We start from the raw sequence: 144179 nt of genomic DNA, 5'->3' as shown, positions 1-144179 counted from the left end.
AAAGCTAATTAAGGAATAAGAATGATTACACTGGGGAAAACTGATGTCTCATTATTCCTAGAGAGTGGGATTTGATGGAATGGAGGGTAGAAATGAGATCTTTAAACTCCATTTTAACTTTTGGGACCTAGGTATCTTTCCCTTTTTTTTTTTTTTCCTTAGCTATGTGTTTAAAATTGACTCTTTTAAATTGTGTCCAGTATTTCTGTTTTTCTGAAAAGAAGGGGACTTATCTTAGCTCAGTATCCCAAAGTTGGTACTGGAAGATGACTCCTGACTTTGTATCACCAGGGACAGTATGGAGGAACCACTTCACTGGACTCTGTTAAAAGGTGAAGGTGGAACAGACAGAATTTGGATAAAAATGTTTTCCTGATAATATATAAATAAGAAAATTTTAATATGTTTCTCATTTAATGAATAAAACCATTGATATAGCTTTAAATAAGAGTAAGTAACTGACTCCTGAATGCTGATTTTTTTCTTTACTATATGGTTTTTCATAGTAGTTTATGGATGAATAAAGTATATCCTGATTGTTTCCTCCAGCACTATTCTAGATCTTGGATCTATGTTTCTGCACCTCTTGGTATTAACTTATTTTCTCTTTAGAGCAAATATTTTCACTAAAAAGGATGTCTCTAACTCAATATCTTGCTTCAAACTTACCTTTAGCACTTCCAGCAATTGTTGAATAAGTTCCAGAAGAAATTTCTCTACATGTATCTATTCCAATCAGAAGGGATGCTCTTGGATGAAATTAACACGAAGGAAGAACTTCTGGGATGGAAGTTGGGGAAGAAAGACATTGAGAAAAGGACTTCTGGTAAAGAATTAGCCAAGATCTCTTACCTGCAGGAAGTATGAACCTACAACAAAACTCTACAAACTCAGAAGGATCCTGCAGCAATCCAAAAGACCATTGTGATGTTGCCAGACTAACCAGATTTAAAAAAACTCAGAAGATTATGAACTTACTTGCATCTCTAGCTTATTTACATCTGTAGCTTTCTTGCAGATTTTTAAAATACGTGTTTCAGTATCAACAAGAAAATGAGAAAGTATCTTCACACTTTGTGAAACTGTACTTCACAGAGGAAGATATAAACTGTACTTCACAGAAGAAGATATCCAAACCATCGATAAACTTGAAAAAAAGTGATCAACATCGTGACTGCTCATGGGAGGTAAATTAAAACCAGAATCTCACCACAACACACACACCAGAACAGCTAAAACTAAAAATATTAAATTAAAAAATTTAAAATATTGACATGACAATTGTTGACGGGAGTATAAATTATTAAAACTTTTGAAAAGTGTTTGGTAGATTCTATAAAGATAAGCATGTATGTACCCTGTGACAAAGCCACTCCACTACTGGGCATATATCCAATAGAAATTATTGCTTAGATCCACCAAAAGAAATGTCCAAGTATGCTCACAGAAGCCGTAATCATAGTAGCCCCTACACATGCCAAAGAAAGCAAAAGTACATTAATACTAAAGTGACACATATATTTTGATCTATTCAAAAAACATAGTACATAACAATGAAAACAATGAATTATTGATACACAAAACCAATATGGATGATTTCACAGACATAGCATTGAGTGAAAAAGCGAGATATAAATAAAGTATCTGAAGTGTATTTTCATTTATAAGAAGGTCAGAAATTGGCAAAACCAATCCATGGTGATAGAGGACTCAGAGTGGTTAGACTTATGGTGGAGTGTTCATTAATAGGGCTCAAAGGTAGTCTTACTTTTACCTTAAGGAACTGTATTTTCTACTTACTATAATAATTTTGCTTCTTTTTGTTTGCTTCATATTTATCGTTATTATTCCACCACAATATTAAATACTAGAAGGGAGGTAGGCATTGTTGTCTTTTACCTAATTTTTAGGAAGAATACAGGCGTATCTTCTTTATTGTGCTTTGTAGATACTGCGTTTTTTACAAATGGAAGATTTGTGACAACCCAGCGTTGAGCAAGTCTATCAGCACCATTTTTCAAACTTTGTGTCTCTGTGTCACATTTTGGTAATTCTTACAATATTTCAAACTTTTTCATTATTATTATATTCGTTATGGTGATTCATGATCAGTGATCTTTGATGTTACTATTGCACAACTTATGACTCACTGAAGGCTCAGATGATGGTTAGCATTTTTAGCAATAAAGTATTTTTTAATTTAGGTATGTGCATCATTTTTTTAGACATAAAATGTTATTGTACACTTAATAGACTACAGTATAATATAAACATAACTTAGATGCACTGGGAAAGCAAAAAATTTGTGTGACTCACTTTATTGCAATATTGGCTTTATTGCAGTGGTCTGAAACTGAACCTGCAAGATCTCTGAGGTATGCCTGTATTCCAGTTTATCATTTCTCCTGTTTATAAAGAAAGCTGCTTGATATTATTCTCATGTTTCTGTTTATTTCTCATCAGTTTGGAATTTTTAAAGATGATGCATATAATTTCTTTTTCTTACAAATATCACATCAAAATATTTGAGATGAAAGTTTATTTTTCTCATGTTAAATACTGATGAATAGATTGTTTTGAATTGTTCCCAGGAGTTGGATCAAAAATCCATGTTACTGGTTGCCTTATCAATTATGGTAACCAACTTAGAAAAACATTGTACAAAAATCTTCCAAGTGCCATTGTATTAAAAAATTAAATATATTTACAAAAATCTAGAATAAGTAAATAATGTAAAAATGAAGAGGAAGAGGTAAGCTTTAAAATGGCTATGTCAGCCTGTGTTGTTATATACTACGTAATCTGACCATATCAGGCATCCCATATAATTTAAGGGAAGTTGTGGAATTTTTTTCCATTCTGATTTTAATAACATATCTTTGTCCTCTGGTTTCTCTTTGCTAAGAAGTATATTTGAATGGCTGAGTGCTGTTAAAAAAAATAAGTCTTGTGTTCATTAAGGATGAACATAACATGGTGTTATGTTAACTAACCAAATGCACTAAGACATATGAATACCTGGACTTAATTTATTTGCTTACTGTTGACACGGTAAGCAAGTGCCTTCTATGACTAATGTTATTCTGCCCTCTGCTGGTTCAAATTGAAATCCCCAATTTAGATACATTCCAGGAAAACAGCTTTAAGGTAGAATTTTAATGAAATTTTCCCCTTAAAAAGAAAACAAGCAAAGGAGATTGGTTCAAGATGGCGGAGTAGAAGGATGTGCACTCACCTTCTCTTGTAAGAGCACCAAAATCACAGCTAACGGCTGAACAACCATCAACAGGAAGATACCCCACATCCAAAGACAAAGGAGAAGCTGCAATGAGACAGTAGGAGGGGCACAGTCAATATAAAATCAAATCCCATACCCGCTGGGTGGGTGACCCACAAATTGGAGAACAATTATACCACAGAAGTTCTCCCACTGGAGTGAAGGTTCTGAGCCCCTCATCAGGATTCCCAGCTTGGGAGTCTGGCAAGGGGACTAGGAGTCCCCAGGGAATCTGACTTTGAAGGTTAGTGGGATTTGACTGCAGAACTTCCACAGGACTTGGGGAAACAGAGACTCCACTCTTGGAGGGCACACACAAAGTCTTGTGTGCACCAGGACCAAGGGAAAGGTGCAGTGACCCCATAGGAGACTGAATCAAACCTACCTGCTAGTGTTGGAGGGTCTCCTGCAGAGGCAGCAGGCGGCTGTGGCTCATTGCAGGGACAAGGACACTGGCAGCAGCAGTTCTGGGAAGTACCCATTGGCATGAGCCCTCCCAGAGGCCGCCACTAGCCCCACCATATAGCCTGTAGGCTCCAATGATGGGTCACCTCAGGCCAAAGAACTAACAGGGAGGGAAAACAGCCCCACCCATCAGCAGACAAGTGGATTAAAGTTTTACTGAGCATAGCCCTGCCCACCAGAGCAAGACCCAGCTATACCCACCACCGGTCCCTCCCATAAGGAAGCTTGCACAAGCCTCTTGGATAGTCTCAACCACCAGAGGGCAGAAAGCAGAAGCAAGAAGAACTACAATCCTGCAACCTGCAGAACAAAAGCAACAATCACAGAAAGTTAGAAAAAATGAAAAGGCAAAGGATTATGTCCCAGATGAAGGAACAAGGTAAAACCCCAGAAAAACAACTAAATGAAGTGGAGATAGGCAACTATCCAGAAAAGGAATTCAGAATAATGATAGTGAAGATAATCCAGCATTTTGGAAAAAGAATGGAGGCAGTGATTGAGAAGAGGCAGGAAATGTTTAACAAAGACCTAGAAGAACTAAAGAACAGAGATGAACTGAAATGAAAAATACACTAGAAGGAATCAATAGCAGAATAACTGAGGCAGAAGAACGGATAAGTGACCTGGAAGACAGAATGGTGGAAATCACTGCCATGGAACAGAATAAAGAAAAAAGAATGAAAAGAAATGAAGACAGCCTAAGAGACCTCTAGGACAACATTAAATGCAACAACATTCTCATTGTAGGAGTCCCAGAAGGAGAAAAGAGAAAGGACCTGAGAAAATATTTGAAGAGATAATAGCTGAACTCCTCCCTAACATGGGAAAGGAAACAGTCAACCAAGTCCAGGAAGTGCAGAGATTCCCAGGCATGATAAACCCAAGGAAGAACACGCCAAGACACACAGTAATCAAACTGATAAAAATTAAAGACAAAAAATACTGAAAGCAGCAAGGGAAGAACAACAAATAACATACAAGGGAACTCCCATAAGGTTATCAGTTAATTTCTCAGCAGAAACTCTGCAAACCATAAAGGAGTGGCACCATATATTTAAAGTGATGAAAGGGAAGAACCTACAACCAAGAATACTCTACCCAGCAAGGCTCTCATTCAGATTTGATGGAGAAATCAAAAGCTTTACAGACAAGCAAAAGCTAAGAGAATTCAGTACCACCAGACCAGCTTTGCAACAAATAGTAAAGGAACTTCTCAAGGCAGGAAACACAAGAGAAGAAAAAGACCTATGAGAACAAACCCAAAACAATTAGAAAATGGTAATAGGAACATATGTATCAATAATTACCTTAAATGTAGATGGATTAAATGCTCCAACCAAAAGACATAGACTGACTGAGTGGATACACAAAGAAAATCTGTATATATGCTGTCTACAAGAGACCCACCTCAGACCTAGAGACACATACAGACTGAAAGTGAGGAGGTGGAAGAAGGCATTCCATGCAAATGGAAATCAAAGGAAAGGTGGAGTAGCAATGCTCATTTCAGACGAAATAGACTTTAAAATAAAGACTGCTATAAGAGACAAAGAAGGACACTACATAATGATCAAGGGATCAATCCAAGAAGACGATATAACAATTGTAAATATATATGCATCCAGCATAGGAACACCTCAATATATAAGGCAAGTACTAACATCTATAAAGGGAGAAATCGGCAGTAGCACAATAATAGTGGGGGACTGTAACACCCCACTTTCATCAATGGACAAATCATCCAGACAGAAAATCAAAAGGAAACACAGGCCTTAAATGACACATTAGACCAGATGGACTTAATTGATATTTATAGAGCATTCCATCCAAAAGCAGCAGAATACACATTCTTCTCAAGTGCACATGGAACACTCTCCACATGCTGGGCCACAAGGTAAGCCTCAGTAAATTTAAGAAAATTGAAATCATATCAAGCATCTTTTCTGATCACAACACTATGAGGTTAGAAATAAACTACAAGAAAAAAAACTATAAAAAACACAAACACATGGAGGCTAAACAATATGCTACTAAACAACCAATGGATCACTGAAGAAATTGAAGAGGAAATCATAAATACCTAGAGATGAATGAAAATGGAAGCACAATGATCCAAAACCTATGGGATGCAGCAAAAGCGTTCTAAGAAGGAAGTTTATAGCAATACAGGCTTACTTCAGGAAATAAGAAGACTCTCAAATAACAACCTCAACTTACACCTAAAGCAACTAGAGGAAGAAGAACAAACAAAACCTAAAGTTAGTAGAAGGAAAGAAATCATAAAGATCAGAACAGAAATAAATGAAATAGAGACAAAGAAAACAATAACACAGATCAATGAAATGAAAAGCTGGTTCTTTGAAAAAATAAACAAAATTGATAAACCTTTAACCAGACTCATCAAGAAAAAAAGGGAGAGGACTAAAATCAATAAAATTAGAAATGAAAAAGGAGAAGTTACAACTGATACCACAGAAATACAAAGGATCATAAGAGAATACTACAAGCAACTGTATACCAATAAAATGGACAACCTGGAAGAAATGGACAAATTTTTAGAAAGGTACAGTCTCCCAAGACTGAACCAGGAAGAAAAAAAACTATGAACAGACCAATCACAAGCACTGAAATTGAACCTGTGATTTTAAAACTCCCCGCAAACAGAAGTACCGGACCTGATGGCTTCACAGGCAAGTTCTATCAAACATTTAGAGGAGAACTAACACCTACCCTTCTGAAACTGTTCCAAAAATTTGCAGAGGAAGGAAAACTCCCAAACTCATTCTATGAGGCCACCATCATCCTGATACCAAAACCAGACAAAGATACCACAAAAAAAGAAAAATTACAGGGCAATATCACTGATTAACATAGATGCAAAACCCCTCAACAAAATACTAGCAGTCCGAATCCAATAATACATTAAAAGGATCATACACCATGATCAAGTGGGATTTATCCCAGGGATGCAAGGATTCTTCAATATTCTCAAATAAATAAGTGTGATACCCCACATCAACAAATTGAAGAATAAAAACCATGTGATCATCTCAATAGATGCAGGAAAATCTTTTGACAAAATTCAGCACCCATTTATGATAAGAACTCTCCAGAAAGTGGGCATAGAGGGAATCTACCTCAACATAATAAAGGCCATATATGACAAACCTACAGCCAACATCATACTCAATGGTGAAAAGCTGAAAGCATTTCCTGTAAGACCAGGAGCAAAACAAGGATGTCCACTCTCGCCACTTTTATTCAACATAGTTTTGAAAGTCCTAGCTGTGGCAATCAGAGAAGAAAGAGAAATGAAAAGAAAGAGAAATAAAACTCTTAATATTCTAAGTGCTTTGTATACACTATTTCCTTGTAGACGCTAGGCTTTTGCTGCTGTAGCCGAATAGCTTTCAACACACACACAAGAACAAAGGCACATGCGTGAACCACCCCCCTACCCTCCGACACACACACACATGTACAGGCACCCATGTGTGAATGATACAGACTGGCTTCTAGACCAGCTAACCCAAATTCTCCAGATACTCATGCCTGTTTCTGCCCAGGTTACTTGTTGACCATCTGAATAGTCAGGTGGCACTGACTGCATTCCCCCACTCTCCAGCCATTATCTCTGCAGGATGTTCTCCTATACTAAGCATTTTCCACTTGGGATGGATGTGGCTATAAACACATGTACTTTTCTATGGTGCTTTCTAAACTGCAGCTTGCCTGCACATATTTTCATCTTTCTTTTATAGATATAACCAAAGGCATAAGTTTAGATAAGAGGCAATATCAGAACAGAATCAATATACCGTGGATGAGAGCTCCCCAGGTCTGTGACTCAAGCACTGCTGTTTTATTTTTGCAGTCTCCATTCCTAGTTCTTGTCTATAAAAGCATGTCCAGCTCTTTATTGGTCCATATCCTCAAATTTGTTATGATAAAAGTATGGACTTAGCATTCTTTGACTTACGTCAGGTGCCTGCAGATTCTCCCTCATCCCAAGAACTTAATATGTCCGTTGGTCCTGAACAAAGATGCTTCACTGAGATTCAGCCCCAAAATCAGCCTGGGAAGTATAGGTATTCTTGTTTCCAGTGTAGGTCTCACATAGGAAAACATCAACTCCATTGCAGTTTCTGTGTGCATTCATTTAGATTTAAAAATTGAACACATGAGCACATAACTTTTGAGAAATTGCATGTATGTTTACAAAATAAAGTTTTATACATTGTAATGAGAACATTTTGTTCTATAAGATATAAATAACATGTAGAAAATAAGTATGTGATAAATTTAAAGCTGTCAGCCTTATGATCATTGAATATAATTCATATTTCTCTGCTTTTAAGGTCACTATTGTTGATTCTAGGCTTCAGTTGGTAAAGGAACTTCTAAAATGCATGAAAACCTGAACTTCGTAAGGATCATTTTGTCACCGTTTTGTGAAAGCTTAGTTTTCTTCCTTTTTTCTTTAATTTCTTTTACAAATTTGTTAATGAAGAGAAAGCACCTGTTGATTCCCACTGCGACAGTTTGTTAAACATGGGGTCTGTATTCTTCCCCCTTTAGGGAAAGGTTCATTCCTTGAAAGTAACTCTTCTTATCCAGTCTTGAATCCTCACTTCTAGCAAGTTCTCTTCTAAATCTCTCTCTTGTCCCAAACACATCTCCAGCTGTTCTGCTGCTGCTGATGTCCAATGTGTAATTTCTCCAAGAGAGTCTCATCCCAAACAACCTGGGCCCTCTGTACTGAAGATGCTACAGAGAAATCTCAGGGAAGACAGCGTGATGTGGACTCCTTGAAACTGCCCAGCATCCCCTGGATCTCAGAGATCAGTCAGATGTGTTTTCCAGAAATAACAGATGGGAAGCACTTGCTTTTTGTTGGAGAAACACTAAGATGTGCCTCTTGTCCAGACCATGACCTGAGTCACCTCACAACTTGAGCAAAATTTGGGGCAGAAGAATGGAAGTTCTTTAAATCCTTTAAATTTTTTTTCTGTAAAGTATTTTGCACTGATTTGATAGACTTTTACAGGCAGGTTCCCAAGGAAAATGTGCATGTGTAAATGTCAAATAAAGATGTGAAAAGATGCTCAACATTATTAGTCACCAGGGAGATACAAATTAAAAGCACAATTAAATACCACTTCCTATTTATGGAAGTGGCTAAAATTAAAAAGATTGTCCATAACTGGTACAGAGGATGTGACATCACTGGAATTCTCCTCCATTGCTGGTGGAAATATCAAATGGTACAACCACTTTGGAAAATGGTTTGGCAGTTTCCTAAAATGTAAAACCTATACCTTTCATATGATACAGCTGTTCTACTCTTAGATATTTACCTGAGAGAAATGAAAGTACATGTCCTCATAAAGACTTATACTTGAATGTTCTGAGCAGCTTTATTCCTATTTAAAAACCCTGGGGAAAAAAATGTCCATCAACAAGTGAAACAATGAATTATCATAGATCCATAAAATGGAAGATTATTCAGCAATAAAAACAATCAGCTATTGAAACATGATAAAATATGGGTGAATCTTAAAATGTTGAAGCCGAATGAAAAGAAAAAGAGCACATACTGTGTTATTCCATTTACATGAACTTGTAGGAAATGCAAACTTGTCTTTAGGGACAGAAAGGGCTGACTGGCAGGGTGAGAGGTGAGGTTGGAAAGGGAAAGGGATTACAAAGGTGCATGAAGAAACCTTTGGAGGGTGACTGGCATCTTCATTATCTTAATTGTGATGGTTTTATGGATATATATATAAATATCAAACATGATTTAGATTTATATTTTCTGCAGGTAGGAGATCTTTGCTATGTCTGTACCAGAAGACCTTGTTCAATGTTTTTTTCTTCCATAAGGCACGTTCCAGCAGACCCTCCCTGCTATTTTCTGCCAAGAGTGTACCTAAGGATTGGAATAGAGACCCATGAAGGATTTCTCAGCTGATGGAACAGCTAAAGGTAAATTTGGAGCAGGATATTTAATCAAAAGAGTCCTTTTGGTGCAAGCTCTGGCTCTGTAGAGGAAACAAACCACTACCAAGAGGAGCAGAAACATAGCTCTAAGACCTAGAAGAGTCTGGAGAAAAAAGCCAAGAGGTGCTTTTTATTCATTCATACTAAGAAAACTCAAATGTTGAAGAAATAAACTTCCAAGATTGAAAAACATTACTTTTGTATAAAATTATCTCAAAGTTTTTATTAAATGAGAAACATCACTAGCATTCTCTTCTTTCTGTATTGGTAGACAACTCTGACTGCTATCTAAAGTTTTAAGTGGTCAATGCTGTCTGCTCTACTTCTGCCTTTTAAAGAGTCCAGTCAACCATTTTCCCCCATGTTTTCTCCTGGTGATACAAAGACAGTGCTCTTTTTTTCAGTATCAAACGTGTGGGATACTAAGCTAAGATGGACATCCCTTGCTTCAATCTAATAGAAATGTTGGAAACAATATTAAAAAATCAATTCTAAGTATATAGCTTATTTTTTAAGTAAACAAAAAGCGATCTATAGGTTCCAGAAAACAAAAGGAAGTCAAATGATCTTATCTCTACCCTTTATTTCCTAAAATCCTAATCTTTAAGAATAGCTAGATATCAATTTTCACCAATGTGTTTACTCTTATCCCTTAACTTGCTTTTTCACTCGAGAAGACACTCAGAATATCATGAACATCCTTGGATGCTGGTGAGTATTGGTCCACCTTATTTAAGTTAATGTGGCTGCACAGTATTCTGTGAAGGAATTATGATTTACTTAACCATTCATCTGTACTGTCACACATTAAGTTGATTTCAATTACCGTTCATATAAATAATGCTACACAATGAGCAAATTTGAGTATTCACTTAGTATTTCTGTAAGATAGACACATACTGCTATATTTGCTGGGTCTGATGCTTTAGAAGTTTTGATAGATGTTACTAAACTAATGATCAATAGTGTTTGAAATTTTTACACTTCTACCAACTCTGTGTAACTGTGCACTTTTACCCCAACTACCACCAAGCAATCTTTTTGTTGTTGCTGTTCATCAAATTTTTCATTTGAAATTTCATTTACAAAATCTGTGATCACTAGGAGACTGATTATTTAGCATATGTATGTTACCCACTCAGTTATTTCTGCTTCTGTAAATCGCCTCTTTATATTCTTTTGCCCAGATTTTTTTTGGATTCCTAAACTTTCTTGAGCTCTTCCTATTAGTAAAAATGTTAATGCTCTATTATACGTTATAAGGTTTTTCAATACCATGTGTTTTAAAATTTTATGATGCTTTGCTGAACAGACTTTTTAAAAATTAATGTGTTAAAATGCATTGCTCTATTCCTTTATCGTTGCTGTATCTCAAACGTTTGCATCTGTTAACAAAACAGGCTGATGTAGTTTCTTTCATTATTCTCATTTTTATAGAGAAGAAAAAAGAGCCATGGAGCGATTAATAACGTTCCCAAGGTCCTGGCCTCATTTTAGAATCCAGGCCCTCTGAATGCACAGCTTGAGCTCTTTACCAATTTTGGGAATATCCAAGTCCACAAGGATGAGAAAGACCGCTGGGAATCTGAGCATTCTTTCTCCAGGACAATCTTAAATAGATAAATAATGATAAGTTCTTTCTCCCCAATTCCCATTTGTCCCAGTCATAATAGGCACCATTCCCTTGTGACAGACTTTTTATGGTACCATTAATTTGGTCATCACTTTCCTTATACCTGTTACAAACCAGCCTTGTCATCCTGAGAACATTTCTGTGTTTGACTAGCAGAGTTATCTAAAAACTGAATTTGGGTAATGTATACATGTTGTGTTATATGAAGTATTTATTTTCTGCCTTTATTGAATTTCCAATCAGGCTCTGATTTCCAGGCTCTGATTGCCTCCTTCCACAGCCAGCCATTCTGCAACTTGTCTGAAAATACAGCTGGAGGCAGAAAACCATAAATGTAGACAGAAAACCATAAACCAGTCCATGGCCTGGGGGTTGTGGACCCCTGTTCTAGATCTATCCATGTTGTTGCAAATGGCAGGAATTGTTTTTCTTTTTATGACTAATATTCCAGCGTGTGTATACCGTATTTTCTTTTTTCAAATATGAATGGACACTTAGGTTGCTTCCATATCTTGACTATTATAAATAATACTGCAGTGAACATTGAAGTGCATATATCTTTCCAAATTAGGGTTTTTCTTTCCTTCTGGTAAATACCCAGGAGTGAAATTGCTGGATCATATGGCAGTTATATTTTTAATGTTTTGGAAAACATCCAGACTGTTTTCCATAGTGGCTGCACCAATTTACAATCCCATCAACAGTGCACAAGGGTCCCCTTTTCTCAATATCCTCGCCAACACTTGTTATGTGTTGTCCTTTTAATAATAGCCATTCTGACAGGTGTAAGGTGGTGTCTAATTGTGTTTTTCAACTGCATTTCCCTGATGATTAATGGTGTTGAAGATCTTTTCATGTGTCTGTTAGCCATCTGTATATTTTCATTAGAAAAATGTCTATTCATATCCTTTGCCCATTTTTAATCAGGTTGTTTGTTTTATTGATGTTGAGTTGTATATGTCCTTTGTATATTTTGCATTTTTTTCCCGTTGAATATATTGTTTGCAAGTATTTTCTCCCATTCAGCCGATGGCCTTTTCATTTTGTTGATAGTTTCCTTCACTGTGCAAAAGCTTTTTAGGTTGATGTAGTCCCATTTGTTTATTTTTGCTTTTATTTCCCTTGCCTGAGGAGACGGATCCAAAAAAAATATTGCTGTGTCAAAGAGCATACTGCTTATGTTTTCTTCTAGGAGTTTTATTGTTTCAGGTCTTACACTTAAGTCTATAATCCATTTTAAGTTTATTTTTGTATATAGTGTGAGGAAATAGTTGTTTCATTCTTTTACATATAGCTGTGTAGTTCTCCCAACCATTTATTGAAGAGACTGTGTTTTCCCCATTGTAATATTCTTGCGTTTTTTTGTCATAGATTAGTTGATCATGTAAGTGTGGCCTCTTAAACTATCCTCTTTTTTTTTTTTTTTTTTTTTTTGCGGTACGCGGGCCTCTCACTGTTGTGGCCTCTCCCGTTTTGGGGCACAGGCTCCCGACGCACATGCCCAGCGGCATGTGGGATCTTCCCGGACCGGGGCATGAACCTGTGTCCCCTGGATTGGCAGGCAGACTCTCAACCACTGCGCCACCAGGGAAGCCCTATCCTCATTTTTTAAAATTCCTTTTTCTGTTTAGCTTGGGTGATTTCCACTGCTCTGGGTTCCAGTTCACAGATCCATTCCTCTGTATCATCTAATCTACTGTTGATTCTTTCTAGTGTATTTTTTATTTCAGTTATTGTATACTTCAGCTCTGTTTGGTTCTTCTTTATATTTTCTAAGCCTCTGTTAAAATTCTCACTGTGTTGATGTGTCCTTCTCCTGAGTTTGCTGAGCATCTTTATGATCATTACTTTGAACTCTCATTCGGTAGATTCCTTATCTCCAGTTCTTTTTCTGAGGTTTTGGCTCGTTCTTTTGTTTGGAATATGTTCCTCTGTCTCCTCATTTTACCTAATTCTCTGTGTTTATTTCTACATATTAGGTAGATCAGCTATAGTTCTGGATATTAGAGGAGTGATCTTATGCCGGAGATGTCCTAGGGGGCCCAGCAGCACACTCTCCTCTGATCACCAGGCTGTATGCTCTAGGGGTGCCCCCTGTGTGGGCCCTTCTGTTTTGGTGGGGCTGACTACTGTGGACACACTGGTAGGTGGCTGGCCCCTGGCCCAGTTGGCTGCCAGGCCCTGCCTTGTGTGGTGGCTGCTGGCCCGCTGGTAGGTGGGGCCTGGTCCCAGGGCAGCTGGTTGTGGGGCGGGGAGTGGCAGTTCAAATTCTTGAGGGGCTGCTGGCTCCTACAAGTATTTCATAGTTCTTGATGCTTTGTTTATTGAGCAATTGAGCATTACATGACTGGTGCATTATTCTTCTACTGGAATCAGAACTTAAACGCACCTAAACATTGATGCAGTGAGCTCCTGGGTTCTTGACCAGCTTGTTTCATGTAGACATGTGGGCAGTGTTGGTGCTTGCACCTACCTCTATTTACTGCATTTCTGTGCATTCCTGGATATCAGGAGCACCTTGACCTCTGCAGAGGAGGGCTTGGCAGATGGAGAGGGTTGAGTCGTGGCCATGTTCCTACTCTCACTCCAGCAGCCAGCAAATCTCAGCTACCTCTCACTGACAATGCACTGTGATCCCCTGCAGAAGCTCATGGCCACCATAGCTGCAACCCTGTCTTCCCTCATCCTTTCCCCAGTTGACCACATGTGCCTTGAGCTGCTAAAGTCCAGGGCCTGGGCAGGACCTGTGCATGGTTGGCTGGCTTTGCCAACCCAGCTTCTTGTTTCTCCAATAATTTGGAACGTACAAGTTACTAACTTCTGAATATTAAACAGGATATGACTGCAAGAGATTTTCAGGGCAAGGTGATAGTACGGAACTAGCTAGGACAAGTTTTTCACATTAAATATAACAATGTAACAAAATGAACAAAAAGTAAAACTATACGTATATATGTATACCAACTGGCCAAATGGGTGGGTCAACACTACATCCTATATTGTGAGGTATGTATGACTCCTTAAGTTTCATACTATGGATTTCTGTCATCATTTCTTAAATTTGAATTTATTCAATCCTTAAACTCTCTCTTGCTCTCTGTTCTTTTTTTCCTGGCTAATGTTATAACTTTTCCCATATATTACTTAGTAATTGTTCTTAGCCTTAAGTTTGGGGACAAAGATTCTCTGATACCATTTCTTTCATTCATTTTTATTGGATGTCTCTTCTTTGTTATAATTAGCCATTTGGGGATCCACAAATGTTTATGATTCTCATTAAGCCAATGCTCTTAACCTTAGAACAATTCTAAAACTAGTCAGGAACTACTGCAAGCAATAATATTTAAAAGCCGAAAGGAATTCTTGACCTTGGTTTGCTACCTCAACCGGAAGTATTAAATGAGTTTTAAAGTAGCTGTAGTAAAACAAGTGTAGCAATGAGTAAAGTTCAGTAATCATATTAATAAAGCAAAGAAAATCTCAAAAATAGTTGTATTATCAGAATTAATTAGATTTATGCTAAAGATGTACCTATTGTTCATAAGGAAAGAAATAATATTTCAATAAAATGTTCTAGAAAAATTGCCTTGCACTCTAACAGAAAGCAATTTAGATTCTCATATCATAGATCAAAAAAGGAAAAAAACTGCCTATGAAATACTGAATTTAATGTAAAAACAGGTGGACAAGAAAGGGCACTGAATACATGTAAACTCAAAAGAGGAATGAATGTGACTAGGGAGAGCCTTGGTTCTATGTCCTAAACAGCCCTTGGAGAAATATACAAGGAACTGTCCAGGTCTTTGTACACAGGAAAAATTAAAAACAAGTGTCCATCAAAAGAATATGGCTATAATTTATAGAAAATGTATGTGTCAATGATTAGAGATATAAAATGATAAATAATGTAAATTACCAATATAAAATTAAAGGAAGTGGCAGATAAAAGAAAATGAAGCTTGATTGTAAAAGTTGATTGAAAAAAGAAATTAAATTAGCAAGCAAATGAGTTACCATTGAAATTCACTACAAAGTGATATGAATTAGAACAATGCTAAATTAATTTTTAGCCAAATAAGCAATGTATTAAATATCTAAGCAATTGTTTAAATCAAATAAGTTAGATATTAAAAATGTTCTTCTGTTTTGTGGCAATTCACCCATTCTTTGAAAATGATTCTCGAAAAACATGAAGAAAAATGTGCATGGGCATGTTAAGCCACAGTCTCCTCCACGTACTATCTTATTTTACTTCTCCACTTCACAAACAAAATTGTGAAGGTAATTGTCTATACACAATGCCCCTAATTCTCTTTCTTGTGTTTGCTTTAACCTACTCCCATCGAGTTTCTGTCTCATTAATTCTACTAAACCAGATCCTGCTAAGGTCACAGTAGCCTTTGTTTACAGGTCTGCTGGGATAGTTCAGTCCTCACCTGCCCTACAAGCACCCCTCCTTCTTTTAAACACACTTCTTCCCTTCAGTTTTCTCTCCCCTGTTCATCCTTGTGTCCTTCTAACTGCACTGCCACTCTGCCTTAGTGCCTGTTGCAGACTCTCCTCTGTTCAACCTTTAATGCTGAGGGTCTGCAGGATTAGGTTTAGGTCCTCTTCTCGTTGTCCATTCTGTTTATAAGTGACCACATCCATCCCCATGCCCTTATTACCAGATACACAATAACTTCAAATTAATACCTCCCCCTTGGCATTTTTTTTTTGACTCAAGACCCATATTTCCAGCTGTCAATAAGACTCTGCACTTATATGTCTTCCAGGCAGCTTAGAAAGGATATACTGTATAATATTATTTTTCCTTTCCAGGATCATTTGTACCTAAAACTTCCAGTGTGAGAAAATTATTTTCCTTTACTTCTCTTTGCAGTGTTTAATATACTTGAAATAAAATGAACAATAATACTGTTTTATGTCCTCTTCCCTGTAAGACTGAGAGTTTCAACACAGTAAAAACTGCATGTGCTTTATTTGCTTGTATTTCTTGATAGCAATTACACTCTGTCATTTAGGTACTCAATTTATATGTATAATCTGAATGGAATGAAGAGTAAATGTTACCATCCATTCTTCAATATCATTTACCAAATAAGTGTTTGAATTTAGAGTAAACAAACTCAAATTTTCTTTGTTAAGAGTTTAATAAATAAAACAAAGTGCAAACTTAATAACATGAAATGAAAAACATGTTTTAAAAATTTTATTACAATGTACAGATGAAATGTAATTTTATAAATAATTTCTAAATATTATAAATATGAGAGATGCAAGAAGGAATAGATAAATAAACAATAAATAAATAAATAACATCAGGGCAGTCATCACTTAGGGACTGATGACCCTGTAGCTGAATACTTTTATATATACTTGCTTATTACTTGCTTATTACTACTGACAAGTAATGGCTGAATTAATGCAATAAATTTTGTGGCTAAAGCAGAAATAAGTCTTTTGAAATGGCCAAAGATGAATGTGCAAGGGTGATGTGGCATCTTAGTCAATGAGAATCATTTCAAGGTGACCCCAGGTCTCCATCCATAATTCTTATCATTTCTTGAAAGTTGGTTGATGAAGACAAGGATCTCATGATTTCCACTCTGACAATTTCCCAGGCACAGTCACTGTATTTCTTCTCTTTCAGGTAGAGATGGATTCCCTGGAAGTACCTCTTCACAGCCAGTGTAGGGCCTGTCACTCCCAGGGCAGTTTCTTCATCTCCCATCGCCTGCACCAAGCAGGGGTCCAGGTCCTCCAGCTGCTGATGGAGTCCAGTGCAGAGTTTGTCCAGGAGGGAGGTGTCCCAGGCGGCAGGGGAGCGCTCTGTGTGGAAGAGGCGGAAGACCTGCTGGAGCATCTCGTGGAGGACAGAGGTGGCCTGGGCCTTCGGGAGCTGGCTGCCATCCACCATGTCCTGGGGGAAACCGAAGTCTTTTCTGTCCTTCAGACAGAAGCGAGGGGAGATTCTCCGCATCTGGCCCAGAAGCATGAAGTTCTTCCTGCTAATCCGCACGTGGTTCTGAGACAGGTCGCAGCCCAGAGATCCACCAGGGCCATAGCTGAACACCACCAGGGCGGTCAGTAGAGAGAGCACGAAGGCCATGGGGCAAATGAGGCTGCTGCTGGCCTGGCTGAGACGGGCGTCCGGGGGAACCTTGGGGGTAGGTTCTCTGATGACATTCTTTCTAAGTATGGCTTTTAAATAGGGAAGACAGTTTCCATTTTCTGAAAATTTCTCTCTACTTTCACTTCCAATTTGTGTTTTCATTTAGATATTTTCTTTTGACCTAAGACGATGTAATCAATCTAAACTCTTAATTTACAATAGAAGTTTAAGTTTCCCAGTAAACTTTGGATGTGTCAATACAAAAGAATATCAATTAAATGAGAAACTAATTAAAGGCTGAAGTATATGTAGGTATGTAAAGATTCGTGCACATACTTATGTACACATTTTATTTTATTATTTTTTTCTTTGTACAATTTATTTATTTATTTTTGGCTGCGTTGGGCCAAAATGTGCGTGGGCTTTCTCTAGTGTCAGCGAGAGGGGGCTACTTTTCATTGTAGTACATGGGCTTCTCACTGCAGTATCTTCTCTTGTTGCAGAGCATGGGCTCTTGGCATGTGGGCTTCAGTAGTTGTGGCATGCTGGCCCAGTAGTTGTGGCTCGTGGGCTTAGTTGCTCCGTGGCATGTGGGATCTTCCCGGACCAGGGCTCGAACCCGTGTCCCCTGCATTGGCAGGCGGGTTCTTAACCACTGTCACCAGGGAAGTCCCTGTACACATTTCAGTATGTATAAATATTGCTCTTCTCTGTGTTAGGAACAAAATTCGTCCTTGACTCTGGACTACATTTTTACCATCCTTACTTTATACATAGGAAGTTGGGGTCCCTCATCCCTATAGGTTTCTGTATTTTGTTAAGTAATTACCAGACCATGCATGGTAAATAAGCTATTTAGAACCAAAGACTGGTTTTGTTTTCTGTTTTATTCAGAGCAGAGGCTTATGACTACTAGTGAATGAGCTTCTCAGGTGTTTCTCTTCTTCCTAGAATGCATTCATTCAAGTTCCGGAGGGTATTCTTCACTGGGGCGACAAGGTCAGGACTAATATACCAGACATCGCCCTTTCTTTCCACCATTTTCTTACAGGAGACCTATAGTGCTCCACAGGCTGGGCCAATAACCTCAGCAGGAATCCTGGTTCTTTTCTGGTGAATGTAGGTATGCAGATTTTAATTCCAAGATAATTAATTGTATTTTCCAGCACCGCCTCACTCACAAGGTAGTTATCACATCTAGTAGCACTTTCCTGGAATGACAGAGTATCCTCAACCCAAACTCTCTGGGGCTCACTCCCTGAGGGCAGGCTCACCACATCCTGAGGAGTTCAGAATTCTACTGTGGAGGAGCTTGTTTCTTTGTTTGCAAAATAATTCATCTTCCAGGACCCGCACCCTTGTCCCTGGAGTGTTCGTGTTAAGGACCCTCTTTCTCAGTGGGAACCTCCTCCTCTCCTTACCTGTGTCCCCAGGTATCAAAAGTATGACCAGCCCGCAGATGCTGAAAGCAAAAGTTTGTTTTGTCTAAGTAGGTGGAGGAATTATTCAATTGCAATTGTTTCACCTTTAGTAGACAAGTTTTATTTTGCCAGTACAGCTTCTGTTGTTCAACTCTTTTAAACTGTTGAACTTTGTTACGCTCAGAATTTCTGAGTTGGCTATAGGGAATTCAGTGATGATGCTGTCTCTCATTAGAAGTTTATGTCACAGAAACTAGTGACCTTCAGTTGTTCATTCAGTCTACGTATTTCTACTGGGCTTATTTGTTTGTCCATTTCTGCCTCGTGCTCAGAACGCAGAGCAGTGAGGCCCAGATTATGTCAGAGAGAAATAGCCTGGTTTCCTATACTTATTCACAATGTTTTGTTTTAAATTTAAATAACAACCAAAAAAATTTAGGAACTTATTTTTTACATAGTGATTTACTGGCCATAGTTACTTTCCATTTCATCCTGAGGTTAATAAAATGGGAAGTAAAAGAATGGCAAAGGGGTTTCACCTTATTTTCTATGATTTTCAAGACTTGAGATTTTTTGTTTCTCACTTCAACTTTCCTAGAAAGCAAAACTTGAGAGCTGTTTGTGGGCAAAAATAAAACAAAGGTAATTCTGAATGTCATGAAAGTGAAAAAAGAGAAGTGACGTTTCTGCTGACAAAATGGCAAAGTGTAAGTTAAACCTAAAAAAAGCATCAACCAGGGCTTCCCTGGTGGTGCAGTGGTTGAGAGTCCACCTGCCAATGCAGGGGACACGGGTTCGTGTCCCGGTCTGGGAAGATCCCACATGCCGCGGAGCGGCTGGGCCCGTGAGCCATGGCCGCTGAGCCTGCGCGTCCGGAGCCTGTGCTCCGCAACGGGAGAGGCCACAGCAGTGAGAGGCCCGCGTACCGCAAAAAAAAAAAAAAAAAAAAAGCATCAACCAAAGAATAGAAGGAATCATCGTATTTGAAAGATGTTAAGCAGCCACAAAGAGCCAAGTGAGTCCAAAAAATGTCCATGTTGTCCTGCCCTGAAATGGGCTCCCAAAGTGGTGAAGGAAGATAGAAAGACAAAGGACAAAAATTATTTAACTTGTAAATTAGAGAGCCCTCTCATCGGTCAATTGGTTACGAAGTCTGTAACCTAAAGCAGAAATTTGAGAGATCTAGGCTAAATTGAAGCCCTTCCCTGCTACCTGAGCAATTCACACACACACATACACACACACACATGCATGCATGCATGCACACTTCCTGGTTAACTTTGCCAATTACAATATTGGATTACCTTAATAGTTCTCAATTCTATCCAAATAGACTGTCAGTTGGCAACAGTTGTATTCTCTGAAATTCCTTTATGTATGTCTGTGTTCACTCTTACTACTGAGTCAATGTGGAAGGGATGCAAGTGCAGTCATTATTAAAAGGGACATTGAGAATTTTCTCCCAACTGTAAAGTCAAGCAACATGATCTCATACTGGGAATGGATTTGAAAAACTGACAACATACTCTTAAGAAAGAGTTAATGCACCTTCAAACAGGAGCTATTTCCTCTGATTCCCCTTGCATTTCCACACCCAGAATGGCAGGCTCTAAGCCTCCAAGAGTCCTACAGTATGTAAAGCGAATAATGATTCAGGAGGCTTGGCCAGCTGAGCAGCCTGGAGGCAAGGAACACATTCTGACCCTTCTCTCCACACAGCTGCCTTAGCCCAAAGACATATCCTGCCTGAAGCTGGGAGTATTTTCCCTCTCTAAGATGCAAAGCTAAGGAAGCAGGCTTAGCCAAGTTATTGGTGTCAGTTCTTTCCAGGAAAGAGCCTCTTTTAGCTCCGAAGAAAATGCTAGTGGAAGAAGACAGACTTCTGCCTAGAACAGAAAGAATCCTGCTCTGCAGACTTGGTCAATGTCCTAGTCCATCTTGGCCAGTAAGTGGCACTCTTCCTCCATAAGTGTTTTAACAGCCTCCAGAGTAAAATGGATCCTGCTTTCCAGTTCATTTTTGCTACAGCTGCTGTCACAATATTGTAACAAGGACATCCCCTCATTCCCAAAAATATTCATCAGAAGAAAAACAATAACCTCTTATATAGGAGTTTCTGAAAAGTCCAGAACTTTCACTCAACTTTTGCTTTTAATTTGTGGCTTTGTACTCTTAAGGGGAAATTGTTGGCCAGAACCACAAAGGAACAGGACACAGCTGTATAAATGGCTGGTGCAGGTGAAGGAGGAGTGAATGAGGGGAGCATACTGCGAATTTCTACATTGGAGAGGAAGTACAGGCATACTTTGCTTTATCACACTTCACAGATAATTGCACTTTTTACTAATTGACAGTTTATGACAACCCTACGTCAAGCAAGTCTATCGGTGCCATTTTCTAACAGCTTTTGCATACTCCATGTCTCTGTCACATCACCTTAATTTTCAGGAGTGTTCAAACCTTCACCAGCAGAAAAATTCTGACTTGCTGAAGGCCCAGATGACCATTAGTAGTTTATAACAATAAAGTATTTTTTAAATTAACGTATGTATGTATGTGTGGTCAGGCCACTCAAGATGGCTGCTCTCTTGCTCTCTGTACATCCCCTGCCCCACCAGTGCCTGCGTCTTCACCTACACCCTATGCACATGACTGACCTCCTTCTGTACTTGCACCAGGCCCCAGCTAGTTAGTTATCTTATCAAAGGGGCGGTGAGGGGCGTGCCCCTCTAATGGTTTCCCTGGTAACTAATGAGCCCACCTGATGTCAATTCCCCTAGAACTGGCAATCTCCCCTTTGTTAGGGGAACCACTGACCAAAACTGCCCACCCTGGCCAGGCAAGATAGTAGCCACCTGCATGAGTTATCTTACAACAGCAGGTCCTGGTAAGGAACGTGGAACTAACAAGCTACCACCAACCAGAAGATTTCCGGAAAGGTCAAAAAGAGAGAGGAAACGCCAGTCCATATGTCCTACCGACCTCCCAGAATCCTTCTTACTGGAATCCATCTTGGCTGAACGATAGGCGCGCCACCAGGAAGGACCCTGAGTCAGAATGATTGCTCAGAGACAACCCGGAAACTAACCCCATTACCATAAAACCTGAGACTGTGAGCCACGTGGCAGTTCTCCTGGGTTCCCTTACCCTGCTGCTCTCCTTCCGAGCACCCCTCCCCAATAAAGTCTCTTGCTTTGTCAGCACATGTGTCTCCTTGGACAATTCACTTACAAGTGTTAGACAAGAGCCCACTCTCAGGCCCTGGAAGGGGTCCCCCTTCCTGCAACACCTTCCCCCCCCAGGATCGAAGACTGCCACCAAGTCTGGCCCACTGCGCACCGCACACGGTGGGGTGTCACTCCAGGACCTTGCTTCAGACGTGTAAGCTCCCCCGTCCATTAAACCATTGATGTCTCTGTTGCTGACTCTGGGCTCTTCAATCTTGAAGCTGGGCAAGCACAGGACTTGCAGGCCTGTGAGGTGCAGCCCAACAATTGGCGGAGCAGCCAGGAGCCCTAGGAAACTGCCCTGAGCACAGAGATGTTGGAAAATACAGGAAGGGTAATGGAAAGTTGCAGAGGCTGTCCACTAGCATGCAGGGCCCGAAAATTGCAGGGGTAATCGTGTGGTGGCTGTCTACTAGTTTGTGGTGGCTGTCCTTGGTTAATGGGGGCTGCCAAGAGATATGGAGAACAATGGTCTCTAATGGCTCCGCTGTTGTATCAAAGTGAGCCTTTTGTAATTGGTTAAGCCAGCTTTCTAGAAGGAAGTGGTATTTCTCTTATGCCTTTGAGATGTAAATGATCTACCTGGGCTCTCTGGAACTTAATCTTATGTGATCTCTAAGAGTAAAGGAGAAAGAAGAGCTTTTAGGTAAACTCTGTAGAAACAAACTATGTTTGGGAAATGTCTATATAAAATAGTCTCTCCAGATTTTGGTAACTTGAAACTAAACGAAGTTAAATGAAGAGAATTTGTTGACTATCTGGGTCATTTCAAATAGGATAAAATATTGAAACATTAATTGCTGGGCAGGCCTAAGATTATCTACCCTTGCCTTCTTAGGAGAGAAAGACTAAAGTGTAAGTTTCCAATCAGGAAATGTACAATTACTTGCTTCTTGGTTTTTGCGAGAGATTAAGGTTTTTAAGGGTTAAGATTATAATCGGTTATAATTCTAGTTATTGTAACCAAGTTTATTTATGGATTACATTGTAATCAGGTCCTTAACCATGGCTTTTTAAGTCTTCTGTCATTTATAGACAGTGTTTGTTGTACTCTGATGTGTTTGCAAAAGTGCTTCATCTTCAAGAAGATTCATAGGAAGGACTTTTTGACAATAACAGGTCTCTGATAAATGTCAGATTATACCGCTGAACAGGGTAAGAAATTAAGGTATCCTAATGGAAAACCTGATGGCTTCATAAAAAGAAAACAAAAAGATTGGTTACTGAGTGAACTGGTGAATATGGTTATAATTTTTATGGGTTTTGTCTGGAAAGTTACTGGTATTTATCTGTGTTTTCCAGATAGAAGGAAGCCCTTCCCCTCAAGTTGGTTATGATTTGCAGCAATTTTGGTAAACTACACCTGTGGGTAGAATTAAAACATTTTTCTTTTCTCTCTGCCTGGTCCCTCCAGAAATTGGAGACTCGGGTTCTGAGCCGACTTATCAGGTGAATGGGAAAGACTGTCTCCGGGCATGTGCAAGAATCTCAATATGTTGGGGACTAAGAAGTCCACTGAGGCAGAGCCTGATGGCAGGCCTTGGGCATGACTTTCCTGGCCTTGAGAAGCCTGTTGGGAATTCAGTCTGAGACTCCTTCTGAGGAGTTCTACCTCAGCCAGTTTGGAGGAGCCTATATGATCAATTGACCAGACTTGTTTTGCAGACAAATTAGTCTTGATTTGTGGAGATGAGGGTAATTTTAGAGAGAAAAATATATGTTTCAGTGGATGTTAAATTCTAGTTTTGCTAATTGAGGTCTAGATTTATTGTGGTGGTCTGGAACTGAACCTACAATACTCTGAGCTATGCCTGTAAGTAACTGTGGTATGTATGAAAATAAAAGAATGTGATTCAGAAAAGCAAGGAGGGGAGGGCAAAAGGAGCCAGATATCAAAATCTGCAAATTAATACTATACATATTTCACTTCAGTTTAGAAAACTAACTTCTCTTCCAGATGTTTATGCAGGCCGCCATTTTGGAACTGAAAATACACATCAGTTACCTTTGATGTGAAGAGTGACTATATTTCAGCCTTCTCCAGAACACTTCACAGAATTCCATTTTTCAGACTGTCATGTTTTTGCAGGTGTTGAGAAAGAAGTGGGAGACTTCACTATTCTGATAGATATCTATATGAAAAAATAAGAAAATAGTTACCATATTTAAGCCCTAACTCTGTGGAAAATAGCCTAAGTGTTTTAAGATGTTAGTTTAGTACAATAATTCTTAGAATATTTTCACTTTATTGTACGTTTGAGAAAACTGAGGCTCAGAGAAGTTAGGATCACACATAATTGCTGGCAGCGTCAAGAGTCACTACAGAACCCTATATTGCATATTATAGGCAATTGAAAAAGTTTCATGTTTTAGAATTCTATTCAGGTTTAAAATATGCTTTGATCCCAAAATTAAATAAACGTCTTGCTCCCTTGTTTTCTTTTTATTGGTGCATACTATTTTATTTCTTTTTTGCTGGTTTCCACCTATTCTTTACCTTAGATATTGTGGAAGAGAACTTCCTTGATCCAGTTTCAGTCTTCCATCTTATGAAGGAATTGTCCCAGGCTATTATACTCATTGCAATTTGGTTATCTGTGCATCCCCAGGAGCCTGTGATTTTCATAAAATTGATGCTCCACATTGAGGAGGAAATATAAATTTAATCAGGAAGAATGCAAATAATGTTAAAGAATAGAAGAATTCTTAGCATACCTATCTTTTCTAGAAAATGAAATGAGATTACAGTAGTAATACTAAAAACTGTGATAAAGGGAGAAATTAGGTAAACAGATTATTAAATTTCAATTCTGAAATTGAATTATCAGTATTAATTAGATTTAAGATAAAAGATATATCTGATGTTAACATGATGGAAAAACATTTCAATAAATGGTTCTAGGATGATTAGTTAGCAATCTAGGAAGAAATCAAAATAAAATCTCATCTCATACCATATGTGATAGTAAAATCTTGATGGAATGGAGAATTGACAGTAAGATTAGATTTAAAAAGGAGAGAGGAGGCCCACAGTAACCTTGTAAGCTCATGAGAAATAGCTAACCTATTAAAAAAAGTTGGTTATTTTTTAATATATACAAAATTTTAACTTCAGATGAAACAGGACATGGCTACAGAGGCTTGCCTGGCAAGATGCCTGAATGAAGCCTGATCTCAGAATTTCCTCACCCTGAAACCAACAAAATAAGGAAAATTAAGTAAAATGTACAAAATACATAAGCAGCCATCAAAGAATGGAAGAGGAATAATATTTGAAAAGTGTTAAGACATGAATTAGGGAGGAACAATGGAATAGCTCATTTTATATGTCAGCTTGGCTAGACCATGGTACCCAGATACTTGGTCAAACACTATTCTAGATGTTTCTGTGAAGGTAGGTTTTACATGAGATTATAGGAATTTGACATTTAAGTCAGTAGACTTTAAGTAAAACATATTACCTTCCATATTACAGGTGGGCCTCATCCAATCAATTGAAGGCCTTAATAGAAAAAGACTGACCCTCCCAGGAATAAGAAGGAATTCTGCCAGATACTGCCTTTGGACTTGAACAGCAACTCTTCCCTGGGTTTCCAGCTTGCAGCCTACCCTGCAGATTTTGGACTTGCCAAGCCTCTACAATCACCTAAGCAAATTCCTTAAAATATCAATCTCTCTCTTTCTCTGGTTCCCGCTGGTTCTGTTTCTGGAAAACCCTGACCAATACAGGCTGGGAAGCCAAATGTTTCCAAGCCTTCTCCATCTGCTGAATGTTTCCATCTGCCCCTCCTCCAGAGGGGAGAACAAGATAGCAAAGGACAAAAGTCTGTTGAAATTTTACTAAGGCCCTGGCCAACGCCAAGTTGGAGAACAGCAAATCCAAATGTTGAGTGAGTAACCTCAGGAAAAGATTGGAGACACACACACAGTTGCAGGCCCTCCCTGCTACCTTTGCAATTTACACATACTCCCCAGTGAAATACCTCAGTGAAGATATTGATTACAGAAATTCCTCTCAACTTATACCAAAATTGATACATTTGAATTTTAAAAAATGTCACTAAGCTCTCAGATACTATTCATTCACACTTCTTAGTTTCTCTCTTTTGCTACCTAGGCAGAATTTTTACTACTGAGTACAATAGATGTCAAGATTGTTATTCAAAGTGGCAATGAGAATAGTTTTCTATTTAATAATAGTTGAAGTCTCATATTTGGAATAAATCTGTGAAACTAAAATTTTATTTTTGACAGTTGTTTAATGCATTATAAACCTGAGGTTTTCCTCGTTATCATTGAATTCCATGTCCAGGTTGGCAGCTCTGCCTGTTTTGTTGTATGTGGAAGGAGTAATTCAAAGGGAGGCTCTGGTCTGCATAGTGGGCTGTAGGAAGGGAACACATTTTTGTCCCTTTGCCTGATCCCAAAGAGTCCATGCCCTGCCTGAAGCCAGAAACTGGAGACTCTTTCTCTTTGTAACAGAGAGTAAAGAAACAAGTTTATGACAGCATTAGAATTAACTGGTGCCAAGAAGAAGCCTTTTTGTAGCATGAAGGGACATCCCCAGTAAGTGGTAGGATTTCTGCATAGATCAGAGGCCTGTCCTCCAGTCTTGGTCGCTGCACTTAGCGACCCGAGGGCTGTCTTCCCTGAGAGGAGCTTCATCTTCCCACCCATAAGCTGGATCTTGCTTTGTTTCCTTTTAGCTACAGCTACTATTACATCATACTCAGCTGAAATTAAGGAAAGCCTCTCTTGCAGATGTTTCTGCAAAACCTAGAAGTTTTATTTAACTTTTGCTTTCTACTTGTGTTGTTCTGCTTTTTAGGAAACCATTAAGCTGAAAAAACAGCAGAAGGGAGTTGTGTGAATGGTGAAGAGTTTAAGTGAATAAGAAGGATGGTGTGGGAATTTCTACCTTGGAGGGGAAGGAAATATTGTGATATGGGAGTGTATCCTGGAATGATGAGAGGGAGGGAATGTGCCAGGTGCCAGAACCATTAAATAGATAGCATGTTCTTCTGCCATTTATCTAAATATTTATTCCCGTCTCTCAGATATCAATACAAGCCACCATTTCATCTCTGAATGTAAACAAGACACTTCTTTGAAATGAGGGACGAAATGACAATTTTTCAACCTTCTCTAAAATTCACGACAGAATTCTGTTTTTTTAGGCTGCCTTCTTTGGAGGTCAGTTACTGAAAAGTAGGTCACAGTTCCTGAGAATTTTATAGAAAGAGACATATAATATTCTCATATACAACTGTCTGAAGGAAAACGGGAAAAAACCTAGTATATTTTAATTCCTTACTCTAATATATGATGCTAAATGCTTTAAAAAGCATGAGTTCATTTAATATTCATAAAAAAATCTATAAATATTTTGAACCCATTTTACTTATGGAAAAACTGAGGCTTAGGTTAAGTGGGTTTCACGACATAACACGTGTACAAGCAGAATGGAATTTCAATGAAAAATTTTTTATTGAGAGTTACGGGTGATTTTTTGAGCTTTGTATTCTGGATTTCTGTTATCATTGTTAAATCTGTTTTTTACTCCTGAATTATACACAACACTCTCTTGCTCTATGGATTTCCATCGTTCATGTTATATTTTCAGATGGTTTTGACTATTTTTTTCCTTTACCTTAAGTATTGAGAAAGAGGTTGCCTGATCCAGTTTCCCACTTTCCTTTTTTGAAGGAAGTCTGTCAGTCTTTATGTTCAGTATAATCTTTGTTATTTTGGAATCCACAGAAGATTGTGATATTCATAAAATTAGGAAAAATTACCAAGTAGTAATATAAAAGAATTCTTTTCGTATCTAGCTCTAATATAAAATGAAATGTGTGTAAAGTTGCTGTAGTAACCAGTGTCACAATGATGAAAGTTAAGTAATGTAACTAATAAAGCCAATAATTCCAGGAAACATTACATTATCAGTAGTAATTAGATTTTTTGATGAGGGATTGAATTAGTTATCTATTCCTGCCTAATGAATTTTTTTAAATGATGAGCAGCTTACTGATACACAAAGTAGTATTAACTTAGATAAATTATCATTGTAATTAAGTCATGATTTAAAGTAAATACAATATTAAACACATTAATATGATTTGCCAGTACATAGATTACATAAAATCATATAGAAAAAAGATATACTACGTAAAAAGGAAAACTCTGCACAGAAAAACTAACCGACATTATTTACCAGATCCCATACTATTTCCTTCTCTACCTCAGAGTCACTAACGTCTCTGATTTACGCTTCTACCTACTCCATTGTGGTTTCCGCTTATTCACTCCACCAAGCCAAATCTCATTAAGGTTGCCAATGCCATCTATATTCCTGATGTGGTATGTAGTTTCAATCCACATCTTCCATGAATCCACTGATTTCTTCTAAGCACCTTATTTTCTTAAATACACTCTTATCACTGTTCTCTGTTATTGTCCTTGTAATGTATGGCCATTCCACCTCTGTTTCCTTTGTGGCTCTTCTCTCCCCTCCCTTTAAAGGTGAAAGATCCTCAGAATCAATTTTAAGTCTTTTTCTCACTCTTCACTATCTTCCCACACAACTACCTCCATTTCCGGCTTTCATTTGCCAGATAAGGTATCTCCAGCTACAGCATTCCTTTTAAGTTATAAACTCACATATCCAACTTACAAATGACATTTGCACTTAAATGTCTTCCAGTCAACTAGAGAGGATATCTACTGCTTTTATTTTTATTTCCTGACATTCTCCACTCTTGCTTCTGGTGAGAGAATTCATTTGTTTTTCCTTCTTCTCATTATAGCATTAAGTATATTATTATTTTTAGATTTCTTTCCCTTCAAAAATCAAAGAAACAGGAGGGCAGGAGCTGTATTTGTTGTGTTCACCTTTATATCCTGAGGGCAACATCCAACCTGGCTTACAGAAAGTCAGTTGTTACTTTTAATTTGAATATAATGTGATGGGTAAATGAATTGTGACATCCATTTCTTTAATCAAGTTGCACAATCAGGCTTGGTGTTTCTTTTTAAAGAATAAACAAATACAGAAGTTTTCTATAATAAAAATTTAATAAACAAGACAAAATAAACTAATTATAAAGAACATATTTTATTATATTACACAATTTAAGGTACACAAAATATTATAAAAATAAAAATTTAAATCTTATAAATAGTTAAATAAATAAATATTGAAATAGATAAATAAATATTTAAGTACATAAATAAATATATCAGCATGGGCATCTGTGAGGAACTAGTACCTGTAGAGTAGAACATCATGTTGCTTAATATTCCTGAAGACATTTGACTAATTCAATTCAGGGCATGATGAGAGCAGAAATGAGTCTTTGACATGGCAGCACAGGTGGAAGTGTGGTCTCGTTAGTGAGAATCATTTCCATGTTGAACCAGGTGTGTGTCATTCCTTCCTCCTGAGTCTTTCTTGCAAGTTTGTTGATGAAGAGAAGGATCTCATGACTTCTGTTCTGACAATCTCCCAGGCACAAGGGCTGTACTTCTTGTCTTGCAGATAGACAGTGATTCTGTGGAAGTATTTCCTCACAGCCAGGATGGAGTCCTCCTTCAGCAGGGGAGTCCCTTCCAGCCCCGCCTCCTGCATCAGGCAGGCTTGCAGGTCAGTGAGCTGCTGATAAAGTGCAGTGCAGAACTTGTCCAGGAGGCTCTCATCCCAAGCGGCAGCCGAGCCCTCTGTGCTGAAGAGCTGGAAGGTCTGCTGGATCATCTCATGGACGACAGCGATGGCTTGAGCCTTCTGGAACTGGTTGCCTCCAAACGCCTCCTGGGGGAATCCAAAGTCATTTCTGTCCTTCAGACAGGAGAAGGGGGAGATTCTCCTCATCTGTTGCAGGAGCATCAGGGCCCTCGTGTGAGCCAGGCTGTGGGTCTGAGGCAGGTCGCAGCCCAGAGAGCAGTTGGAGTTGCAGCTGAGCAGCACCAGGGCCAGGAGTAAGGACAAGGTTGGGGCCATCGGGGACCCTGCAGATGCTGCCGGCCTGACTGAGGTGGGGACTCTGTGAACCCTGCTCTCTAGGTTCTCTGAAGACCTTCCTTCAGGCCTGGGTCTTAAATGGGAGCGAATTGGTTTCCATTTTCTGAATGTTCCCTCTTACTTTCTACTTCTGTTTTTGCTTTTCATTTTGCACTCTCCAGATGGGTTAGGACAACATTTCTCAACCTTTTTTTCATTATTGCCTCTCTTTCCTCTGCCCACAGAGCCTTTTTAGATAGTTTTTTCCTGATTGCCCCCAGCATGAAATTTTGATACCACAGATATACTGTGTATCTATTTTTGTACTCCATGTGTATCTTTACTTTATGCATAGAAAAAGAAAGTGAAGATCTTACTCTTTCTATTCAGTGCAGGGTTAAGAATATGTAAAATTTTAAGCTATAATTTAAATTAAAAACTATTGAATTTTAAGTTAACTTTATAACTAAGTTTTCAAAGTGATTTTAATGTAATATATTTACTTATATAAGTAGGAATGTATCAAATTATATATTCAAATAAAATTTAGATACTTTATAATAACACCAGTGTACAGACATACTTAAAAATCATTCAAAGCTGCTCAAAATCATAGCAAAACTAAATTATTTCTTTAATATTTATTTTTAGGTACTTAACTTTTAATTTTGCTTCATATCAGAAAATAATTTTTAATTACACTGACTGCTAGATATTCATCTAGGTATTGTCAACATTTTTTTCTGTTTATCACTTGCCATAATTATGGATGTGTTGAACAACTTTAGTAGAATTAAATAATAAAATATCATATTTTTTGTATTTTACTTACAAATACAATTTACGACTTGTATTTAATTTCCCGATCCCAAATCACGCTGACCCTCAAACATAAGCAACATCCACAAGACAGCCAGTGGCTGCTCCTAAGTATGTAAAGGCCACCTCTCACAATATGACTCTGAGATCAAGAAAATGATGGCGAGAAAGTCCTCCAGTGAGCCATCAAGTCACCTTAGGTCTAACACTGATTTGTATACAGTGTGTTTACCTTCCCTGAAGTCAATGTCAATACTTCTCTTATGTATGATACACACAAAAAAATCCCAAAGACAAAAATGAATACAAAGGAATAAGGTTTTGTAGTATCTGGTTGAGTTTTGGAGTGCCACAAACCCTTGTAATAGCAAGATTTTCATACTCCTAAAAACTATGTTTGCACCCATGGAAGCAGTATCATCCCCAGTGAGAAAGCATGATTTAGCAATCATCACCAATTTGAATCTTTCTCTGTATTTTTGCATTAAATTTCAAATTTCCCAAAGACTGTCAAAGGTTCCAATCCAAGTCTATTCAAACAAAAGGAAACCATCTCTGTAATTAATTGAGAACTGGATAAATATTGATTGGTATCATGGAAAGAATTCACTTTCAACTCTGATCATGAATTCTTTTATTTTGCAGTGGTTGTTCTGTGGCCTCAGCCCTCTCCAATTCCGATCTTCCAATAAATAATAGGTATGTGACCATCTTTGGCAAATCAGCTCTGTAGAAACTGAACTCTGTCATATTATCTGTGGTATCCTCGGCACCAGGCCCAGTGTAATCACGCAACAGGTACTTTTAACTAAAGCAGTTTCTCAGATGTTCTCCTTCCACTGGAAGGCAGTTACGAATGACCAAGCTATTTTCCTTTATCACAGTCGTATTTGCTGGGATTATAATAGACAGTGGTTGGTATTCCCACTCTACTCCTACTGGTATCAGTCATGCCTACTGACTTTGTTGCTAAAACCACTAGGATTCTCTTTCCTTCAAGGTGCCTATGGCTCTGGGGATTCAAGTTGTAAGAGCAGCACAATTTTCAGCCGTTGCCCGGCACTCTATTAAACTCAGGAGGATGGCCTCGTCGCTAATTTGTCCTCTACTTGGTCATGACAGAAAATAACCAGCTTGGGGTCACATACAGAGCCATGTATCTGAACTCAAAGTCTCCCTGATTCACACAGGTCACAGCAACCAGACAATTAACCACGTTACTCTTCGGTGGATCTTTACGGATGTGGCAATGACTACCTATATCCTGAGATTCTTTGGAGACTCCTCACAAAGACTCATGAATGATCCTTTTCATCCTGTCTTCATTCCCTTCCATGGGACAATAGGCTCCATTCCTGATTTATTTCCAAAAGTTGACACATAATAATTAAAACATTACTGCAGGTCGAAAATCAAGAGTTTGGATTCTGAGTCCTTGGCCTACACTTTTGGCCAGATAAATTGCTCATTCGTCTTTATTTACTCAGCATGAATATGTTCTCTCTTCTAGATGCCAAGCATGTAGCTTTCAATGACCTTTCTGGTTTGAATATTTCAGTCCCCACAAAATTATTAGTTTGAAGTCCTAACCCCAAAGTGATTGTATCAGGTGGCGGACCCTTTGGGACTTTATTAGGGTGTGGGGATGGAGGCCTCACAAATGGAATTATAGAAGAGGTCTTGATAAATGCCTCCCTCTCCTGCCCTGTGATGAAACAAGGAGAACTCTGCAGTGTGAGACCTGAAGCAGGCTCTCACCAGAACTGGACCACGTGGGCACCCAGATCTTAGATTTCCAAACTCTAGAACTGTGAGCAGTACATTTCTGCTCTTTAGAAACTACCCAGTCTATGCTATTTTGTTGAAGAAGCCCAAATATTAATACATGACCTGATCTAGTATCCTCGGAATACCTCCCAGAAGTCTTTAAAATACCTAAAGGGAGAGACACCATCTTACCCAACCCCGTTTCCTAGACAGCTAGTCCAGTCCCTGTCATTTCAGGAGCTCAATCCATACTCATGATGATAATAATAATAGGAGAAGAAATAATACCAACATATATTAGATAGATATGATGTGAGAGGACAGTAATCTACAGAGAATTTGTAAATTCTTCATGGTTCTACAAAGGAAGTGATAATGGAATATTGTGTGAGATATTTTTTGAAGATCGTCTGCAGGAATGTTTTCTTCAAGTTTGTATTTCCAGTATTTAGAAGATCAGGATGAGAATCACAGGCTTGGACACAAATGGAAGACTCGCTCTCCACTTTTTCTTCAGTCATCCTCAAGTACTTGCAAGGAGCTGCCTGATCATACTTTTCTTGTCTCCCTCAGGAAATAAGGAAACAACTTGTAATGTGTCTACACTTGTGGATATTTTCCTTGTAGGCTATGCCTTTGGGCATCAACTTGAATGCTTCTTTCAAATAGTCTATGATGCTGTGAACTCTGAGTGACATCTGTGTCATCTTCTCCAAGCTGAACTTGTGGAATAAGAATTTGAGTCTGATTGCAGGTTTTTTTTCCTTCTCTTTATTCCAGCCAATGAACAATAAAAATACATGAAATCATAATATCACTAAGTCTAAGAATAAACATCAAAACTTGACTGTTTTATTTCTTTTAAGGCAGAACTAGGGGATGAGATTTTTTATTTTTTTATTTATTAAAAAAACTTTTTATTTTATATTGGAGTATATTTGATTAACAATGCTGTGCTAGCCTCAGGTGTACAGCAAAGTGATTCAGCCACACACATACATGCGTCCATTCTTTCTCAAACTCTCCTCCCATGTAGGTTGTCACATAATATTGAGCAGAGTTCCCTGCTACACAGTAGGTTCCTGTTGGCCTCCATCCCAAATATGGCAGTGTGTACATGTCAATCCCAAACTCCCCAACTATCCCTCCCCCTCCCTCTTCCCCCCAGGTAACCATAAGTTAGTCTCTAAGTCTGTGAGTCTGTTTTGTAAGTAAGTTCATTTGTATCATTCTTGTTTAGATTCCCCATACAAGAGATATCATATATTTCTCTTCTCTGAGGGTCAGATTTTTTTATACATCTTTATTGGAGTATAATTGCTTTACAATGTTGTGTTACTTTATGCTGTACAACAAAGTGAATCAGCTATATGTATACATATATCCCCATATCCCCTCCCTCTTGTGCTTCCCTCCCACCCAGATTGTTTCTTAATGAAGTGTGTGCAAGCAAGAACATTACTTGTTCCCCTCCACCCACACTCAGAGCTTCATTAGGACAAATAGTGTAAAGATGAAAAGTGGACTTATGCACTGAACTTGTTTCCTTGACCATTAATCATCCAGTAGTTTCCCAACTTCTTTGCAATTAGTTTCCCACGAGGATAAATCCAGGCCATGTAATATGAGCAGAAGTGCTCTTGCCTTGTATGAAGTGCTCTTGCCTTGTATAGCCCTGGCCCTTGAAAACATCCCATGTGATCCACCAGACTTTTTACCTTTACCACCGAGTGGAGTAGACTCAAGTACTACAGGCAAATTTGGAGTCACCTGTTGATGATGGAAAAATCCTCAAAACAGGGGGTACCCATGTCTCCGAATCACTCTTTAGAAGAGAGAAAACCAGAACATCCATGTGATCAGGAATGCCTGCATTGTGCTCTTATACCAGGGAAACATAACATTCTATTATGATCAAATTCCTGACAGCTTTCTGTTTACCTGTTACAGCAGACAGCATTAAGTTAACTGACAAATATCTCTAACACCACAGTATCTGAAAAACCTTTCTATAAAAAAAGAAACTTCATATGTTGAAAATAGCAAATACCAGCCCAAAACTTAAAGTGATCTTTTAAATTACATTATAAAATTATACAAGAAATAATGTATATAATGTACAATTATTTATACAAGAAAAAATGTCTACACATTTTTTTAAAATCAGGATTTTCATTTCAGACATTTTTCAACTTGTGGAGAAACGTAAGTTGAGATTGCTTTGGAGCACTCAGCAAACACTAATGTAATTGAATTAAAAAGTGTCACAAGTATAAAAAATATTCTGTATTTGTTGACATTTCTTTGAGGATTCTTACATGAGGGAAAGGCACTTTTCAATTTCCACTCTGACAACCTCCCGGGCACAGGGGCTGTATTCCTTTGCCTTCAGGTAGACATGGATTCCATGGAAATACTTCCGGGCAGCAAGTCCCAAATCAGGACAATCCAGATTGTCTTCTTCCATCTGCTCTAGTCAGTCCAGCCTCTCTGATCAAGGCTAGGGAAGGGTTTATCGAGGAAGGTGTTGTTCCAAGCAGCACGGCTGTCCTCTGTGTTTAAGAGTTGGAGGATCTGCTGGAGCATCAGATAGTGGTAACAGGAGCCTTGAATCATCTGGATTTGAGTGATACTCTCTTTTTTTAAATTTTTTAAATTCGCCAAGCAAATTTGAAGTCGGCTCTGTCCTTTAGGGACCACTGAGAGGGGATCCTTCGCATCTGTTCCAACTGTTGGAAGACTTCCTTGTTGTCCTGACTATGGCTCCTAGGCAAGTTCCAGCCAAGAGAGCAAGCACGGATGGAGCAGAGCATCACCCTGCTACTAGCAAATAGAACTGGGCCATTGAGAATTTGAGTGATTCACTAAACGGCCGCCAGGGGGAGAGCGGGAACCGCTAAACAATTAGCTGGAAGGTTCCTTCCCGCTAAACAATTAGCTGGAAGCTTCCTTCCCTGGAACTGTGGACAGCGTCCTTCCCTAGGCGGCCGGTAGAGGGCGCAGGGATTATTTGGGAAACGCCGACTATTGAGTTCGCCGTCTGCAGCTGTCTCCTGCAGCTCGAGAGAGGGCGAAACGTAGTCCCTGAGGCTGCTTTAATAATCAGCATAGTGCGCGAAACACCTTCGTTTTCTCGGTGCTGAGTGCTGAAGAGGAAGCCTTGTCGCGGCCTCGCCAGAGACATTTTTGTTTGGCTGGGAACAAGAACCTTGCATTTTCAGGCTTCCCCTGAGTTTTGCGCTTTATTTTCTCACAGAAACTTGAGCGAGGCAATTTTTGGGAAAGAAGCCTTTTTCTGAGCGGTCTGAGGTGGGGAATCAGAGCGATTCCCCACAGAGAAAGGGGAGCCGATTTTTCAGATTGGGGCTCGTTTCTGGCGCGAGACAGCGAAGGCCCAGAGAAAGGGGAAGGCGGCGGCGGCGATGGGACGACAGGACGGTGCTGGGGACGCCCTAGGGGGTGAGTCGGAGCGCGGCCACCATCGGGGCCGAGGACGCGGGAGCTGAGCGCCCCTGTAGATGCTCTGGGACTTTCAAGGGTCTTTCAAGGATACAGCGTTAAAGTGAGGGAGAAAGTATTGAATATCTGAAAAGTAGGAATATTAAAAAACACAGCATTTTACTTTTTATATTTTAAAATTAATGTTATATTTAAATTAATTCATATTATATTTAATTTAAATTAAATATTTTAAATGTTTCATGCTTTTACAATATATTTATATTAAAATATTTTAAATAGTAAGCATAGAATATTAAAATATATTTTAATATTAAAACGTGGGTTATTAAACTTTATTTAAACTATATTTTCGTTATACTAAAACAAGTATTTAATATAGTTTTACTTTTCTATATTTAATGGAAGCAAAATCAGTGATATTTTCAAGATTACTTCTTCACTTGTTTGTAATTGAGGGAATTACCATGTTTGACAATTTCTAATGACCCCGTGATAGTCTTAACTGATTTGTTGTTGTTTTTTTTAAAGAAGATGTTGGGGGTAGGAGTTTATTAATTAATTTATTTATTTTTGCTGCGTTGCGTCTTCGTTTCTGCGCGAGGGCTTTCTCTAGTTGTGGCAAGCGGGGGCCACTTTTCATCGCGGTGCGCGGGCCTCTCACTGTCGCGGCTTCTCTTGTTGCGGAGCACAGGCTCCAGATGCGCAGGCTCAGCGGCCATGGCTCACGGGCCTAGTTGCTCCGCGGCATGTGGGATCCTCCTAGACCAGGGCTCAAACCCGTGTCCCTTGCATTGGCAGGCAGATTCTTAACCACTGCGCCACCAGGCAAGCCCCTTAACTGATTTTTAACTCATGTTCCTGAAATGTCTTTCCCAGGAGCTCACTTTGACTATATGGTTAGATAGAAGAGTTGCTGTGTACAAGCAACTGAGGATATTTAGCAGATCAGACTTTTTCATTTTCTTTAGTAAGAATTTTATAAACTAAATGGAATTTGCCCAAATTTCAGTTGCATCATGAAGGCTTACTTTGTAAGACTCTCAGGGACCTGCAAATGAAGGGTGATTTCATTTGTTTATTTAAATTTAAAATTTTGGTGTTTTGTTCCTCGTGCATATTTTGGTATTAATTTTCATTTTAAAAGATTACATTGAAACATTCTTTATCTTGATGACTTAAATTTGGTGCCTCTTTAACATTCTGTGTTTAAGGGAAGTACTAGCTTACTTTACCCTAACACTGACCCAGGAAATAGCTTTTGAATTAGAGTATTGTGCTGTTCCATGGCTGAAAATCTAGGACTGTTTCATTTCTCATCACCCTCTCATCCATAAATATATTTCTTACCATTTTCCTGGTCTCTACAATATTTTAATGTCTTTTTTTTAAGAAAGAAAAAAACCCTTTTACTGCCTTCATCTGATTTCCTCTCCCCCCACCCCCTTGCCTATGGTAACCACAAATCTGATCTCTTTTTTTAATAGGGTTTTTTTAAAAACATCTTTATTGGAGTATAATTGCTTTACAATGGTGTGTTAGTTTCTGCTTTATAACAAAGTGAATCAGCTATACATAGACATATATCCCCATATCTCCTCCCTCTTGCATCTCCCTCCCACCCTCCCTATCCCACCCCTTTAGGTGGTCACAAAGCACCAACCTGATCTCCCTGTGCTATGTGGCTGCTTCCCACTAGCTATCTATTTTACATTTGGTAGTTTATATATGTCCATGCCACTCTCTCACTTTGTCACAGCTTACCCTTCCCCCTTCCCATAGCCTCAAGTCCATTCTCTACGTCTGCGTCTTTATTCCTGTTCTGCCCCTAGGTTCTTCAGAAGCTTTATTTATTTATTTTTTTTTTAGATTCCATATATATGTGTTAACATACGGTATTTGTTTTTCTCTTTCTGACTTACTTCACTCTGTATGACAGACTCTAGGTCCATCCACCTCACTACAAATAACTCAATTTCGTTTCTTTTATGGATGAGTAATATTCCATTGTATATATGTGCCACATCTTCTTTATCCATTCATCTGTCGATGGACACTTAGGTTCCTTCCATGTCCTGGCTATTGTAAACAGTGCTGCAGTGAACATTGTGGTACATGACTCTTTTTGAATTATGGTTTTCTCAGGGTATATGCCCAGTAGTGGGATTGCTGGGTCAAATGGTAGTTCTATTTTTACTTTTTTAAGGAATCTCCATACTGTTCTCCATAGTGACTGTATCAATTTACATTCCCACCAACAGTGCAAGAGGGTTCCCTTTTCTCCACACCCTCTCCAGCATTTATTGTTTGTAGATTTTTTGATGCTGGCCATTCTGACCCATGTGAGGTGATACCTCATTGTAGTTTTGACTTGCATTTCTCTAATAATTAGTGATGTTGAGCATCCTTTCATGTATTTGTTGGCAGTCTGTATATCTGCTTTGGAGAAATGTCTATTTAGGTCTTCTGCCCATTTTTGGATTTGGTTGTTTGCTTTTTTGATACTGAGCTGCATGAGCTGATTGTATATTTTGTAGATTAATCCTTTGTCAGTTGTTTCATTTGCAAATATTTTCTCCCATTCTGAGGGTTGTCCTTTTGTTTATGATTTCCTTTGCTGTGCAAAAGCTTTTAAGTTTCATTAGGTCCCATTTGTTTATTTTTGATGTTATTTCCCTTTCTCTAGGAGATGGGTCAAAAAGCATCTTGCTGTGATTTATGTCATAGAGTGTTCTGCCTATGTTTTCCTTTAAGAGTTTGATAGTGTCTGGCCTAACATTTAGGTCTTTAATCCATTTTGAGTTTATTTTTGTGTGTGGTGTTACGGAGTGTTCTAATTTCATTTTTTTTGCATGTTGCTGTCCAGTTTTCCCAGCACCACTTATTAAAGTGGCTGTCTTTTCTCCATTGTATATTCTTGCCTTCTTTATCAAAGATAAGGTGACCATATGTGTGTGGGTTTATTTCCGGGCTTTCTATTCTGTTCCATTGATCTATATTTCTGTTTTTGTGCCAATACCAGACTATCTTGATTACTGTAGCTTTGTAGTATAGTCTGAAGTCAGGGAGCCTGATTCTTCCAGCTCCATTTTTCTTTCTCAAGATTGCTTTGGCTCTTCGGGGTCTTTTGTGTTTCCATACAAATTGTGAAATTTTTTGTTCTAGTTCTGTGAAAAATGCCATTGGTAGTTTGATAGGGGTTGCATTGAATCTGTACATTGCTTTGGGTAGTATAGTCATTTTCACAATGTTGATTCTTCCAATCCAAGAACATGGTATATCTATCCATATGTTTGTATCATCTTTAATTTCTTTCATCAGTGTCTGATAGTTTTCTGCATACAGGTCTTTTGTCTCCTTAGAAAGGTTTATTCCTAGGTATTTTATTCTTTTTGTTCCAGTGGAAAATGGGAGTGTTTCCTTAATTTCTCTTTCAGATTTTTCACCATTAGTGTATAGGATTGCAAGATATTTCTGTGCATTAATTTTGTATCCTGCAACTTTACCAAATTCATTGATTAGCTCTAGTAGTTTTCTGGTAGCATCTTTAGGATTCTCTATATATAGTATCACGTCATCTGCAAACAGTGACAGTTTTACTTCTTCTTTTCCGAATTGGATTCCTTTTCTTTCTTTTTCTTCTCTTATTTCTGTGGCTAAAACTTCCAAAGCTATGTTGAGTAATAGTGGTGAGAGTGGGCAACCTTGTCTTGTTCCTGATCTTAGTGGAAATGCTTTCAGTTTTTCACCATTGAGTATGATGTTGGCTGTGGGTTTGTTATCTATGGCCTTTATTATGTTGAGGTAAGTTCCCTCTATGCCTACTTTTTTGGAGTGTTTTCATCATAATTGGGTGTTGAATTTTGTCGAAAGCTTTTTCTGCATCTATTGAGATGATCATATAGTTTTTATCCTTCAATTTGTTAATATGGTTTTTTGCAATTGATTGATTTGCATATATTGAAGAATCCTTGCATTCCTGGGGTAAATCCCACTTGGTCATGGTGTATGATCCTTTTAATGTGCTGTTGGATTCTCTTTGCTAGTTTTTTTTTTTTTTTTTTTTTTTGCTGTACGTGGTCCTCTCAGTGCTGTGGCCTCTCCCGTTGTGGAGCACAGGCTCCGGACGTGCAGGCCCAGCGGCCATGGCTCACGGGCCCAGCCGCTCCGCGGCACGTGGGATCCTCCCGGATCAGGGCACGAACCCATGTGCCCTGCATGGGCAGGCGGACTCTCAACCACTGCGCCACCAGGGAAGCCCTCTTTGCTAGTATTTTGTTGAGGATTTTTGCATCTATGTTCATCAGTGATATTAGCCTGTAGTTTTCTTTTTTTGTGACATCTTTGTCTGGTTTTGGTATCAGGGAGATGGTGGCCTTGTAGAATGAGTTTGGGAGTGTTCCTCCCTCTGCTATGTTTTGGAAGAGTTTGAGAAGGATAGGTGTTAGCTCTTCTCTAAATGTTTGATAGAATTCGCCTGTGAAACTCTCTGGTACTGGGCTTTTGTTTGTTGGAAGATTTTAAATCACAGTTTCAATTTCAGTGCTTGTGATTGGTCTGTTCATATTTTCTATTTTTTCCTGGTTCAGTCTCAGAAGGTTGTGCTTTTCTAAGAATTTGTCCAGTTCTTCCAGGTTGTCCATTTTTGGGGCATATAGTTGCTTGTAGTAATCAATCATGATCTTTTGTATTCTGCAGTGTCAGTTGTTACGTCTCCTTTTTCATTTCTAATTCTATTGATTTGAGTGTTTTCCCTTTTTTTTCTTGATGAGTCTGGCTAATGGTTTATCAATTTTGTTTATCTTCTCAAAGAACCAGCTTTTAGTTTTATTTACCTTTGCTATTATTTTCTTCATTTCTTTTTCATTTATTTCTGAACTGATCTTTGTGATTTCTTTCCTTCTGCTAACTTTGGGGGTTTTTTTTTGCTCTTCCTTCTCTAATTGCTTTAGGTGTAAGGTTAGGTTGTTTATTTGAGATTTTTCTTGTTCCTTGAGGTAGGATTGTATTGCTGTAATTTCCCTTTTTGAACTGCTTTTGCTGCATCCCATTGGTTTTGGGTCATCATGTTTTCATTGTCATTTGTTTCTAGGTATTTTTTGATTTCCTCTTTGATTTCTTCAGTGATCTCTTGGTTATTTAGTAGTGTATTGTTTAGCCTCCTTGTGTTTGTATATTTTACAGTTTTTTTCCTGTAATTGATATCTAGTCTTATGCTGTTGTGGTCGGAAAAGATACTTGATGTGATTTCAATTTTTTAAAATTCACCAAGGCTTGATCTGTGACCTAAGATATGACCTATCCTGGAGAATGTTCCATGAGCAATTGAGAAGAAAGTGTATTCTGTTTTTCTGGGTTGCAATGTCCTGTAAATATCAACTAAGTTCATCTTGTTTAATGTGTCATTTAAAGCTTCTGTTTCCTTATTTACTTTCATTTTGGATGATCTGTCCATTGGTGAAAGTGGGGTGTTAAAGTCCCCTACTATGATTGTGTTACTGTCAATTTCCCCTTTTATGGCTGTTAACATTTGCCTTATGTATTGAGGTGCTCCTATGTTGGGTACATTAATATTTACAATTGTTATATCTTCTTCTTGAATCGATCCTTTGATCATTATGTAGTGTCCTTCTTTGTCTCTTCTAATAGTCTTTTTTTTAAACTAAAGTCTGTTTTGTCTGATATGAGAATTGCTACTCCAGCTTTCTTTTGATTTCCATTTGCATGGAATATCTTTTTCCATCCCCTCACTTTCAGTCTGTATGTGTCCCTAGGTCTGAAGTGGGTCTCTTGTAGACAGCATATATATGGGTCTTGTTCTTATATCCATTCAGCCTGTCTATGTGTTTTGGTTGGAGCATTTAATCCATTTACATTTAAGGTAATTATCGATATATATGTTCTTACTACCATTTTTAAAATTGTTTTTGGTTTGTTATTGTGGTCCTTTCCTTCTCTGTGTTTCCTGCCTAAAGAAGTTCCTTTAGCATTTGTTGTAAAGCTAGTTTGGTGGTGCTGAATTCTCTCAGCTTTTGCTTGTCTGTAAACATTTTAATTTCTCCATCGAATCTGAATGAGATCCTTGCTGGGTAGAGTAATCTTCGTTGTAGGTTTTTCCTTTTCATCACTTTAAATATGTCCTGCCACACCCTTCTGGCTTGCAGAGTTTCTGAAAGATCAGCTGTTAACCTTATGGGGATTCCCTTATATGTTATTTGTTGCTTTTCCCTTGCTGCTTTTAACATTTTTTCTTTAATATTTAATTTTTGATAGTTTGATTAATATGTGTCTTGGCGTGTTTCTCCTTGGATTTATCCTGTATGGGACTCTCTGTGCCTCCTGGGCTTGATTGACTATTTTCTTTCTCCTATTAGGGAAGTTTTCAACTATAATCTCTTCAAATATTTTCTCAGTCCCTTTCTTTTACTCTTCTTCTTCTGGGACCCCTATAATTCTAATGTTGGTGCATTTAATGTTGTCCCAGCAGTCTCTGAGACTGTCCTCAATTCTTTTCATTCTTTTTTCTTTATTCTGCTCTGCGGTAGTTATTTCCATTATTTTGTCTTCCAGGTCACTTATCCGTTCTTCTGTCTCAGTTATTCTGCTATTGAGTCCTTGTAGAAAATTTTAAATTTCATTTATTGTGTTGTTCATCATTGTTTGTTTGCTCTTTAGTTCTTCTAGGTCTTATTAAACGTTTCTTGTGTTTTCTCCATTCTATTTCCAAGATTTTGGATCATCTTTACTATCATTATCTGAATTCTTTTTCAGGTGGACTGCCTATTTCCTCTTCATTTGTTTGATCTGGTGGATTTCTACCTTTCTCCTTCATCTGCTGTGTATTTCTCTGTCTTCTCATTTTGCTTAACTTACTGTGTTTGGGGTCTCCTTTTCACAGGCTGCAGGTTTGTAGTTCCAGTTGTTTTGGGGGTCTGCCCCCAGTGGGTGAGGTTGGTTCAGTATGTTGTGTAGGCTTCCTGGTGGAGGAGACTAGTGCCTGTGTTCTGGTGCATGAGGTTGGATCTCGTGTTTCTTGTGGGCAGGACTGCATCCGGTGGTGTGTTTTGGGTATCTGTGAACTTATTATGATTTTAGGCAGCCTCTCTGCTAATGGGTGGGCTTGTGTTTCTGTCTTGCTAGTTGTTTAGCATGGGGTGTCCTTCACTGGAGCTTGCTGGTCATTGAGTGGAACTGGGTCTTAGCATTGAGACGGAGATCTCTCGGAGAGCTCTCGCTGACTGATATTACATGTGGCCAGGAGGTCTCTAGTGGTCCAATGTCCTGAATTCAGCTCTCCCACCTCAGAGACTCAGGCCTGACACCCGGCCAGAGCGCCAAGACCAATGTCAGCCACTGCTCAGAAGAAAAGGGAGAAAAGAAAAAAGAAAGAAAGAAAGAAAAAATAATAAAATAAATAAAGTTATTAAAATAAAAAAAATTTAAAAAGTAATAAAATAAAAGAAGAGAGCAACTAAACCAATAAACAAATCCACCAATGATAATAAGCGCTAAAAACTATGCTAAAAAATAATTGACAGACAGAACCCTAGGACAAATGTTAAAAGCAAATGTATACAGACAAAATCACACAAAGAAGTATACACATTCACAAAAAGAGAAAAAGGAAAAAAAAATATATATATATATTAAAAAAAGGAAGAGCACAACTAAATCAATAAGCAAATCTACCAATGATAATAAGCTGTAAATACTAAACTAAGGTAAACATTAAAGTAGAAACAAATTAGACACAGAAAGGAAACCCCATTTCTACAGTTGCTCCCAAAGTCTACCACCTCAGTTTTGGGGTGATTTGTTGTCTATTCAGGTATTCCACAGATGCAGGTACATCAAGTTGATTGTGTAGATTTAATCCACTGCTCCTGAGGCTGCTGGGAAAAAATTTCCCTTTCCCTTCTTTGTTCGCACAGCTCCTGGGGTTCAGCTTTGGATTTGGCCCCACCTCTGTGTGTAGGTTGCCCTCTGGCATCTGTTCTTTACCCGGACAGGAGGGGGTTAAAGGAACAGCTGATTTGGGGGCTCTGGCTCACTCAGGCCAGGGGGAGGGAGAGGTACGGAATGTGGGGCAAACCTGTAGCGGCAGAGGCCAGTGTGACGTTGCAACAGCCTGAGGTGCACCATGTCTTCTCTTGGGGAAGTTGTCCCTGGATCCCGGGACCCTGGCAGTGGCGGGCTACACAGGCTCCCGTGAGGGGAGGTGTTGATAGTGACCTGTGCTCGCACACAGGCTTCTTGGTGGCTGCAGCAGCAGCATTAGCATTTCATGCCCGTCTCTGGTGTCCACGCTGATAGCTGCAGCTCATGCCCATCTCTGGAGCTTGTTTAGGCAGTGTGCTGAATCCCCTGTCCTCACACACCCTGAAACAGTTGTCTCTTGACTCTTAGGCAGATCCAGACTTTTTCCCGGACTCCCTCCTGGCTTGCTGTGGCACACTAGCCCCCTTCAGTCTGTGTTCACGCAGCCAACCCCAGTCCTCTCCCTGGGATCCCATCTCCGTACCCTGAGCCTCAGCTCCCAGCCCCCACCTGCCCCGGCGGTTGTGCAGACAAGCCTCTCAGGCTGTTGAGTGCTGGTCAGCACCGATCCTCTGTGCGGGAATCTCTCCACTTTGCCCTCTGCACCCCTGTTGCTGCGCTGTCCTCTGTGGCTCCAAAGCTTCCCCTCTGCCCACCCGCGCCCCCCGGCTCCGCCAGTGAAGCAACTTCCTAGTGTGTGGAAACTTTTCCTCCTCCACAGCTCCCTCCCAGAGGTGCAGGTGCTGTCCTTATTCTTTTTTCTCTATTTTTACATTTTTCTTTTGCCCTACCCAGGTACGTGGGGAGTTTCTTGCCTTTTGGGAAGTCTGAGGTCTTCTGCCAGCGTTCAGTAGGTGTTCTGTAGGAGTTGTTCCACATGTAGATGTATTTTTTGATATATTTGTGGGGAGGAAGGTGATCTTACTCCTCTACCATCTTGAAGGTCCTCTCTCTATTTGTTTGTTTTTAAAGTATAATTTAATCTGTTTCTTTCTTTTTTTTTTTTTTTGTGGTACGCGGGCTTCTCACTGTTGTGGCCTCTCCTGTTGCAGAGCACAGGCTCCAGACGCACAGGCTCAGCAGCCATGGCTCACGGGCCCAGTCACTCCGCGGCACGTGGGATCTTCCCGGACTGGGGCACGAACCCGTGTCCCCTGCATCGGCAGGTGGACTCTCAACCACTGCGCCACCAGGGAAGCCCTAATCTGTTTCTTAAACATTAACATCAAAGGTGGTCTGAAACAAAATCAAGATGAGGAAAAGGACTGTTTATCTCATTTATACTATTCACAGAGCAGTGAATAGTATTTTTTGGTCAGAAAACTTTCTTAGATGCTGGTTGTCTCCAAAGAGCTTCAGGTGCTTTAGGGTTTCTCTCCTTAATGTACCAGGTACTGCTCTAAGGGTGGAAACGTGGGCTCTGCTCCTTTACAGTTCCACAGGCAATCCCTCAACTACAGTTTGCATTTGGGGGCCTCAAGATGCAGACCTCTGACAGTGTTAAGGGACCTGTAGTCAGAGCTTCTCTTGGCTGGGCCAAGGGTGGACTATACAGGTTACTATTTGTTATATTAATACAAAAGGCTGCTATCATTCAGTCTGTTCAAATTCTCAGCCTGTAATTTGCAGGTTATATCAGCTGGAGCTTTTCTCTTTAACTTATGCTTTCTCAGAGAAAGCATGTCTAATGGTTTTTTAAATTCAACTTCAGCATTTGCAGGCTCGAGGAACTAAAGTGAAATATATTATAGAATCATGGAATTTAAACCTCAACAAATAAGTAGTGAATATGTCTTCCATTTGTTGGTACTGTGGTGGGTGCCAGGTACAATGAAAAGAGTAGATGCATTGCCTGCTGTCACAGAGCTTGCAGTCTGGTGGGGATATGGGTAACTAGGCATTCAATTAAAGCAATGCTAATGCTGTGACAGGGAATGTACAGGTTCTTGGGAGCATGTGAGCTTGCATGGATCAGGGAAAGCTTCTGCAAGAGCAGTTGGTAAGCTGGCATCCCAGGGGTCTGCAGGAGTTTGCCAGGTAATTGCATCATGGTCAATTTTGGACGTGTTGTGGAGAGATAGTCTAGGGAAGCAGGTAAATATAAGGGTTTGGAGCTAATGACATTTGTTTGGAGATGTGACCCTGGGGAAAGACATGCATATGGAGGTCACAGTCATAGAGAGGACATTTAGAACTATTTGGGAGGTTGAGAGTGTATGTGCAGAGAGGATGAAGTGTGGGACTAGCACGGAATTTTGAGGAACACCAATTCCCTAAGATGAGAGGGAGCAGTCAACAAAGGAAGGAGAGGAGGAGGGGCAGAAAAGCAGAGGGTGGTGGTGACACGGAGACCAGATGAGCGTCAGACCTTAAGATGGAGGGCGTGGTAACAAGTGTCCGATGCTTCTGAGATGTCAGCTGAGGCTGCCTGACAGCGATCTCTGATCTCAGTAACATGTATTGATAGTTTATTATAAACTTTGGCTGAGCAGTTTTAAGAGAACAGGGAGGTTGAAGCCAAATTATGGCAATTGGAGGAAGGAGGTGCATGTGAAGAAGTAGAGGCAAATATTGCAGAGAACTTTTGTGTATGAACAGAATGACAGAAGCAAGATAATACTTACAGGTGGTCATGTTTAGGATGAAGAAGATGAAAATTAAGCACATTTAATGTTGATCAAAACTAGCCTTTGGGCTTCCCTAGTGGCGCAGTGGTTGAGAGTCTGCCTGCCGATGCAGGGGACGTGGGTTTGTGCCCCGGTCCAGGAAGATCCCACATGACGCGGAGAGGCTGGGCCCGTGAGCCATGGCCGCTGAGCCTGCGCGTCCGGAGCCTGTGCTCCGCAACGGGAGAGGCCACAACAGTGAGAGGCCCGCGTACCGCAAAAAAAAAAAAAAACTAGCCTTTGAAAAGGAAGATGTTGATACAGCAGAGAGAGGAAGTAACTGATAAAGCATAAGCATCTTATTGTACTAAGGCCTTCTCTGCTTTGCATCAAGGGCCTCTCTCCCAAAAGCTAAACCTCCTGAAATTATCCCTCTGTGTGGTGTCACAGAGTTTTTTCACCCCGGGGCAGTGAACGATTGGGAGGCTTGGGATGAGTAAGAGATACTTTCTTTTATTAAGATATAAGTTCCAAATGTGAGAATGGAAGTGGAAATGGAGATGCACCAAACGTACATCTCTCTTCTCAGGCAGATGTATTTTATGCAGCATGGTTGTCAGTGTTGACAGTGTTAAAAATCTGTTTAATGAAAAATGTAAATAGACTTTGATAACTTTTTAAATGAATTAACTTCCAAATAATTAAAAAATACAACTATTTGGCTTAGGAGAAATGGAATTTACCTAATCTTATCTGTAAGAACTTATGCATAATTGGGGGACAGGATTTAATATTAGCGTCATGTAATAGTAAACTCAGACAACAAATTAAGAGAGATTTTTTCTTTGATACCTGTGACAGTTACATATAGATTAAATCTTTATATGGTTGAACATTTATATTAATTTTAATCATATTCAGAAATATATTGTACTAAGAAACAGATCTTCAGTTCAATATATTACAAAGTATAAATTTTTTTAACGTTTAAATGTTAATGAGTCTGCATTCATCAGGATATCCTTTCTTTATTAATATGCATAGTACATATTACACATCCACTTTTGTCTTTTGGGTTTTTATAAATGTATTTATTTACTTTTGGCTGTGTTGGGTCTTTGCTGCTGTGCGCGGGCTTTCTCTAGTTGCGGTGAGCGGGGGCTACTCTTAGTTGTGGTATGTGGGCTTCTCATTGTGGTGGCTTCTCTTGTTGCAGAGCATGGGCTCTAGGTGTGCAGGCTTCAGTAGTTGTGGCATGCGGGCTCAGTAGTTGTGGCTCACAGGCTCTACAGCACAGGCTTAGTAGTTGTGGCTCATGGGCTTGGTTCCTCCATGGCATCTGGGATCTTTCTAGACCAGGGATTGAACATGTGTCCCCTGCATTGTCAGACGGACTCTTAACCACTGTGCCACCAGGGAAGTCCCTACACACCCACTTTTGGATTAAAGTATGTGTGGGTTTACTAGTAAAAGAGGTAAATTGCCAACTGCCTTAAGAATATTTTTCCCTGAGTGTATTAAATGTAAATGTGATAATGTCTTCTTACTGGCCTATTAAAGAATAACAGGAAAATAGATGAAGATAGTTAGGTCCTAGAATCAAGTAGGTTAATTTTCTTTACAACAAGTTGAGAGGGGGATCAAGATGGTGGAGGAGTAGGAAGCAGAGTTCAACGTCCTCCACAGGAACATTAAAAATACATCTACAAGTGGAACAATTCACACAAAACAGCTACTGAGCGCTGACAGAAGACCTCAGATATCTGAAAAGACCGGGTAGGACAAGAGGAAAAAGAAAAAGAAAGAATCAGGATGGGGCCTGCGCCCCGGGGAGGGAGCTGTGAAGGAGGAAAGATTCCTGAACCTTGGGAAGGCTCCTCATCAGCGGAGAAATTAGACTGGATGGAGGGGGGAGTTTTGGAGCCTAAAAAGGGTAGAGCAGCAACTGGTTTGTGGAAGGCAAAACAGAGAGTAACCTGCACAGAGAGTCGGCACCGCCACCCTGTGCTCCCCAACCTGAGCTACTCCTCTGTTGGTGAGGGTGGGAGTTGGGTGCTGAAGCTCACACTACAAAAATCAGTCTCAGGGAGAGGACCAGGATTAGGTGCGGAAACAGCCTGAACAGTTCAGGCTGTGGCGACTGAGGGTGTATTAGGAAGAAGCCTGGGCCCTCCAGAGAGGCAAGGCACCATTATTGGGAGAGGCATGAGGAGAGGGGCAGGACCACCATAAAAGCTCCTTTCCCTGTGAGCACTCCCAGGCAACAGGACTCCACCTACAGGAGCTCTGGGAATGGGAGCGAATTTCTGCCACCATCTTGGGCTGCAGAGGCTGGCACTGGCTGCCTCTTCCAGGCCCTGCCCCTGCTGACCTGGAAGGGCGCAGACAGTTCCCCAAACTAGAAATTCTGCCAGTGGGTCGCAGGACCCGCTCCACTGACCCAGAATGGTGCAGACAGATTCCCCCACTGGGAATTTTGCCAGTGGGCCACAGAACCTGTCCCTACTGACAGACAGATCCAGCCACTGGGAATTCTGCCAGTGGGCCCAGGACCTGCCTGCTGTCCTTGAAGGGCACGGATAGTTTTCGTGACTGGGAAATCTATCAGTGGGTGCCAGAACCCACCTGACTATCCTGGGAGGGGACAGATAGCTGTCCCTGCTAGGAGAGCTGTCAGTGGGCACCCGGACCTGCCCCACTGTCCCAGCAAGGTGTAGAAAGCTTCCACAACTGGGAAATCCATCAGTGGGTGCTGGAACCCACTCTGCTGTCCCAGGAGGGCATGGATAACTCTCCCTACTAGGAAATCTGTCAGTGGGTGCTGGGACCTGCCCCACTGCCCTGGGAGGGTGCAGATAACTCCCCCCACTAGGAAGTTCATCAGCAGGTGCCAGGATCTGTCCTGCCATCCCGGGAGCACGCAGAAACCTCTCCCTACTAGGAAATCTGCCAGTGGGTGCCGGGACCCACCCTGCTGTCCCAGGAGGGCATAGATAGCTCCTCTCACTAGGAAATTAGCCCAGAGGAGGGACTGAAACCACAGCTGAGCCCCAGGGCTATGTGACTAATGAAGAAGAGCTGAAATCTCTCCTCGTGGCTGTGTGAACTGCAGAGTTACACTTCCACTACCAGCTTCCTAAATTCAGCACCTGCAAAACAGCTGAAAGGACAAGTGCTCCTGCAGCTGGGATGGGTCTGGAGTTAGCAGCTGTGGGCTCTGTGGGCATGTACACGTTGGGGGTAGGGGCAGACCAGAGTTCGAGCTGCCTCCATAGCTCCCACAGCGGGTCCAGGTGCATGACCACTATAGTACTGGGACCTAACCTCAGTGGACCTGCTCCAGTGGACAGGTGAAACCAATGCCTAAGAGTCACCAGGGCCAAGTTCTGGCATACTCACGGTTAAGGCGGGACCGAGAGCGATGCCAACAACAATATACTTTGTGAGCCCGCACAACAGGCAAAAGGGGAAACAAAAGAGCACATTCACAGGTAAACAGCTCCAAAGGAGGAAAACTCAGTGGCTTCCCTCCAAGTGGGAGTACTCCAGTCCCACCTACCTCATACCACAGATCAGAATCACAGCTAAGAAACAGATCTGGGGACCTCTACTACAACAACTAGGGAGCAGACCTCACCCCTGACAAGGCAGTGACAACCACAAAGCAAAGAGGAGGCCTGCTCCATATCTAGGGCAGGATCTGATCACCACAACACCAATCAAACCCCCATCAAGGGGATAACAGCACGAGCCTCTGGACCAAACTCACCCACCAGGGGGCAGACTCCAGAAGCAAGAGGAACTGCAGTCCTGCAACCTGTGGAAAGGGGACCACAACACAGTAAGTTTGACAGAATGAGGCGACAAAGAAATATGTTGCAGATGAAGGAGCAAGATAAAAACAAGAACAACTAAATGAAGAAGAGATAAGCAATCTATCTGAAAAAGAATTCAGAGTCATGATAGTAAAGATGATCCAAAATCTCTGAAACAGAATGGAGGCACGGATCAAGAACATAAAAGAAAAGTTTAACAAAGACGTAGAAGAACTAAATAACATACAAACAGAGATGAACAAGACAATTACCAAAATGAAAAATACACTAGAAGGAATCAATAGCAGAATAATTGAGGCAGAAGAACAGATAAGTGACCTGGAAGAAAGAATGGTGGTAATCTCTGCCACAGAGCAGAAGATATTCCATGCTAATGGAAATCAAAAGAAAGCTGGAGTAGCAATACTCATGTCAGATAGAATAGACTTTAAAATAAAGACTCTTACAAGAGACAAGGAAGGACACTACATAATGATCAATGGATCAATCCAAGAAGAAGATATAACAATTATAAGTATTTATGCACCCAACATAGGAGCACCTCAATACATAAGGCAAATGTTAACAGCCAAAAAAGGGGAAGTTGACAGTAACACAATAATGGTGGGGGACTTTAACACCCCCCTTCACCAATGGAAAGATCATCCAGACAGAAAATTAGTAAGGAAACACAAGCCTTAAGTAACACATTAGACCAGATAGAATTAATTTTTATTGGACATTCCATCTGAAAGCAGCAGAATACACTTTCTTCTCAAGTGCTCATGGACCATTCTCCAGGATAGACCACATCTTGGGTCATAAATCAAGCCTTGGTAAATTTAAGAAAATTGAAATCATATCAAGCATCTTTTCTGACCACAATGCTATGAGATTAGAAATAAATTACAGGGGGAACCCTCCTACACTGCTGGTGGGAATGTAAATTGATACAACCACTGTGGAAAACAGTATGTAGGTTCCTAAAAAAACTAAAAATAGAACTACCATATGAGCCAGCAATCCCACTACTGGGCATATACCCTGAGAAAACCATAATTCAAAAAGAGACATGCACCACAATGTTCATTGCAGCACTGTTTACACTAGCCAGGACATGGAACCAACCTAAATGTCCATCGACAGATGAATGGATAAAGAAGATGTGGCACATATATACAATGAAATATTACTCAGCTATAAAAAGAAATGAAATTGAGTTATTTGTAGTGAGATGGAGGGACCTAGAGTCTGTCATACAGAGTGAAGTAAGTCAGAAAGAGAAAAACAAATACTGTATGCTAACGCATATATATGGAATCTAAAAAAAAAAAATGGTACTGATGAACCTAGTTGCAGGGCAGGAATAAAGAGGTAGACATAAAGAATGGACTTGATGACACAGGGTGGGAGGGTGAAGCTGGGGCGAAGTGAGAGTAGCATCAACGTATATACACTACTGAATATAAAGTAGTTGGCTGGTGGGAAACAGCAGCATAGCACAGGGAGATTGGCTTGGTGCTTTGCTATGACCTAGAGGGGTAGGATAGGGAGGATGGGAGGGAGGCTCAAGAGGGAGGGGATATGGGGACATGTGTATGCATATGGCTGAAATGCTTTGTTGTGCAACAGAAACTAACATGGTATTGTGAAGCAATTATACTCCAATAAAGATGTATTTAAAAAAAGAAAGAAAAATCAGTTACAGGAAAAAAGCAGTAAAAAACACGAACACATGGAGGCTAAACAATACACTACTAAATAACCGATGGATCACTGAAGAAATCAAAGAGGAAATCAAAAAATACCTAGAAACAAATGATAATGAAAACATGATGACCCAAAACCAATGGGATGAAGCAAAAGCAGTTCTAAGAGGGAAGTTTATAGCAATACAGTCCCACATCAAGAAATAAGAAATATCTCACATAAACAACCTAACCTTACACCTAAAGCAACTAGAGAAAGAAGAACAAACAAAACCCAAAGCTAGTAGAAGGAAAGATCAGAACAGAAATAAATGAAATAGAAATGAAGGAAACAATAGCAAAGATCAATGAAACTAAAAGCTGGTTCTTAGAGAAGATAAACAAAATTGATAAACCTTTAGCAAGACTCATCAAGAAAAAAAGGGAGAGGACTCAAATCAGTAAAATTAGAAATGAAAAAGAAGTTGCAACTGACACTGCAGGAAGACAAAGGATCATAAGAGAATACTACAAACAGCTATATGCCAATAATATGGACAACCTGGAAGAAATGGATAAATTCTTAGAAAGGTACAACCTTCTAAGACTGAACCAGGAAGAAATAGAAAATGTGAACAGACCAATCACAAGTAATGAAATTGAAACTGTGATTAAAAATCTTTCAACAGGGACTTTCCTGGTGGCACAGTGGTTAAGGATCAGCCTGCCAATGCAGAGGACATGAGTTTGATCCCTGGTCCTGGCAGATTCCACATGCTGTGGAACAACTAAGCTGGTGTGCCACAACTACTGAGCCCGTGCGCCATGACTGCTGAAGACCGCACACCCTAGAGCTCGTGTGCTGCAACTACTGAAGCCTGCGTACTCTACAGCCTGCATGCTGCAACTACTGAAGCCTGCGTGCCTAGAGCCTGTGCTCTGTAACAGGAGAAACCACTGCAATGAGAAGCCCGCGTACCTCAAGGCAGAGGAGCCCCCACTTGCTGCAACTAGAGAAAGCCCGCGCACAGCAACAAAGACCCAATGAAGCCAAAAAAAATAAACAAACAAACAAAAAAATCTTCCAACAAACAAAAGTCTAAGACCAGATGGCTTCACAGGTGAATTCTATCAAACATTTAGAGAAGAGCTAACACCTATCCTTCTCAAACTCTCCCAAAAAATCACAGAGGAAGGAACACTCCCAAGCTCATTCTATGAGGCCATTATCACCTTGATACCAAAACCAGACAAAGATATCACAAAAAAAGAAAATTACAGGCCAGTATCACTGATGAACATAGACACAAAAATCCTCAACAAAATACTAGCAAACAGAACCCAACAACAAATTTAAAGGTTCATACACCATGATCAAGTGGGATTTATCCCAGGGATGCAAAAAGATTCTTCAATATACACAAATCAATCAATGTGATATACCATATTAACAAATTAAAGAATAAAAACCATATGATCATCTAAAGAGATGAAGAAAAAGCTTTTGGCAAAATTCAACACCCATTTATGATAAAACTCTCCAGAAAGTGGGCATAGAGGGAACCTACCTCAACATAATAAAGGCCATATATGACAAACCCACAGCAAACATCATTCTCAATGGTGAAAAACTGAAAGCATTTCCTTTCAGATCAGGAACAAGGCAAGGATATCCACTCTTGCCACTGTTATTCCACATAGTTTTAGAAGTCCTAGCCACAGCAATCAGAGAGGAAAAAGAAATAAAAGGAATACAAATTGGAAAAGAAGAACCATATTCCCCAACACCATACACAAAAGTAAACTCAAAATTGATCAAAGACCTAAATGTAAGGCCAGACACTGTAGAACTCTGAGGAAAACATAGGCAGAATACTCTTCAACATAAATCGCAGCAAGATCTTTTTTGATCCACCTCCTAGAGTAATGAAAATTAAAACAAAAATAAGCAAATGGGATCTAAGTAAACTTAAAAGCTTTTGCATAGCAAAGGAAAACATAAACAAAACAAAAACCCCTCAGAGTGGGAGAAAATATTTGCAAACGAAGCAACCAACAAGGGATTAATCTCCAAAATATACAAACAGCTCATGCAGCTCAGTGTATCAAAAACAAAAAACAAAACAACCCAATCAAAAAGTGGGAGGAAGATCTAAATAGACATTTCTCCAAAAAACACATACAGATGCCCAACAAACACATGAAAAGATGCTCAACATCATTAATTATTGGAGAAATGCAAATCAAAACTACAATGAGGTATCACATCACACTGGTCACAATGGCCATCATCAAAACATCTACAAACAATAAATGCTGGAGAGGATATGGAGAAAAGGGAACCCTCCTACACTGTTGGTAGGAATGTAAATTGGTACAGCCACTATGGAGAACAGTATGGAGGTTCCATAAAAAACTAAAAATATAACTACCATACATATGACCCAGCAATCCCACTCCTAGGCATATACCCAGAGAAAACCATAATTCCAAAAGATACATGCACCCCAATGTTCATTGCATCACTATTTACAATAACCAGGACATGGAAGCAACCTAAATGTCCATCAACAGAGGAATGGGTAAAGGAGATGTGGTACACATATACAATGGAATATTTACTCAGCCATAAAAAGGAACAAAATAGTGTCATTTGCAGAGGCGTGGATAGACCTAGAGACTGTCATACCGAGTGAAGTAAGTCAGGAGAAAAATATCGTATAATATTGCTTATACGTGGAATCTAGAAAAATGGTACAGATGAACTTATTTGCAAAGCCGAAATAGAGACACAAACTTATGGATACCCAGGGGGGAAGGGGAAGGGGTAAATTGGGAGATTGGGATTGACATATACACACTACTATGTGTAAAATAGATAACTAATGAGAACCTACTGTATAGTACAGGAAACTCTACTCAATGCTCTGTGGTGACCTTAATGGGAAGGAAATCTAAAAAAGAGGGGATATAATGTATACATATAAATGATTCCCTTTGCTGTACAGCAGAAACTAACAAAACATTGTAAAGCAACTATACTCCAATAAAAATTAATTTAAAAAAACAAGTTGAGAACTTCCCTGGTGGTGCTGTGGTTAAGAATCTGCCTGCCAATGCAGGGGACACGGGTTCAATCCCTGGTCTGGGAAGATCCCTCATGCCATGGAGTAACTAAGTCCATGCACCACAACTACTGAGCCTGTGCTCTAGAGCCTGCAAGCCACAACTCCTGAGCCCACATGCCACAACTACTGAAGCCTGCGCTCCTAGAGCCCGTGCTCCACAACGAGAGAAGCCACCAAAGACCCAATGCAGCCAAAAATAAATAATAAATAAATAAATAAATTTATTTCTAAAAAGTTGAAAGGAAAACTGAGATTATGAAAAATATTTTGACTCTCAAGGTATTGAGCATCACTGACTTTCACTGGTAAATGAAGTTCAGCAAATTGGCAAATTTCATTGCCCCTTTTTCTGACTGTTTACTGATTAAAGGAATGGTTGCTGCAAATATTTACACCAAGACATAGTTAGGGAACAGTTGGTTAAGTGGCCTCCAAAATATTTTCAAAAACTAGAATAAGAATAATTTTACAAATTTATTTGGGATTATGCCTTGGAAGGAACCAAACACCAGTGTACTCTTTCTTGTAGCCTCAGTGTACTTCTTGCCATTTCCTTTCTCTCATTAATACTCATATCTTTTAGATGGGCCATGGTTCCTGTCTCTCTTTGATTAACCTTCTATTATTGTTAACCTGTGAGCACAGATATCAGTTCTTCTTTTCAAGAAAGGGATTGAGAATAACTGTACGTGACAATTTCATCTCGGTCATGTATGATTTAAACTTGAACTATTTAGGCACAACCTCAGCTAGTGTATTCTAGGAGCTAACTGAATGATGCTGTGTGTCTTAGTTCAGGCTGTTCTAACAAGGTACCAGAGACTGGGTGGCTTATAAAGGGCAGAAATTTATTTTCACAGTTCCAGAGCCTGGAAGTCTGAGATCAGCATGCCAGCAAGGTTGAGTTCTGATGAGAGTCCTCTTCTGGGTTGCACACTGCCAGCTTCTCTTTGTATCCTCACATGTTGGAGAGCAGAGAGAGGAAGCAAGCTGTCTTGTGAGTCTCATGAAGGCATTAATTCCATTCATGAGGGCTCCAGCCTCCTAACTTCATCTAACCCTAGTGACCTCCCAAACACCCCCACTTCCTAATACCATCACATTGAGGGTTAGAGTTTCCATGTATGAATTTTGTACATACAAACATTCAGTCTGGTGATAAGATCCCAAGGTATTGTGGTTATGGCAGGTATTGTGGTCATTAGAATATTTTTCATTCCCAACATTTATTTGAGGATAAAGAACACATTCCTTGTTGCTGCCTTCATTTACTATGGCACATTCATCCTGAATTGATTACTAATTAAGTGTTACAATGCTACTGTGAACAAGATCACCAAGGACCTACCAGACAGATTCCACGGACTTTAGTCTTTATCAAAAATGATGATGATACCAGCTACAAATTCCTTTGCTTTTTCTGCGGGACTCATTTAATCCTTCCAACATAGTTGAAACTGACTTGTTAATATTCTCATTTCCAAAGAGCCACCTGCTAAGGGTTTATATAAATAAAACAATCTAATAAGTAAATGGCAAATCCAGGTTTCAAAACCTAATATGTCAGATTCCAAACTCCACCTCCCTATCCACACCATAGACACCTGTGCAAATCACATGTATTGAACCATCACTTATTTTCTGGAAAGCCCTATACTTTACTTCTAACACACTAATGTTCACTTGTCTCAAACCTCGCTGTTACAAATTCTCTATGTTTTCAGTAATTTATCATCCACTTCCAATGTGGAAATGAGTTGGCCAAATAACAAATATTCTGATTATTTTATACAACAAATAAAATGAAATTATCAACTGGCAATTACTTCTGAGATCCTAGTGATCAATAAAATTAATAATTCTAATAATTATAAAATAAACACATTTAATTATCCCCGGTGATTCATGTAGATTGCTCCATTATTTCTCACCATAAATTTATGAGATGAGTGATAGACAAGACCCTTGAGAGTTATGGCCCCTGCACCAGATAGTGATTGAATTACAAACATTTCAGGGAGTCCTCTGTGGAAAACACAGAGCTAATGGCTCTGTGGATTCAAGGTAACAAAAACCTATCTTATGCTACCAACTTACATGAATATGGGAAATGATTGGAGGAAGAAATTAAGATGACATTCACTAATGGGTAAAATGTGGGGGAACAGAGCAGAGCATCACCAGTGCCATCAGCAGAGAGACCAGAAGTCCAGAAGTTCAGCACTTCACCTGGACCACAGTGAAACTAAGTGCATGCCCTCAACTCAGCAATGTGCTCAGAGCTCCAAAAGATGGGTTTTATTTACTGCCTGATTCACAGCACAGGCTGATTACTATGAGTCCATGAGCTTCTCCCATGTTTCCTTTCCTTCTAGAACATGTTCTTTCATGTCTATGTGGTTATGCTGCAGGGGGACCACAAGGTCAGGACTATTATAGACCTTGCCCTTTCTTTCTGCCATTTTCTTACTGGAGACCTATAGTCCTCCACAGGCTGGTCCAGCATCCCCAGGAATACTGGTTCTTTTCAGGAGAATATGGGTGTGGAGGTCCTAATTCCAAGAGAATTGTATTTTCTCAGCAACACCTCACTCACAAGGGAGAGATCACATCTAGTCACACCCTCTCCTCTAGAGTGACAGAGTCCCCTTCCTAACCTGGACTCCCTGCCTGAGGGCATGCTCACCACATCCCTGCCCCTCAAGAAAAGCTGAAGTCACAGCCCTCGTGCTGTGTGTTATTTTCAGTGGACAGCTTTGGCGAACAAGGAAGGGACCCAGAACAGACTTCTTTCCTTCACCTCAACTCTATGAGGATATGGAGCATTGGTACCAGTAGCGCCTCTTGTGCCCATCCACCTTCCTGGAGAGTCCAGATGAATCTGGGTGAGTGTCTCCTGGTTCTTGAATCTCCCAATTCTTGGTTGATGATCCTGAGTTTTATTTGGCAGTATATACCAGATACCTGCCCCTCAATTGAAGGATCCTCGGGGGGAGTGCCCCCAACTGAAAGAAACTTCAGAGCCTGTTTGAAAGACACTGGGAATAAAGTGCCCCCCTCCCCATTTGAAAGATACTGAGATAGCCCAGGTGAAAGATACCAGGATTTGCTCAGTTGAAAGACACAGAGCCTTCTGGGCTGACTGGTTAGGTAGGAGGCTGACCTGACATCTTTCCTCAATTCAGCTACCCTAACAGAATTGGTCAGGATAAGAGTGAAGATATCACATAATAGCTTTGCTCCTAAGAAGAGGGACTTCTTCTTCAATGCTTTCTGAAGATCGTTCTTCCCTGGTTGACTCCTAAGTGCACTGACTGCTCCATCTCTGTGCCCTTTCCAGGCTTTTCTTCTCTGTCTCAGTCATAAAAGTTGAAGGTTTTCAGAAGCTTTAGGTCATCTTCTCATTCTACCCGTCTACTCCTAAGGAAGGACATCTGTTACCATGTCCTGATTTCCAAATAGGCAACAAACAGTTGCAAATTAATATATCCAGGATGTACATTGTTGTAGTTTCCAGATCCACATGTTCATCTATCAATGGGAAGTCTGCTTTTAGATGTTTCTTGGGCACTTTATAGACTACATCTGTTTTTCCCCTTCTTGACATCCCTCCCTTCTGTTTCTGGTGAGAGAATCCCTTGTCCTCTACTTATCGTTGTAACATGAGACATAATTGAAATTCATTGATTATGATTACTATTTTTTCATCTCTTTCTTTTCCAAACTGAAAGCTCCAAAGGAAGAGGCTTTTTATTTTTTCAACTTTTGTATTCAACTTTGTATTCTCAGAACGATCACATAATCTGACGTAGAAATATGAAGTTTTAAAACATAACTGACTGGAAAAAATGAATGAGCTAGGTGAATTCATCATAGTTTTTCAATATTGGTTGCATATTTAAGCTATTTCTTTTTTAAGAATAAACAAATCCAAGATGTCTTCTGGGGAAGAATTTCATCAACTAAAGAAGAAAGTAATTTGAGAAAAGATGAAGTTGAATATACTTTGTTACATTTGAGTATATTATAAATGTGAACATGATATCATATGAACAAAACTATTTTAAACACCATACATAGTATGACTGAGATAAAGTAGATAACTACTACATGAATACATTAGACACCTTAGCATATTAATCACTGTCACTTTAAATTCCTGTCCTGATAATTCCAAAATCTACTATATCTGAGTCTAGGTCTGATGCTTGCTCCTTCTCTTCAAACTGTGTTATTCACCTTTTGGTAAGACTTGTAAATTTCTATTGAAAGTTGGACGTGATGTACTAGGTAAAAGTAACTGATGTAATCTGGCCTTTAGAATGAGGTTTTATATTTATCTTGCTAGGAGTTGGGATGTGTTTACCGTTTGCCATAGCTGTAGAAGTCAGAAGCTAAAACTTCCTCTTTTGTCGATGATTTTTTTTCTCCCCTGTTGTCATGTGGTTTCCCTAGAGAATTCTTATATAAAATCATACACGTGCAGTTCTTTTCTGTTGTAATCCCCTGTTATACAGGGATCCTGTTGATGTGATGGTAGGTATGGGGAGGGGAAGTGTTCTGTAATCCTATGATTAGGTCTCAGTCTTTTAGTGAGCCTGTGCCCCTGGGCTGTGACCGTCAAAATTTCAGATGTTTCAAAAAGTGGATTCAGTTCTTTCAAATGAGGAAAGTCTTTTTGTTAAAGTCAAACTTAATGTAAATAATGTTCTTTCTAAGAATGGCATTTTAATTATGACCTGGTCTCTGTTTTTGCCCTCTTTGTTTTATACGTCAGCCACGCTGCCTTATCCTTCTGGATTGGTCTTCTTGAAAATCATTTCTTAGACCTACTCAATAAGTAACCACCATGGGAGAAAGGTCTACGTCTTGTTCACTATTGTATCATCATTAGCACAGAGTACATAATAATTACAAAAGGTATAAATAGTAACAAATAATATTTTCAGATTTTCCATCAGACCTCTCTTCAGAAGCTTCTGCTGACCTCCCAAAAGAACCTTATATTAAAGCAATTAATAGGCATCATTAGATTACTTAGTACATTTCTACTGAGCCTCTTGGTTCATTACTCTCCAACTCACAGTGAAGATGCCAAGCAGTGAAGATGTATGGCATACGATGCTAGGTAAAATTAGACTTCTTTGCTTTCCTGATTTGAGTCTTTATAATTGTATAAATTCTTTCTCATTTAGTATTATTCTGGGCAATGGTTGTCTTGCTGCTTCTGAATTATTTTATGTTTCATCTTGAAACAGAAACCAAAATAGAGAAGTAAAAATAGAAACATAAAGGGGCCATACCATTATTTTCCATAATTTTCGTTACACATTTTTGATTTTCTTTCTCCATTCACCTTTCATAGAAAGCTGTCATTGCATTGGATGCACTGAGGCAAAAGGAAAACAAATGCAACTCTGACTATGATGAGAGTGAAAGAAGTAAAGTGACTCCCCAGGTGAAACAATGACAATGGGAGTTCTTCTCTTCTCTTATTACCCTCCACCTACTCCAGTATGGGTTCTGCTGATTAATTCCACCAAATCAGCTCTCACTAAGGTCAGTGCCATCTGTTTCCCATGTAGTGGATGATTTCAATCTACAGAGCAGCTTAGTGACATTCAACATCCTATTAATCAAACTGATGGTAAATCATTGTAAGTAATTAAATATGTCATGATTTATAGTATATCAAATATTAAACATGTTGATGTGAGTTGTCAATACATCAAATCCATGGAGTCTCTTCAGAGACAAAAATATTTCAAAAAAGGGAAAACCACGCCAAGAAAAAATAAGCCACTTCCATTCTAGGTCCCACCCTATTTCTCGCCTCCACTTCCTAAAGAAAACCTCTCAAACCAATTTTCTATACAAACTGTCATTCCCTTCTCTTATTCACCCTTCCACCTTCTCCACTATGGTTTCTGCTGATTAATTCTACCAAACAGGCTCTCACTAAGGTCGCCAGTGCCACCTATTTTCCAATGTAAGGGACAACTTCCATCCATATTTTTTACAAACGCATTGAGTCTTCTAAGCAGTCTCAGTTTGTAAACATGGTCTTATCACCGTCCTCTCTCCTCTGTTATCATATGGCCACTCCACCTCTGCTTCCTTTGTGGTGTTCCCTCCCTTTTAAGGTTGGAAGTCATAGGACTCATTTTATTTCTTTTTTAAAATTTATTTATTTAGGCTGCATTGGGTCTTTGTTGCTGCGCGCAGGTTTTTCTCTAGTTGCGGCGAGCGGGGGCTACTCTTTGTTGTGGTGCACAGGCTTCTCACTGCTGTGGCTTCTCATTGCAGAGCACGGACTCTAGGCATGCAGGCTTCAGTAGTTGTGGCTCATGGGCTTAGTTGCTCTGCAGCATGTGGGATCTTCCCGGACCAGGGCTTGAACCTGTGTCCCCTGCGTTGGCAGACAGATTCTTAACTACCGCACCACCAGGGAAGCCCCATAGGACTCAATTTAAGTCCTTTTCTCATTCTATACTCTCTTCTCATTTGACCTCTTCTGTTCCTATGCCTTCCAATTAATGGAATTGTTTGTAAATTGCAAACTCAAATATCCAACAGACATTTGTAGTTAGATGTCTACCAGCCAACTACAGAGAATATGTACAACTTTTGTGTTTATATCCTGACATGGACTGATGTACCTTCTGCAGAGAGAAGTCAATTTTTTACCTTCTCATTATAGCAGTAAATCTAACTGATATTAATTTCTAACATTAATTAGTATTAATTTTAAACATAATAAATATTATTTATACTGTCTTTAGGTTATTTTCCCTACAAAAATCAAAGATACAAGAGAGCAGGAGCTGTATTTGTTGTGTTTACCTCTATATCTGGAGGGATACAACCTGGCTTAGGGGAAGTCTATTTTACTTCTAACTTGAATATAATACTGATGGGTAAATGAATTGTACCATCAATTGTTTAATCAGATTGCACATTCAGCCTTGGTTTTCTTTTTTAAAGATGAAACTAATACCAGAAGTTTTCTATAGAAAGAATTTAATGAACAAAGAAAATAATAAATTGACTAAATACAAAGAATGTATTTTTTCTCTGAAACTACAGTGTAAATGTGCACATAATATTATATGAACAAAAATAATTGTAATCTTTATAAATAGTTAAATAAATAAATATTTAAATAGATCAGCATGGGCATCTGTGAGGAACAAGTGTCTGTAGAGTAGAACATCATGTTGCTTAATATTCCTGAAAACATTTGACAAATTAATTTAATTCAGGGCATGAGGAGAGCAGAAATGAGAGTCTTTGACATGGCAGCACAGGTGGAAGTGTGGTCTTGTTAAGCAGTGAGAATCATTTCCATGTTGAACCAGGTGTGTGTCATTCCTTCTTCCTGAGTCTTTCTTGCAAGTTTGTTGATGAAGAGAAGGATCTCATGACTTCTGCTCTGACAATCTCCCAGGCACAAGGGCTGTACTTCTTGTCTTGCAGATAGACAGTGATTCTGTGGAAGTATTTCCTCACAGCCAGGATGGAGTCCTCCTTCAGCAGGGGAGTCCCTTCCAGCCCCGCCTCCTGCATCAGACAGGCTTGCAGGTCAGTGAGCTGCTGATAAAGTGCAGTGCAGAACTTGTCCAGGAGGGTCTCATCCCAAGCGGCAGCCGAGCCCTCTGTGCTGAAGAGCTGGAAGGTCTGCTGGATCATCTCATGGACGACAGCGATGGCTTGAGCCTTCTGGAACTGGTTGCCTCCAAACGCCTCCTGGGGGAATCCAAAGTCATTTCTGTCCTTCAGGCAGGAGAAGGGGGAGATTCTCCTCATCTGTTGCAGGAGCATCAGGGCCCTCGTGTGAGCCAGGCTGTGGGTCTGAGGCAGGTCGCAGCCCAGAGAGCAGTTGGAGTTGCAGCTGAGCAGCACCAGGGCCAGGAGTAAGGACAAGGTTGGGGCCATCGGGGACCCTGCAGATGCTGCTGGCCTGGCTGAGGTGGGGACTCTGTGAACCCTGCTCTCTAGGTTCTCTGAAGACCTCCCTTCAGGCCTGGGTCTTAAATGGGAACCCATTCGTTTCCATTTTCTAAACGTTAATTTCTACTTCTGTTTTTGATTTTCACTTTGCATTCTCCAAATGGGTTATGGCAACATTTCTCAACCATTATATTTTCCATTATTGCCTCCTCTTCCCCTGCCCACAGAGCCGCCTTAGATAGCTTTTTCCTAATTGCCCCCCATGAAAGTTTGAAAACACATAGGTACTGAATATTTATATACTCCATGAATATCTGCATACATAGAAAAAGAAAGTGAAAATATTACTGTTTTTATTCAATGCAGGGTTAAGAATGAAAAAAATTTGAGCTAAACATTATATTTAAAAGTTATTGAGAACTAGGGACTTCCCTGGTGGTCCAGTGGTTAAGAATCCACGCTTCCACTGCAGGGGGCACGGGTTTGATCCCTGGTCGGGGAACTAAGATCCCACATGCTACGCAGTGTGGCCAAAAAGAAAAAATAAAAAGTTATTGACAACTAATTTAACTTTATAACTAAGTTTGCAGAGTAACTTTTTTTTAGTCAAAAGATATATTTGAAGAAGCTTACTGATTTTCTAAATTAAGCTCTATATTATAAACATTTTCTCATGCCATTAAAAATTACTCAGGGACTTCTCTGGTGGCACAGTGGTTAAGAATCTGCCTGCCAATGCAGGGACACGGGTTTGAGCCCTGGTCTGAGAATATCCCACATGCCGCGGAGCAGCTAAGCCTGTGTGCCACAACTACTGAGCCTGTGGTCTGGAGCCCATGAACCACAACTACTGAACCCCATGCACCTAGAACTCATACTCCGCAACAAGAGAAACCACTGCAATGAGAAGCCCGGGCACCGCAACAAAGAGTAGCCCCCGCTCGCCGCAACTAGAGAAAGCCCACACGCAGCAACAAAGACTCAATGCAGCCAAAAATAAATAAATAAATTTATTTTTTAAAAAAAGACAGATTTAGATAAAAGACAACTTAAAAAAAAAAAGGAATCCGCCTGCCAATTCAGGGGACACGAGTTCAAGCCGTGGTCCAGGAAGATCCCACATGCTGCAGAACAACTAAGCCCATGCGCCACAACTACTGAGCCCGTGTGCCACAACTACTGAAGCCTGTGCACCTAGAACCTGTGCTCCACAAGAGAAGCCACCACACCACAACGAAAAGTAGCCCCCGCTCGCCGCAACTAGAGAAAGCCCGTGCATAGCAACAAAGACCCAATGCAGCCAAAAATAAATAAATAAATAAACTTAAAAATATTAATCAAATAGAACATCTACAATGACTGTATAATGTTCTAGTCTATGGAGGTAGCCTTGTTTAACATTTTACTTTTTTTAGATGAAGAATATTTCAAAATTTCATAATTACCAATCATGTTGGGAGAATGTCGTTGGGTATAAAATTGTACCCGATTTGACAAAGTATAATTACGAAATCAAAAGACACCACCTTTTTTCACTGTTGTGGCCTCTCCTGTTGCAGAGCACAGGCTCCGGACGCACAGGCCCAGCAGCCATGGCTCACGGGCCCAGCCGCTCCGCGGCATGTGGGATCTTCCCGGACCGGGGCACGAACCCGTGTCCCCTGCATCGGCAGGCGGACTCTCAACCACTGCGCCACCCGGGAAGCCCAAGACATCACCTTTTTTAAAGTTCTTGAGACCTAAAACTAATTTGTTTTCCAGGGAGTTGCTGAAATTTATGCTAGGACTGTGGTAATGTCCATTTTATTGCTCACTTGCTAATTTTTTTTCCAGTTCAATAAAAATTTGATACTGGTTTTACTTTGAATTTGTATAGGGTATTTGATATAGAGTGAAATTTACCTAATTATGCAGAGTAACTTTTAATGTAATATATTTACTTATATAAATAGTAATATATCAAATTATAATTTCAAATAAAAATTTATATAAATATTTCATAATAGTACCAATGTATAGATATATTTTAAATAAAATCATCAGAACTGCTAAAACCACTGAAAATTTAAATTATTTACTTAGCATTTATTTTTAGGTAATTAACTATTAATTTTGATTCATATCATAAAATTTTTAACTTCACTAGCTGCTAGGTATTCATCTAGATATTGTCAACAGTTTTCTGTTTAGAAATAGGCATAATTAGTGATGTGCTAAATAACTTTAGTAGAATTAAATAATAAAATATAACCTATTCGTGCTTAATTCCCAAAGCCCAAATCACACCAAGGCTCAAACATAAGCAGCATCCACAAGACAGCCAATGGCAGCTCATAAGTAAGTAAAGGACACTTCTCACATTATGACTTTGAGATCAAGCAAATGATGGCGAGAAAGTCCTGTAATGAACAGTTAAGTCACCATAGGTTGTAGCACTGATCCTGCGTGACATTTGTTTATATTCCATGAACTCAGTGTCAATGCTTCTCACATCATATACAAGAAAACCTGAAGAGCAAAATGAATACAAAGGAATAAGACTTTGTTGGATAAGGTTGACCTTTGAACACCAAAGCCATTATAATGGCTGAGATTTGTTCATACCCCAGAAAACTAATGTTTGCACCCATAGGAGCATCCCCAATGAGAATGCGTAATTTAGGCAACATGAAAAATTGAATTGTCGTGATGTGGTTCGAGATTCTCCCTGGAATCGCAGTCATGGCCGCGTGCTTTTTCATCCCGGGAATGGCCACTGCACGCATCCACAGGTTCACTAACGGGGGCAAGGAAAAAAGGGTTGCCCATTATTCATAACAGTGGAATTTGATGGAAAGAAATAGGCGCATCTCTGCAGTTAATCGTTACTATGTGTCAAAGGGTTTGGAGAACATTGATTAAGGAAGCATTTTCCTGATTGATGAAATGTAACTCAGTTATGCTTGTCTACCCCTGCTAGAAGGTTATGCAGTGTATTGTGTAGCATGCAGTGTATCTTGTAGTGTGTAATAAAAATAAAACAAAAAAGTAAAAAAAAAAAATTGAATCATTCTCCATATTTTTTCATTAATGTTCAAATTTCCCTAAGGACCTCCAGAAGTTCCAATCCAAGTCTGTTCTTTTAAATGGAATGAATACATCTTTGTATTTGACTCATAACTGGATAAATATTGATTATTATCATGGAAAGAATTAACTTTCATCTCCCATCTTGAATTCTTTTATTTTGCATAGGAAGTCATGTGGCCTCAGCCCTCTATATTCCTGCTCTTTACATGGTAGTATGTGATAATCTTTGGCAAATTAGCTCATTAGTAACTGGACTCTATCCATTCCCTGTATTATCCCTGGCAGCAAGCCCAGTGTAATCACGCAAGTAATTTTTTTTAATAGACTCATCTATGTATTTTATTTTATTTTCATTGAAGTATAGTTGATTCCAATGTTTGTTAGTTTTTCTGGTGTATAGCAAAGCGATTCAGATATATATATATTCTTTTTCAGATTCTTTTCCATTGTAGTTTACTAGAAGATATTGAACATAATTTCCTGTGTTATACAGTAGGACCTTGTTGTTTTTCTATTTTATATATAGTAGTTTGTACCTGCTAATCTCAAACTCCATTTATCCGTCTCCCCCATTTCCTTTTGGTAACCATAAGTTTGTTTTCTATGTCTGTGAATCAGTATCTGTTTTGTAAATAAGTTCATTTGTATAATTTTTTGATTCCACATATAAGTGATATCATGTGATATTTGTCTTTGTCTTACTTCACTTAGTATGATCATCTCTAGGTCCATCCATGTTGTTGCAAATGGCATTATTTCATCCTTTTATATGGCTGAGTAGTATTCCATTGTATATTTATATACCACATCTTCTCTTTCCATTCATCTGTCGATGAACATTCAGGTTCTTTCCATGTCTTGGCTATTGTGAATAGTTCTGCTATAAACATTGAAGTGCATGTATCTTTTCGAAATAGAGTTTTCTCCAGATATATGCCCAGGAGTGGGATTGCTGGATCATATGGTAACTCTAGTTTTCTTTTTTTAAGGAACATCCATCCTGTTTTCCATAGTGGCTGCACCAATTTACATTCCCATCAACAGTGTAGGAGGATTCCCTTTTCTCCAAATCCTCTCCAACATTTATTGTTTGTAGACTTTTTGATGATGGCCATTGTGACTGGTGTGAGGTGATACTTCATTGTAGTTTTGATTTGCATTTCTCTAATAATGAGCAATGTTGACATCTTTTCATGAGCTTATTGACCATCTGTATGTCTTCTTTGGAGAAATGTCTATTCAGGTCTTCAGCCCATATTTTGATTGGGTTGTTTATTTCTATGTTATTGAGTTGTATAAGTTGTTTGTATATTTTTGTTTGTATAATTAAGGCCTTGTCAGTTGCATAGCTAGCAAATATTTCCTGCCACTCCATAGCTTGTCTTTTCATTTTGTTAATGGTTTCCTTTGCTATGCAGAAGCTTATAGTTTGATTAGGTCCCATTTGTTTATCTTTGCTTTTATTTCTATGCCTTGGGAAACTGACTTAAGAAAATATGGCTACAATATATGTCAGAGAATATTTTGCCTATATTTTCTTCTAGGAGTTTTATGGTGTCACGTCTTGTATTTAAGTCTTTAAGCCATTTTGAGTTTATGTTTGTGTATGGTGTGAGGAAGTATTCTAACTTAATTGATTTAATTATGGCTGTCCAGCTTCCCCAAAACCACTTGCTGAAGAGACTGTCTTTTCTCCATTGTACATTCTTGCCCCCTTTGTCAAAGATTCATTGACTGTAGGTGTGTGGGTTTATTTCTGGGCTCTGTATTCTGTTCCACTGATCCATATGTCTGGTTTTGTGCCAATACCATGCCGTTTTGACTTCTCTAGCTTTGTAGCATTGTCTGAAGTCTGGAAGGGTTATACCTCCAGCTTTGTTCTTTCTCCTAAGGATTGCTTTGGCAATTCTGGGTCTTTTGTGGTTCCATATAGATTTTAGGATTATTTGTTCTAGTTCTGTGAAAGATGTCATGGGTAATTTGATAGGGATCGCACTGAATTTGTAGATTGCTTTGTGTAGTATGGCCATTAATTCTTCCCATCCAGGCCCATAGGATAACTATCCATTCCTTTGAATCATCTTCAGTTTCCTTTATCAATGTTGTATAGTTCTTGGTTATAAGTCTTTCACCTCCTTGGTCAGGTTTATTCTTAAGTATTTTATTATTTTTTTGATGAGATTTTAAAAGGGATTGTATTTTTACTTTTTCCTTTGATATTTCATCATTAGTGTAAAGAAATGCAACAGATTTCTGTATGTTAATCTTGTATTCTGTTACCTTGCTTAATTAATTCATAAGTTCTAGTAGTTTTTGACTCAACAAGTAATTTTACTAAAACACTTTCTGAGATTTTCTCCTCCTCCTGGCAGACATTTACGAATGACCAATCTATTTTGCTTCCTCACAGCCATATTTACTGGGATTATAACAGACAATGGCTAACATTTTCACTCTACTCCTGCTGATATCAATAATGCCTACTGAGTTTATTGCTAAAATCACTTGGATTCTCTTTCCTTTAAGGTGCATGTGGCTGGGGATTCAAGTTGCAAGATCAGCACAATTTTCAGCCTGTGCCCAGAACTATATTAAACATACAAGGATGGCCTTGTCTCTAATTTGTCCACTAGTATGTCACAATAGAAAATAACTAGACTGGTGTCATATACAGAGCCAAGGATCTAAACTCAAACTCTCTCTGATCCTCATAGCTCACAGCAACCAGACATTTACCACATTACTCTTTCGTGGATCTTTACTAATGTGATAATTACTACCTTTATCCTGAGATTTTTTGGAGACTCCTTACAAAAAATGATGAATATTTTCATCCTGTGTTTTCATTCCATCCCATGAGACAGTGGGCTCCTTTTCAGTTTGATTTCCAATATTTGACATATAATAATTAAAGCATTATGGCAGGTTGTAAATCAAGAGTTTGGATTCTGAGTCCTTCGTCTACTCTTTTTGCCTGCTAACCTGCTCATTCTGCTCAGTATGACTATATTCTTATTTCTAGATGCGTGTAACCTTTAAAGACCTTTAAATTCATATATTGATGTCCTAACCACCAAAGTGGTGATATCAGGTGGCGGACCCTTTGGGACATGATTATGCTGTGAAGATGGAGACCTCACAAATGGAATTAGGGCCGTTATAAAACAGGTCAAGATAAATCCCTCCCTCTTCTGCCCTGTGCTGATACAAGGAGAACTCTGCAGTGTGAGACCTGAAGCAGCCTCTCACCAGAACTGGACCACGCTGACACCCAGATCTTGGATTTCCAGACTCTAGAACTGTGAGCAGTACATTTCTGCTCTTTACAAACTACCCAGTCTATGCTCTTTTGTTGAAGAAGTCCAAATAGTAAGACATGACCTGACCTATTGTATCCTCAGAATACCTCCCAGAAGTCTGTAAAATACTTAAAGGGAGAGACACCATCTTACCCAACCCCGTTTCGTAGACAGCTAGTCCAGTCCCTGTCATTTCAGGAGCTCAATCAATATTCATGTAACATCAATCCACAATAATGGTAATGATAGGAGAAATAATTATACCAACATATATTAGATAGATATGATGTGAGAAGACAATAATCTAAAGATACTTTAAAAGTTCTTCATGGTTCTACAGAGGAAGTGATAATGGAATATTGTGTGAGGTTTTTTTTGTTTTTTGGGGTTTTTTTTTTTGGCTGTGTTGGGTCTTCGTTGCTGCGTGCGGGCTTTCTCTAGTTGCGGCGAGTGGGAGCTACTCCTCATTGCAGTGCACAGGCTTCTCATTGCAGTGGCTTCTCTTGTTGCGGAGCACGGGCTCTAGGTGCGCGGGCTTCAGTAGTTGTGGCACGTGGGCTCAGTAGTTGTGGCTCGTGGGCTCTAGAGCACAGGCTCAGTAGTTGTGGCGCACAGGCTTAGTTGCTCCATGGCACGTGGGATCTTCCCGGACCAGGGCTTGAGCCCGTGTCCCCTGCATTGGCAGACGGATTCTTAACAACTGTGCCACCAGGAAAGCTTGTGTGAGGTATTTTTTTAAAGATTGTTTGCAGGAATATTTTCTTCAAGTTTGCATTTCTAATATTTGGAAGATCTGGTGAGTGGAAGACTCACTCTTCACTCAGTGATTCTCAAGTACTTGCAAGGAGCTGACTGATCATACTTTTCTTGTCTCCCTCAGGAAATAAGGAAACAACTTGTAATGTGTCTACACTTGTGGATATTTTCCTCATAGGCCATGCCTTTGGGCATCAACTTGAATGTTTCTTTCAAATAGTCTATGATGCTGTGAACTCTGAGTCACATCCATATCATCTTCCCCAAGCTGAAACTGTGGAATAAGAATTTTTTGTCAGATTGTTTTTAATGAAGTGTGTGCAAGCAAGAACATTAGTTGTTCCCCTCCACCCCACCCAGAACTTCACTAGGACAAATAGTGTAAAGATGAAAAGTGGTCTCATGCCCTGAACTTGTCTCCTCATCCATTAGTCATCCAATAATTTCCCAACTTCTTTGCAATTAGATTACCATGAGGATAAATCCAGGCCACGCAATATGAGCAGAAGTGCTCTTGGCCACGCAATATGAGCAGAAGTGCTCTTGCCCTGTATAGTGCTGGCCCTTGAAAACATCCACGCGGTCCGCCAGACTTTTTCCCTTTACCACTGAGTGGAATAGATTCAAGTACTACAGACAAATTTGGAGTCACCTGTTGATGATGGAAAAATCCACACAATAGTGGGTACCCATGTCCTCGAATCACTCTTTGGAGCAGAGCCAACCAGAATATTCACCTGATCAGGAAGGCCTGCATTGTGCCCTTAAAAGAAGAAAAGATACATTTCTATTATGATCAAATTCCTGACAGTTTGCTGTTTACCTGTTACAGCAGCAGCATTAAGTTAACTGACAAATACCTTTAACAACATACTATCCTAAAAACTTTACACAAAAAGAAAATAAACTTCATAGGTTGAAAATAGCAATACCCCCAAAAAACCTAAACAGGCCTTTTATTATTATGAAATTGTTTATTTAAGAAAAGAGATTGTGTTCTTCTGTCTAAATATATTTTTGTAAAAGTATGATTTTCATTTCAGACATTTATCAGCTTGTGAGGAAATATGAATCAAGATTGCTTTGGAACACTAAGCAAACACTAATCTGATTAGAGTGTCACAAATATAATTTTCGTTTTATTTGTTGACATTTCTTTGAGGATTCTTACATGAAGGAAAGGACCTTTCAGTTTCCACTCTGACAACCTCCCAGGCACAGGGGCTGTATTCCTTTGCCTTCAGGTAGAGATGGATTCCGTGGAAATACTCCTGGGCAGCAAGTCCCAAATCGAGACAATCTAGATTGCCTTTTCTCAGCTGCTCCAGTCGGTCCAGCCTCTGATCAAGGTTAGAGAGAAGTTTATCGAGGAGGGTGTTGTTCCAAGCAGCATGGCTGCCCTCCGTGGTGAAGAGGTTGAAGTTCTGTTGGAGCATCAGTTGACAATAAACGGGTGCCTTGAGTCGTCTGGATTTGGGTGATATTCTCTCTTTTCCAAGGAACTTTGAAGTCGGTTCTGTCCTCTAGGCACGACTGAAAGGGGATCCTCTTCATCTGTCTTAAATATATGAAGATTTCTTTGTTGCCAAGAGAGCAAGCAGGGATGGAGCAGAGCATCACTCCTGCCACTAGCAAATAGATCTGGGCCATTGAGAATTTCAGTGAGCCACAGAGCCAGCGGGCGGGCACTGCTAAACAAGCAGCAAAAGGTTCCTTCCCTGGGTCCTGGGACAGCGCGCTTCTCTAGGCGGCCGCAAGAGGGCGCAGGATGTCTTTTTTAATCGATTTTGTTAGGGAAACGCCGATTTCTGAGAGTCTGCAGTTTTCAGCGGGTCTGGCAGCTCGAGAGAAAAGGCGTTGAAGCCTCAGAGACCAACTTTGTGCTGCTTTAATAGTGAGAGAAAAACATTCATTTCGGAAGCCCAGAGGGCTGAGGAAGGAACTTTGTCGCGGCCGCGCCAGCGACATTTTTGTCTGGTTGGAAGCTGGAACCTTGTATTTTCGGGGCTGCCCCTGAGTTTTGTGCTTTATTTTCGCACAGAAACTTGAGCGAGTCCATTTTGGAGAAAGAAGCCGTTTTCTGAGGGGTTTGAAGCTGGGAATCAGAGCGAGCTGGGGCCGATTTTACAGATTCGGGCTCGTTTCTGGCGCTGTGCTGCGACGGCCCAGAGAAAGGGGAACGCGGCGGCGGCGGTCGGACGCCCGGACAGGGTGGGGATGCCCTGGGGGTGAGTCGGAGCGCGGCCACCACCGGGGCCGAGGACGCGGGAGCTGAGCGCCTCTGTAGATGCTCTGGGACTTCATGATGTCTTTCAAGGATACAGCGTTAACGTGGGGGAGGAAGTACTGAATAACTGAAAAGTGGGAATATTTTAAAACTCACAGCATTTTATTTTGAAAATTTTAAATTAAATTTATATTTAATTTATATTATGTGTAACTTAAATATTTTTTAATTTTTTATATTTTGAAATATTTAATGAAAATATTTTAAATATTAGATATAGGATATTAAAATATATGAGTATCAAAACACAGCATTTTATTAAACTCTATTTAAACTATAGTTTATACTAAAACAATAATATAATTTTACTCTCTTAGCAAATGGAAGCAAACTCATTAATATATTCAAGGTCACTTCTATACTTGACAATTTCTCGTGACTCTGTGACAGTCTTAAATAATTTTTATTTAACCCGGGTTTCTGAAACACCTCTCCCAGGACCCCATCTTGATTGCATTGTAGAAAGAAAAGGGCAGTGGTTAAGACTCTGTGCTTCTAATGCAAGGCATGTGGGTTCGATCCCTGGTGGGGGAACTAAGATCCCGCATGGAGTGTGGCGCACCCAAAAAAGAAGAAAGAAAGAGAGAGAGGAAAAAAGAAAGAAAGAAGGAAGGAAGGAAGGGAGGAAAGAAAGAAAGAAGGAAAGAAAGAGGGAGGAAGGAACAAAGAAGAGTTAGTGTGTTGTACAAAGCATTGAGGACATTTACCAGGTCTGATCTTTTCATTTTCTTTGGTAAGAATTTCATAGATTAAAGGAAAATTGCCCAGATTTCATTGGCAACGTGAAACCTTCCTTTGTAAGACACTCACAGTCATGCAAATGCAGGGTCATTTCTTGTCTTTATTTAAAATTTTGATGTTTTGTTCAGCAGGCATGCTTTGTCATTTTCAGTTTTCAATATTGAATTAAAATATTATTTATCTTGACATCTTAGATTTGGTGCCTTCTTACATTCCATGCTTAAAGAAAGTCCTTTTCACTTAACCCTAAAACTAACCTAGGAAATAGCTTTTGAAGTACTGTTGAGAAAGTACTTCCCTGGATGAAAGTATAGGTGAAAATCTTGTCACCCTCTCCCCCATCTACATTTTATAACCAATTTCCTGGTCTCTTTAACGTTTAAAACAATCTTTGTCTTAAAATAATATCACCAGAGGTGGTCTGAGACTAACTAAGGATGAGGTACTATTCATTTATACTATTCACAGAGCAGTCATTTTTTGTGTGTGTGAGACAATTTTCCTAGATGCTGGTTCTCTGCAAAATTATTCAAGGGCTGTTAAGATTTCTTTCCATAATGTACCAGGCACCTTTCTAAGACTGCTTCACAGTCCTGTGGGCAATCCCTCTCCTAGAGTTTGCATTTGGGGGACTCAACATGCAGACCATATATATACATTTTAACCATTTTCCTTCTCTCTAAATCTTCTTTTTAAAAATCTGTGTCTCTTTACTTTTTAAGAAAAAAAATACCTCAGACTGCCTTCATCTGATCTCCTATCTCCCCACCCCCTGCCCTTTGGTAACCACAAATCTGATTTCTTTTTCTATGAGTTTGTTTTTGAAGTATAATTTAATCTGTGTCTTAAAAATTAGCATCAGAGGTGGTCTGAAACTAACTCAGGATGAGGAAAGGGACTGCTTATCTCATTTACAGTATTCACAGAGCAGCTATGTTTTATCAGACAACTTTCATAGATGCTGGTTCTCTGCAAAGAGCTTCAATTGCTGTAAGATTTCTCTCCATAATGTACTAGGTACTGCTCTAAGGGTGGAAACTTGGGCTCTGCTCCTTCACGGTCCTGCAGGCAATCCTTCTCCTAGAGTTTGCACTTGGGGCCTCAACGTGCAGACCCCTGACAGTGTTAAGAGACCTGCAGTCAGAGCTTCTCTTGGCTGGGCTGAGGGTGGACTATACAGGTTACTATTTGTTGTATTAATACAAAAGGCTGCTATCATTCACTCTGTTCGGATTCTCAGCCTGTAACTTGCAGACTTTATTTTATTTGATCTATGCAATGTCCTGTGTGACCACTACTAAAGTTGACTCAATTTTTTAAAAGAGGAAGTGAAAGTCTGATGTCATTTAAATTCAGGAGCCACAGACCTTTGTCAGAGTGGAGCCTTCTGCTGCTCCCAGGCCCTCCTCTTCATCAGCTCTGAGCACTGGCCCTCAGTTGCACTGAGCACATGGTGCTTCCTTCATCCTAATCCTGCCTCTAAAGTCTGTCCTCCCTGCTCCCTGGAGGGCAGTCACCATCCCTGCCTTACTTTCCTGGAATCCACATTGCCAAGCACACTGTCACATATATGTGCAGTCAGAACATTTTTGGTGACAGAATGAAGAGGTCTGTATGAATTAACCCGTTGTTCAGTATTATGCCACCATTATCTGCAGACTATGTCAGAAAACGAGAGCTATAGTTCTGTAAATAATTGTGGAAGAATTCAAATCTTATGTTTTAGACCCTTAAAAAAGAAATGCAGAGAGGTGTGGCTAGATATATTTTGGTGCAATTTAAGAAGTGTCAAAATAGAGTACAGGGTCAAACGTCTAAGTTCTCTTATTAGACTTAAAAAACGGAGTTAGATTGAGCCTCAGGTTTTTATTTCAACCTGAGTTGACTCACTTAGATGACTACATCCTGTTGGATTGAGTCTTCTGTCATTTTCCATGAATATATTTAATTTCCAGTGTAATAATACAAAAAAAGCATTGAAGATGTGACATTCTCTGATGCCCAAAATAGAAGAGATTTTTTTTAAAAGTGAGGAAACAAAATTGAGATAAGTACAGAAAATGACAATTCTGGCCTAATTAAGAATCTAATTTGCGGGAAGATTTTCAGCACAGCTGGATAAAGGCCGCCACAGCCAGACATCTGCAGCATCACCAAGCTCACCAGAGGCCTGCCAGCCTCTTCACTGATGACACCGAGGATGATGTTCTCCAGCCCTGTAAAATGTGGTGGATGGAGCTGATCATCACCATTGCCATCCTCTGAGAGACCAGGAATCCGCAAATTCAGCGTTTCAGTGAAACAGCGCCAGGGCTACAGCTCAATACGCGCAAAGCTCTTTTCCCTGCGCCGCAGCGGCCAGGAGCGGCGCCCGAACTCGCCGTAAGGGACCGACCGACACCGCCCACCCAGTGGGACCCGCCTCCCTGTCCAGTACCGCGGACTCGGGCGCTGCATACACGGGGAGAACACGTTGCCGTGGGCAGGAGCCCAGGCCCGGGCGAGGCGCCGCCGGGGCGGAGGGAGCGAGTGGGGCCGCGAGAGCAGTGAGTAAACTTACCTTGATGCTGCCCTCACTCTTTACGACACATTAATCCTGAATTGATTACTAATTAAATGTTACAATGCTACTGTGGACATGATTACCAAGGACCTACCAGACAAATTACACAGACTTTTAGTCTTTTTCAAAAATGATGATGACAGAAACTACAAATTCCGTAGCCCTTATAAGGGACTCACTTAATCTTTCCAACATAGTTGATGAGTGTTAATATTCTCATTTTCAAAGAGCCACCTGCTAAGGCTTTATGTGAATAAAACAATCTGATAAGTAAATGGCAAATCCAGGTTTCAAAACCTAATATGTCAGATTCCAAACTCCACTTCCCTATCCACACCATAGACACTTGTGCAAACTGCATGTGTTGAACCATCCCTTATTTTGTGGAAAGCCCTATACTTTTTTTGTAACATATTGATATTCCTTTGTTGTCTCATACCTCGCTGTTACAAATTCCCTATATTTTCATTAATTTTTGTCCACCTACAAATTTCTAGATGAGTTGAACAAATTGCAAAGTATCCTGATTATTTTACATAATAAGCAAAGTAAAACTATCAACTGGTAATTATTTCTGAGAGCCTAAATGTGATCAACAAAATTAATAATTCTAATAATTATAAAATAATCATTTAATTGTCCAAGATGATTCATATATATTGTTAAATTAATTCTCACCATAAATTTATGAGCTGCATGTAGACAAGACCCTTGAGAGTTTTGACCCCTGCACCAGATTGGATTACAGACATTTCAGGGAGTCCTCTGTAGACACCACCAAAGCTCTGGTGGATTCAGGCAACAAATACTTAACTCTACCAACTTACATGGATATGGGAAATGATTGGAAGAATATAAGGCGATGTATACTAACGGGTAAAATGTGAGGGATGGAGCAGAGCATCCCCACGGCCATCAGCAGCGAGATCAGGAGTCCAGAAATTCAGCGCTTCACCTGGACCACCGTGAAAGGGAGCTCAGGTCCTCCGCGAGGCAAAGCCCTCAAAGCTACCTTCGCTGCGCCCCAGCGGCCGGGAGGGGGCGCCCGAACTCGCCCCAACGGACCGACGGGCACCGCCCACCCAGCGGGACCCGCCTCCGGGTCCAGCTCCGCGAACTCCCGCGCAGTGCCCACGGGAAGAACCCGGGCGTCGCCGTGTGCAGGAGCCCCGGCCCAGGAAAGGCGCCGCCGGGGCCCAGGGAGCGCGTGGGGCCGCGAGAGCAGAGAGGAAACTTCCTTTTCGGGCTTGACTGCGGAGGGGAGCTTTGCCGCGGCTTCGCACAGAGCCTTTCATTTCTGCGCCTGCCCCTGCGTCCATCCTTCCCTTCCTGGTAGGAGCTTTTAGCCAGACCGGTTGACGCCGGTGCCCATTTATGCAGGGATTGACGGCTCGAAATCAGAGCATGTCGTGGTATGTGTTCAGATTTCAGGACTGTTTCTGGGAAGAAAGTCGAATTCAGGGAAAGGAGAAACGCATCTACAATCTGGACACGTATTTTATTAAAATGATTTAATTAAATTTTAATGGTTCATTTCTTTTTTTTTTCATTTTAACATCTTTATTGGAGTATAATTGCTTTACAATGGTATGTTAGTTTCAGCTTCACAACAAAATGAATTATTTATATATATACATATGTTCCCATATCTCTTCCCGCTTACGTCTCCCTCCCTCCCACCCTCCCTATCCCACCCCTCCAGGCGGTCATAAAGCACCGAGCTGATCTCCCTGTGCTATGCGGCTGCTTGCCACTAGCTATCTACCTTACGTTTGGTACTGTATATATGTCCATGCCTGTCTCTCACTTTGTCACAGTTTACCCTTCCCCCTCCCCATAGCCTCAAGTCCATTCTCTAGTAAGTCTGTCTTTATTCCTGTTTCACCCCTACGTTTTTCATGACATTTTTTTTCTTAAATTCCATATATATGTGTTAGCATACGGTATTTGTCTCTCTCTTTCTGACTTACTTCATTCTGTATGACAGACTCTAGGTCTATCCACCTCATTACAAACAGCTCAATTTTGTTTCTTTTTATGGCTGAGTAATATTCCATTGTATATATGTGCCACAGCTTCTTTATCCATTCATCCAGTGATGGACACTTAGGTTATTTCCATCTCTGGGCTATTGTAAATAGAGCTGCAATGAACATTTTGTTACATGACTCTTTTTGAATTATGGTTTTCTCAGGGTATATGCCCAGTAGTGGGATTGCTGGGTCATATGGTAGTTCTATTTGTAGCTTTTTAAGGAACCTCCATACTGTTCTCCACAGTGGCTGTATCAATTTACATTCCCACCAACAGTGTAAGAGGGTTCCCTTTTCTCCACACCTTCTCCAGCATTTATTGTTTCTAGATTTTTTGATGATGGCCATTCTGACTGTTGTGAAATGATATTTCATTGTAGTTTTGATTTGCATTTCTCTAATGATTAGTGATGTTGAGCATTCTTTCATGTGTTTGTTGGAAGTCTGTATATCTTCTTTGGAGAAATGTCTGTTTAGGTCTTCTGCCCATTTTTGGATTGGGTTGTTTGTTTTTTTGTTATTAAGCTGCATGAGCTGCTTATAAATTTTGGAGATTAATCCTTTGTCAGTTGCTTCATTTGCAAATATTTTCTCCCATTCTGAGGGTTGTCTTTTGGTCTTCTTTATGGTTTCCTTTGCTGCGCAAAAGCTTTTAAGTTTCATTAGGTCCCATTTGTTTATTTTTGTTTTTATTTCCATTTCTCTAGGAGGTGGGTCAAAAAGGACCTTGCTGTGATTTATGTCATAGAGTGTCCTGCCTATGTTTTCCTCTAAGAGTTTGATAGTTTCTGGCCTTACATTTAGGTCTTTAATCCATTTTGAGCTTATTTTCGTATATGGTGTTAGGGAGTGATCTAATCTCATACTTTTACATGTAGCTGTCCAGTTTTCCCAGCACCACTTATTGAAGAGGCTGTCCTTTCTCCACTGTACATTCCTGCCTCCTTTATCAAAAATAAGGTGACCATAGGTGCGTGGGTTTATCTCTGGGCTTTCTATCCTGTTCCATTGATCCATATTTCTGTTTTTCTGCCAGTACCATACTGTCTTGATTACTGTAGCTTTGTAGTATAGTCTGAAGTCAGGCAGCCTGATTCCTACAGCTCCGTTTTTCGTTCTCAAGATTGCTTTGGCTCTTCGGGGTCTTTTGTGTTTCCATACAAATTGTGAAATTTTTTGTTCTAGTTCTGTGAAAAATGCCAGTGGTACTTTGATAGGGATTGCATTGAATCTATAGATTGCTTTGGGTAGTAGAGTCATTTTCACAATGTTGATTCTTCCAATCCAAGAACATGGTATATCTCTCCATCTATTTGTATCATCTTTAATTTCTTTCATCAGTGTCTTATAATTTTCTGCATACAGGTCTTTTGTCTCCTTAGGTAGGTTTATTCCTAGATATTTTATTCTTTTTGTTGCAGTGGTAAATGGGAGTGTTTTCTTGATTTCACTTTCAGATTTTTCATCCTTAGTGTGTAGGAATGCCAGAGATTTCTGTGCATTAATTTTGTATCCTGCTACTTTACCAAATTCATTGATTAGCTCTAGTAGTTTTCTGGTAGCATCTTTAGGATTCTCTATGTATAGTATCATGTCATCTGCAAAGAGTGACAGCTTTACTTCTTCTTTTCCGATTTGGATTCCTTTTATTTCCTTTTCTTCTCTGATTGCTGTGGTTAAAACTTCCAAAACTGTGTTGAATAAGAGTGGTGAGAGTGGGCAACCTTGTCTTTTTCCTGATCTTAGTGGAAATGCTTTCAGTTTTTCACCATTGAGGACAATGTTGGCTGTGGGTTTGTCATATATGGCCTTTATTATGTTGAGGAAAGTTCCCTCTATGCCTACTTTCTGCAGGGTTTTTATCCTAAATGGGTGTTGAATTTTGTCAAAAACTTTCTCTGCATCTATTGAGATGATCATAAGGTTTTTCTCCTTCAATTTGTTAATATGGTGTATCACGTTGATTGATTTGCATATATTGAAGAATCCTTGCACTCCTGGAATAAACCCCACTTGATCATGGTGTATGATCCGTTTAATGTGCTGTTGGATTCTGTTTGCTAGTATTTTGTTGAGGATTTTTGCATCTATGTTCATCAGTGATATTGGCCTGTAGTTTTGTTTCTTTGTGACATCCTTGTCTGGTTTTGGTATCAGGGTGATGGTGGCCTCGTAGAATGAGTTGGGGAGTGTTCCTCCCTCTGCTATATTTTGGAAGAGTTTGAGAAGGATAGGTGATAGCTCTTCTCTAAATGTTTGATAGAATTCGCCTGTGAAGCCATCTGGTCCTGGGCTTTTGCTTGTTGGAAGATTTTTAATCACAGTTTCAGTTTCAGTGCTTGTGATTGGTCTGTTCATATTTTCTATTTCTTTCTGATTCAGTCTTGGCAGGTTGTGCCTTTCTAAGAATTTGTCCATTTCTTCCAGGTTGTCCATTTTATTGGCATAGAGTTGCTTGTAGTAATCTCTCATGATCTTTTGTATTTCTGCAGTGTCAGTTGTTACTTCTTCTTTTTCATTTCTAATTCTATTGATTTGAGTCTTCTCCCTTTTTTTCTTGATCAGTCTGGCTAATGGTTTATCAATTTTGTTTATCCTTTCAAAGAACCAGCTTTTAGTTTTATTGATCTTTGCTATTGTTTCCTTCATTTCTTTTTCATTTATTTCTGATCTGGTTTTTATGATTTCTTTCCTTCTGCTAACTTTGGGGTTTTTTTGTTCTTCTTTCTCTAATTGCTTTAGGTGCAAAGTTAGGTTGTTTATTCGAGATGTTTCCTGCTTCTTAAGGTAGGATTGTATTGCTATAAACTTCCCTCTTAGAACTGTTTTTGCTGCATCCCATAGATTTTGAGTCGTTGTGTCTCCATTGTCATTTGTTTCTAGGTATTTTTTGATTTCCTCTTTGATTTCTTCAGTGATCACTTCGTTATTAAGTAGTGTATTGTTTAGCCTCCATGTGTTTGTATTTTTTACAGATCTTTTCCTGTAATTGATATCTAGTCTCCTAGCGTTGTGGTCGGAAAAGATACTTGATACAATTTCAATTTTCTTAAATTTACCAAGGCTTGATTTGTGACCCAAGATATGATCTATCCTGGAGAATGTTCCATGAGCACTTGAGAAAAATGTGTATTCTGTTGTTTTTGGATGGAATGTCCTATAAATATCCATGAAGTCCATCTTGTTTAATGTATCATTTAAAGCTTGTGTTTCCTTATTTATTTTCATTTTGGATGATCTGTCCATTAGTGAAAGTGGGGTGTTAAAGTCCCCTACTATGAATGTGTTACTGTCGATTTCCCCATTTATGGCTGTTAGTATTTGCCTTATGTATTGAGGTGCTCCTATGTTGGGTGCATTAATATTTACAATTGTTATATCTTCTTCTTGGATCGATCCCTTGATCATTATGTAGTGTCCTTCTTTGTCTCTTCTAATAATCTTTATTTTAAAGTCTATTTTGTCTGATATGAGAATTGCTACTCCAGCTTTCTTTTGGTTTCCATTTGCATGAAATACCTTTTTCCATCCCCTTACTTTCAGTCTGTATGTCTCTAGATCTGAAGTGGGTCTCTTGTAGACAGCAAATATATGCGTCTTGTTTTTGTATCCATTCAGCCAATCTGTGTCTTTTGGTGGGAGCATTTAGTCCATTTACATTTTTTTTTTTAAAAGGATCACATATTTCTTTTTTTTTTTTTTAACATCTTTATTGGGCTTTACAATGGTATGTTAGTTTCAGCTTCACAACAAAATGAATCAGTTATATATATACATATATTCCCATATCTCTTCCCGCTCGCGTCTCCCTCCCTCCCACCCTCCCTATCCCACCCCTCCAGGCAGTCACAAAGCACCGAGCTGATCTCCCTGTGCTATGTGGCTGCTTCCCACTAGCTATCTACCTTACGTTTGGTAGTGTATATATGTCCATGCCTCTTTATCGCTTTGTCACCGTTTACCCTTCCCCCTCCCCATAGCCTCAAGTCCATTCTCTAGTAAGTCTGTGTCTTTATTCCTGTTTCACCCCTACGTTTTTCATGACATTTTTTTTTTAAATTCCATATATATGTGTTAGCATACGGTATTTGTCTCTCTCTTTCTGACTTACTTCACTCTGTATGACAGACTCTAGGTCTATCCACCTCATTACAAATAGCTCAATTTCGTCTCTTTTTATTGCTGAGTAATATTCCATTGTATATATGTGCCACATCTTCTTTATCCATTCATCCGATGATGGACACTTAGGTTGTTTCCATCTCTGGGCTATTGTAAATAGAGCTGCAATGAACATTTTGGTACATGACTCTTTTTGAATTATGGTTTTCTCAGGGTATATGCCCAGTAGTGGGATTGCTGGGTCATATGGTAGTTCTATTTGTAGCTTTTTAAGGAACCTCCATACTGTTCTCCACAGTGGCTGTATCAATTTACATTCCCACCAACAGTGTAAGAGGGTTCCCTTTTCTCCACACCTTCTCCAGCATTTATTGTTTCTAGATTTTTTGATGATGGCCATTCTGACTGGTGTGAGATGATATCTCATTGTAGTTTTGATTTGCATTTCTCTAATGATTAGTGATGTTGAGCATTCTTTCATGTGTTTGTTGGAAGTCTGTATATCTTCTTTGGAGAAATGTCTATTTAGGTCTTCTGCCCATTTTTGGATTGGGTTGTTTGTTTTTCTGTTATTAAGCTGCATGAGCTGCTTATAAATTTTGGAGATTAATCCTTTGTCAGTTGCTTCATTTGCAAATATTTTCTCCCATTCTGAGGGTTGTCTTTTGGTCTTCTTTATGGTTTCCTTTGCTGCGCAAAAGCTTTTAAGTTTCATTAGGTCCCATTTGTTTACTTTTGTTTTTATTTCCATTTCTCTAGGAGGTGGGTCAAAAAGGACCTTGCTGTGATTTATGTCATAGAGTGTTCTGCCTATGTTTTCCTCTAAGAGTTTGATAGTTTCTGGCCTTACATTTAGGTCTTTAATCCATTTTGAACTTATTTTTGTGTATGGTGTTAGGGAGTGATCTAATCTCATACTTTTATATGTAGCTGTCCAGTTTTCCCAACACCACTTATTGAATAGGCTGTCCTTTCTCCACTGTACATTTCTGCCTCCTTTGTCAAAGATAAGGTGACCATATGTGCGTGGGTTTATCTCTGGGCTTTCTATCCTGTTCCATTGATCTATCTTTCTGTTTTTGTGCCAGTACCATACCGTCTTGATAACTGTAGCTTTGTAGTATAGTCTGAAGTCAGGGAGCCTGATTCCTCCAGTTCCTTCTTTCGTTCTCAAGATTGCTTTGGCTCTTCGGGGTCTTTTGTGTTTCCATACAAATTGTGAAATTTTTTGTTCTAGTTCTGTGAAAAATGCCAGTGGTACTTTGATAGGGATTGCATTGAATCTATAGATTGCTTTGGGTAGTAGAGTCATTTTCACAATGTTGATTCTTCCAATCCAAGAACATGGTATATCTCTCCATCTATTTGTATCATCTTTAATTTCTTTCATCAGTGTCTTATAATTTTCTGCATACAGATCTTTTGTCTCCTTAGGTAGGTTTATTCCTAGATATTTTATTCTTTTTGTTGCAATGGTAAATGGGAGTGTTTTCTTGATTTCACTTTCAGATTTTTCATCATTAGTATATAGGAATGCCAGAGATTTCTGTGCATTAATTTTGTATCCTGCCACTTTACCAAATTCATTGATTAGCTCTAGTAGTTTTCTGGTAGCATCTTTAGGGTTCTCTATGTATAGGATCATGTCATCTGCAAAGAGTGACAGCGTTACTTCTTCTTTTCCGATTTGGATTCCTTTTATTTCCTTTTCTTCTCTGATTGCTGTGGCTAAAACTTCCAAAACTGTGTTGAATAAGAGTGGTGAGAGTGGGCAACCTTGTCTTGTTCCTGATCTTAGTGGAAATGCTTTCAGTTTTTCACCATTGAGGATGATGTTTGCTGTGGGCTTGTCATATATGGCCTTTATTATGTTGAGGAAAGTTCCCTCTATGCCTACTTTCTGCAGGGTTTTTATCCTAAATGGGTGTTGAATTTTGTCAAAAGCTTTCTCTGCATCTATTGAGATGATCATATGGTTTTTCTCCTTCAGTTTGTTAATATGGTTTATCACATTGATAGATTTGCGTATATTGAAGAATCCTTGCATTCCTGGAATAAACCCCACTTGATCATGGTGTATGATCCTTTTAATGTGCTGTTGGATTCTGTTTGCTAGTATTTTGTTGAGGATTTTTGCATCTATGTTCATCAGTGATATTGGCCTGTAGTTTTGTTTCTTTGTGACATCCTTGTCTGGTTTTGGTATCAAGGTGATTGTGGCCTCGTAGAAGGAGTTTGGGAGTGTTCCTCCCTCTGCTATATTTTGGAAGAGTTTGAGAAGGATAGGTGTTAGCTCTTCTCTAAATGTTTGATAGAATTCGCCTGTGAAGCCATCTGGTCCTGGGCTTTTCTTTGTTGGAAGATTTTTAATCACAGTTTCAATTTCAGTGCTTGTGATTGGTCTGTTCATATTTTCTATTTCTTCCTGATTCAGTCTTGGCAGGTTGTGCATTTCTAAGAATTTGTCCATTTCTTCCAGATTGTCCACTTTATTGGCATAGAGTTGCTTGTAGTAATCTCTCATGATCTCTTTTATTTCTGCAGTGTCAGTTGTTACCTCTCCTTTTTCATTTCTAATTCTATTGATTTGAGTCTTCTCCCTTTTATTCTTGATCAGTCTGGCTAGTGGTTTATCTATTTTGTTTATCTCCTCAAAGAACCAGCTTTTAGTTTTATTGATCTTTGCTATTGTTTCCTTCATTTCTTTTTCATTTATTTCTGATCTGATTTTTATGATTTCTTTCCTTCTGCTAGCTTTGGGGTTTTTTTGTTCTTCTTTCTCTAATTGCTTGAGGTGCAAGGTTACGTTGTTTATTCGAGATGTTTCCTGCTTCTTAAGGTGGGCTTGTATTGCTATAAACTTCCCCCTTAGAACTGCTTTTGCTGCATCCCACAGGTTTTGGGGCGTTGTGTCTCCATTGTCATTTGTTTCTAGGTATTTTTTGATTTCCTCTTTGATTTCTTCAGTGATCACTTCGTTATTAAGTAGTGTATTGTTTAGCCTCCATGTGTTTGTATTTTTTACAGATCTTTTCCTGTAATTGATATCTAGTCTCCTAGCGTTGTGGTCAGAAAAGATACTTGATACAATTTCAATTTTCTTAAATTTACCAAGGCTTGATTTGTGACCCAAGATATGATCTATCCTGGAGAATGTTCCATGAGCACTTGAGAAAAATGTGTATTCTGTTGTTTTTGGATGGAATGTCCTATAAATATCAATTAACTCCATCTTGTTTAATGTATCATTTAAAGCTTGTGTTTCCCTATTTATTTTCATTTTGGATGATCTGTCCATTGGTGAAAGTGGGGTGTTAAAGTCCCCTACTATGAATGTGTTACTGTCGATTTCCCCATTTATGGTTGTCAGTATTTGCCTTATGTATTGAGGTGCACCTATGTTGGGTGCATAAATATTTACAATTGTTATATCTTCCTCTTGGATCGATCCCTTGATCATTATGTAGTGTCCTTCTTTGTCTCTTCTAATAGTCTTTGTTTTAAAGTCTATTTTGTCTGATATGAGAATTGCTACTCCAGCTTTCTTTTGGTTTCCATTTGCATGAAATACCTTTTTCCATCCCCTTACTTTCAGTCTGTATGTGTCTCTAGGTCTGAAGTGGGTCTCTTGTAGACAGCAAATATATGGGTCTTGTTTTTGTATCCATTCAGCCAATCTGTGTCTTTTGGTGGGAGCATTTAGTCCATTTACATTTAAGGTAATTATCGATATGTATGTTCCTATTCCCATTTTCTTAATTGTTTTGGGTTCGTTATTGTAGGTCCTTTCCTTCTTTTGTGTTTCTTGCCTAGAGAAGTTCCTTTAGCAGTTGTTGTAGAGCTGGTTTGGTGGTGCTGAAGTCTCTCAGCTTTTGCTTGTCTGTAAAGGTTTTAATTTCTCCATCAAATCTGAATGAGATCCTTGCTGGGTAGAGTAATCTTGGTTGCAGGTTTTTCTCCTTCAACACTTTCAATATGTCCTGCCACTGCCTTCTGGCTTGCAGAGTTTCTGCTGAAAGATCAGCTGTTAACCTTATGGGGATTCCCTTGTGTGTTATTTGTTGTTTTTCCCTTGCTGCTTTTAATATGCTTTCTTTGTATTTAATTTTTGACAGTTTGATTAATATGTGTCTTGGTGTATTTCTCCTTGGATTTATCCTGTATGGGACTCTGTGCTTCCTGGACTTGATTAACTATTTCCTTTCCCATATTAGGGAAATTTTCAACTATAATCTCTTCAAATATTTTCTCAGCCCCTTTCTTTTTCTCTTCTTCTTCTGGAACCCCTATAATTCTAATGTTGGTGCGTTTAATGTTGTCCCAGAGGTCTCTGAGACTGTCCTCAGTTCTTTTCATTCTTTTTTCTTTATTCTGCTCTGCAGTAGTTATTTCCACTATTTTATCTTCCAGGTCACTTATCCGTTCTTCTGCCTCAGTTATTCTGCTATTGATCCCATCTAGAGTATTTTTCATTTCATTTATTGTGTTGTTCATCATTGTTTGTTTCATCTTTAGTTCTTCTAGGTCCTTGTTAACTGTTTCTTGCATTTTGTCTATTCTATTTCCAAGATTTTGGATCATCTTTACTATCATTATTCTGAATTCTTTTTCAGGTAGACTGCCTATTTCCTCTTTATTTGTTAGGTCTGGTGGGTTTTTATCTTGCTCCTTCATCTACTGTGTGTTTTTCTGTCTTTTCATTTTGCTAGATAAGCAAAATGTGTTTGGGGTCTCCTTTTTGCAGGCTGAAGGTTCATAGTTCTTGTTGTTTTTGGTGTCTGTCTCCAGTGGCTAAGGTTGGTTCAGTGGGTTGTGTAGGCTTCCTGGTGGAGGGTACTAGTGCCTGTGTTCTGGTGGATGAGGCTGGATCTTGTCTTTCTGGTGGGCAGGTCCACGTCTGGTGGTGTGTTTTGGGGTGTCTGTAGACTTATTATGATTTTGGGCAGCCTCTCTGCTAATGGGTGGGGTTGTGTTCCTGTCTTGCTAGTTGTTTGGCATAGGATGTCCAGCACTGTAGCTTGCTGGTCGTTGAGTGAAGCTGGGTGCTGGCGTTGAGATAGAGATCTCTGGGAGAGTTTCGCCGTTTGATATTATGTGCAGCTGGGAGGCCTCTTGTGGACCAGTGTCCTGAAGTTGGCTCTCCCACCTCAGAGGCACAGCACTAACTCCTGGCTGCAGCACCAAGAGCCTTTCATCCACACAGCTCCTTAATTTGGGATGATTCGTTGTCTATTCATGTATTCCACAGATGCAGTGTACATCAAGTTGATTGTGGAGCTTTAATCCGCTGCTTCTGAGTTGGCTGGGAGGGATTTCCCTTTCTCTTCTTTGTTCTCACAGCTCCCAGGGGCTCAGCTTTGGATTTGGCCCCGCCTCTGCGTGTAGGTCGCCTGAGGGCGTCTGTTCTTTGCTCAGACAGGATGGGGTTAAAGGAGCCGCTGATTCGGAGGCTCTGGCTCACTCAGGCGGGGGTAGGGAGGGTCACGGAGTGCGGGGCGAGATTGCCAGCCTGAGGTGCGCCGTGCGTTCTCCCGGGGGAGTTGTCCCTGGATCCCGGGACCCTGGCAGTGGCGGGCTGCACAGGCTCCCTGGAAGGGGGGTGTGGATAGTGACCTGTGTTCGCACACAGGCTTCTTGGTGGCGGCAGCAGCGGCCTTAGCGTCTCATGTCTGTCTCTGGGGTCCGCACTTTTAGCCGCAGCTCGCGCCCGTCTCTGGAGCTCCCTTAAGCAGCGTTCTTAATCCCCTCTCCTCGCACACCAGGAAACAAAGAGGGAAGAAAAAGTTTCTTGCCTCTTCGGCAGGTCCAGACTTTTCCCCGGACTCCCTACCGGCTAGCCGCGGTGCACTAACGCCCTGCAGGCTGTGTTCACGCCGCCAACCCAGTCCTCTCCCGGTGCTCCGACCGAAGCTGGAGCCTCAGCTCCCAGCCCCGCCCGCCCCGGCGGGCAAGCAGACAAGCCTCTCGGCTGGTGAGTGCCGGTCGGCCCCGATCCTCTGCGCTGGAATCTCCCCGCTTTGCCCTCCGCACCCCTGTTGCTGTGCTCTCCTCCGCGGCTCCGAAGTTCCCCCACTCCGCCACCCGCAGTCTCCGCCCGCGAAGGGGCTTCCTAGTGTGTGGACACTTTTCCTCCTTCACAGCTCCCTCGCGCTGGTGCAGGACCCGTCCCTATCCTTTTGTCTCTGTTTATTTTTTTCTTTTGCCCTAACCAGGTACGTGGGGGGTTCCTTGCCTTTTGGGAGGTCTGAGGTCTTATGCCAGCATTCAGTAAGTAGGTGCTCCGTAGGAGTTGTTCCATGCGTAGATGTATTTCTGGTGTATCTGTGGGGAGGAAGGTGATCTCCGCCAATGGTTCATTTCTTATACAACGTTATAGTAGTTTAAAAGTATTGAAAAGTGGGTGTATTAAAACTCAGATTATTGTAGCTGTAAACATTTTACTTATACCAAAACCACAATTTGTTAAAATGTACGGTTTTTGAAAGAAAATTCAACAATAATTTTGTCAGAATTACTTCTTATCTTATTTTCAATTGAGAGAATTACCATCTTAATTTAACTTTAGCTTACTGAAACAGTTATTGAGAAACAGCATATAAATTTCTGATTTATATTAATTCTTTTCTCCATCTCATCCCTAATGCATTTCCAAATTATAGGGGATATTCTTCCTGTCCCACAGTTTGAAAATAAGATTCTGTGGCAGGCCAATATTTTGATATTTCTTCTTTGATTGACAGCAATGATAACCACCATGTTGGCACATTTTTATGGGGCTACCTCTTTCTCTTTTGACAGAGTCAAAATTTTCATCAAGTGCTTCTGTATGTATTGAGACTGAAAAGTGACCAAAACTTTTCACTATAAAAGCTTCAGTATCACAGGTAAACACATCACACCCTGTTTTAGCAGTGTTGTCTGAAAGGTGTCCAGATATTTAGCAAGTAAGTACATTTAGGTTTCTTTGGTCAGAAATGTATAGAATGCATGGAATTTGTCAAACTTTAACTTTGTGCTAGAAGCCCTCCTCCCTCCCCCACTTGTACAGCTCTTAAGCTTTTGTAATTGTGGTGCCAGATTTTGTCTTCATTTATAATTTTTGTATGTTCATCAAGGGTTTTTTATCATTAATTCTAATTTTTTAAAACATTGCAATAATATATTACTTCTCCTTATTACTAAGTCACTTGGCACCCCTTCTCTATTTGTATCTGAGGCAAGTTTCTAGCTTGCCTAAATCTAATCCCTACACTGGAAAGAGTTTTTGAAATGAAGTGTTGTGATTTTCCTTGGGTGAAAATTATGTCTGAAAATCAGGGAACATCCCTTTCCCCATCCCTCACTTTATTGTTTTTTTTACAAGTTATCTTTGTCTTTATAACATTGTTTTACCTATGCCTTAAACACTGTCACCAGAGGTAGTCTGAAACTAAGTGAAATGAGAGTCGCGATTATTTATATCATTTATTTATACATTTCACAGAGTAGCTATGATCTGCCAAACAACTTGCTAAGATTCAGGTGCTCTAGAGAGAGCTTCAGGTGTGCTGTGTGATTTCTCCTCTGTGCTAGGGACAGACTTAGCAACGTAGCCTGGGCTCTGCTCCTTCGCATTTCTGCAGACAACCCTTTGTCCAGGAGTTCCCATTTGGGAGGTGCTACTTCTCTGATCCTTAAGTTTAAAAACACCTGAAAAAATTGTCAAGTAGTCAGTTAAACTATGTCACACTCCAAATACAAAATTAGGTCAGTCTATGTGAACTGCCCTGGAAAGATTTCCATGATAAATATTATATAGAAATAAACTGTACAGTGATGTCTTTGATATAATTATATAAAAGCATATCCAAAAAGAACATTGGTCCTGTAGAGAGTTTGAGATACCAACCCCTCAACTTTAGTGGAAAGGGGCCACTTTGAGGTCTCACTGAGGCAGTCTTGATATTTCTAAGGCACTGGGACTCTGGGGGGCTCTGGACAGTGTTATTTGCCAAGTCCATGTGGCAACTCTAACAAGGCCAGGCCTTAAATTTGTATAAAGTGCTTACCTGTTTGTTCTGTTCTTCATGACTATGTTATTAAAATATATGAATATTCTCCAGTTAGTAGATGAGATTTGGGGATTAAATATGCAGTTTTCTGTATTAAATATCATAATCGTTACTACCACTGTTATCTTCATGGAGCTGCAGCAGAGAAGGGAGGTCCTGACTCCAGCAGGCCCAGACCACGAGCAGCCCTTGGAAGACATTCTGAGGCCGAGGCTGTGCCCAGGGGATCTGAGGTTCCAAGCTTCTCCTGGCTGGAGCAGCCTCACAGGCCCCCAGAGCTGAGCCCTGCCCGCTGAACACTGATAGAGGAGCTGGCAGAAGAGTCCCTTTGGCAGGGGCACTGCAGGGTTCCCAACATGTCCAGAAAGCTGTGCTAGAACCTCATATGTGAGGCTAAATCTCCAGCTCTTGTCTTCCAGAAGCCACAGGGGCAGAGCAAGTTTCCTGAGGTGAAACCTGTGGTGGCTCCCAATAGACAGCCTAAGGGGGGCATCCCTCAGACTCCTGTCCTTTCTGGTGGCTCTGTCCTAGGACATGCTGTGGGTGCCCTCTCTCCAGCTAGCTCTCTCATTTCTCATTCATTTCCCAAATGGCTCTTGAGTACCAACTAAATCCTAAGCCCCTAAGGCTAGTGATAAAGCAGCGAATACCTGTTCTGGAAGAAAATAGATAATTAAGCCAAAAGTCACAACATAGACTAAAATGTATGCCTGGGGAAGTAAAGGCACCTTTCCCAACTGTAAAAGTCCAAGAAGGATTATCCCCTGGGAAACTTTTTTCACTATAACAGGAAGGAAGGAGGAAGGGTGGCAAATGTTTTAGAGTTTGGTAACAAAAAGTTCTCTTCTAATGGCTTTTATGTCCTCTGTGAAGTGGCATCCAGCACATCTGCTGAGGTTGGGGGACAGAAGTTTGTCAAAGTGGAGAATGTTTGAAATCGTTTCGTTAAGCATAAGAGAGTTGACAGTGGAACCAGTGATATAAGCTCCGAAAAACAGGGAGCTTTGTTCACTTATGTATCCTGAGTGCACATAGAAGGAACTTACCAAGTATATAGGATGAATGAAAGTATGAATTCCATGCAGTATTGGAGATGCCCATTAGTTGTAGACCATAGAACTACGGTAGCACAATATAGTCGTTTGTGTAATTTTATCTAGTGGGTCTCCACCACTTACCAGAGGTCAGGCATGGAAGAGGCAGAGAGTTTGGACTTTAGCCGGACAGGAATGATGAAACAAGAATGACGTGAGGGTGTTTAGAATGTTGCTTAGCTGATGAACCATGAAGACCACTCTGTTAGTTTGCTAGAACTGCCCTAACAAAATGCTGCAGATTGGGTGGTTTAAACAACAGAAATTTATTTTCTCATAGTTCTGGAGGCTAAAAGTCCAAGATCAAGGTGTAGGCAGATTTGGTTTCTCCTGAGGCCTCTCTTCTTGCCTTGCAGATGGCTGCCTTCTTGCTGTGCCTTTCTCCATGTGTGCCCATCCTGGTATCTCTTCCTTTTATAAGGACACCATTGGGACTTCCCTGGCGATCCAGTGGTTAAGACTCCATGCTTCCACTGCAGGGGACATGGGTTCGATCCCTGGTCAGGGAACTAAGATTCCCCATGCCACGGCACGGCAAAAACTAAAAAAGGCACCAGTCATACTGGATTAGGATCCCACCCTAAGGGCCTCATTTTAACTTAATCACCTCTTTAAAGACCTTACCTCCAAATACCATTACATTCCTAGGTACTGGGGGTCAGGACTTTCGTATATGAATTTGTGCGGAGGACACAATTCAGCCCATAACATCTAGAGAGAGAGAGAGAGAGAGAGAGAGAGAGAGAGAGAGAGAAGACCAGAGGCTGTTGATGGAGAAGGAGAAACCGTCAGGACCAATGAACTGTAATTCCTTGACAAATTGGCCAGTGGAGGACAATTTGGAAACTGAAGGTGGAGGTCAGAGGGTGGAATGCTAGACTGTATTGCTTTATTACTTCAGAGTGCAGAGCAGCTCCTAGTGAAAAGTGAAGATCTGTAAATCAGGTGTAACTTGTCATATGACCCATGGCCAGTCATTGGCACTTCTGAGCCACTGCCTCTCTGGATGAGTAGTCTTTGTCTATGGGAGCATAAGGAAGGTCACCGTCTTTAGAGTCACCTTCTAACTCTACAGAAATAGAGTTCTCTGGTCCTGGATTTTCTACTTGTGTGGTTACTCATCCTATCTGAACTTCAAGTTAGGAGAATCACATTTTTTAAATGAGTGAGCAGTGTTATTAATTATATAATAAAAAGCAGATAGGAATTTTCCCCAGGCTTTACTTGCTCTGTAAATGTGGACTTATCTGTAGGAGATAAAGGTTGATTCTCAGGGCCTGGATATGGGAGCCAAGGCAGCTGAAAAACTGGTGTGGCTACATTGACCCCAACCTCCTCTCTCCTCCAGGTGCAAATGGCACAACAGGTGGCTCAGTGGCTCCTTTCTCTATTTCATGGGGACTCCTCCTTTTGCGTGACTCCACTTCTTTGTGGCTCTTCTTTTTCAGCCATCACTCCACACTCTGCCCTTTATTTATTTTTAAAATTTATTTACTTTATTTATTTTTGGCTGTGTTGGGTCTTTGTTGCTGCGCGCAGGCTTTCTCTAGTTGTGGAGAGCCGGAGCTACTCTTCGTTGCGGTGCACGGGCTTCTCTTGTTGCGGAGCACAGGCTCTAGTTATGTGCGCTTCTGTAGTTGTGGCATGCGGGCTCAGTAGTTGTGGCTCACGGGCTCTAGAGCGCAGGCTCAGTAGTTGTGGCACACGGTATTAGTTGCTCTGCAGCACGTGGGATCTTCCTGGACCAGGACTCGAACCCATGTTCCCTGCATCGGCAGGCAGATTCTTAACCACCGCGCCACGAGGGAAGCGCCACAGGGAAGCCCCACTCTGCCCTTTAATGGCGTTAAACAAAGCCATTTGGATGTGGAGGGATACGGAAAGTCTTTAGAATGTTTGGCCATCTTGGCTTCAATGGGCTGAGTAGTGGTCCAAAGTGAGCCCAGAAAACCTGCACCCTTGTCATAAATTGCAGAACCACCTGTGGTGCATGCACTTTGTGTATCCTGAAGAAGATATCCCATGACTGTAACTAACGACCACGGAGGACACCTCAACCCTGATAGGCTACCTGCTTGCATTGAGTACAAGATCCTGCACAATGTCAGAAAGAATGGCTGAAAGGAAGGCCAAAAAGGAGTTTGGCAGGCCTCAGAACATCCCTGAAGGCATCATTGTTTTTGTGCTCAAAGACAAGCTCTCCCTCTCCACTACTTGTCCCAAGGACACACATACACACACTCTTGCCAGGATGGCACCAAGTCCATCTTACTTTGTCAGTGTTCTAGTAAGTCACCAGCAGGTAGCGCTCGAGTCAAGTAGTTGGGGAGTGAGGCAGGGAGTGAGAGTAGCTTGATTAGTGATTAGTGATAGACACTCCTGTGCCTTCCCACCCACTGGGTCATTCTTTCCCCTCTGTTAGTTTCCCTCCTTTCCACACATTCAATCCTGACCTTTTCCTCATTGTCTCCTCATTCTTCCGCAGGCCCTGTGTGGCCGCACTGTGAACATTCCCTTCATTGAGGGCCATTTGACCCACATGCCTTGCACTGATGTCATTGAGTCAGGCAACATGCAGTCTCAGTGAGGAGTTAAATCCCTGTGCAGGGTGACCAGCCAGCAGGGAGAATTTATTTATTTTTAGTTCAACGTTTGTTTCAAAACAGATGAATATCACAGCTATAGCAGATGTTTAAGTAGCACCTACCGTAGTATTAGGCCTTAGCATGTCCATCTCAGTATCCAAGCACAGCAACATCCCTGTCCTCCACCCAGTTCTGCATCCACTGTACAATGGATACTTTTCTAATATCTAAAAAAGCCACTTTTAAGAGGGAACTTATCTTGTTTCTGACCCCCTTCAGAGCTGGACTGCCTGGAGGGCAGAAGGTGGGGTGACCCAGCTCACGGGTCCATTTTCAGGTCCCTAGCTTTGAATCCAGTTCCCCTCCAGTGGCTAGAGAGTGATGGGAGTGTTACTTGAACGTACATGGAGATTTCCTCCCCAAGCCTGGACACAGTGTATTCTCCTTCCCCTCCAGCTCTGCTGAGGCCTTTCACGGCTCTCCCTTCCCTTTAGCCACCTCCTGTCGGGAGGGGCAAGAGCAGAGGACTCATCTTGCTTTAGCAGCACCATCAGACCCTGGGTCCACAGTGCCCCACAGTCAGAGAGTTGTGGTGACTACACACATCCATGCCCTCGTACCACCCACTCAGGGCTTCCTACCGCCCCTCTGGGATGGAGGTAGGAAAGAAAGGCAGGTAATCTGTGAACACTTTTCACAGGAGCAGGGAGGTGAGCCAACACCCACGGCAGCCTTGCTGAGAGCTCCAATCCCTGCCAACACCACTTCCCAAAACACAGAGCCAGGGGTTCTGTGTCCCCTACTGGCATGTCCTCCTACATTCCATCCAGCGCAGGTCACATGGGGAGAGGAGAGGAGTTGTGGTGTGATCAGCTGTATGTTTTCCTTAAGGTTGAGAAGGGAGTAAGGGCGCCCAGCACTGCAGCTTTCATCAGGAAGGGTGTAGGATCTTTGGTGCAGACGGAATCTATGGCCCACCATAGATTCATGGTCATAGATTTGTTTTTTTTCCTCACACTTCTGAACTCAGGGGCTCACTGCTCCAAACTCTTGAGCTCCACTTTGGGGATTTGTGAAGTTTATTTTCTCTTACTATCCCTAGATGCTCAGTGGGGAATCTTCGGCCCCGTGAGGCATGTATAACCTGATTCACTCCATGCCATTACTACGTAATGCTCAGGGTAATGAGAAAGCAAAGGAGAGGACTGACGGGTCCAGATACTGTGCTGTGGTCTTTGTTACAATTTCTCACTTTTATAAGCATTGAATGATTGCTGAGTAGTTACTTGTTTTTCCAATAAGAGTATTATGGAAAAAGTAATGAATTTATAAAGTGGGCTATCTTCACAAATACAAATGAAGGAAACCAGGATGGTGGTGTGTCAGCAACGCCATCATCAACTTCTCTCCCTAACCTTTGTCTCATTTTATAAGCCAAAGCCCGCTCTCAATAAAAGCTGAAGGGACCCCTTCCTTTCCCTAAATCCAAGCTCATAGCATATTCTGTTTCCCCCTGAACACAACAGAGACAGATGGCACCATCCTCCTTTAGGAAAAAAACAAGCATATATGGGGGAATAATAATTATCCTTGCTGACGAGAAACAGACACCATCCTTACCAGAGGATGTGATATAGGAGCTAACTGATGTTCTCTAAATGTAATAAAACATCTTTGGGAGGGAAAGTTTCCTCTAAGGAGATTATTGAAGGGCAATATCGGGCTAATTGGAAGTGTCACCCCCCCTCCCCCCATAGACAAAGCCTAGGGCAGAGTTAAGGACATCCAGGGACCTGGCTTCGTGGCCCAGGCCAGGGGATACAGACTCCCTGGGAAGCATTCAAATGCAGATCAGTTAGAGGAGGCGAAGCATAGTACTCGCTTCCACATAGCGCTTTGCAGGTGGTTTCCCAGTATTCTTTGAGTTTTATCCACTTTCTTGTAGCTCAGAAAGGTGTGGAGAGACATGAGGGTCAAGAAGGGAGGGGACTTGCTCAAGGGCCACAGCTGGTAAGGAGCAGAGTCAGATGTGAGCACAAGACAGATTGGGGACCATTATTTTCTTCTCCATTTCACAGACAGCAGGAGATAACTGAGGCTGGGTGGGTTGTATAAGTTAGAGTCCCTTCCCTCCAGTGGGTCCTGCTCACCCCTTTGCAGGTGGTTGGCGCTAAACCTGTATGAAGTCCTAGACTGGCCTTGACTCGGCACTGAATATTTAGAGGCTACCTGAACCCTGAGACTCCTCAAGGGAACCTGAGATCTTACTGTACTCATGCTGGTGATAGATTAGCTACTTACCCAGGCAGATAATGTAATAGGATGAGAGGAGAATTAGAAGTGAGACATAGGGTGATCAGGGCAGGGACTGTCTGTGAACCCAGGTTCTAGCAGGGGTGACTTGCTGTTCCTGTGACCCAAACAAAACTCAACTTTCAACAAATATGTGGAATCCCAGAGACTGTCCACCCATATTTTTAAGTGGAGTCCCCAGGATTATGGAGATAGAAGCCCTCGGTATTTCACCTTCCACCCCGCTTGGAAAAAATGTTGAGCACACACCTCCAATGTATTTATTTTATTGATAATATACCTAGGTGTTACAGTTATAAAATACTGTGCATATTATACAGTATACATTTGTAATAGAAAATTTTAAATGGATAATCTATGATAAAACATTTTAAAATTGTATCTTTTTATTATTAAAGGGACATCATGACGTCCTCAAAAAGTACACACACACTTCTAAGAAGATGTGACAATCTGCACTGATATGAGCTGCAAGGTAATTATTCCAGGAATACTGTGATAGCTCACAGAATTCAAGTAGAAGTTAAACAATAAAGCCTGAGAAGAGGTAAGAACTGTATAAACTCCAGCAACCTTAGAACATTCTCATTCATGTGACTCCGCTCCAGAGTCTCAGGTTCTGGCTTTCTTTAGTCAGATTCTTAAGATTAGCTTTCTGATTGGCTCACACTGGCTTTATCATTCATAGCTTCCAGGTCCGGATATCAGGGCTGGAGGGCAGTTCTTAGGGAAGGGCTGTGAAGACAGATAATGTGTCCTCCTACATTCCATCCTTGGTTTCCCAGTATCTACATCTTTCCTATTCACAGGGAAGGTGCCCAATCCAGTTACCCCATCTGCTACTATAATGCCCTCAGGTAGAGACAACAAATATCACATCCATAAACTGCTTATAATAAACATCAGAGGGCCACTGTTTTCAGAGTATACTTTGTCCATCACACTCTTGTTAGACATTTTTGCAAATTATGGACCCAGCTGAAAGTTTGAGTATGACCATACAAAAGAAGAAAAAGGAAGAGAGAAAACAACAAAGCAAACAAACAAAAAAACCCCAAAACTTCTTTTTAAAAAAGACATTTATAATAGACATCTGATGCACCATTCACAGCTCCCTTTAAGACCTGAGAACTTACTCCCTTTAGCTGCTGATAGAGCTTCATGCTGACAGCATGCAGGTCTTCTCTGGAAACTGCTCTTGGCTAAAGTGACTCATTTAGCCCAAAGTTATTTCCCCCTCCTGGGTCAGGCTGCATCCAATTACCTGTCAATGTGGGGATATAAAGGCCTGGCCCCTTCTCTCTACCTCCACAGGGTCATCCCAGAGTCAGAGCTCCCTTGGGATTGGCTAAAGCCCTGCTGTGACTGCACTGCAGCTCAACTTCTGCTCAAATTCTCTTTGCCACAATGACTGATCCACGAATTCTCCAGTAAACTCCTTGCATGCTTATCTCTGTCTCAGAGTCTGCTTTCCCAGGTATCTGACCTACAATAGCATAATATATGAGATCTTCTATTTTAACCCCCCAGACATTAAAAGTAATGAATGAACCCTGCTCATATGGCTCTGCTAAGAAATTAAGCTATTTTTTTAAATTTTTTAGCCTTTCCACTCTTCCCAGATGGACCATTTGGATCAGCTACTTCTTGGAGTAAAAAATGAAGTATTTCTTTCTCTGATGAAAAGTTAGTTTATATCATTAGACAGTAAGGGCACAATAACATAATGATCAGATATATAGGGCAGAAGACCAGGTGGGGTTTCTCTTCTGATTGATTGTTCTGGTCTACTTAGACAACCGTTTCTGAATACACCCTTTTTTTTTGCCTTTGGTCCCAGTCAAGTTTGTGGGGCTGCTCGTGTCTTCAGCTGACGGATAATATAGGCACCACTGGCACTACCTTAAGTGGCTACAATGGGACACATTTTAACTTATTAAAAACAGAATCTTTTGAAAAGTATACAAAAGAAATACATGTATAAGGTGTATATGATTCAATTTATGGTCTTATAAAGTGTAGCACTCTTTCCACTGGTCTAATCCAAGATCACTTGTCTTTTCATTGGGTAGCATGGAAGCTCACTGGACTAGTCTTTCTATGATGAACAGTAGTAAATTTTTGTAGCAGTTTTCCTCATTTTTTTGTATTGTGTACTTGAAACATTGCAGGTTGGCAGAAGACAGCCAGCATGTAGCAAGTGTATTTAAGGTTAAATATAACCAGTATGCAGGGAATCAGCGAAAAGGCAAAAACAGTTCATGAGTCTACCTTCAGTACAAGAAGAATCCAGTTTCTTAGACATGTGGAAGTTTTTAGGCAGCAAAGGTAAAGGTGTGTACCTCTTGGAAAGCATGTAGTGAAGTTTGGGTAGAACAAATGGCATGGATGGTCGGTGTACTTGGGCCCTCACACCTGCTTGAAGGCTGCAGGATGTGACACTCAGCCCTTACCTTTCTTTGGGGGAGGAGGGAAATTCCATCACAGGAATTTCTATCTTTGGACTCTGTTGGTCCTTGAGTTCCTCCATGGGTGGACTGTCTTTTGTTTCCTTAATTCATGCATAAGCCTCAGTTTCTTCTCTAGGATCTGACCAGTATCTGACTTGTTCTTCTGAGTTTCACTACCCACTTGATCCATAAACACTGCTCTAATTTCTAGCAGGTTTAGGCTGTCAACAGAGGCTGACATCACTATGGATTTGTGCTGTGGATCTTCCTGTACCTTCTCAGTTTTCTGTGGATGAAGCATCTGACACAAACATTGCATCTGGTTTTTAAAGTTATTCTTTCATGGAACCTGTAGCACAAACTGAGGAGACTTGCTCACAGGGATCTCTGCTAATTCCCCGTCCTGGGCAAGGTAACTAATCTGTAATGTGGAAGGACCCAAATTCCTGCATGCCCTCTTTAATACTGTCCTTCTAAGAGTCTCCTAGGGTATTCTCCATCCTGAGTAGATTATAGATTCTTGTCCTATTTGCGATCCTTCCCACTCTGAGGGACTAATTCTGCAAGCCTATGAGAAGAATTAGAGCAGGTCCCTCTCATGGTCATCTGGTGTTCCTTTGCCACAGGTGAGGGTGAAGGGAAAGAGCTATCCAGGCTGGGGACCGAATTTCTTTTCCCTAATCTGCTTGAGGGTTTCTTCCAAGGAGCTTTGCAACCTTGGCCATGGAGTTAGTCTTTGAAACATGGGTGACGGAAGAGGGAAAGATGGACTTGAGTATTGTGGCATCCAGTGATAAAAAGGGATTTGGAGGCTGGCATGGAGCAGGACTGCGACCTTTTACTACTGTGTCAGGGGTAGAAGGGGCTGTTGCAGTCCTTATGCAAAGTTACAATGAACATATTTTTCTAATGATAAAGTTAAAAGATCCGTTATAAAAAATGAATTTGTGAAACTGGGAATTTACTGTTAATAGAGAAATTTAGTGCACCCTCAAATATGAGATTGTACTCAGATATACTGTTGTGGTTTTTACCCTGAGATTTTCAGGGCTTACCCACCTGCCAGTGTCAGTATGTGGATCAGATCATTAATCAGAAGCCCTGGGTCTGCCCAGCAGGTTGGAGGAAGGAACCTCCTTTTGGCTCCTTTTTCTCTCACCATACCTGCTCCTAGATCAAAGGAGCCATGCCCTGTCTGAAGTTGAAGACTTGTTCTCTTCGTAACAAAGACTATGGCAAGAGGCTTATTCCAATATTAGGGTCAGTTCCTGCCAGGAAAGAACCTCTGATCAGCTCTGGAGGAAAATTCCCTAAAAGGAGCACATCTGCACAGGCCAGAAGACTGCCAGACTTGGTCTCTGGCCCTGTTACACTTGACCAGCAGGGGCTGCTTTTCCTGGGAGGGCTTTGTAGCCCACCCAGTTACTAGACCCTGCTTTCTGCTTCCTTTGAACTATGTGGGCCCTCATGTTTCAAAAGTATTCAACATAAAAAAGGAAGACTTCTCTTATATGTGTTCCTATAAAATCTGAAAATATCATTCAACTTTTACTTTCTATTTGTGTTCCTCTGGGAAAACTTAAACCAGAAATCACAACAGAACCGGAGGTAGCTGTGCAAGTAGGAGAGGGCGGTGCAAGGAAAGGGAGTGAAGGAGGAGGGCTCCCTGGAAATTTCAGCCCTGAAGGAAAAGGAAAGTACTGTGAAATGGAAGCCAAAGAATAGATCCAGGAAAGCAGGGAGAGGTGCCAGGCGCCAGAATCAGCAAAAGAATACAGTATATTTTCCCATTCCAGCCTAGGAGATTCCCTTCAATTTCAGATATTGATTTAAGCCATTGTGCTGACTGAATATAAATCAAACATGTCTTTGATATGATCATACCTATCTTTCACTCTTCTAGGTTCTCACCAATTCAGTTGACTTTGTCAGTCAGCTATCAAGAGTGAGATGGTACAGTTTCAAACCAGTTTATAGAAAAAGACACGTAATATTCTCATTTAGGTTTATATGGAGAAAATGAAGAAGAGTTACCACTTATGGTTAACCCCGAGGAAGGAGCCATTCTAAAGAGCTTTTTATTTTCGGTTGCACTGCCTCGGCATGTGGGATCTTGGGATCCAACCTGCGCCCGCTACAGTAGAAGCTCAGAGTCTTAACCACTGGACCGCCAGGGAAGTCCCTCTAAGAGCTTTAAAATGTATTTACATCAGCTCTACAAATATTTTTCATTCAATTTTCCATTTGAGAAAACCGAGACTCAGGGAAGTTGAGTTGCCTCCGAGCAGAATAAGGGTTCCATGCAGAACCTCACATAGTACATTGTGAGTTATGAGTGATTCTTTAAGCAATATGTTGGATTTCTGTGCGGTTTTTTAAATCTAATTATCTTTACTTGCAGAATTATTCTTTTTCTTTTTCCCTGAGCTTCTCTTTTTGGTGGCTACATTTTTACTTTCTGATGATTTTAATCTATTTTTTGTTCTTTACCTTAGATTTTTGTGGAAGAGAAATCCTCCTATCCAGTTTCATTTTTCCATCTGATGAAGAAAATTCCTTAGAATTTTATATCCACTGCAATGTGGTTATTATTTTTTAAAAATAAATTTATTTGTTTATTTTGGGCTGCATTGGGTCTTCGTTGCTGCGTGCGGGCTTTCTCTAGTTGCAGCGAGCGGGGGCTACTTTTCGTTGCGGTGTGCGGGCTTCTTGCGGTGGCTTCTCTTATTGCAGAGCACAGGTTCTATGCACATGGGCTTCAGTAGTTGTGGCACACGGGCTCTAGAGCGCAGGCTCAGTAGTTGTGGCGCACGGACGGGCTTAGTTGGTCCACGGCATGCGGGATCTTCCCGGACCAGGGATCGAACCCGTGTCCCCTGCATTGGCAGGCAGATTCTTAAGTATGGTTATTTTTGAGTCCACAAAATTTCATGATTTTTATAAACCCAATGCTGACTTCTGTAGAACAATTCAAAAGTTAATTAAGAAAGATCACCAAGCAAAAATATCAAAGTGTAGAAGAGGAAAAATTCTTACATATATAGCTTTACCAGAAAATGAACTGTATTATAAAGCAGCAACAGTATAAATACAGTGACAGTAAGGAGTTAGGTGATCAGAGTAATAAAGAAAATAAATCCCAGGAGAGTTACCTGGTGGTCCAGTGGTTAGGACTCCAAGCTTTCACTCCTGTGGCCTGGGTTCAATCCCTGGTCAGGGAACTAAGATCCTGCAAGCCACATTGGTGCAGCAAAAAAAAAAAAAAAGAAATCCCAGAAATTGTTATATAATCTGTAGTAATTAAGTAAAGGCTATCTTAGACATTAATATGGAAGAAAAAAAGTTTCAGTAAATGGTAACAGGATAAATGCCTGGCAACCTAGACAGAAATCAACTTAGATTCTCATCTCATATTATAGATGAAAAAAAAAATCCTAATGTACTATAAAAAATAAATGTGAAAGATTTAAAACATAAAAGGGAATTGATAATCCATACGATCAATAGAGGAATGAAAATGGGAGAGGATTGGTTCTATATGTTCAACATTCTGGCATTAGGAGAAAATATAAAGAAAATGAGCTATTATTTGTAAACATAAAATTGACAAATAGTTGCATCATAGGAATATAGCTACCATCTGCATAAATGGTTTATATGTACTTTTAAGACTTAAGGATACATAAAGACAATTCACAAGGGCAGTACGAAACTAGTTAATGTCGTAAACTGAAACACAAATAAAAGAACTAAAAATAGCAAACAAAGCATATGAAAAGGCATTCCAGCCTACCAGTATTTAGAAATGATTTAACAATGATGCTTGACATTTTAGGCTGTTATGTAAGCAGTTATTTAAAAAAATAAAATACTGATTTTTATGTGCTTTGTGCTACTACATACATTTCTTGAAATCTGTCTCCAAAAAATGTTTGTAAAAATTTTTTTAAATTATATCCAGTAATATAAACACACACTTTTATTCTCCAGGCGCTACCCTAGTTCTCTTCTTCTTTTCACAAATAAACTTCTCAAAAGAAGTTTCTATTCATTCTGTCTCCAAAACCTTTTCTCTTATTTAACCTTAGTCAGTATATTCCAGTCCAGATTCTGTGGAATTAACTTTGCCAAACCAGCCCTCATTTTCCCTGAATATAAGATATCATGTTTTAAATGTATTTCTTCCTTGAAACGTCCTCTCATCACCACTGTCTCCTGGTTGTCCTGCTGTTGTGTTGCATACCATTCCAGTGTGCTTTTCAGGCTCCTTATTCTCTTCTCTTCATTAAAATACGAAGGTCCCTAAGGTTTAGTTTTTGGTTCTCCTATTCTCTATTTCTAAAAGACCTCACTCCTTCCTGGGCCTTCAGAGACAAGGATAACCCAGCTTCTAGGTTAACACTTCTAGCCATAGCACTCTGAAAGTTCTAGAACTGTACATCCAGCGTCAAGTCTTAGAATCTCTGCATCCTCCAGTTTCTGGTGACAGAAGCCACTTTTCTTTTGCCTATGGTGTTAGTATATAATGTAGTTGAAATGAATTAATTGATTGATTAATAGTTTTATGTTTCCTTCTGGCAAAAAGGGAAGTTTCAAGAGGGCCGGCACTTCATTTTCTTTCTTCACTTTTTTTTTTTTTTTGCGGTACGCGGGCCTCTCACTGTTGTGGCCTCTCCCATTGCGGAGCACAGGCTCCGGACGCGCAGGCTCAGCGGCCATGGCTCACGGGCCCAGCGGCTCCGCAGCATGTGGGATCTTCCCGGACCGGGGCACGAACCCGTGTCCCCTGCATCGGCAGGCGGACTCTCAACCACTGCGCCACCAGGGAATTGAGGTTGCAAAATCAGTCTTGGTATCACTTTCTTAAAAATAAACAAATGCAAAAAGATTTGAAAGTAAAACTTTAAATAACTTAAAAATATAAAGATGAACACTTGTGTAATTAGCACAAATACAAGCAAAAATACTGAAATATAATAAATATAGTAAAATAGACATTTAAGTACATAAGTACATTAATAAGGTTATCTGTGATGGTCTGGTGCCCCCTATGAACTAGATGCTTTTACTTATAGTTGCTTAATACTACCAATAAATGTTTTGACAAATTTAATCCGTTTATTTTATGATGAAGGCAGAAAAAAACAAGTCTTTTTAAATTACTAAACATGTGGGAGTACAATGAGTTGTATCTGTCCATAATTGTTTCTTTAAGAGCATACCTCTAGTTCCTTAGTCGGAGGAGAGCTTAAACAAGCTTTATTTGGGAACGCTCCCGGGCGAGGTTGACTGGTCCGAGAGAAAGGGGCCAGAGAAGTCGCGCCCCAGCGAGGGTTTGGGCAGAATTTATAGGGGAAGAAGGGAAAGGGGTGTGGTGAATCCGGGAGCGCGCAGGGTATTCGTTATTTGGTGGTCTTTTCGGGTATCGTGGCAATATCCGGTGCCGGTCGCATCAGTCTTGGGGCCATTAGTCCCACCCCTCGAAAGGCGGGAAGGCTGGGCAGGGTGGAAAGTCTCCAGGTCAGTTCCTGGAACTGGGTGGTCTGGAAAGTCTCCAGGTCAGTTTCTGGAACTGGGTGGTCCGGAAAGTTTCGGTCTGATGCAACCTGTGAGTCTGATTGCGTTCCCCTGCCTCGGGCCAGTTGGCCTTACACTTAGCTCTTAATCGTTCTTGCAAGCTTGATAATAAAGAGAAGGATTTCATGATTTCTTGCTCTGACAACTACCCAGGTGTAGCAGCTCTGTTCTTTCTTTAACAGAGAAAAATTGTTTCCTTGGAAGTGCTTTTTCACAGCCATTATGGAGTCTTCACAGCTCAGGGGAGTCCTTCCATCCCCAACTACTGCAACAAGCCGGTCTCCAGGACTTGCCAATGCTGATGAAGTCCAGTGAAGAAATTCTCCAGGCCAGTCTCATTCCAACCACCCGCTTATGCTGAACAGTTTCAGAAGATTTGCTGAAGCATCTGATGGAGGAGAGCAGTGATTTGAGCCTTCTGGACCTTGCTGCCATCTACCAGAAACAACAGAAGACCATTGGAACCAGCTAAATGTCCATCGGTAGGGGACTAATCAAATAATGTAGGACACACCCATTCAATGGGAAACAGTACAGCTATTTAAAAAGATAAAGCAGTTATCTATATATGAATGAGAAGATCTCCAAGTTAAAAAAGATAGATGCAGAACAGTGAGTATAGTATGCTATCTTTTATATTAAAAAAGGGGGAGAGTGTAATAAAATAATGTACCTATATTCTCATCAGTTGACATATGCATAAAGAAACTGGAAGGATTTAAAAGACAGTAATAACTTCAAACTGTGGAAAAGGTTGGAAGCAGTTGTGTCGAAGTATACATTTATTCATATGCCCAAATTCCAATTTACTAGTAATTTAAAAAATGTAAGTTAGCAAAATATCCATAAAGGGAAAAGATCAGTAGCAGGGAAATACACACTCAAACATTGCTGGTGACAGTATTTTGGAAAAAAAAAATTGTCTTCAATCAGCATTCTGCCCTTAGGATTTATCCAAAAACAGGTAAAGTTTTGTGCTCAGATTTTATAAAACAGTGGAGAACAAGGAAGTATATATTCAGGAACAAATGATGGGCAAGGGAACTATAGTATGTGTAGTTATCAGACAATTGTGTATCCATTTAAAAATTTGCGAGTAGAAAACAAAAGCACGAAAAATTTACTGATGATGGAATTCCATTGAGTGGCAAAAATTCAGGCTAAATTACTTACATAGCATAGTCACAATTTGGTATTTTAAAAGAGGCAAATGACATGTTTTAAATGATTAAAATTTGAAACTATGAACCAAAGTTATAACTGAAGTGTCTATTAAATTGTGTGGGCTAAGTTTTTTTTCTTTTTTGGGCTGCGTGGCTCGTGGGATCTTGGTTTCCGGATCAGGGATTGAACCCGGGCCACAGCAGTGAAAGCGCCGAGTCCTAACCACTAGACCACCAGGGCATTCCCCTGTGGGATAAGAATTTTAAAGTTTTTTTTATAGAGAAAAAACTTTAAGCATTTTCCCCCATGCTGCCTTTCAATTTCTACAAAAGCCGCATTTCATTGTCACTCAGAAGTAACAAAAGGAAGAAGCCAGGAAGTGTAAATCTCAAAGTATGCATTTAGGGGGACAGCTCAGCTGCCGTGAAAGGTTTAGGTCAAGCATAATATACATGCACCCATTCCAGCCCATTTAATGCCACATACAAAGTACCCCAAGAGGCCCCGCGGGCCCATCCTGCACAGCCCCGCCTTGCCCAAACCCCGCCCTTCCAGTCCCCCGCCCACTTCCTCTCATCCCCCACACGACCGCCCACTGGCGAGGTCAGGCGGCCGCGCAGCCGCAGTAGCTGCCACGGCCGCTCCTAGCCCGGGGGATCCTGGGAGCAGGCCTTTCCGGAAGGACCGGTTCGGCGTCGGGGCCTCGGCCCGTGTTGCAGCCCAGTGTTCCAGGCCCTTGCTCCACGACGGGCCCGTAGCCGCGGCGACGCTCTAAGGACAGCGGAGGGCGCGGCGGGCCGCTCGCTGAGGTGCCCGGCTTCGCCGCCGAGCGAACCCCGGGGCCGCAGGACGTGGCGGCACCTCCCCCTTGGCCGGGAGCGGAACTGCGGGAGGAGCGGCAACGCAGGCCGGACGCGGTGAACCGGGTCACTAAACTGCCTTCAGGTGATGAATTATCTACATAATAATCAGATTTGAGGTCCACAGCCCTCTGTGGTCCTGCTATAGAACAATTTTCAGAGAGTGACTGGTGTGTTCTGAGGTGTGCCACAGTGACTGTTTGCCCTTGATAAGGAAAGCAAGCTCTCTTGCTCTTGGGACATCCTCGTTTCCTTTAAAGCTTTCAGGTCATAACCTCTTTGGCCGGCATACATCTTTGTGCAAGAGGAAGGCTTTCACATGAAAGTGTCTCTTGGTAACGGTGAAATGGGCGTCTCCGCCCATTTACAGCCTTGCAAGGCAGGAACCACACGTTTTTTTACCAGCAATACTCACAGTTCGGTGGTTTTGCAAGGCTTTGATCAGCTTAGAATAGAAGGATTGCTTTGTGACGTGACCCTGGTACCAGGTGATGGAGATGAAATCTTCCCTGTTCATAGAGCTATGATGGCGTCTGCTAGTGATTATTTCAAGGCTATGTTCACAGGTGGAATGAAAGAACAAGATTTAATGTGCATTAAGCTTCATGGGGTGAACAAAGTTGGTCTGAAAAAAATAATTGATTTTATTTATACTGCAAAACTTTCTCTTAATATGGACAATCTTCAGGACACACTTGAAGCAGCCAGCTTTTTACAAATTTTACCTGTTTTGGACTTCTGTAAAGTGTTTCTTATTTCAGGAGTCTCTTTAGATAACTGTGTTGAAGTTGGACGAATTGCTAACACCTACAATCTTATAGAGGTAGATAAATATGTCAATAATTTCATCCTGAAGAATTTTCCTGCATTATTGAGTACTGGGGAGTTTCTAAAACTCCCTTTTGAACGGCTTGCCTTTGTGCTTTCTAGCAATAGTCTTAAGCACTGTACTGAACTTGAGCTTTTCAAGGCTGCCTGTCGCTGGCTAAGGTTGGAAGACCCTCGGATGGATTATGCTGCAAAATTAATGAAGAATATTCGATTTCCACTGATGACACCACAGGATCTCATCAATTATGTGCAGACAGTAGATTTCATGAGAACAGACAATACCTGTGTGAATTTGCTTTTGGAAGCTAGCAATTACCAAATGATGCCATATATGCAGCCAGTGATGCAGTCAGATAGAACTGCCATTAGATCTGACTCAACCCACTTGGTTACATTAGGAGGAGTTTTGAGGCAGCAGCTGGTTGTCAGTAAAGAATTACGGATGTATGATGAAAGGGCGCAAGAGTGGAGATCTTTAGCCCCAATGGATGCTCCTCGTTACCAGCATGGCATTGCTGTCATTGGAAACTTTCTTTATGTAGTTGGTGGTCAAAGTAATTATGATACAAAAGGAAAAACTGCCGTTGATACAGTTTTCAGATTTGACCCTCGGTATAATAAGTGGATGCAGGTTGCTTCGTTAAATGAAAAGCGCACATTTTTCCACTTGAGTGCTCTCAAAGGACATTTGTATGCCGTTGGTGGGCGAAGTGCAGCTGGTGAGCTGGCCACAGTAGAATGTTACAATCCAAGAATGAATGAGTGGAGCTATGTTGCAAAAATGAGTGAACCCCACTATGGCCATGCTGGAACAGTGTATGGAGGCTTAATGTATATTTCAGGAGGAATTACTCATGATACTTTCCAAAACGAGCTCATGTGTTTTGACCCTGATACAGACAAATGGACACAGAAGGCTCCAATGACTACAGTCAGAGGTCTGCATTGCATGTGTACAGTTGGAGACAAGCTCTATGTCATTGGTGGCAATCACTTCAGAGGAACAAGTGATTATGATGATGTTCTAAGCTGTGAATACTATTCACCGACCCTTGACCAGTGGACACCAATTGCTGCCATGTTAAGAGGTCAGAGTGATGTCGGAGTTGCCGTCTTTGAAAATAAAATCTATGTCGTAGGTGGATATTCTTGGAATAATCGTTGTATGGTAGAAATTGTCCAGAAATATGACCCAGAAAAGGATGAGTGGCATAAAGTTTTTGACCTTCCAGAGTCACTTGGTGGCATTCGAGCTTGTACTCTCACAGTTTTTCCACCTGAAGAAAACCCTGGATCACCTTCCAGAGAATCACCTCTTTCAGCACCTTCAGATCATTCTTAGGACCAAGGTGTAAAATACCTTTGCAGTGCATCATGGATGATCCCATACTTCCCTTTCAGTTGTATCTTCTTACATTGATTGGTACAGTTATTAGATAAAAAGGTAATTGATGTTATTTGTATTGCTTGGCTTAGTATGTTTATCAAATGGTTAACAAATGCATTCTGAAAATGTATTCAACATAGCCATTTTAACAAATGTAAAAAGATAAGTAGAAAAATGTTTGTTAGATGTCTTTTTGTGGTGGTGTGTAAGTCAAAGTGTAGGTGATTGTAGTAAATGTATAATTATATTCATTATGCTTCAAAGTTGAAAGTTTTCATCTTTGACTACAAAACATCAAAGGGAGGCTGCCTGCTCTAACCTAAAATAATAAACAAATAAGGTCTCCAAGCCTTATTAGCTGCCTCCCTTTTTTCATAGAGTTTTTGACATAGCTGCCAACTCACCAGATTGTGTGGGTACATTCAGAATATGTGACGATTCTTAGGCAGACCAGAGAAATAATAAATTCAAAAATATTAACTCAAAAAATAGTACAAACCTAAGTCAGGATTTCATATCTTTCTGGGGAGAGGGAGAGAGAAAATACACACACACACACACACACACACAATGTATATGCATGCATACACATAATTTTTAAATCAATTGGCACTTTAGCTATAGTGAAATTGTTTTTAAATTTAAGTTCTTTTCTGCCTAGCAGCTATTTCTATTCAAACGGGAATTCAGTACTAGAGAATAAATGTCTGTGTTGTCTTACTGAATTGATGTAGATAAGAACTACAACATTAAATTGACAACCAAATTTGTCATTTGACTGAATTGTTACTACAGATGAAACTTGTCACTTTTTCTGCTTGTATATTGTTTTCTGTAGAGTTGCCTTTATACAGGTTATTTAGCAAAGTTCAAGTCTCAGAGAATTGCTTCTTCTCAGTAACTTTAGGCTCTGCTACATTCCACCTTTTTGTTCAGTAAAATTTATGAACAAGACAAAGAAAAACATACTGATCAAAGCTATAGGTTTTAAAGTTCAGTCTCCCAACTTAGTCATTCTAACAGGACTGTTTGATTTGAGGTGGTTGCCCTGGTGCTGCTCCAGCCCATGTGCATCCTGAGCTTTGTGTGATCTGCCTCAAGGCTGTAATCTGAGCAAGCAGAAGATGTACTGTTTGGCATCAGGTCAGAAAAATGTCTTTTTGGCTATGTCTAAAGGACAGGACCAACTTCAGATTCCCTAAGAAGCCAGCTGTAGAAAGCCTAGGACACTGCTGTCTTGCATGCAGTACTAAAGTAGATCTTCAGCCTCTTCAATACCAAGGGCATCCCTACTGGTTCAGAACCACATGGGGAGATCTTAATGGGACCTTATCCGCAAATGGAATAAGAGTCCTCCGAAGTGAGTGATTCTGAAGAATCTGAAGAGTTACTTCCCTGGAATAATTGTCTACCTGAAGAAAAAATTTACATGTATACATTTACATACATATGTTTATATTTATATCCCTATACTTGGGAGATTGTCATAGTGTAAATCAGGAACAACCTTCTCTTTATTGACAACCTCATAATAAAACTCAGGAACCAAGACAAAAGGAATTGGCTTCAAGGGATCTGAACCTCACTGCCCATACAGGTATTGATTCATTTTAATGCTTTTATGATTTCTGCATTGGCAGAAAATTTCATACTTCCTATTTTTTTTAAATGATTCAATTTTTTATTACTAAAAATAGCACATTTGAGAACATTTAGGAAATAGAAAAAGTAGAAATTGCTAATAACTTTGTACATTGAATAAGCAAGAAATAGCATCCCAATTATTTCCTTAATTATTAATGAAGTTAAATATTTGTGTTTTTTGAGTAGCTGTGTTCCTCTTTAATCGAATGTTAATATCCTTTGCCCTTGTAATACCTATTGGAGTTGCTTCCTTTTTCATATCCAGTTATAGGATCTCTTTATATAATAAATATAATTTAACTGGCATTTGCTTGCATTGACTTTTTTTCTCAATCTGTTAGAGGTTTACAGAGGCAGGGCCGTTTAGTTAATTTTTGAGATCAAATTTGTCCATCTTTTTGCATTTTGACCTTTTGGGTATAATTTTGCTATGGTTCCTTTATTTTTTACATCATTTTGATGTATTACTTTTTTGGTGCTAATTCTGACGTGCTGAGATGGTATTGCCCCATGTCTGCTCTGCATAAGCTTTTCTCTTTCCCTTGTTGAGAAAAGGTTTCTGCCTTCTATTACATTTGACTGTGTTGCTTTGTAATTAACTAAATATTGTTCAGCCAGGTAAGTTAACTGCTCCACCTTTACCCCCTGCCTCCAGCCTCACACATCCCACCTCTCATTCTTTTACTGTATAACTTTCTGCAATTGACGGGACTCTTGATAATCATAAAACAGCTGACTGGTGTTATGCTAATTAAATCTAATTAAATCTGGAATTCCTTCCTTACAGATAAAGAAATTTGAGGTGACTAAAATGATTGGAAAGATATCTTTATTTTACAAGCTGATAGTTTTTTTTTACAGAACATTTAGAAAAATATTTAAAAGAGGATAAAAGCTGCAAGCATGTAAAGCATTCTGTTAACATTTTATTTCTTGTTTTAGTTTTTCTGATAGTTTCAAAAATAAGCTTTTGTTAAGTTTCCTGATTATAAAAATAATTCCTATTACAGTAAGTACAGGAAAATGAAAGTGAACAGAGGGTGTAAATTATCAGTGATTCCACATGTCAAAAGTAACATGTTAATACTAGGCATATTGTGAATTTATATATGTACAGACATTTGTCAAATACTTTGCAAATATGTCAGAACTTAAGCTAAAATCTGGATGATAAAAGGAAGTAAGTTCAATTTCCAAAGGCACACACTACTTTCATTATGGCTTTCTCCAAGTTTTCTAAAATCTGTATGTATTAGAAAATAATATGTAAGGTGCTTTTTTCCTAATTATCAAATGCATGTGCATTAAGAAAAACATTCCATTTTAAAACCAGATAAAAATCCATATTTAATTTTTTTCCCACTTGCCAAGAGTAGTATTTCTGTAGATTACCTGCAAAGCAAACATATTTAATCATGTTCAAATTTTTCTGGTTTGTAATTAAAATTATCTTGTTCTGATTATAAAGACAAAATATACTCCTACAGAAAATTTCATTCAAAACTACAGAAGCATACTATCAGAAGTAAAACCAACGTTCTATCCGCAGCTCAACGATTGAAAGACCTTAGGGTAAGTTAACCTAAGCTTCATTTTCTCATTTGTCTATGGGATTGGTGGTGGGCATTAATAATTGTTATCTATATCAGAATTGGAAGGAGATAATATTATAAAGTGATTAGCATAAAACATACACAGAGAAGCATTTAGTAAGATATTTGTTAGTCATTGTATTGCATAATTTTTTACTTTAGTTTTGTCTTAATGATTTTCACAAGTTCTTTTATTTGAAAGTGTTAAATGTCTATACAGTATTTCACCCATGAATGTGCCTTCATATTTTTTTTCCATTTCCCTATGGTTATATATTTAAATATCTACCCCCAATTTTTTATCATAAATTAAGCAAATTTAATATTCTTTCAAAAAATTTTATCTCTTATTACCCTGTGATAAGTTCTAAGTAAAATCTGAGTCAAATAGTGTAGGCTTTTTTAGGCTTTTGAAAAATATTTCCAGGATTGTGTGACTATGCGTTTCCACCAGAATGTGTTTAGTGACTATTTCAAAGGCAATCTTGGCAGTTCCAGTTATCTTACTGTTTGGATTTATATTTCTTTAATTATTGGAAACACTGAATTTTTTGCTTATTGAGCATGTGCATTTTTTCATATGTGAATCATTTGTTCCTGTCTATTATTTTAAGTATCCTATTAGCTACAAAGACTTTTTTCCTCAATTTATGTCATTTTTGTGGGGGCTGGGCTATTCAATTTTTAAAAATTCAGATATAATGATATTTGTTTCAGGCATACAACATAATGATTCTATCTATGTATATATTATGAAATGATAAGTCTAATTAACTTCCATTACCACACATAGTTAATACAATTTTTTTCTTGTGATGAGAACGTTTAAGATCTACTCTTAGCAACTTTCAAATATACAATACAGTATTATTGATAGTCACCATGCTGAACATTATATCCCCAGGACTTATTTGTACCTTTTGACCACCTTGACACATTCAGTTTAATAGTCAAATATGTCTGTCTTTTATTGCATTTTGACCTTTTGGTGATAATTTTTTTTACATAGTACTGATGTCACATTCCTTGTCCTCTATTGCTTTGTCAGTGCTTATTCTTAACGTGCTAAGGTAGCATTTACTGCTTGTCTCTTGTTCAGATAGCTTTTCTTTTTTCTGGTTGAAATGAAGATGAATTTTTAAAATAAATTTATGAAAATTCCTTTTATATTAAGACTATTAATCTATCTCTACAGCAAGTATTTTCCCATCTTTCTTTGAGTGCATGTCTTAACATACAAGGTATTTTTTTTTTTTTTTTTTGCGGTACGTGGGCCTCTCACTGCTGTAGCCTCTCCCGTTGTGGAGCACAGGCTCAGCGGCCATGGCTCATGGGCCTAGCCACTCTGCGGCATGTGGGATCTTCCCAGACCGGGGCACGAACCCGTGTCCCCTGCATCGGCAGGCGGACTCCCAACCACTGCACCACCAGGGAAGCCCCCAAGGTATTTTTTGTAATGTAGTGAAATTAGTTTTTCCTTTGTCATTTTTTTAATGCTGTCTTGCACAACTTCCCCCCATCATGTGAAGGTGTAATTACCCTGGTATTTTATGTTATTGTTATGGATACAGCTTTTTACTAGTTTTCTGTTTCCAAGTTATTATCCACTTGTTCCATCACAACTTTTTGAATAATCTTTACTTTCTCACTGAATTTTTATGCTTTGTAAACATCATGTAATAAAGGTCTTATTTATAATATGGGCAAACTAGGGTCTTTTTCTTCAGTTATAATGATATTTTATTCAAGTTGTCCTTGGCATGTAGATTGCTGTTTTGAATGGGGTTTTGTTTTCACATTATATTTCAAACTATTGCAGTAGTAGGAAATACATGATTTTACCATGTTTTTGTTATTACTCTCATTGATTCTTAACATTTTGAGGGGATTTTGGGGGATTCTCTTTTTTAACCTTAGAGAGTCATGTTATCTGCATAGTATAAAAACCTTGTTTCATATTATTTGTATCATAATTTAAAGCATTGGTTAATACTTCCAGCAGATTATAGTTGTAACACGAGGCATTGTGCCTTGTAGGTAATTTTAATAGGGATAATTCTAGAATTAGAATTTTATATTCCTTTGTTAAAGAGAGGTATTCTTTATTTTTTTTAAATTAAAAACAATTTTTTTTATTGGGGTATAGTTGCTTTACAATGTTGTGTTAGTTTCCACCGTACAGTGGAGTTCCCTGTGCTATGTATATAGCAGGTTCTTATTAGTTATCTATTTTATACATATTAGTGTATATATGTCAAGCCCCATCTCCCAATTCATCCCCTCCCACCCCACCCCCCACTTTCCCCTCTTGGTGTCCATGTTTGTTCTCTGTATCTGTCTCTATTTCTGCCTTGCAAACCAACTCATCTGTACCATTTTTCTAGATTCCACATACATGTGTTAATAATTTTTGGCTGTGTTGTGTCTTTGTTGCTGTGCATGGGCTTTCTCTAGTTGCGGCGAGCAGGGGCTGCTCTTCATTGTGGACTCAGTAGTTGCAGCGCGTGGGCTCTAGAGTGCAGGCTTGGTAGTTGTGGTGCACGGGCTTAGTTGCTCTGTGGCATGTGGGATCTTACCGGACCGGGGATCAAACCCGTGTCCCCTGCATTGGCAGGCAGATTCTTAAACACTGCACCACCAGGGAAATTTCCATACTTTTAAAAATGAATGTTTTGGAATTTCTCCCCCGATTTTGATACCTAATCTGTGTTGCTAGTATCCATTTTTAAGCATATATTTGAATGGCAGAATGATGGTTGAAAAAAGACTTAGATATTCACTAAAGATGATTGCATACACTACAGAACTGCTTAAGTTGTGGTCCTTAACCAAATGCACTAATAGATAGTTCCTCTATTTTCTTGGTAACAGTCTCTGAACAACTACTTTCTAGGGGTTGATGTTATTCTGCCACCTACTGGTTGAAAGTCAAAATCCTTAGTTAGATGGATTACAAAAAAATGTAGGCTTTTTAAAAAAACAGTAATGACAAAAACCAGCAGAAGTTTTTATTGTGTATGTGAAAGTTCAGTCTTCAGGTGATACTCAAATAAATGAATACAAAATCCCTATGGTAACTCTTAGTGTATAGAGAGGGTCAGATATTCAGAGAAAAAAAATTTTTCCTGTGGTTCCATTAAAGAAATTTTTTAAATTGAAATATAGTTGATGTGTAATATTATATAAGGTGTACAGTATAGTGATTTATAGTTTTAAATGTTGTACTCAATTTAGTTATTATAAAATATTGGCTATATTCCCTGTGTTGTACAATATATCCTTGTAGCTTACTTTATACGTAATAGTTTGTACCTCTTAATCTCCTATCCCTTGTATTGCCCCTTCCCCCTTCCCTCTCCCCACTGGTAACCATTAGTTTGTTTTCTATATATGTGAGTCTGCTTGTGTTATATTCTCTAGTTTGTTGTGGTTTTTAGATTCCACACGTAAGTAATACAGTATTTGTCTTTGTCTGACTTATTTCATTTAGTGTAATACCGTCCAAGTCCATCCATGTTGCTACCAATGGCAAAATTTCATTCTTTTTTTTGGCTGAGAGGTATTCCATTGTATATAGATACCACGTCTTTATCCATTTACTTCTGTATATTGGCAATTGTAAATAATGCTGCTATGAACATTGGGGTGCATGTATCTTTTTAAATTATTTGGTTGCATCTTAGTTGCAGCATGTGGGATTTTCGTTGCGGCATGTGGGATCTTTGTTGTGGCCTGTGGGATCTTTCATTGCAGCGCATGGAATCTTTCATTGCAGCGCACAGGCTCTTCATTGTGGCGCGCAGGCTCCAGAGCATGCAGGCTCAGTAGTTGTGGCGTGTGGGCTCTAGAGTGCATGGGCTCAGTAGTTGCGGCATGCAGGCTTAGTTGCCCTGTGGCATGTGGGATCTTAATTCCCTGACCAGGGATCAAACCCATGTCCCCTGCATTGGAAGGTGGATTCTTAACTACTGGACCACCAGTGAAGTCCCACACGTATCTTTTTGAATTGGTGTTTTTGTTTTTTCCAATATGTGTTGCTGGGTCATATGGTAGTTCTATTTGTAGTTTTTTGAGAAACCTCCGTACTGTTCTCCACAGTGGCTGCACCAATCTACATTACCACCAATAGTGTACAAGGGTTCCATTTTCTCCACAGCCTCACCAACATTTGTTATTTGTGTTCTTTTTGATGATAGTCATTCTGACAGGGGTGAGGTGACATTTCATTGTGGCTTTGATTTGCATTTCCCTGATGATTAGCAATGTTGAACATCTTTTCCTGTGCCTCTTAGCCATCTGCATTTTTGGGAAATCTTTGGGAAAATATCTGTTCAGTTCTTCCCATTTTTTAATCAGGCTGTTAATTTTTTTGATGTTAAGTTGTATGAGCTGTTTATATATGTTAGATATTAACTCCTTATAGGTCATATCATTTGCAAATATCTTCTCCCAATCAATAAATTATCTTTTCATTTTGTTGGTGGTTTCCTTTGCTGTGCAAAATCTTCTCAATTAGGTCACATTTGTTTATTTTCGCTTTTATTTACTTTGTTTTAGGAGACAGATCAAAAAAAAGATTGCTACAATTTATGTCAAAGGGTGTTCTGCCTATGTTTTCCTCTAGGAGTTCTGTGGTATCCAATCTTACATTTAGGTCTTTTTTTTTTTTTTTTTTGCAGTACACGGGCCTCTCACTGTTGTGGCCTCTCCTGTTGCGGATCACAGGCTCCGGACGCACAGGCTCAGCGGCCATGGCTCACAGGCCCAACCGCTCCGCGGCATGTGGGATCTTCCCGGACCGGGGCACGAACCCGCGTCCCCTGCATCAGCAGGCAGACTCTCAACCACTGTGCCACCAGGGAAGCCCCTTACATTTAGCTCTTTAATCCACTTTGAGTTTATTTTTGTATATGGTGTTAGAGGATGTTCTAATTTCATTCTTTTACATGTAGCTGTCCAGTTTTCCCAGCACCACTTATTGAAGAGACTGCCTTTTCTCTATTGTATATTCTTGCCTCCTTTGTCATAGATTAACTGACCATAAATACATCAGTTTATTTCTGGGCTCTATATTTTTCCATTGATCTATGTGTCTGTTTTTGTGCCAGTACATACTGCCTTGATTATTGTAGCTTTGTAATATACCCTGAAGTCAGAGAACATTATTCTTCTAGCTCTATTCTTCTTTCTCAAGATTGTTTTGGCTATTTGGGGTCTTTTGTGTTTCCATACAAATTTTAAAATTATTTGTTCTAGGTTGGTGAAAAATGCTCTTGGTATTTTGATAGAGATTGCTTTGAATTGTAGATTGCCTTTGGTAGTTTGGTCATTCTAACTATATTAATTCTTCCAGTCCAAGAACACGGTATTTCTTTCCATCTGTGATGTCTTCAGTTTCTTTCATAAGTGTCTTACAGTTTCTGAGTACAGGTCTTTTACCTCCTTAGCTAGGTTTATTCCTAGGTATTTTATTTGTTTTGGTATGATGGTGAATGGGATTGTTTACTTAATTTATTGTTCTGATAGTTCGTTGTTAGTATACAGAAATGTAAGAGATTTCTGTATATTAATTTTGTATCCTGCAACTTTACCGAATTCACTGACTAGCTCTAGTAGTTTTCTGATGGCATCTTTAGGATTTTCTGTGGATAGTATCATGTCATCTGCCAACAATGACAGTTTTTCTTCTTTTCCAATTCAGATTCCTTTTATTTCTTTTTCCTTTCTGGACTTTTCTAGGACTTCCAAGACTATGTTGAATAAAAGTGGCAAGAGTGGGCATCCTTGTCTTGTTCCTGATCTTAGAGGAAATGCGTTCAACTTCTCACTGAATATGTTAGCTGTGGGCTTGTCATATATAGCCTCTATTACCTTATGTTCCCTTTATGTCCACTTTCTAGAGTTTTATCATAAATGGATGTTGAATTTTGTCAGAAGCTTTTTCTGCATCTACTGAGATGATCATATGGTTTTTATTCTTCAGTTTTAATGTGCTGTATCATGTATCACATTGATTGATTTGTGGATATTGAAAAGTCCTTGCATCCCTGGGATAAATCCTACTTGACCATGATATATGATCCTTTTACTGTATTGTTGGATTCAGTTTGCTAATATTTTTTTGAGTATTTTTGCAACTATCTTCATCAGTGATACTGGCCTGTAATTGTGTGTGTGTGTGTGTGGTATCTTTGGTTTTGGTTTCAGGGTGATGCTGGCCTCATAAAATGAGTATGGAAGTGTTCCTTCCTCTGCAATTTTTGGGACTAATTTGAGGACAGGTGTTAACCCTTCTTTAAATGTTTGGTATAGTTCACCTGTGAAGCCATCTGGTCCTGGACTTTGTTGGGGGTTTTTTAAATTATTGATTCAGTTTCACTATTGGTAATTGGTCTGTTCACATTTTCTATTTCTTCCTGATTTGGTCTTGGGAGATGGTACCTTTCTAAGATTTGTCCATTTTACTGGCATATAGTTTTGTAGTAGTCTTTTAGGATCCTTTGTATTTCTGTGATCTGGGTTGTAACGTCCCCTTTTTCATTTCTGAGTTTATTGATTTGGGCCCTCTCACCTTTTTTCTTGATGAGCCTAGCTAAAGTTTTTCAATTTTATTTATCTTTTCAAAGAACCAACTCAGTTTCATTGATCTTTGTTTTTTAGTCTGTATTTCTGCTCTGATCTTTCTTTTCTTCTACTAACTTTGGGTTTTGTTTGTTTTTTCTCTAGTTCCTTTAGGTGTAAAGAAAGATTGAGACTTTCCTAGTTTCCTGAGGTAAGTTTGTATCACTATAAACTTTCCTCTTAGAACTGCTTTTGCTACATCTTGTAGATTTTGGATTGCATTGTTTTCATTTTCAGTTGCCTTTAAGTATTTTTTGATTTCCTCTTTGATTTCTGCAGTGATCCATTGGTTGTTTAGCAGCGTATTGTTCAGCCTCCACGTGTTTGTGTTTTTTTGCACAAAACACAACTTTGTAGTTGACCTGTAGTCTCATAGTGTTGTGGTCAGAAAAGATGCTTGATATGATTTGTTTTAAATTTACTGAGGTTTGTTTTGTGCCCTAGCATGTGATCTATACTGGAGAATGGTCCACGTGCACTTGAAAAGAATGTGTATTCTGCTACTTTCGAATGGAATCCTCTCTCTATATATCAATTAAGCCCATCTGCTCTAATATGTCACTTAAGACCAGTGTTTCCTTATTGATTTTCTGTCTGGATGATCTGTCCATTGATGTAAATGGGGTTTTAAAGTCCCCTACTATTATTGTGTTACCATCAACTTCTTTTATGTCTGTTAATGTGTGTCATACATGTATATAGGTGCTCCTATGTTGGATGCATATACAGTTACAATTATAATTTATTCTTGGATTGATCCCTTTGATCATTATGTAGTGTCCTTCTCTGTCCCTTGTGACAGTCTTTGTTTTAAAGTCTATTTTGTCTGATAAGTATTGCTACTATGGCTTTCTTTTGACTTCCATTTGTGTGGAATACCTTTATCCATCCTCTCACCTTCACTCTGTGTCTCTAAATCTGTAGTCTCCTGTAGGCAGTGTGTGTGTGTGTGTGTGTGTGTGTGTGTGTGTGTGTACACACACACACACACACACACCTGCCTTATTCTTGTGTCCCTTCAGCCACTCTGTGTCTTCTGATTGGAGCATTTAGTCCATTTGCATTTAAGGTAATTATCAACATGATATTCTTATTGCCATTTTGTTAATTGTTTAGGGGTTGTTTTTGTAGGTCTTTTTTCCCCTTTTCTTTTGTTCTCATGATTTGATGGCTATCTTTAATGTTGTTTGGTTTTCCTTTATGTGTGCATTATAGATTTTTGGTTTTTGGTTCCCATGAGGTTTTTATATAGCAATCTGTATATCTCACACACACACACACACACACACACACACACACACACACACACACACGATTAAGTTGCTGGTCTCTTAATTTCAAATGCATTGTACTTTCCTCCCCTCACAATTACGGATTTTGATATATTTTACATATAATTGTTTTGTGTATCCCCTAACTGCTTATTGTGGATATAGACGATTTGATTACTTTTGTCTTTTAAGCTTCCTACTAGCTTTGTGCTTGGATGATTTCCTACCTTTACTGTATGTTTGCCTTTACTGGTGAGCTTTTCATTCCATAATTTTGTTTCTAGTTGTCACTTTTTTTTTTTGCCTAGAAAAGTTCCTTTATCATTTGTAAAGCTGGTTTGGTGGTGCTGTACTCTTTTAGCTTTTGCCTGTACATGAAGCTTTTGATTTTGCCACCAAATCTGAAGGAGAGCCTTGCTAGATAGAGTATTCTTGGCTGGATACACCCTCCTCAAGTACCATAGCAAAGGTTTTTCCTCTAGAGCCTTGCTAGATATTCTTGGCTGCAAACACCCTCCTCAAGTACCACAGCAAAGGTTTTTCCCTTTCATAATTTTAAATATATTGTGCCACTCCCTTCTGGCTTGCAGAGTTTCTGCCGAAAAATCACTTGATAGTCTTATGGGGATTCCCTTGTATGTTTGTTGCTTTTCTTTTGCTGCTTTTAATATTCTCTTTAATTTTTCTCATTTTAATTACAATGTGTCTTGGTGTGTTCCTCTTGGGGTTAATCCTCTATGGGACTCTGTGCTTCCTGGACTTGGGTGACTGTTTCCTTTCCCAGGTTAGGTAAGTTTTCAAGTATTATGTCTTCAAATGTGTTTTCAGCTCCTTTCCCCCTCTCTCTTCTCATTCTAGGACCCCTATAATGCAAATATTAGTGTGCTTATTGTAGTCCCAGAGGTATCTGTAACTGTCCTCATTTCTTTTCATTCTTTCTTTCCAGTGGCAGTGATTTACATGACTGTCTTCCAGCTCACTGATTCATTTCTCTGTATCATTTAGTCTGCTGTTGATTCCTTCATATATATTTTTCATTTCAGTAATTGTATTCTTCATATCTGTTTGGTGGTTCTGTATATTTTCTAACTCTGTTAAAAACTTCTAACTTCTCGCTCCATTCTTCTCCCAGGTTCTTTAATCATCTGTACCATCATTACCCTGAATTCTTCTCCTCAGGTAAGTTGTGTATCTCCACTTCCTTCTTCCTTCGTCTGGAACATGTTCCTCAGCAACCTCATTTTGTCTGTTTCCTGACCTTGGAGAAGGGGCCTTCTGTAGGAGATGTCTTATGCGTCCCAGCAGCACACTCCCATCTCATTTCCCATGCTATATGCTCTAGGCATTTCCCCCATGAGGATTGTGTGGGTCTTTCTGTTGTAGTGGGCTGACTATGTGGGAGGTCTGGTAGGCTTCGTTAGCCCCTGCCTGGTGCAGAGGCTGCCAGCTGCTGGTTAGTGGGGCCTTGTCACTGGGAAGCTGACTGCAAGACCCCAGGGGGCCACAGGGCTAGTGCTGGCTCACTGGTAGGTGGAGCCAAGGTCCAGAAGACTCTGGGGCTGTTGCCTGCCCATGTCCCAAGGTTAGTGCTGGACTACTGGCAGGCAGAGCCAGGTCCTGGAGTCTGGCTGCAGGGCCCAGGGATCACACAGCTGGTGTCAGATCACTAGTGGGGGTTGGGGGAGGTGGTTCCTGACACAGTTGGGTACAGGGTCCAGGGTGTCCCCAAGCTTGTTTTGGCCTGCTAGTGGGCAAGGCTGGGGACCAGCTTATCCCAGGGCAGGGTGTAGCTAGCTGTGGGTAGACTGGGTCCATTGGCTGCAGAACTGTGGTTTTGAATCTGGTGTCTGCCTCCCTAATGGGTAAGGCTGGTTAGAGCACCAGTGCTTGCCCACTGGTGGGTGGAGCCATGTCTAGAGGCCTCTGTGGGCTTAGGAGGTCCTTATACAGCCTGTCTGCTGTGTTCCCACCTAGTAAGTTGCTTGGGCTGAGGTGTCCCAGCACTGGCATCTACAGGCTGTTGGGTGGGGTCAGGTCTTGGCACTGATGAGCTAGAGAGAGGATCCCACAACAGTGCTTGCCCGCACCAGTGTCCACGTGGTCGAGAGAGCTCCCAAGTATGGCTGCTGCCAGTGCCCATGTACCCAGGGTGAGCTGCAGCCCCCCGGCCCCCCGCTGCCACCTCTCTCAGACTCTCCAGGACCAGCAGGTAGGTCTGGCCCAGGCTTCTGTCAATTTACTGCTTTTTCCCTGGGTCCCACTGCAGGGAGATTCTGTGCCCTGTAAAAGGGGAGTCAATGTTTTGAGCCTCAACTGGTGGGGAAATAAAGCCCCACTGACCTTCAAAGCCAAATGCTCTGGGGGCTCGACTTCTTGGTGCAGGACCCCCTGGCTGGGGAGCCCAACATGGGGCTCAGAAGTTACTCCTAGGAGAGAACCTCTGCAATACAACTCTTCTCCAGTTTGTGGGTCTCCCATCCCGGGGGGTATGGGACATGGTTATATCTAAGTCTGCCCCTCCTACCCATTCTCATCGTGGTTCCTTTTTTATGTCTTTAGTTGTAGAAGATCTCTTCTGGTTGGTTCTGGTCTTTTTCATTGATGGTTGTTCTGCAAGTACTTGTGATTTTGGTGTGCTCATGAGAGGAGGTAAGCTCAGGGTCTTTCTACTCCACCATCTTGGCCAAAGAGAGTATCTTTGATACAACACAAAAACACAGATTTAAATATCTTTGACCTTTATCTTATTGATAAATTCATATAATTTGAGTTTTATAAAAAATCTGCACCATTTCATCTGGATTCTAAGCATTCACACCCACTACTATGTGGGTTTTTTAATGGATTGTAAACTAAAGAGCTTCAGCTTACAAAGTATCACACTAACAGAGTAAATCATTTCAGTGGCAGAAAGAATTTAATGTGCAAATATCCAGGTATAAGTAAACTTGATTAACTTATAATATTCTGAGAGCTTTTATATATTGGTTTGCCCATGCAGATGCTAGGATCAGATCACTGCTCTACCCACAAAGCTTTCATCCACCCCAGACAACAACACATACATAGCACACGTGTGTGATACAGAGTGGCTTCTGGACCAGCTGATCCAAATTCTTTTTAGTACCATCCCTGGGTTCCAAGAAAGCCTGTTTCTTGGCTAGGGAACTACCCATTTCCTCTATCTCCAAAACACTGTCTCAGAGCAGAATATTCTCATACTGAGTATTCTTTCTCCCAGGATGGATATGATTGAAAACAGGTGACCTCTTAATTGTGCCTCCTGAAGCCTGTCAAAATGCACTTTCTATAACCTTCCTTGTTCCTTCTGTTCTATTTAATACAGTATTAGAACAAGATGAATATAAAGCTGCTGATGGCAGTTAAGGTCTGTTACCTGAGCTCAGATGCTTCATTGTGTATACAGCCCTTTCCCAATTTTAAGTTCATGCAGTATTCTAGCTCTTTATTGGCCCATCTTCCAGAAGGCTGTGACTATAGAGGTAGAGGTTTATCATTCTTTGCGTCGTTTCACCTAAGAGCCCATCAGCAGAGTCTATATTTGTGAAGGGAGAGCAAGTCTAATTTCTACTGACTGAACTTTTATCTTAGTTCGGAAGGATACTTTATCACTTAGAAGCCAACACATTCCAGCCAGGAATTAGTGATCCATAAAAACAACTCATTTCTTCCTACTAGGCAGAGTGTTTGGTTATTAATCCCTCCATCCTTCTCGAGATAACACAGATTTCACAAACCTTCTATGCATCCTATGTATACAGGCACACTCAAAGGCATCACTTAAGCTCAGAGAATGGGGAAAGAGGGTTTTCTAACTTTCCAGGCTGACTCTCCATTAATGAGCTAACCTGTGCCCTCAACTTTTCCTACTTCATTCTGTAAGGGGAGTGGGTTATGGATTCCACTTACATTGTCCACTTAGTTTACTTCTCCATCTTCCATATCTGCATTTCTCATTCACCCCCACCACTTACCTCATAGTGCACTTACCAGCCATGTGCAACACGTTCCTGGCTATCATTTGGGAGGAATACTGCTGTGTGTAGACCAAGCTCAAGGAGATGCCTCTAGTTAGCTCCCAAACTCAGTGTCCAGAAATGGGTTTTTACATATCCTGCTGGGTGCTTGCAGCTGGTCAGAGCTCCCAGTGGACAACCTGCTGATGTGGAGTACCTACTGGGGCACAGTAGAGAAGCCCTATCAAGATCTAGGTAGCGATCAGGATTATAACTTTGAGAATGACCTAAGTCTGCTAAAGCATTGGTTGTGTGCAGAGGCAGGAGCCGCAAGGGGACTTCGTTCAGGACAGTGGTAGAACTGGGGTCATCTCGTTACTGCTACTAACCAGTCTCGAACTACAATCAAGTCACTAGCTGGATGTTTTGTTAAAAAATCATTAAAACTGATTATTCTCCTATCCATAATCTCACTTCCCTGGGTTAGTTACTACATCAGTGATGTTGCTGGACCAACACCATTCTATTTGGAAAGATGTGCAGATGACTGAAGATGGTGGTATCAGGCACAAGAAAAATGTATAACCTGCCACTCCAATGCTCTATCCCTGCATAGAAAGAGTGGTTAATTTTTCTCTAGTATCCTTTACTGTCACCATCCCACTGCTGGCTTTCAGAAGAGCATGGTCAAAAGAAAAATCTCAACAGTACTACAATTTAACTCTTAATAGCCTTTGTCCATCCCATAGGAATGACTTTACACCCCAGACCTTACCTCTACCACAGTCTCAACAGTTCTCTTCTACTCAAGGTGACCTATAAAAACGGCTTTTATTAATACCCAGAATATAATGCTGAGAAACACTGTTCTCTCACATCATAGACTATTATCTATTTTCTCATACATCTCTAATCATCATCTTAAAGGATCTGAGCCATGTGGTCACTTTGATACAACAGAGCAGCAACCTGATTCCCAAACCAGATGCAAAGCTTCATACAGTGGGTTTTCATACGCTGCATTCCTCATTTATCCTGGCATTATATTTTCCAAAGAAAAACAGGAATGGGATTCTCCTTAGTTCCCTTGCATGGGGGAACACAAGGTGATCTTCCTAACATTTCTAAAGAAATGTGGCCAACAACACAACCCTCTCAGCTTTAGAGTGACTGTAAGAAAGCAGCAAGGGACTTCCTTGGTGGCGCAGTGGTTGAGAATCTGCATGCCAATGCAGGGGACACGGGTTCGAACCCTGGTCTGGGAAGATCCCACATGCCACGGAGCAACTAGGCCCGTGAGCCACAACTACTGAGCCTGCGCGTCTGGAGCCTGTGCTCCGCAACAAGAGAGGCCGCGACAGTGAGAGGCCCGCGCACCGCGATGAAGAGTGGCCCCTGCTCGCCGCAACTAGAGAAAGCCCTCACACAGAAACGAAGACCCAACACAGCCAAAAGTAAATTAAAAAAAATAATTTTTTAAAAAAAGGCAGCAAGGACTACCCAAGCTCCACTGTGTTCCTAGAACCTTTAGAGAAAACACTAGTTCACATGAGCTCAGACATTTCAATCCTGAACTGATACCCTCTTCCCTGAGTTCCTTAGAATCAGGTAACCCAAGTTCAAACCATGTACAAATCCCCTTACCCCTCCTTCCTACTGAGCCTCATCATGGTTCTTCATGGTGAGTACTCTCACTTGCTGCAAGTTAGGACACCTGACTTGGGTTAACTATAGAGCTGATCCTGGGGTGTCTAGCTGGGCTTCATTACAACTCCAGGAAAGGAAGTCACGTGAGAGCATCCAGAGAGAACTAGCACAGTCTTCCAACTGTGCTCTTAGTAGTCAGAGAGAAGAGAATTTGGTGTTAATTTCTTTGGAGGCTACTGATTTTTTTGGAGGGTGAGGGTGGAACATGCTCCCTTTTACCTTATGCATATAAGTAATTTTCTTAACTGTTCAAAAAATATCTGAAAGATTTGGGAAAAGCTCTGTTTGCTTCAACTAATGTGACAAGAAAAAAGGTCCAGAGATTTAGGTCTGTCCATAATACTCTCATAGTTATAGTGTAGACATATTGTACATTAAAAACTCAGCATTGTTGTGACCACCTAGAGGGGTGGGATACGGAGGGTGGGAGGGAGACTCAAGAGGGAGGAGATATGGGGATATATGTATATGTGTAGCTGATTCATTTTGTTATACAGCAGAAACTAACACAACATTATAAAGCAATTATACTCCAATAAAGATGTTAAAAAAAAAAGAAATACTGGCATCAAAGCATAAAAAAAGTAAATAAAAAAAACCTCAGCAATGGGAACACATCTTGTACCCAAGTCCCTTGAAATAAGATTATCAAAAGCACTGATTCTGAAGACTTCCTGGAAGATAAAAACATATTTCATAGTCTTCGCTCTAAGAGCAGAACGCACAACTTAAAACCACACAGCAAGACAAATAGAGCGAGACACTGACAGATTTTATCTTCCAAGGACAGCAACAATGCTGACTCCCACCCCATGTGTACCTTGAAAACTATGCCAATTCTCACCAACTTGAGGTTGGTCTACTTCATTCCTCTTTAAATATGGAAAGGCTTGTATTGGGCTGCACCCCGAAGGCCTCCAAGCCCCCTGGCTGCCCAGCCTGAAGACCTAAGAAAGAGCCCACAGACAGCGGAAACATCAATGTCTTACTGGACAGGGAATCTTAAGAAAAAGGACCTGCAGCGACACCCCGTGGACAGCAAGCAAGACGTGGCAGCAATCTTACCTATTTGAGGGAAGCTACTATTATACAGGCAATTTTCATCAGATTGGCTCATCAGTTACCAAGGAAACCAGTAGCAGGGGCCCTTCCATCACAACCCCTCAGGTTAACGACCAAAATCAGAGCAGATACTGATATTTCCCTTTTATGAGCTAGCAGGTGGAGCCGTTTTGGCCTAAGCATTAGAACAATCACTAGGCGGGCCCGGGGCGGGAACGCTGTTGGGCATGGGGTTTGAGGGAAGTGGGGGCTGGTCTAGCGAGGGATGCACGAAGAGCAGGAGAACAGCGGTCCTGAGTGTCCTGACCACACACCCCACCCGTACGCACCCTACACGACCCTGACAATCTCCGTCCGCCCCTCTTCCGAGACACCCCCGGGGTCAGGTACATAGCGGCGCAACGTAACCAGATACCACAAATGCAATACACACAACAGCTGCTAAGAAGTGTCAAGAGTAAGCTAGGCCCTTGGCACACAGGGCAGGAAGAAGGCAAGTCTTCAGTTGCCCCCCCCATGGCGGCATGAGCCAGGTGGATTTCCCATGGCATCTCGCTGCACACCCAACCATCAGACTCATTTTGCAGCCTGGCCACCACGGTGGCCCAGTCCACAAGCTGATTCCCTGCCCTCAGGCTAGCGAGGAAGTCTACCAATACAATACAGGGAGGTCATGACCAGTAAGCAAAATACAAGCCTTAACAGCATTCTGAGATAACACCACCCCTACCTGTGGTTTCTGTCCTGGCCTGCAGTACCATACCGCCTGTCCATCCTCAGTCCCCACAGCCGGCGCCAAATAATGGAGCCTTTCAATTTGCAAGGCATCAGCAGGGTTGGAAGGCAGGTGGAAATACCAGCACTTACCTTTACCAGGCCATTCCTGAACTGCATGGCCAAGAAAGTGGGATTCCTTGGTCGCTATCGATGTCTATGGTGAGAAAGGAAGACAAGAAAGAGTACAGCCATTTTGAAAAAAAGGCCAGACAACGGTCTTGGGCAAAACAGGTCTTGCAAGCTAGAGAACAAAGGCCAAGGGGTCCTGAGTCCTGGGGGTGGGATCAGAGAGGGGGACAACATACTCCCAGGAATAAAAGATGATCTCTGTTACATTAACAAGTATACCTAGTTGCCACAAGGGAAGAAGCTCAACTGCAGATTTCAACCTTACCTGTTCCGGGGCTCTCTTGCAGAAGCTCCTCACGCACTCCTTTCCCCTCCCAGAAGCGTTCCCTAACCTGAGCGCCACCATGCAGCCTCCTGCTGCTGAACGAAGAAGTGTGACGATCTCTGGAAAATATCAGGGATCATGAGACAAACCCTCCCCTTTGTTATAAAAGCAACTGGCTTCTTCCACTCAGGAAGCTGCTTTTTTTCCTCCGCCCCCCACCCCAGCCTTCTCCTTTGTGCACAAGCTGTCTCTTTTAATAAAAATCTTTGCTTACCTAAGAGTCTTGTGGAAGTGGTATCATTTCTGTGGTACTGCTGCCCAAGAATCTGGAAAGGGCCCGGTAACAATGGGAGTCCTGTTTCTCTCCCACAGCTGTTCTAGGTCCTGAAGAGTGGTCCTTTGCGTTACTCTACGCATCATGGAAGCCTTCTGTAACGGCTTCCACCTGTTGTAAGACACTGCAGACTGCATAGAACTGTCGTTCCAGCGCACTGCATCATGGCTCTGTCCCCTTCCACAGCTGGGCCCAGGAGCACCAGGGTATTACTATTTTGCCATCGCCAAAGGCCCAAACTACACCCTGCCAGGGAAGTGGCCACACCCAATTCACAAGGCTGTCCTCAGTTAATATCCCTGAAGCCTGTGGCTTTTAACTGTTTAGGGGTTTGGGGTTGGGGGTACGCTCCTTTACCCAAACAGATAACCCCCAAACCATCTGATAGGAAACCCAGGTCCTCGCGTTTTGCCTTCACCAGCCAGTCCCGGGCAGTCAGATCGGCCACAAGCACAGGGCTGCTACTTTTAAACTGCAAAGAGCCTCTGAGGTTAACAGGATATCATCAGTATAAGGGTCGAGAAAGACATGCCTCATGGTAGACAGCTGCCACAGGTCCCACTTGCCAGTGGACGGCCACCTTGGGATCATCCCCCCACCCTACCCCGTTATCCATCATTATTTCCCGACATCTCAGCACTCACCGGAGTATCCTCGGCCTCTGGGCTTCTTGGCTGGCTCGCCAACTGTTGAGCTGCACCCTGCAGGCCTGCAAGCCTTATAGCTGCCCAATCTCCAGACCGAAGAAAGAGCCCAGAGACGGTGGCAGAGACATCAGTGGCCTACTGGACAGGGGTCTTACATGTCTGTATTAAAAGGTCCTCAAAGAACACCCAGCCGTGAAAAGCAATCGGCCGGCAGCCATGTTTGCCACTCCTCCCGGACACAGGAGACTACCATTTCTAGGGAGAACTGACCTCAGGTTCGCTCATCAGTTACCAAGGACACCAGCAGCTGGGGCAGGTCTCTCACAACCCCTCAGGTTAATGACCATCACCACCACAGATATTTCCCTTTTATGAACTAGCAGGTCGAGCTGTTTTGGCCTAAGCTTTAGAACAATCACGTGGTGGGGCAGGGCGCAAGCATGTTGGTGTGAGCGGGGTGTGAGTGAAGCAGGGACTGGTCTAGCACGGGATGCACAAAGAGCAAGCGAACAGCCATCTTGAATTGACTAACCATACAGAGTGTCAATTCTTTACAAAAAAATTTGTTGGAAATAATATTCTATGACTTCCAAAGGTAGGTTAGGGTTTATCGAGCCTGGCGGTGCACACATTTGAGGCCAGATAATTCTTTGCTGTGGCTGCTGTGCTGTGGGTACTGTAGGGTATTTAGCAGCATCCCTGGCCTCTATCCATTAGATGCCAGTGTCAGCCCTCATCACCAGTTGTAACAATTGAAAACGTCTCCAGACATTGCCAAACATGCCCTCGGGGACAAAACTGCCCTCACCGAGAACCAATGGATTAGGTCATAATAGCTTGCTTACTGGGCCACTCACTTCTGAGCCCAAGGCGCCTTTTAAAAAGTTCAGCTACACTGAGTCTACCACGCTCACAGAAAAACCAGACCACAAGGAGAGTCACTGTGAGGTGCTTCTGTACTCAGAACCAGCTGAGGTCCCAGCTGACACTTATTCGCATAGACAGGCAAGTGAAAGTCCCTACCACATGCCAGGTCAATCCCAGCCACCCAGTGGAGTGTGCTCCTGACACCCTAGAGATGGTGAAACAGAGGCCAGCCCTTACTTCCGTGCCCTGTGGGAATCCCTGGCTCACAGAATCTGTGAGATGAGACATTGATTATTTCGGGTGATAGATTTTGGAGTCATTTGTTTCAAAGCTATAGTACTGGGGACATTGTTTGTTTGTATTGTGAGTGGAGGGCTACAACAATAAACAAACAAGCCCTATTTATCAGATCAGATTGCGTATGAGTGTAAAATCCTTTAAGACTTCAGAAAGATCTAGCTGGTGTCTCAGAGAGTCTTTCAAACAAACAAAGGGCCTTCTGAGGATCCTAGGGAATGCCTCACAGATTCTCTCCATTAAGTGACAGGGCTCTAAAACACCAACTTGCTGTCTCACTGGAGACTCATGGGTAGCCCAAGGTGAAAAAGGGTATATATCTGAAGAGATTTGTGGGTGTGCCTCTTATCCAATGGCATTCATTATAAACGGATATACAGGAAACCCAGTAAATGGTTACAGTAATTATATCAGTTTAAACTGAAAGTAATAGCATACACAATAAAGAGGGCTTCAGATCCCCAAACTCTTCCAGAAAGGAAGCAGCATGAAAAGTCTACACGATGTAAAACATAAGCACTTCTTGTGGAAAAGGAAGGATAACTTAAAAGGCAGCGCCAAGAAGCCAGAAAGTAGAAAAATCAGCCTTGGAGAATAACTCCCAGAGCCTTAGAACTGAGCCCTAATCTGAACATTGACACCACCTGCCCTAATAGGGAGCCTAATTACAACAGGCCCGTGACTGCTATGTGCTTTCTGCTTTACCCCATTTTGAACGGGACTATTATAGTATCTTATGCCTGCCTCACCATTGCATGTTGGGAGTAAAGGAACAAATAACCTCTCTATTTAGATTACAGGGCTTCACATTGAGAAGAATGGCACTCAAGGAGCAGTGCTAGAGGAACTGTGCCTGAGGAACTCCATCCACACCTTGATCTGACGGAGATGGTGAAACTCTGGACCTGGATTTTTGCCATAATAAGATGAGACTTTGGAAGGTTTTGAGAAGTGATGAATGTATTTTACATGTGAAAGGATGGGACGTTTTATGGACTGTAGCAGATTGTAGTTTTAAAAGATGGCAGCAACATTTCCCTCATTTCACATATTTTTCTAGAATGTTGAAAATCCTCCAGTAAGAGATATGTTGTCTAATTCCTCTCTCCTTGAATCTGAATGGGTTTGTGACATCTACAATACGTAAAAATGATACTGTGATTTCTGAGGCGTGGTCCTAAAAGGTAATGCTGCTTCTGCCTTGCTGACCGAGGCTTCATACGAGAAGTGCTATCACTCTGAGTATCACTCTTAGCTACTGCGCCACCAGGGAAGTCCGAGCAGATTACATTTAAAAGAAATATCTTCCTTCTGACCTTTTCAAAAATAACAGGAAAATAAATAATATATAACTTAGACCTTCGAATCAAGTGGGGTCTTTTTCTTCATTAACAACTTGACAGGAAAACTCAGGGATTAAGGGAAAATATTTTGGCTCTTGAGATACAGCACTTCACAGACTTTCACTGGTCACGAAGTTCAGCAAGTGGTTATTTTCACTGCCCTCATTAAGACTGGTTATCGATTAAAGGAATTGTTGATGAAAAAACTTAGACCAGTCCATGCTTAGGGTACCATTGGTTCAATGGCCTTCAAATTAAAAAAAAAAATAAAGAATAAGTGGGACTTCCCTGGTGGTCCAGTGGGTAAGACTCTACATCCCCAATGCAGGGGGCCTGGGTTCGATCCCTGGTCAGGGAACTAGATCCCGCATGCCATGCAGCAACTAAGAAATCTGCATGCAGCAACTAAAAGATCCCGCATGCCGTGACGAAGATCCCACATGCCACGACGAAGATCCCACATGCCACAACTAATACCCTGCGCAGCCAAACTAAATGAAAAAAAAAAAAAAGAATAAAAATTGTTTAAAAAAACTATTTTGGACTGACCTCTAGAGGGGAAACAAGGTCTCAATTTCTTCCAAAACCACAAATTTGATTCTATTTGTTTGTGCTCCAAAGGAAAGAGATTCCAGGTGAGTAAGTAAAGACCAGTGAAGCCACTGAATACTGGTATCCAGTAATATATCAGTGTTCAGGGACTTCCCTGGGGGTCCAGTGGGTAAGACTCTGCACTCCCAATGCAGGGGGCCTGGGTTTGATCGCTGGTCGGGGAGCTAGATCCTGCATGCATGCCACAACTAAGCATCCACATGCTGCAACTAAAGGATCCTGCATGTCGCAGCAAAGATCCCGTGCCACAACTAAGACCCAGCACAGCCAAAATAAATAAATACTAAAATATATACATATGTATATATGTGTGTTCCAACCTAGATACTGGTATCCCTGAGGGTACATGATTACTATCCAGGGGCATGCAAGCACATAGATTTTAAGAACACATTTTTTACATCCTCAGCATCGATAAACATCCTTGATGAAACTAATCAGCCAGAGAAGAGAGATGGAAGTTTGGCCCATCGCCATTTGACATTTAGACTTTACAGCACTTTGTAAAATAAAGTCCTTCTTACCCATTCCAAGCCTCAGCCTGGCGCACTGCCTCAAGGTGCAAAACCTCTGTGACACCAGAGGGACGATTCCAGAAGGCTTAGTTCTTCAGAATGATTCCTTTGATAGAAAAGCAGAGGGGACTTTAATAAGATGTTTATGCTTTATCAGTTACATCCTCTCTCTCCTCTATCAACATTTCTTTTTATTGGCTAGTTTTGATCAACGTTAAATGTGCTTCATTTTCATTTTATCCTAAACATGACTACTCCTCAGCCCTATGACCACCTGTTAGTATTATTTTGCTTCTGTCATTCTGTTCACACTCAAACTTCTTCAACGTTCTCTGGATTATATGTCCCTATTTCTTCACATGCACCTCATTCCTCCAATTGCCATTATTTGGCTTCAACCTCCCTGTTCTAATAAAACTGCTCAGCCAAAGTTTATAATAAACTATCAATACATGTTACTGAGATCAGAGATCGCTGTCAGGCAGCCTCAGCTGACATCTCAGAAGCATCGGACACTTGTTACCACGCCCTCCATCTTAAGGTCTGACACTCATCCGGTGTCCGTGTCACCACCACCCTCTGCTTTTCTGCCCCTCCTCCTCTCCTTCCTTTGTTGACTGCTCCCTCTCATCTTAGGGAATTGGTGTTCCTCAAAATTCCGTGCTAGTCCCACACTTCATCCTCTCTGCACATACACTCTCAACCTCCCAAATAGTTCCAAATGTGGAACTGTGACCTTCATATGCATGTCTTTCCCTAGAATCTTATCTCCAAACATTAGATCCATATTTCTACATGCTAGAATATCTAGAATATCTCCACTTCACGTGTTCAAAATTGAATACATATTTTCCAAACTTTCTCGCCCTTCTATGTTCCTTGTGTGAATGGGCCCCAATCATTCTGCAGCCCAAGATAGAGACATGGACATTATCATTGAGTTCTCAACTTCCTCAAAGCCCATAGCCAATAAATCATCACAGATTCTTCTTCTGACATCATACTCATGGCCACCCATCATCTGTACAACAGCCTTTCTACATGAAGGGATATGCCTACCTTATGAATCCTATTTCTTTCATTGCAGTTGTTTTGAAATATATTCACAGACTGTCTCATACTCTTTCCTGTCCCTTCCCTTCACTATGTGCTTGATGTAGCAACTTCCTTCTAATCAATACACAACACAGGTTGAAGTGATGGTGTGTAACTTATAAGACTCTGTCATAAAACAATTTACTGCCTTCTCCACTTCTAGTTTTGATCACTCACTTTGGTAGAAGCCAGCTGTTGTGAGGACACATCACAGAGCTTAGTGGAGGGGCTCAGGTGACTGTGATGAGGAACTGAGGCTTCCTGCCAGTGGTCATGTGAATGACCCATGTTAGAAGCAGATCCTCCAACCCAAGTCAAGCCTTCAGGTGACTGCAGGCCAGCTGACATCTTGACCGCCACCTCATGAGAGACCCTGAGCCCACTGAAAGGGCTCTCAGATTCTTGATTCATAAAAACTGTTAGGTAATAGACTAGTGGTTAACGCCACTAAATTTATAGGTTATTAATTATGCATCAATAGAACACTAATTTACCAATGTAGGAGACCCAATGCAAATTTCTAGCCTCATTTGCAGGTAGAATGCAGGCACTTGAATAAGACTTTGCCAATCTGAAGCACCTGTGTGACATTTTGATCCAGAGTGAAAAATGAGAAGATATAGGCTCTGTGTGGCGATTCCATGTTTGCTGGCTGAAGTAGTGGTTTCCCATGGTGGCAAGTTCAAGTTTCCAGGAAAGAAATGGCATCAAAACATGGCATTTCCTTTCAGTTCCTACTGGGATATCGGCAAAAACATAAACAGAATTAACGAAACTATTTATGTGCCTTTTGGATTTTATGGGTGACTGAAGGTTTAAGGGCACTCTGTACCTCTTTAAAAGCAAAAGAGTGAAGTAAGCCGGAAAGAGATAAACAAATATCGTATATTAATGCATATATGTGGAATCTAGAAAAATGGTACAGGTGAACCTATTTGCAGGGCAGGAATAGAGACACAGACATAGAGAACAGATGTGTGGACATGGTGGAGGGGTAAGGGGAGGGTGGGATAAACTGGGAGATTAGGATTGATGTATATACACTACTATGTGTAAAACAGATAGCTAGGGGGAACCTGCTGTTTGGCACAGGGAGCTCAGCTCGGTGCTCTGTGATGACCTAGGTGGGATGGGGGAGGGGGTGGGAGGGAGGTCCAAGAGGGAGGGGATATTTGTAGACATATACCTGATTCACTTCATTGTACAGCAGAAACTAACACAACATTTTAAAGCAATTATACTCCAATAAAAAAATAAGAAAATAAAAGCAAAAGTAAGATTCAGCGGACTTCCCTGGCGGTCCAGCAGTTAAGACTGTGGTTCCACAGCAGCGGGCATGGGTGTGATCCCTGCTCAGGGAACTAAGATCCCATGTGCTGCGCGCGGCCAAAAAAAAAAAGTTAAGACTGAGCACTTAATATATAGATTAAAGCAGCCCCACAAAGCCAAATAAAACAAAAGGCAAAGCTTCTCATATTATAACATAAATAGTAAAATTTGCAAATATAGCAATTATCCTAAGATAATAAATACTAATTATTATAAATTAAAATGGAATTTCTTTGTATTCAAACTACAGTTTTTTATTATTGATAAAAATCTGCCAAAATGACTCAATATATTTTTTAACGGAAGCAGACAAAACAGTCTTTGAACTGAGTAAATATTTACAAGATTGGGGCCACTAATAAGTGCAGTAGCCCTCCAAATACATGGGTTCAACCACTACAGGTTGAAAATATTTGAAAAAAAAATTCCAGAAAGTTCCAAAATCAAAGCTTGAATTTGCCACGTGCCATCAACTATTTATAGCAATTACATTGTATTAGGTATTATAAGTAATCTAGAGGTGATTTAAAGTATATGGGAGATGTATGTAGGTTATATGCAAATACTATACCATCTTATATAAGGAACTTGAAGATCCACACGGTATCCGTGGAGTTCCTGGAAACTCTCCCCCTCGGGTACTGAGGGAGGACTGTAGATGAGACATACTGTGGAAGCTTAATTCTCCTTTTCGACTTCCTGAGTTTTCTGATGAGCTTATTAATACAAAGAAAGCATTTACTAATTTTCATGTCTTAACTTCCAGTATGACAATGTCCCAGGCACAGCAGTTGTGTACTTTGCTTCTCAGATCGACCCTGGTACTTTGTGTTTATTTTGGGTTTTATTTTTTTGTCCTTTTTGTTGTTTTTGGACACGTCCAGCGGCTTGTCGGATCAGGGACTGAATCCGAGTCACAGCAGTGAAGGCGCCGAGTCCAAACCACTGGAGCACCAGGGAATTCCCTGAGCCTGGTACTTTGGAAGGAGTTCTTCAAAGTCTGGCTGGAGTCCTCATTGCTCAGAAAGTCTTTCCATCTCCATTTTCTGCACCAAACAGGTCTCCAACAATTCTAGCTGCTGATCAGTCCAATGAGGATTATCATCCCTCTTTGCTGAAAAAGTTGAAGATCTGCTAGATTACCGCATGGGGAAAGAGGTGGCCTGAGCTATTTGCAACTGGCTGCTCCTGGAGGAACCTGAAAACCTTCTTGTCCTTCAGGCAGGAAAACAATGGAAAGATTCTTCCATTAGGTGCAGAACTTGTGAGGGTCTCCTGCTTTGACAGGCCGTGGTACGGGGCTGGTCATAGCTAAGGGTGCAGACAGGGCTGGAGAACATCATCCTGGGTGACCTCAGTGAGGAGGGTGGCAGGCCCCGGTGAGCCTGGTGATGCAGGTGTCTGGCTGTGGGAGCCTGTATCCAGCTGCTCTGAGTACCTGCCTGCAAATGAGATTCTTAAATAGTACAAGGTTCTCAATTCTGTACTTATGCCAATGTTGTTTCCAAGTTGTTCCAATTTCTCTTGAATTTATCGGCAACAGATAATGTCCCAACTTCAACGCTTCTTTTATTTATTACGCTGGAAATTAAACATTCATGGAAAAGGACAGAGTATCAATCCAGTAGGGTGTACTCATCCAAATGAGACCCAAGGTTGAAATAAAATCTGAGTCTCAATCTGTGTCTTTTTAAATTCTAATAAGAGTACTTAGGCATTTGACATTTTACTGTATGCTCATGCTTTCTAATGCACCAAAATACAACTAGCCTCGCCTCTCTCCATGTCCCCTTTGAGGAGCTAGAACATTAGATTTGAATTCTTCCACATGACTTTATAGGAGTCATAGCTCCTGTTTCCAGACATAGTCTACGGATAAGAGTGGCATAAATGTTAACACCAAGGGCTAATTCATACCATTCTCTTCCTTCTGTCACCAAAAGTGTGCTCACCACATATATATGTGACAATGTGCTTGGCAATGTGGATTCCAGAAAAGTAAGGTAGGGATGGTGACCGCCCTCCAGGGAGCAGGGAAGACAGACTTTAGAGGCAGGATTAGGATGAGGGAAGCACCACGTGCTCAGTGCAGCTGAGGGCCAGTACTCAGACCTGATGAAGAGGAGGGCCTAGGAGCAGCAGAAGGCTCCACTCTGACAAAAATCTGGGGCTCCTGAATTTAAATGACATCAGATTTCGATTTCCTCTTCTAAAAAACTGAGACAACTCAAGCAGTTGTCACACAGGCAAATGTAAAGGTTAAATGAAGCGAAGTTTGCAAATTATAGTCTGAGAATCTGAATTTAGTGAACATATCTGCCTTTAGCATTAATGTGACATATAGTAACTTGTAGAGTCCATGATCAGCCCCGCCAAGAGAGGCTTTGACTGCCGCTCCCTTAACACTGTCAGGGGTCTGCGTGTTGAGGCCCCAATTGCAAACTGCAGGAGAGGGGTTGCCTTCTGGACTGCGAAGGAGCAAAGCCCGAGTTTCCAGGCCTAGAGCAGTGTCTGGTACATTAAGGAGAGAAATCCTACAGCACTTGAAACATTTGCAGAGAACCAGCATCGAGGAGAAATGGATGCTCTGTGAATAGTATAAGTGAGATAAACAGTCCCTTCCCTCATCCTCAGTCTCAGACCACCTCTGGTGATATTATTTTAAGACAAAGGTGTTTTTAAATGTTATGGGGACCAGGAAATGGGTTATAAAATGTACATGGGGCAGAGGGTGACGAGAAATGGGCCATTCCTATATTTTTAGCTATGGAAGGTCACAACGTTACTTCGAAAGCTATTTCCTGGCTATTTGGGTAAAGAAAGGGAGGGCTTCCCTCAAGCATGGAATGTAAGAAGGCACCAAATCTAAGCGATCAAGATAAATCATATTTTAACGCAATATATAAAAATGAAAACACCACAACATACATGCTAAAGAAAATGTCAAAATTTTAAATAAAGACAGAAATGACCCTGCATTTGGATGACGCTGACAGTCTTACAGAGGAAGGCTTCACGTTGCCAGTGAAATTTGGGTAATTTCTGTTTAGTCTATAAAATTCTTACCAGAGAAAATGAGAAGATCAGACCTGGTAAATGTCCTCAGCTGCTTGTACAGGACACTAATAACTCTTCTTTCTACACTACAGTCAAGCTGAAGTCCTGAGAAAGGGGTTTCAGAAACTCGAGTTAAATAAAAATTATTTAAGACTGTCACAGAGTCACAAGAACTTGTCAAATACTGCAGTTCTCTCAAACAGGCAAAGAAGTAGTCTTGAAAATATTAATGAGTTTGCTTCCATTAAAGCTAGGAAAGTAAAATTATATTAAATTCTTGTTTTAGTATAAAGAAACTATAGTTTAAATAGTTTAATAAAATGCTGTTTTAATACCCATATATTTTAATATCCTACCTTCAAGATATAAATATTTTCAGAAAATCTTAAAATATAAAAAATTCTAAAATATTTAAGTCAAGCAATATAAGTTTAATTTAAAAATATAAAAAATAAAATGCTGTGAGTTTTTTTTTTTTTTTTTTCCTTTCTACGGTAGGCGGGCCTCTCACTGCTGCGGCCTCTCCCGTTGCGGAGCACAGGCTCCGGACGCGCAGGCCCTGGGGCCATGGCTCACGGGCCCAGCCGCTCCGTGGCATGTGGGATCTTCCCGGACCAGGGCACGAACCCGCGCCCCCTGCATCGGCAGGCGGACTCTCAACCCCTGCGCCACCAGGGAAGCCCCCTCTGAGTTTTTAATGTTCCTACTTTTCAGTTATTCAGTACTTCCTCCCCCACGTTAACGCTGTATCCTTGAAAGACTCCATGAAGTCCCAGAGAATCTACAGGGGCGCTCAGTTCCCGCGTCCTCGGCCCCGGTGCTGGCCGTGCTCCGACTCACCCCCAGGGCGTCCCCAACACCGTCCGGGCGTCCCATCGCCGCCGCCGCGTTCCCCTTTCTCTGAGCCGTCGCAGCACAGCGCCAGAAACGAGCCCGAATCTGTAAAATCGGCCCCAACTCGCTTCCCAGCTTCAAACCCCTCAGAAAACGGCTTCTTGCCCAAAAATGATCTCGCTCAAGTTTCTGTGCGAAAATAAAGCACAATACTCAGGAGAAAGCCCGAAAATGCAAGGTTCCAGCTTCCAACCAGACAAAATTGTCGCTGGCGCGGCCGCGACAAGCCTCCCACTTGAGAACTCAGCATCGCGAAAACAGAAGTTTTTTTCTCACTATTAAATCAGTATAAAGCTGCTCCGTGAGGATGCAACTCAACTTTCTCTCGCGCTGCCCAAACCGCGGAAACTGTAAACTCTCATAAGTCAGCGTTTCCCTAGCCGAACCCATCAAAAGACATCAGGCGCCCTGTCGCTGCCGCCTAGAGAAGCGCGCTGTCCCGGGTTCCAGGGAAGGAACCTTCCCGCTAATTATTTAGTGGTGCCCGCGCGCCCCCTCGCGGCCAGCGGCTGAATCACTGAAATTCTCAAAAGCCCAGATCTATTTGTTAGTGGCGGGAGTGATACTCTCTGCTCCATCCCTGCTCGCCCTCTTGGCTGGAACTTGCCTTGGATCCAGAGCCTACAGAACAGGGAACTCTTCATACTTTTGAGACAGATGAAGAAGATCCCGTTTCAGTCATGCCTAGAGAACAGAACCGACTTCAAATTTCCTTGGAAAAGAGGGAATATCACAGAAATCCTGACAACTCAAGGCACCGGCTACCACCATCTGACGCTCCAGCAGATGGTAACCTCTTCAACAAGGAGGAAAGCCAAGCTGCTTGGAACAACACCCTACTCCATAAACTACCCTCTAGCCTTGATCACACCTTGGAACTACTGCATAAGCAAGTGGAAAATGACAATCTGGACTGTCCATATTTGGGAATTGTTGTCCCGAAATATTTCCAAAGAATCCATCTCTATCTGAAGGAAAAGGAATAGAGCCCCTGTGCCTGGGAGGTTATCAGAGGAGAAATTAAAGTGTTCCTTTCTCTCATGTAATAATTCTCCAATTACTGTCAACAAATAAAGAAGAAAGGTACACCTGTGACACTTCTAATCAAATGATTATTGTCTGTTTAGTCCTCTAAGATACGTCCACTCATATTTCTGCACATGTTGAAAAATATCTGAAGTGTCACGAGTTTACAAAAATATATTTACAAAGAAGAACACAATCTATCTTCTTATACAAGTAATTTTACAATGTGCTTTCTAAAATCTGTTTAACATCTGGAGGGTATTTGGATTCCCAACTATGACGTTTATTTTAAAATGGAAAGGTTGTTAGCATAGTATGCTGTTCAACACATTTGTCAGTTAATTTCGTGCTAGCTGCTGTCACAGAGAAACAGAAAGATGTCAGTAATTGGGTCATCATAGAAATTTATCTTTCCATCCTTAAGAGAAAAATGCAGGCATTCCTAATCAGATGAATTTTCTAGCTGGCCTCCTCTAAACAGTGATGTAGGGACATGGGTGCCCTCTATTGTGTGGCGTTGCTCTATTCAACGTGTGATTTCCGATTTGTGGGGTGTGAGTCTATTCCACTCAGTGGTAAAGGAAAAAGTATGGGGATTACATGGGATGTTTTCAAGGGCCAAGACAGTATAGGGCAATATCACCTCCGCCCACATTAGTTGGCCTGAATTTATTATCATGGGAATCTAAGTGCAAAGAAGTTGGGAAGTTATTGGGTGACTAATGGAAGAGGAGACAAGTTCAATGAATAAGACCACTTTTCATTTTTATACTATTTGTACTAATGACATTCTAGAGAAAAGAAACCAAAACAATGTTCTTGCTTCCACCCACATTATAAAAAAAAGTTGACCTGGGGTCTGACTCCACAATTTCAACTTAGGTATGATGACATGGATGTCACTCATTAGAGTTCACAGCGTGATTGACTCTTTGAAAGAAGCATTCAAGTTCATTCCCAAAGGCACAGACTAACAAGGAAAATATCTGCAAGTGTAGACACAAGTTGTTTCCTTTTTGCCTGAGAGAGACAAGAAAAGTAGGGCCACGTAGCTCCTTGAAAGTACTTGAGGATGACTGAACTAAAAGTGGAGAGTGGGTCTTCCATTCATGTCCAGGCCCGTGATTCTCATCCTTATCTGCTAAATACTGAAAATGCGAACTTGAAGAAAATAGTGCTGCAAAGTCTTTTAAAAAATACCTCACACAATATTCCATTGTAACTTCCCTTGTAGAACCACAAAGGATTTTAAAGTGTCTATAGATTACTGTCCTTTCACATCATATCTATCAAATATATGATTGAGCTCCTGAAATGATAGGGACTAGCTGTCTAGGAAACGGGGTTGGGTAAGATGGTGTCTCTCCCTTTAGGTATTTTACACACTCCTGGAAGGTATTCTGAGGATACAATAGGACAGGACATGTCTTACTATTTGGGCATCTTCAACAAAATAGCATAGACTGGGTAGTTTGTAAAGAGCAGAAACTACTCACAGTTCCATAGTCTGGAAATCCAAGATCTGGGTGTCAGCGTGGTCCAGTTCTGCTGAAAGCCTGCTTCCAGGTCACACACTGTCCACTTCTCCTTGGCAGAGACTGGGGGATTTGCCTGAGACCTCTTTTAAAAGGGCACTAATTCTAATTGTGAGGCTTCCATCCTCATGACCTAATCACCTCCCAAAGGGCCCACCACCTAACACCATCACTTTGGGGATTAGGACTTCAATGAATCTTGTGGGGTACCAAACCTTAAGAACATAAAGGTCTTTAAAGGCTACATACCTGTCATTTAGAAGTAAGAATACATTCATGCTGAGTAAATAAAGATGAAAGGGCAGGTTAGCAGGAAAAGAGAGCAGACCAAGGACTCAGAATCCAAACTCATGGTTTTGGACCTGAAGTCATGCTTTAGTTATTACTGGCCAAATTTTGGAAATCAAACTGAAAGGAATCTACTCTCACATGGAATGGAACGTAGATACAGGATGCAACAGATCACTCATCATTCTTTGTGAAGAGTCTCCAAAGATTCTCAGGAGAAACGTAGTAATTGCCACATCAATAAAGATCCACTAAGGAGTAATATGTGTCTGGTTACTGTGAGCTGTGAGATTCAGGAAGAGTCTGAGTTCAGATAGGTGCCTCTGAATATGACACCAGGCTAGTTCTTTTCTATTATAACCTAGTAGAGGGCAAATCAGAGATGAGGCCATCCTCATGAGTTTAATATAGTGCCAGGCAAAGGGTGAAAATTGTGCTGCAACTTGAATCCCCAGAACCATATGCACCTTAAAGGAAACATAATCCTAGTGGTTTTAGCAATAAACTCAGTAGGCATGACTGATACCAGTAAGGGAAGAGTGGAAATATTAGCCATTTCGATTATAATCCCAGCAAATATGGCCCTGATGAAGCAAAACAGCTTGGTCATTTGCAAATGCCTTCCAGTAGGAGGAGAAAATCTAAGAAACTGCTTTAGTTAAAACTACCTGTTGAGTGATTACACTGTGCCTGGTGCCCATGATACCGCAGAGAAGAAGACAGAGTCCAGTTACTACAGAGCTGATTTGCCAAAGATGGTCACATACCTATTGTTTGAAGATGGGAATGTAGAGGGCTGAAGCAACATAACTTCCACTGCAAAATAAAAAGTATTAAAGATTGGAGCTGAAAGTCAATTCTTTCCACGACATAATATTTATTCGGTTCTAAATTAATTATGAAGATGGTTTCCTTTTGTTTGAAAAGGATAGACTTGGATTGGCACCTCTAAAAGTCCTTAAGGAAATTTGAAATTTAATGCAAAAATAGAGAGAAAGATTTAAATTGATGATGACTGCTAAATCATGCATTCTCACTGGGGATGCTAACTGGTTCCATGGGTACAAACATTAGTTTTTAGGGATATGACAAATTTTGCTATTACAATGCTGTGGCACTCCAAAGCTTAACCCTATACAACAAAATCTTATTCCTTAGTATTCATTTTTGTCTTTGGGTTTTCTTGTGTATCATACATACAAGAAGCCTTGACACTGAGTTCATGGAAGATAAACAAACTGCATACACGATCAGTGCTCCACACTATGGTGACTTGATGGCTCACTGGAGGACTTTCTCTCCATCATTTGCTTGATCTCAAAGTAATATTGTGAGAGGTGGCCTTTACTTACTTCTGAGCTCCCATTGGCTGTCTTGTGGATGTTGCTTATGTTTGAGTCTCAGTATCATTTGTGCTATGGGAATTAAATACAACTAGAAAATTGTATTTGCATATTAAATACAAAAAAGGTTATATTTTATCATTTAATTCTACTGAAGTTGTTCAACACATCCATAATTACAGCAAGTGCTTAACAGAAAAAAATGTTTACAATATCTAGATGAATATCTAGCAGCAGTGAAATTAAGAAGTATTTTCTGAAAAAATTTTATTGTATGATATGAAGCAAAATTAAAAGTTAAGTATCTAAAAATAAATATTAAGACAATAACTTTTTTTTTTTTTTTTGCAGTACACGGGCCTCTAGCTGTTGTGGCCTGTCCCGTTGCACAGCACAGGCTCCGGATGCGCAGGCTCAACGGCCATGGCTTACGGGCCCAGCCACTCCGCAGCATGTGGGATCTTCTGGGACCGGGGCACGAACCCGTGTCCCCTGCTAGGCACGCGGACTCTCAACCACTGCGCCACCAGGGAAGCCCAAGAAAATAATTTTAAAATTTCAATGATTTTGAGCAGTTTTGAATGATTTTTAAGTATATCTATACCTTGGTAGTACTATAAAGTTTATAAATTTTATTTGAATATGTAGTTTGCTACATTCCTGTTTATATAAGTAAATATAGTAATTAAAAGTCACTCTGAAAACTTATTTGTAAAGTTAAATTAAAATTCAATAGCTTATCAATCAGTGTGATACACCACATCAACAAGTTGAAGAATAAAAAGCATATGATCATCTCAATAGATACAGAAAAATCTTTTGCCAAAATTCAACACCCATTTATGAAGAAAACTCTCCACAAAGTGGGCATAGATGGAACCTACCTCAACATAATAAAGACCATATACAAGAAACCCACAGCAAATATCACTCTCAATGGTGAATAACTGAAAGCATTTCCTATAAGATCAGGAACAAGACAAGGAGGTCCACTCTCACCACTATTATTCAACATAACCTTGGAAGTCCTAGCCACAGCAATCAGAGAAGAATAAGAAATAAAAGGAATCCAAATGAGAAAAGAAGTAAAACTGTCACTGTTTGCAGATGACATGATACTATACAGAGAAAATCCTAAAGATGCTACTAGAAAACTACTAGAGCTCATCAATGAATTTGGTAAAGTTGCAGGATACAAACTTAATACACAGAAATCTCTTGTATTCCTATAAACTAACAATGAAAGATTAGAAAGAGAAATCAAGAAGACAATCCCATTTACCATCAGATCAAAAACAATAAAACACCTAGGAATAAACCTACCTAAGGAGGCAGAAGATCTGTACTCAGAAAACTATAAGACACTG

The 144179-nt window shown here is 40.5% G+C and overlaps 3 protein-coding genes, 1 long non-coding RNA gene and 4 pseudogenes across 11 annotated transcripts; 4 read left to right on the top strand and 4 right to left on the bottom strand.

The window, feature by feature from the left end:
* Positions 1–16899: 16899 nt before the first annotated feature.
* LOC309964072 (interferon omega-1-like) lies at positions 16900–17564 on the bottom strand (annotated as a pseudogene). Its single transcript has one exon. The product of its transcript is annotated as an interferon omega-1-like (transcript).
* Positions 17565–29564: 12000 nt separating this feature from the next.
* Positions 29565–30134, bottom strand: LOC309964073 (interferon alpha-1-like; the record flags this gene model as incomplete). The annotated part of the gene is made up of 1 exon (XM_082842711.1): positions 29565–30134. One exon carries the CDS (start codon positions 30132–30134, stop codon positions 29565–29567), a length of 570 nt encoding a protein of 189 aa, XP_082698837.1.
* A 5692-nt stretch (positions 30135–35826) lies between these two features.
* On the top strand, positions 35827–105630 carry LOC309964459. Of its 2 annotated transcripts, XR_014326350.1 has the most exons (4): positions 35827–36179; positions 89072–89157; positions 96715–96791; positions 104526–105630. It is a non-coding gene; the product is annotated as an uncharacterized lncRNA (long non-coding RNA). The 2 variants fall into 2 exon arrangements; XR_014326351.1 differs by lacking the exon at positions 104526–105630 and having other exon boundaries at positions 96715–97046.
* LOC309964465 (interferon alpha-1-like) lies at positions 62819–63424 on the bottom strand (the record flags this gene model as incomplete). Its single annotated transcript, XM_082843482.1, has 1 exon — positions 62819–63424. Exon 1 carries the CDS (start codon positions 63386–63388, stop codon positions 62819–62821), a length of 570 nt encoding a protein of 189 aa, XP_082699608.1. The 5' UTR covers positions 63389–63424.
* LOC309964039 (NADH dehydrogenase [ubiquinone] 1 alpha subcomplex subunit 1-like) lies at positions 66092–66664 on the top strand (annotated as a pseudogene). Its single transcript has one exon. The product of its transcript is annotated as an NADH dehydrogenase [ubiquinone] 1 alpha subcomplex subunit 1-like (transcript).
* On the bottom strand, positions 71667–72177 carry LOC309964580 (interferon alpha-H-like; annotated as a pseudogene). Its single transcript has one exon. The product of its transcript is annotated as an interferon alpha-H-like (transcript).
* A 542-nt stretch (positions 105631–106172) lies between the features above and the next one.
* Positions 106173–132765, top strand: KLHL9 (kelch like family member 9). Of its 3 annotated transcripts, XM_082843273.1 has the most exons (6): positions 106173–108642; positions 111698–111801; positions 118548–118593; positions 120846–120892; positions 122273–122362; positions 130569–132765. In XM_082843273.1, exon 1 carries the CDS (start codon positions 106687–106689, stop codon positions 108538–108540), a length of 1854 nt encoding a protein of 617 aa, XP_082699399.1. In that variant the 5' UTR covers positions 106173–106686; the 3' UTR covers positions 108541–108642; positions 111698–111801; positions 118548–118593; positions 120846–120892; positions 122273–122362; positions 130569–132765. The 3 variants fall into 3 exon arrangements, with proteins under 3 accessions (XP_082699399.1, XP_082699401.1, XP_082699400.1); XM_082843275.1 differs by lacking the exon at positions 118548–118593; XM_082843274.1 differs by lacking the exon at positions 130569–132765 and having other exon boundaries at positions 122273–125175.
* Positions 132766–138490: 5725 nt separating this feature from the next.
* Positions 138491–140474, top strand: LOC309963813 (interferon alpha-8-like; annotated as a pseudogene). Its single transcript has 2 exons — positions 138491–138751; positions 139099–140474. The product of its transcript is annotated as an interferon alpha-8-like (transcript).
* Positions 140475–144179: the final 3705 nt, after the last annotated feature.

The sequence above is a fragment of the Leucopleurus acutus genome, assembly GCF_964270905.1.
Source record: "Leucopleurus acutus genome assembly, chromosome: 7".
NCBI classification, from domain to species: Eukaryota; Metazoa; Chordata; class Mammalia; order Artiodactyla; family Delphinidae; genus Leucopleurus; species Leucopleurus acutus.
Note: the sequence above shows the minus strand (reverse complement) of the source record. Positions and strands in the feature narration are given on the sequence as shown.

What these genes read in the sequence shown, in the direction of transcription:
- KLHL9 (XM_082843275.1), top strand. Translation starts at nt 106,687, where the DNA reads ATGAAAGTGTCTCTTGGTAACGGTGAAATGGGCGTCTCCGCCCATTTA.